This window comes from Botryllus schlosseri, chromosome 14 (assembly GCF_051294905.1).
Source record: "Botryllus schlosseri isolate E-star chromosome 14, Bs_hap1, whole genome shotgun sequence".
Lineage (NCBI taxonomy): Eukaryota > Metazoa > Chordata > Ascidiacea > Stolidobranchia > Styelidae > Botryllus > Botryllus schlosseri.
Window position 1 is genome coordinate 19,795,417 of NC_137249.1, and position 144,179 is coordinate 19,939,595.

Consider the following 144,179-nt stretch of genomic DNA (forward strand, 5'->3'; position numbering starts at 1 on the left):
AAGGTGTAAAACAGGTTTTGTATGATTGATACGAATGCAACCGAAATTACCCCACAAACAAGTTATACAGCAGCCAACACTTCTATCGCACGGATTCGGTTTTCATCATACAATGAACATATCAGATCTAGATGGATCCCTTACGCCAGCTAGATTTTTTACATTGGACAACGATGTATTTAATATAATTTCACTGATATTTTGAATAAGCACCAATCGCTGACTTTCCACTTGTAGTGTATTTCGTGCTTGATGTTGCGTGATTGTAGGTCGTAGTGTATTTCGTGCTTGATGTTGCGTGATTGTAGGTCAAGCTCACAGCAGAGTGTATCAAACGGAGAGCTGAATACTTCGAGAAACTTATGTAACAAAGCAAGTAAAATTTTTGAGATTGGCCAGGTGCATTCTCGTTTAGTGTTGATTGTTTTGGCTGCCAGCGCCATGTATAGAGTGGTCCGCAATTTAAATGTAAAGAATTTCAACCACAGATGATACAATGACGTGAAAAATTGTAATATATGAAAAAGGTTCACAGTTCGTTTATGAACGTGAACCTCTAGATTTCTGAGGTTCACACACAGAACGCTAACGTGAACCTTGCGTTCACGCCATCTCTACTAGGAAGTTAGTTAACACTATATTGCTAACTCCGAACTGAGCTATACCATCGTTTTTGTATTGGATACTATAGCCGCGTGCTTTCGAAAAGTCCAAATATCTTCATTCCTTGCGAATAATAAATTACATGAAGTTTGGTAGATCTATTTACAAAAGTGTGATTCGCGATCGTGTATATTTCATGCAAATTACACACATTAGTTAATTGCATGTGTTTCATTTCAGTTTTGCCTGGATTTCTCAACTCGTGGCCGCGTCTTCCTTCTTTCGTTTCCACCTTTTCTCGTTCACCGCTCCCACTACGCGTAATTTCAAAAGAGGCGAGTTCCGCTCGCCTAGTTTCTTTTCTTCTTTTCGACGGGGCCCGTCCCTAATCTTGTCAACGAATCTTTGGAGAAGTTCAAGAGCTTCTTCACTCCAGCATGCTTTGCATTTAATCTTGTAGGGCTTTTTCGTTGGGCTTATTTTGGCATTAGTCGTAGCTGTTGTCGCTTTTGTTGCTGTTGTTGTACAGTTGATGGGTGGGCCTGGGCCTGTGGAAGTAGCTGAAATGATACACAACGTTTGTCCAATGCTACTATAAGTCGAGAACAGTTTTGAGAGACCTAGAATCAATCTATATTGATAGTTTAGACTCCAGGCCCGGCTTCCGTCACTAAATTGAAGATGAAGAATGAAGATAGATCTTTGAAAACTATCCGTTTACTTATGAGTTACTGTTAATATATCCCTGACGATTCATGACAAGACAAGCCATCATTAAATTGACATGTTGGTATTACATATGCTTTTTGATGCTTTCATGTATTGAGAATTAAGAATTCTGTCATGATCCGGATCTAATAATCCATATCGGTGTCCAATTCTGATTACGATAAACATGCCAGATTCCTGTCCGGTTAAAATCCATAATCATGAGACGTGTTGCAGTGCGGGCTTAGCTCATCAATTTGCGATAGGCTATTGTCAAATAGCAATGGAAAATTGATGATTCTCTAGAATTACCTAGAAAATCCGCATTTCGAACATTTAGTGTCCTATCCGCAATCTACTCGTACATACTGATGGAGGCCTCGACATAAAACAGGAGTGGTAGATCATAAACAATAAACATACCATTACTTATGTCAAATTTAGTATAAATACAGAGAGCTCATCAGAACCATCATCGCAGTCCCAACTTCCGTCGCAAACGAATTGCATACTAATGCAGCGCGACTCGTCCGCACATTGGAACAAGCCACGAGGACAAACGGTATTCGCATCCGGATCCTGGAAGATAAATTCAGGTTTGTTCACAAGTTGAAGTTCGGATAGATGATTTCGAATTAACGATTTCAAGGCTGGACATTTTACATCGACTCGAGTAAAAAGACTCGCAATAACCATGTACAAACTAACGATCAAATATCAGAATAGCATAATACACTGAAGTTACAAACAGCAGTTACACGATAAAACAAATTCAACTACATACGGTGATATGCCAGAGTCAGTGAGCAGATCGACAATACAAAAATTCACTTTCAGTTGAGCAAATTAATCGATAATAGGGCGATTTTTGTGACATGTCAAAAACAGTCAATATTTGAATTGTAGCGTTAAGGTAAAAAAAAAACTGTCAAAATTGTTTACTATAAGTCAAAAAAAATTTGCAACATGCATTTTGTTTGTATCGTAGATGTTTGCACTGTCGGTGAACTTATTTGATACTATACAGCTTGTAGCCTGCTTTAGGCCTGCCGTTGTAGACGGCCCAATGTCTGCTCATAAACGGTTAAATGATACAAATAGGTTGGTATGGTGTTATGCTCAACGTACCGCAAGTCCGCAACATCCTAACTGAAGCAAGACAACGTGGGGATTGGTTCTTATATCAAGAAGCGCATGATGAAAAATTGTGATGTAGACAACATTGTTAGAATGAAGCAGCACGGTGTGTCATCAGCAGTGTACGCACAACTTCAGTGTTGCCAGCCAACAACTGCTGCTGCTGAACGTTCTTTCTCCATTCTTGGCAAACTACTTAGTAAGGACAGACATTTTCTACCCGAGAATGTAGAAGGTATCTTTTGTTGTACTACAATAAATTTTAAATATTTCTGCCATAATGGGTGATGTAACTACTGGAATTCTTCATACGTCCAGATTTCGTTAAAATGAAGTTTTTTCATGTCAAAATTTGTCAGTTTTGAAGTCAAAAATGTTTTCAGGCCAAACTACTTAGCAAAGACAGACAGTTCCAATCAGAAATGAAGATAAGTAGTATAATTCTGACAATATGTGCGAAAACAGCTAATGAGGGCAAAATTTTGACAAAATTAAGTTTTTGAGGTCAAAAAAATGTCAAAATTATGATTTTTTTAGGTCCAAATCTTCCGTTTTTTAGGTAAAAAAATCGCCTAATCGATAAAAAATTTCCGATGAAAATCATTTTTGGGCAACTGATTATAAAGTGGTCCACGGATTCAGGTTAGCGGCAGTAACTACAACAAGGAGAGTCAGCTATATTCCAATTTCAAACGAATGAGCGTTTAATCGGCAGTGCCCAGATTTCAAACGCAAAGTGATGCTATCCATGAGCTGGGTTCCACAAGCTGGAAAAGAATCACGAAAAGATATATTGAAGGATTTATATCGAAGTCGGTTTTCAGATGTAAGATATTCCTGGTCCCACAATGTCATACAGTGATGACGTATGGTCGTATGCTATGACTATAGCTTCTTGTTCCGACAGCATCGGCAAATCCCGATAATTCGAAAGGGTGTCCGAAACAGTTTTCGCCAATCTGTTCGCTTTTTCATTGCCGTGAATACCCATATTGCCAGGGATCCAGAGGAATGACATGCTAAGTATACGTTCTCTCAGCTGCTCAATAAAAGATAAAATTTCATAAACGAGCCTATGAGAAGGATACAAGTTGGAATTCAATGCGGTTAAGGTGAAATTCCAATTTCAAACAAGTGCGCGTTTAGTCTGCAATGGCCAAATTATTCTACCCCTGTTAACTGTGGACTGTCACAATACGCGTAGCCACTAGCCAGGGAGCGAAAGACGCCTTCACCCCTCCCATTGCCGACGTGTATAGGCTCCATTGCGACGCCATGCGTTTCATTATACGTCTCATTACCAGCCGAGAAGTTTGAGGAAAGCCTACGTATAATTCGAAAATATGTTTGCGGGAAAAATGAGAAAACAAATGTACACTTTGATGAACCCCATGATTTCCCAAAAAGCTCTGTGGTTTACTGGTTGAAAATCACTTGCCTAGAAAGAAAGTGGTTCGTGATTTAAGTATACATGTATCACGTCGAATTTCATCAGTATTCTAACTATCGAAGTATCCGCATCAAATGAGGAACAAATATATAGGCTACTTTGAAAGAAGATTTACTTGCGCCCGCCGAGAAGAAGGCAAATGCATTTCGTTACAATTAGCCTCGTCGGATCCGTCCTCACAATCTCTTCGGTTGTCACATCTAAATTCTTCGATTTCCGAGGAGATGAAAGCAGGCAACACTGTCGATGCTGTGAAGTACATAGGGTACAAACAAGTACGTACATTCTGTTTGTGTCCTAATATTCAATATTCAAATAAGCTCCTCGTGGTACACAAGTTGGATACTGCAACGAACAGGACATTTATATTCTCTGTGTGAGACGTGCGAACAAGCGAATTATAAACAATCTGTCGAGTGATGCATGTGAAGCAAAATACGCGACGTGACTATACTTCTGTCGATGAATTGGTAATTCAACCAGCGACTGCCACTTGCAACCTTATATAACTATAGTACATAATGTACAGATAGGCCTACTCTACGAATAAATGTGATTGTTCTCTTAATCAAGACATCTCACGTATAAATACGCTTATATAGGCTACTACGCTTTGAAATGCCCATAGAATGACGTTTTCAGGTCAAACTTACTTAGGGAAAGCCATGTCAGGGTTATGATCGCGAAATGGCAGCCGTTCATCTCCAAAAAGCGGGCAGACTGCAAATCACAAAGTACTTTATTATATATTTGCCCTTATCCCAGTCAATAGCTATTGCTGCGAGAGCAAACTGTGCAGTAGGGCTGTTCAAAAATAACTTTTTTTTTTCCTGATTCAAGCCGGTCACCTCTTAAATCGTCAGGTTGCAGTAGAAAACCTTGCTCACCAAATTTCGCTCGATTCCAACCAGTAAAGGCCTCCGCAGATCCAATTAAAATTTTTAATTTATTATGAAAAATCAAAAAAAAAATTTCCAAATTTTTCTGCCAACCTCATAAAATTGTTGAGCTGTCTTCAAAGTCGTTGCAAAACAAATTTGAGTCAATTCCGACCAGTAGAAGCGAAGTTACGTGAGTTTTTCGATGATAATTCTCGGATTATCCTTGATCGATGGATAATCCGCGATTTACGACGTCGATTTCGACACGCGTGCTCTGAGAAACACCAGCTCTCTCTAACGGACGAGCGAATTCACATTATATTTCTCTCAATTAAATTGTATTTGCACGAATATCCGTTTACAAAATAACTCTTGAGTTAGTTTCGTGATAGCCTTTTTAATTGGACCGCGAAATAGGACAGTGTGTTTGTGCATGCCTGCGAATTGAAAGTCATTTCTGCGCCAAGTGCGCATTTCAATTGCAAAGAATTGTCGCGATGTCTGACTCGGAACTCCATTGTACCATACGTAAGTTGAGGAATTGCTGATTAGATGCGCGCTTTCTCGTTTGCTATCATCTCTAGGCTACTAATTCTTGTCTGCTTTAGACACTCGTATTCCCTCGAAGACACTTATTTATCAGTGTTTGATCTTAACACTGTGCATGTGCATTGTGCAGTGCGCAGCGTTGAATTATGTTGTCAAATATTGATGCAACAAGATATTCTCGGTGGCGGAAATTATGAATTTAGTCGATTATTTTGAGCGGGAACTTTCTAAGTTTCAATAAACTTCATTGCTGGACGGACTCTATCGGACACAACGATGTCGCAGATCGAATTTCAAACCATCGGGATTTGTATTTCTATTGATAAGGTTGCGGCATGTGCACTGTGCAGTCATAATGCTCTTGCAGCAATAACACCTGGATAATTAAAATCGCACCATTTCACGATCAAATTCGACTGGCTGATCGGGACTTGCGTCTGCCGTAGGTCCCGGGCTGAATAACCAGCGCGTTATCTGTACTAAAACCCTAGGTGCGTAGCCAGTGAGTTTCTCATTCAAGACTAGAAATCTAGTCCTTTTGAAATGCCAATTCACTAATTCGTATTATCGATGCTGCGTACTGAAAATTAGTGAGAATCTTTGTATGCGAAATGGGTCACCGATGTCTCATTGGTACTATCGGCGGTAGTATGATTTAGCGCCCCCGCATGCTGGCCTACTACCGTCTGCAGAATCACTTTCGCCAAACAGTAACAATCTCTGAGTGTAATTGTTAGTGTTTATGTATCTTTTTGATTAAAACTTATGCTCGCGTCGGAACAAATTGTGCTCGTTGTCATTGCCGAATCTGGGTATTTAGGTATGACTAGCGCACCATGTAATTGTAAATATTGAAGGTTTGCGGCATGTCTGCGATTTCGTTATCAGCGCAACCTTGCCGGGCGATTGTACAGTTCGATAAAATTGATCACTATACTATGTATTTCGCAAAGCGTACTGATGCTGATTTCAGCAAACTGACGATCCTTCTCAGATGTACAAATTCGACCTCATCGCTAGAAACGTAGATTTAATCGCGCGCTCTGAGAAACACCATCTCCTATCGCGATTTGTCGACCAAATATACGTTCACCTTCTACAAATTTTAAAGTGCATTATTTGCATCGATGAGGGCCGCAAGCCGCGTTTAAAATATTTTGTGAACCATTTTTGTGATAAATATTCTCGTAGCGCAAAGTTGAACAGTGTTTTATTGTGTGTGCCTGCTAGTTGGAATTTATTCCAGTGCCCATAATATTAATCCAATTATGCTTTGCGAACGAAAATCGGGAAATGCAGCAATGTAGTCAAAATCGATGTTTTGATCAGACATGGGGTAATCGCGATTAGTAATCGTAATCGATTAAGACGATTACAGCATTTCAAGTAATCGTAATCGCAATCGATTACATTCGAAAAAATCCCGAAGTAATCGTAATCGTAATCGACTACTTCCCATATTTAATCGATTTTTTTTGTGAAAGAACGATTACTTTTTTATTTGTACAAGGACTGTGACATAAACTGAACACTCGTGAACAAGGAATACGTATTACACCAGTTATTGAGAGCACAAGCGTCGGATTTTCTAATGCCACTGCTCATTATTACGTCAGAGGTAGCCCATTAGCTTTGCTCGTCTTTGCGTGAGAAGTGTCCAGTCCACACATAGTAAATAGATATTCGGTGTACATTAGTGTGATTGTAAGAAAACCCATCGTGCTGTAAATCGGGTTATCAATACATTTCAGACACCACTACCTCGCAACAGGATACTTAATCACCTCTCTGCCTAAGCAACTTGTGTATTGAAGTTTGGTTCTGCTTATTTAAACTATAGAATGTAATAGTTCTAATTCTATAGTATGCAGTTTCAGTTTTGCTGCTTGGCGAGCAGTAGGCCCATATGGTACGAACCTACACCAGACAAAGGCTTGAAATTTTGTACTCGTCAAATAAAACATTACGGTTTCCACAACGGCGCATTAAAATCAACAGCTGCTGATATATATCATAACTGAGGTGTTGGTTTGCCGTTTTCGTAATGACAGCCTGCATTACATTATCTGCATTAAGTTGAAGGCAGAATTTTATGTTCACTTTCTCTTATTCTCATATTATTCTACTCAAAACGGGCGCCAATCACTATTTCGAAATTTTTTACTGAACATTTGGACCTGCCGCCATAGCCATCGGCTTATATACCATGTTAGCGTGGGTTAGAATCAGGATAAAAACCGCAAAAGTTTCCCCCACCCAAATATTGGTCTTGTGCCCCCATAGAGTAGTCAATTTTGAAGTTGAAGATTTAATTTATTCAATAATATTGGTAATTGCATTTTTATTCCTATCTCAGCGCCCGATGGCCAGATTAACCTGAAGAGCAGGGGGCGCGTAATTCATAATTATAACATCTGGTATCTTGCAATAATTACTTTATTGTATGCTTTTAATTCGTGACCTCCGGTCTGTTATATAGCCAAAAGATATTGATTGTAGTGGCCCAAACATATCAGACTAAAAGAAAAACTTGCGTGAGACGCACTCACGAATTGTCATGTGTATAATGCTCTGTGGGTGCCCGGGTGGCATTTGCGTCGTGGGCTCAGATTGAAAGGAATGGACTGTTAGTCACGCCCACCCAGCGCGACTATTGACAATGGACACATACCCTAAGTTTCCGCCAATGTCGTTCTTTAGTAGAACACTTCGTGGAGTCTCATGTTGGCCGAAACTGCATATGTCTTTTGATGTGTCGAGGAGCGGTATTGAATGGCACCTAAATGCCTATTACTATGAATGATACATGCTTTATTTCTTGAGGGGGAGACGTATGCATTTCGAAATCAATCTATCAAGACTTCTAGAGACATTTAAATCGCAAAGCTCAAAGAGAATTTCCAAGTTGATGAAATCTCTCGAAAATACTCTATAATTTCTGTTGGTTTACGAAATACTTTTCAGTAGCCTACCCTCCAACCACGCTCCCCACCACCGGGGTGCGGCAGTTATGGACCTGGCAAGAATGCAAAACGTTGTGTGCGATAAACCGTCCTCTATAAAATGGGCAATGGGTACATTATGACGTAACAAGGAAATGTCCCATCTTTTGGAAAGACAGTTGTTATATCATTAGGCCTATTCAGCGCAATCCATGTATTATCGTCCAATATAACTACTACGATGCAAAGTAAATGTAATCGTGAGTAATCGTGATTACTTTCCCAATGTAATCGTAATCGTAATCGACTACTTCCTGATTTTGCTGTAATCGTAATCGTAATCGTAATCGCGTGATTCAGAAGTAATCGTAATCGCAATCGATTACATTCATGAAGTAATCACCCCATGTCTGGTTTTAATCACCAACCAATTGTCGCGATGTGAGCTACTTTAATACTAAGTGAAAACCCATTGCGTTGGCGGTAAGGAATAATTACTGATTGGCCGCGCGCGTTTGTAATCATCATTCTTGCCTGTCTTTCGTGTTCCAGAATTGTCGCGCCGTGTTGGTGTTACGGCTCAGTCCAGCAACGAATGCCGAGTGCGCGACAATCAATGACCTATTTTCGCAATCATATCAGCAAGAGATCGCGTCGCCTTACACTGTGTGATGCGATGCGCGTGCACAGAATAATCTCGCTAATTGGGACCGCGTAACACTGATAACACGGCTTGTTGAATTGCAACTGAATATTAGCGTCAGAATGGTCATTTCAAAAGGAAGGGGTTTTGCGTTTCAAAAGGTGGGGGTTTCGACACCCCCTGACTACGCGCCTGCCGCCACCCCATGCAAAAATAAAAGTCGGCGCCTATGGTCATGGTCATTTACACTAGGCCAATTTTCTTCATTTGTATTCCGAGGTTGCCAACATGTAGCACGACCACTTTTAGGCTTTTATAAGTTACGGCTTACACGGATAAGATGGCGAGGAAGAGCCTGGATAAACCTTCGACAGTTAGGAATTCAGGAGTCGACCTCGGTCGGAATCGAACCCGCAAGCCGCAACGCATTGGTGTTGCAACTGTGGATTTTACCACTATTACGTTATCTCGCCATACAGCGCTTAATAGGCTACTACAAGTTACGAGTTCTGCGATTCGACCAATAGAAGTTCTAGGACTTCCACGTTGGAAAATAGCATCGAAACTATGTTGATAAATCAACTCTTTGTGTCAAGGAGGGTATGGTTTCAGTACTGGAGCAAATAATCTCTCCCTACTCGACTCATATCATAAACATTAATAATCGAATCAGAATCGAGTAGCTTACTCGAATCATATTGGCTCATAAATCCTATATCGGTCGGGCTGTAGCTATATTGCTGCCTGTGCTATGCCAATTTTGAAGCAGAGCTACCCCGTTGCATCTGGTATTGCATGCCTGTGCTGCGCGCGTTGAAGAATTCTAAGTATCTTCTGCCATTGAATAATAACGACAAGAAGTTTGATAGATCCATACGAAAGTGTGATTCTATATTGTATACTTCATTTGAATTGCACCGAATTACACACACTAATTCAAATCACGTGATTTTTTGCACTTCTTCCCGGATTTCTTGTCGCATTTCCTCGATTTCTTTCTTCTTTTTTCCCTTTTCTCGCTCACCGCCTCCACTCCACGTAGTCTCAAAAGAGGCAGGTTTCGCTTGCATTGTTTCTTTTCTTTTTTCCGAAGTTGCCCGTCCCTGCATTTGTCGACGAAGCTTTGCTGAAGTTTGAGAGCTTCCTCACTCCAGAATGCTTTGCATTTCGTCTTGTAGGGCTTTTTGATACATTTCTTTGGCTTTTTCATTGGACTTCTTTTTGCTGTTGTCGTGGTCGTAGGGTTGATGGGTGTACTTGTGGTTGCACCTGAAATGATACAGATCGTTGTCATTCTTGCTACAACAAGTGACTGAACCAAAGGTTTTTTCGCGATTGGGAATAAATGTGGCTCAACAAGCTAATCACCTCATCCCTCCATCAATAAATTTCAGATACAGGTTTAAAAATATCCCGTCCACGTATGAGTTTTATAACCCCGAAGATTCCATAATCCCGCTATGAAAGCGACGTGCTGTTATTAATCTTATACGACGTGTCAAAACTCCGCGATGTATACTCGAATAAACTGACGGAGCAGAATGTATTTCATGCCAAACAAATACAGTGGTATACTTGACACATAGCCTATACGAGCCTACCTATATCGAGCCTACCATAGCCTACCTATATCGAATTCGTCATAAACGCATGACGAGTGCTCATCGGAACCATCATTGCAATCTCTAGTTCGGTCGCAGACGAACTTCTTTTGAATGCAGCGCGACTCGTCTTTACATTGGAACAAGGCAACAGGACAAATTCCTATGCCTGTATCCATATCCGGTTCCTGGAAGAGAGACAGAATTAAGATCATAAGTTTAAATTTGGAGAGATCTCCAAGTTTTAGACATCCGATTGTGTTAAGTAGGCTAACTGGTTTAATTGTTTCCATACAGTAGTGCGGAGCGGATCGACAAATTCTCTGGTCCGGCTCCGATCCGGTTTGCCGATTCTCTGGTCCGGCTCCGGCCGTATCAGAAAAAAGTACTGATCCGGCTCCGATCCGGCTCCGGCAAAAATGAAAAAGTCCTGCCGGAAATCCGGCCCAGCACGGTACGGTGGATCCGTGAATTTAAAAATATGGCTCGTTTCTTTTGGCACTGGCTAGGCGGTTACTTGTGTGTAGTTGGTTGGTAGTTATTTAGTTACAAGAAGCTACGAGAGTATATATAATCTGCATGTACTTTGACTGGGAAAGATTTTGTAATCGTAACATTAAACGGAAAACAAATCTAGTGACCTGTAAGCAGGACGGTAACTGCCGCATCCCAAATCCCCCAATTGGGGGGGCGAGCTCGAAGGGGGCCCAAAATTATTTCGTGAATTAGCTTAAATCATAGAGTATTTTTTGAAAATTTATGCATTCTTTCAAATTTTTTTCGCGCCGGGCCCGAATTCAAGTTGTCATTTATATTTATTATTGGGTATTGGGCCATTACCGTGCCACGACCCACCAAGACATACAAACAAGTTTTAGGCCATATAACATGCGACTCCAAGAAGTGTGCCAGAACGATCGGCAGCGAGAAAACCTTGGCCCAAAAGGACTATGCGCTTATGCTGACCAAAGACTTCGTTATATATACAAAATACATATAGATTTAATCGTCCATAGGCGCCTAAATGACTGGCGCCGAATGTTCCTGTCTTGGCAATCTGAACCTCACAAGACAAATACCATCCCGCTGGGAAATATTTTATGCCAGTGAAGAAATACCAATTTGAAATCGTGTGCGTCTTTCAGTTTAGTACGTTCATGCGATTCTATATTTTTTGATATAGCAGACTGGAAGTCACGAAATAACATCATGTAACGAAGTAATATCAACGGGTCCGCTCGCTCGAAGATGTTTAATTATTATTTACGGGCCTTCCCATCTTCAAGACACTTCACTCAGCTCTACCGGTAAATCTAATTACGTGAGTAGAGAGGACAAGAAATTGATAGCAATATATATGCAATTGCCGATCTGATTGACCGATTTTATTATGAATTATCGAAAATTTTCGCGCTTCGCGCTGGCTCACTATCCAGTACAGCTGATTTCGTGACAAACGCGAACAACGTGATGGGGGGGGGCGTTTTATCACCCTATGGGAGCCCAAGACCCAAGTTTTTTTTGTGGGAGCTGACGAGGTACTGTTTCGTTCCTGCCAACGGGTATACGCCCGAAGATGTATTATTATTATTGAGTGGTCCCACCTTTTCAAACACACGTCACTCAGCTCTACCGGCAAATCTGATTACGTGAGCAAAGAGAAGATAAAAATTGATTACAATATATATGCAATTCCCGATCATACCGACCGATTCAATCATGGATTCTAGAAATTTTTCGCGCTTAGCGCGCTTAGGCGACAAAAGCTGACTCACTAAACAAACACCCAATGTAGATGATAAGTAGCGATAAACAGTGTATAGCCTGAGGGGGCTGGGGGGCAAAGCCCCCCAGAAGTTCGGTTTATCACCCTATGGGGGGCCCAAGACCAACATTTTTTGGGGGGGCTGACGAAGTGCTGTTACGGCCCTGCCTGTAAGTATAGGCTACTGTGGAAAAACATTTATTTGAGCGCGGCTAAAACTTCAAGAAATTTCGTTACCAACCAGAACCACTACTGGTTCCTCCTCGCAATTAGCCTCGTCGGATCCGTCCTCGCAATCCCTCTGGTTGTCGCATCTAAATTCCTCAACTTCCGAGCAGTCGAAATCGGCCAACACCGACGACGCTGTGAAGTATATAGAATACAATTACGTACAATCGTACACATTGCGGCCTATACTGGTAAACTGCCGCTGATATCTACACGGTGTGATGTAGGAATCGTAAAAAGGAATATCGCACTATTGTAATGATCATGATCGTCGAAACACCATTAATGCCAAAAACACACAATGAAACTTTCCTATTCTGAATCCCGTGGTTTGCTTCCCGTTAAGGTTACCCGTACCTTGATAAGTTTTCAATTAATTCCCCAAATATAGGTATGGACAATTGGACGTTCGGAGTTACTTTTAGGCTTTGTATATTCATTGAAAAGTCAAAGGTTTTGGAAACTTGATAACTACGCCGTCGATATTACTCGACACGTCGGCGTCACTCACATATTCTCATCGGCTCTTTCTCCAGTAGGCTACAAACCAAAAATATAAAGGTAGTTTTCGCGATATCTAGCAATGTTGTATGACTTTGTTCTTATATGTAGTAGGCCTAGTCACAGTGGGACGAATGTTCCGACGTCAACACCTTTCAGTAGGCCTACATGGTTGTTATTAAAGACGAAGCTATTACGCTACCAGCGCAATATAGATTCGAAAATGTTGCTTTCAGTAAAATTTCGTTCTTACAACACCGCTATGTCTAGTCTAGTTATTCTATCATCAGCATCTTTCATGAAGGGAATTTGATACAGCATTTTGAAGTTGAATGAAAATGGAACGATTTGCACTTGAATTTTTAGTCCTAGAAATAGCATAGCCCATATACGCCACGGATTTCCAAAGTTTGGAATCTAAATCTGCCACAATGGATGGGAGAACGTCCTTCGATTAATTAGTAATTTTCTTATTCAACCAACGAATTCCAGTGGTAAACCTTACAGAACTATCCATAACGCTATGAATAAAATCAAATTTACTGTTAATTAATAGTTCAAATCTAAAGATATGCCTATACAGATATATACTACGATTCGAATACTAAGGTAGTGAAGTTCTCTGATCTGACTTACTAATGCAAAGCCCAATCAAGGTTATGATCGCGAAAAAACAGCCTTTCATTGCCAATAAGTGTGCCTTTGCAAATCACGAAGTAGGTTATTATATAAATTTGCTTTATTTCGGCCAAACTTTGCTGCGAGAGCGAGCTGCAAATTCACTGTGAGTGACTGAACCCACGCGCTTAAGTTGGTCATATTATATATAAGAAATATAGATTATAATATACGCATGTTGCCTTCAGCCTGCAAGAAATGACTTATCGCGACTAGCCGTCGCACAACTCCCAACATTTCAGAAGCCTTTCCCAGATAATTTGGGAGGATTATCGTGCTTTGTGGTGATATATCCTAATCTCTGTAGCCGCACAGGCAATAGCCTACGTATGACAATTAAAGCTATGCTTGGGTAACATGCTATTATTCAAAAACGTGCGCGACGATTCTGGAGACCCTCATGTGGCGATTGGACCCCATCCTGACAGACTTCAGGAACGTTTGTGGAATAAATATGCCACAAGCAATGTTCATTAATATATGGCAAACCCTTCCGCTCTCATTGCATTCCAGGTGATGTTGTCTATCTGCAGTTGTAGTGCAAATTATATTAACTTACATATCGCGAGTTCGATTTCATTTTTAGACAACCGTTATACGTGTTCATTTCATAAAATAATAGCGCATTGACGACCACATGGGTTGAAATTTGAAATGATGCCAGCATCGAATGGAGATTACCCTACGAATATTGACAGTGCAGGAGTTACTTTGGGTTGGGTATACGCGATATTCACATGATAACCAATTTTGTCACCGCACTCTTCAGTAGTGATTATAAATCAATGTCCTTCAAAATTTCTGCTCGGTTCAGCTCATTAATAATTTCAACATTTCCAATCACCACTCGACTGCGATACAGTCAAAAGAAAGTCAGATCTTGAGAATTATTGAACCACTATATATTATAACGACCTCGCCTTCCGTCACATGCCACCTCATTTAGTCGTTTGTCCTTTTATGTTATAGCTTACTTTTAATTCAGTGTGATGTGTATGCCTCCCTTTTACTTCCCCTATAGGCCAGTGGTTCTCAACCGGGGGGGGGCGCGAGAAATTGACAAAGTGTGTATGAATTCTGACTAAACATGTGTTTCACAACCATTCACGATTGTTGAAGTTGAAACTTATCTCATATTAAAGAAAGCTCGCCAAATTCAAACTCCAGCAGTTATGCTCAATGGAGGATAGGCTGATTTCAACTTCATTTGAGCAAATTTTTGATATTCTTTGAAGATTTAGAGCAATTCACAAGTGTAAGTCATACAACAATTCATAACTTTGGCAGTAGCCTAAAGCTCGGTGCGCTGGAAAGCAGTTGTTAATAGCTGGCGAACTGCACTGCCTAAGACAAACTTAGATGCAATATAGGTTGCCCGGTTTCGCCCTCAATTAGGCTACCGTAAACCAACACAATCTAATTCAATTCCAAAACTGATCAAATTTAGCATGGCAGCAGCACAGAACGACGTCGTGCTCTCTGTAGCACTACAAGCACTAGGATTAGTCTCAGTACAACCTACCTTGGAATAAAATGATGTCCTGTTCAACGTTTTTTGCTATTTTCAAATAAGTTTGGGGAAATTTGTCAGAAATGTTAAAGACTCATCAACGGGAATGAGGATTAAACTTTGCGTAAGACCATATATATACTATTAGACCGTTGATGGGCAACCTGCGGCCGTAGAAGGGAATTATAGTATGTGTTGGCGGCCGTCGACATGCAAATGAAAATTACGAATTATCTCCTAAATGTTTTAAGAGATTTTAATTAATCTGGAAATCTGCTTCACGCTCTGCGCTATTCAACATAACTTAATTTTTCGATTTTGATATAGTAGTAGGCCTACCCTTCTCAATATGAGCAGGAATCGGGATCGTGAGCTCCTCGCAAATAAAATTTGTTGATCGTACATTTGGACGATCTCAATATATTTCCACTACCGATACAATCGAGAATCCTGATGGGGGTCAAGAAATAACAGCATGCTACAACAATTGGCCAACCCTAAGATGTATTATCATTTATAACTTAGCGTAAATTTTCGAAAGCACTCCCTCCATGAACCCTGACGGTAAATCTGATCACATGGGCGGAGAAAGGATAAATATTTGAAAGTAATATGTGATACCATACTGCTACTATTAATTACAGAATTCATTCGTGAATCTGAAAAATTTACGCGCTCGGCGCGACAATATGCAATTCCACCAACTATTCATAACATTTCCACTCGCGATGTCGGTGCGTACAATAGGCCGTTGTGAATAGTAGAACAGTCCGAAGTTCACCGGGAATGGATATGGACAGATTAACATAGGTATTTTGCGGCAGTTAGTTCATTACGGCTATGCCCTGGAATGCGACCTCATGCTACATAAGTAATCGAAATGCGGCCGAGATTAGCAAAAAGGTTGCCTACCTCTGTATTAGATGATGAGCTCTTTTTGACATGACGATAAGTGTAGGGAGGGGGGGGTCAGGGGGCCGCAACTTTTTTGACCATCGCCAAGAGGGGCGCATGTCCGAAAAGGTTGAGAACCGCTGCCCTAGGCCCTCGGGCGAGTGTCTGGAATCCATCATACTACTCCAAGTCGTTTTGACACCTTCCTATCTAGCTTAATTGTATCGCAATCCTTGTAGCCTATTAATTTGATGAAATTCCTAATAAACTGACATGAATTAAAAAGGAGTAGAAATTATGGATTCCATTGATGATTATATTAGGGTTTACCATACGTCCTCATTTGAAAGGATTTGTGTCAACAATATTGGTTCTTCCATATATTATTAAATGGTTTTGATCCTCTTTCCGCCCACATGATCAGAGATAGCGGCAGAGCTGGTGGAGGTTGATGACTTCGAAAATGCAAGTAGCGAAATTGTAGGCCTACATGGTTAAGTAATGTTCATGCACACCGATAAGACTATTTATCAGCCTGATGCTGGCGCGCATGCGCACTGCATCACTGAGCTAAACACCACACGTCCGGTGGCTTCCAATCTTTTGTGGTCGCGACTGCATCTCCAATTTGAAAATGTCCCGTGGCCAAGCTCAAAATTCGATGAGTTGATTCCTAATTGAAAGTAGGCACATTTCTCCAGACTTATCTCACGGCCTATTTTGGAAGCTGATTACGACTCTATGAATATACCGACAAGATAGCGTAATAGCGAAGCGTCCGGCTTCTTGATCGATAGGTCGTGGGTTCGGTCCCCGGCCGGGTCAGAGCAATGACCTGATAGTAACACTGGTATCCGTGACTTCCCTGCTTGGCGCTCATGCATTACTGGGATAGCATGGAGGGGTGGTGCATGACTTAGAAAGCCGTAAAGGCTAGCAATTCCTTGTCCAGCGGCATATGCATACCATGAGTGCATGGTGTGCACAGATCGTGTGTATGTGTATCATGAGTCGGTGTATATGCCGCAAAAACATCGATAAGGACTAAAAAAACTACGTCCTTTCCTTAAATAAAATAAACTACGTCCTTTTATACCGTTATCTTGTAGGCCTAATCGCGATTACAAGTAGACTTGTTCTTGTAAATGAATATTATTTTTATTTATTTTTGATCGCAGTTTTTGCGAGGGTGGTAGTCTACATATTAAAACAAATATATGTGATACTAAATCACGTGCGGTGCGAAGAAAAATTTGATGTTGCATAAATCTACCCAAAAGTAATATTGTTTATGCATATTTACAAAAAAAATTATGAGCTTATACTTGAGTTACTTCAAGCCTTCAAAACTCCTGACATTTAGGCATCGTTCAGATATTCCTCCGGGACGCAGTTTTAACAGTGAAATTCCGGACATGTCCGGGAAATTCTGTACGTATGACAGCCCCACTCTAGATTATGGACAACTGTGTCGACCCTCGTGTGTGGAGCATCGGTGTGGATTACCCACCTCAAAATAAATACTTCCGAAGCTTTCCAATTGTCTATGCAATTCTTATGGAAGCCCGCCATCTGCGAGTTGGGTCTGTGACATATTTTCAGTTTTTAAATATATATTATAATGTAATTATATATTAAACGCTTTAAATATGGGTTGTGACGTAAATTTTTGTTTGCAACCTTCAACTTGAATAAGTTGGCAATCCTTACACCACTGTGCAATGTGGACCTGATTTAGGGTTGTAATCAAGTCGCAAGGTTACGAGTCACAAGTCAATCTCACTTTTATAGTTTTGACTCGAGTCAAGTCGATTCATTTTAAGTTCACTACCGCGTCAAGTCCAAGTCCAAGCCAGTTAGTAGAGGGTTGAGTCCGAGTCGAAGCCATCAATATTCAGGGTTCACAGTTTTCAGTTCAATCCGGTCCAAACCCACTTTTTTCAACTCTGCTCGAGTGATGTAGAATGGTTCGCATTCATAATATACTATCATAATTTTCCTCAGTCTTTACAGTTTCTGGCCCTATTTTCCCGGTATCAGGACTGATAGACGAAAAACCAATCATTGACAACTGTTTTACTGTTCTTCGAACTTACAATAGAAGGAAACGTCTGTCTTGGTCGTCCCAGACAGTGGTGGCCTTACGAACGGGGGGGCCCTGGGCGAGACTTACCGGGGGGCCCCTATAAGTCAGACATGGGGTAATCGCGATTAGTAATCGTAATCGATTACGACGATTACAGCATTTTCAAGAAATCGTAATCGCAATCGATTACATTCGAAAAAATCCCGAAGTAATCGTAATCGTAATCGACTACTTCCCATATTTAATCGATTTTTTTTGTGAAAGAACGATTACTTTATTATTTGTACAAGGACTGTGACATAAACTGAACGCTCGTGAACAAAGAATACGTATTACACCAGTTATTGAGAGCACAAGCGTCGGATTTTCTAATGCCACTGCTCATTATTACGTCAGAGGTAGCCCTTTAGCTTTGCTCGTCTTTGCGTGAGAAGTGTCCAGTCCACACATAGTAAATAGATATTCGGTGTACATTAGTGTGATTGTAAGAAAACCCATCGTGCTGTAAATCGGGTTATCAATACATTTCAGACACCACTACCTCGCAACAGGATACTTAATCACCTCTCTGCCTAAGCAACTTGTGTATTGAAGTTTGGTTCTGCTTATATTTAAACTATAGAATGTAATAGTTCTAATTCTATAGTTAAATGCAGTTTCAGTTTTGCTGCTTGGCGAGCAGTAGGCCCATATGGTACGAACCTACACCAGACAAAGGCTTGAAATTTTGTACTCGTCAAATAAAACATTACGGTTTCCACAACGGCGCATTAAAATCAACAGCTGCTGATATATATCATAACTGAGGTGTTGGTTTGCCGTTTTCGTAATGACAGCCTGCATTACATTATCTGCATTAAGTTGAAGGCAGAATTTTATGTTCACTTTCTCTTATTCTCATATTATTCTACTCAAAACGGGCGCCAATCACTATTTCGAAATTTTTTACTGAACATTTGGACCTGCCGCCATAGCCATCGGCTTATATACCATGTTAGCGTGGGTTAGAATCAGGATAAAAACCGCAAAAGTTTCCCCCACCCAAATATTGGTCTTGTGCCCCCCATAGAGTAGTCAATTTTGAAGTTGAAGATTTAATTTATTCAATAATGTGGGTAATTGCATTACATTGCATTTTTATTCCTATCTCAGCGCCCGATGGCCAGATTAACCTGAAGAGCAGGGGGCGCGTAATTCATAATTATAACATCTGGTATCTTGCAATAATTACTTTATTGTATGCTTTTAATTCGTGACCTCCGGTCTGTTATATTGCCAAAAGATATTGATTGTAGTGGCCCAAACATATCAGACTAAAAGAAAAACTTGCGTGAGACGCACTCACGAATTGTCATGTGTAATGCTCTGTGGGTGCCCGGGTGGCATTTGCGTCGTGGGCTCAGATTAAAAGGAATGGACTGTTAGTCACGCCCACCCAGCGCGACTATTGACAATGGACACATACCCTAAGTTTCCGCCAATGTCGTTCTTTAGTAGCACACTTCGTGGAGTCTCATGTTGGCCGAAACTGCATATGTCTTTTGATGTGTCGAGGAGCGGTATTGAATGGCACCTAATTGCCTATTACTATGAATGATACATGCTTTATTTCTTGAGGGGGAGACGTATGCATTTCGAAATCAATCTATCAAGACTTCTAGAGACATTTAAATCGCAAAGCTCAAAGAGAATTTCCAAGTTAATGAAATCTCTCGAAAATACTCTATAATTTCTGTTGGTTTACGAAATACTTTTCAGTAGCCTACCCTCCAACCACGCTCCCCACCACCGGGGTGCGGCAGTTATGGACCTGGCAAGAATGCAAAACGTTGTGTGCGATAAACCGTCCTCTATAAAATGGGCAATGGGTACATTATGACGTAACAAGGAAATGTCCCATCTTTTGGAAAGACAGTTGTTATATCATTAGGCCTATTCAGCGCAATCCATGTATTATCTTCCAATATAACTACTACGATGCAAAGTAAATGTAATCGTGAGTAATCGTGATTACTTTCCCAATGTAATCGTAATCGTAATCGACTACTTCCTGATTTTGCTGTAATCGTAATCGTAATCGTAATCGCGTGATTCAGAAGTAATCGTAATCGCAATCGATTACATTCATGAAGTAATCACCCCATGTCTGCTATAAGTATCTAACCGTAACTTATGGGGGGCTCCGCCCCCCAGACCCCCCTTTTCCCGCGGTAAGGTTTAGCTGCTGGATTCGGCTATGTCTACTATTGTATGTGTCTAAGGATAGACTACATCAAGACTAAGTAATTCTACCGCATGCAGAGACGTGATGATCATCGGGATATGGGACTGTTCCAACAAATGCACAGAGATTTGATGATGATTGACACATCTGTACGGAATCATATTCTTGCTTGGTACACGGATTTCCATGTTTATTCGTTATTATCTTTAAAAAAAGCGCATAACCCGAATAGGGGGGCCCTTCGACCAGGGGGGGGGGCCGGGCGACCGCCCACCTCGCCCACCCCAAAAGCCACCACTGGTCCCAGTCACAAGACTTGGTTCGAGTCATGCACAATAGGGTTACCACACCTCCTCAAAGTAGTTTTTTTCAGTTTTGATCAATTATCTTTTATGATTCAATGAAAGTGTCCTCCTTTTCTGATTCCAGAATATGGTAACCTTATATTTGAGTATGCATCATATCTGTGTGCCATTTTCTACTTCAACTTAAGGTAGTCTTGGAAATCGCTTATTTTACTTGTAATTGAGCAGAATTTGACGGCGGTAACTCTACTTCTAATCATCATCATCATTGGTTTATTAGCAATTTTATCAGTTCAATACACCACAAAAATGCGATACAATGAAAAGACAGGAAGATGTCGAAGCGACAAGGAGTAGTCTATGGAATCTGACACCCACCTTGGCCTAGGCGATGTAAAGAGGAGGCATGCACACTGAATGAAGGTAAAGAAGATAGTATAGAAAAAGAATGCGACAAGAAATAGGGCGGCATGTCATGGGAAGCGAGATCGATAGGTCAGTCGTGGTCCGGTAATCTTGAGGATGGACTGTATTTATTTAGTAGTAATTGCTTGTATTTCGACTTGAATGTGGACATGCTCGTCGACTGTCGGATGGCCGGCGGGATACTGTTCCACACATCAGGTCCGGCATATTTGATGGAGCGATGATCTTTTCGGTCGATCATATGATATTTGGACGACGTGGACGCGCGTGTGTTGTACTTGTGCGCTTTTGATTCAGAGGTAAAGAAGTCATTGAAATATTCGGGGCAACGACCGCAGTGAAACTGATACATGAACTAATTGAGAACCAACGGCAACTACTTCACCATCTCTGCTTATTACGGTCGAGAGAGAGAGAGAGAGAGAGAGAGAGAGAGAGAGAGAGAGAGAGAGAGAGAGAGAGAGAGAGAGAGTTAAGTAGGAAAGTTGTGGTTGTGACCTTCTATGTGTTATAGGTTGCCACCACGCGTTGTCAGTAGTGAGTCGATAATTTCAATCATAAATTGAAATTCCTGCACATTCAGATGCATTCGTCAACATCATAGTAAGGTAATGAATGTTGTTTCTCATGTTGCATTATACTTTCAGCATATGCAGCTTGAAGGAGTTACTGTTTGAAACTTTAGTTGAATAAGTACTTTTCCCGGTGGGCTGGTGGATATCGTGAAGAAAAGAAGGGACAGGCCCGTTCTCTTGCTGTGGTAATTTCTTGGATAACATGCCATCATGGCTGACAGGGGATACCGTGAACGCGACTACGATAACTCCTCCAGTTCGGATATACTTCATAAAAAGCCTAGCCGCTCCTTCAGTATGAAAGGTAAATCATGACAATGTGATCCTATACATTATTAATCCAGCGAATTCAGCTCATAACGATTTCCATTCTGGCATTCTCCACTCCCCAGGCCGTGGTAGATTCAAAAGCTCCAAAGAGTTTGATATTTAGGCTCGCAGATGTCTGAACGGTCCATTGTTTTGTCTACTCCTTGTAAAATATTGGGCGCTTCTTCGTTTTACGATCATGACAAGCCAGTGTTCCCCCATGACACCAACAAATGTTTCCCATGAACACGAACAAAAATTTATAAACGTCTAAATAAATTGTTTTTTTCCTTGGGAGAGACGGATTAGGGTTGGGGGAGGTGGGATATTAGGGTTACGTGAGGGGGATATTAGGGTTGAGGAGAGGGGAGATATTAGGGTTGGGGGAGGTGGGATATTAGGGTTGGGGGAGGTATGGATATTAGGGTTAGGGGAGGTGGGATATTAGGGTTAGGGGAGGTCGAATGTTAGGGTTAGGGGAGGTGGGATATTAGGGTTAGGTTAGGGCTATGATTAGGGTTAGGTTAGGATTAGGGGAGGTGGGATATTAGGGTTAGGATTAGGGGAGGTGGGATATTAGGGTTAGGTTAGGGTTATGATTAGGGGAGTTGGGATATTAGGGTTGAGGAAAAGGGTGATGTTAGGGGAGGCGGGATATTAGCGTGTGGGAGAGGGGGTGATATTAGGGTTGGGGAAGAGGGGGATGTTAGGGTTGGATATCATGTCCCTAACCCTCTTCTCCAACCCTAATATCCCCCTCTCTCCAACCCTATATCCCGCCTCCCCTAACCCATCCCGCCTCCCGTAACATCACCCTCTCCCTCAACCCTAATATCCCACCTCCCCTAACCCTAAGCTAACCCTAATCCTAAGCTAACCCTAACCCCTAATATCCCACCTCCCCTAACCCTAATATCCCGCCGACCCTAACCCTGATATATCCCCAACCATAACATCCCCCTCTCCTCTAACCTTAATATCACCCCTCTCCCCAACCCTAACATGCCCTCTCTCCAACCCTAATCTTCGGATACTCCAACCACAGCATCGACCCTAACCCACCTCCAGCTCTGATACCCTCCCATCCCAACCCAACCCTAATATCAATATATCCACAGGCAGAAATCAAACAATTTATTTAGACGTTTATAAATTTTTGTTCGTGTTTATGGGAAACATTTGTTGGTGTCATGGGGGAACACTGGCTTGTCATGATCGTAAAACGAAGAAGCGCCAAATATTGCCCTCATGGTAATATACGATCAACAATGAGACTAATGTTTAAATTGACAAGATGATGTTACGATTGGTAATATGGTATCTAACTACACTATCGGCCGTTCGATTATAATCCACTATCCCTGTATATTTTGTCAGTGTTTTCGCTGAACTGTTTTTTGTGCCGGTTTCCATCCAATTCATCCTCAAATATCCATGTTCTTACTTTCAACATGAATATTTCTACCAAATTTACTCGCTGAAGTGATGACGTACATCTACATGTACAAGCTAAGCTTACCAGTTTCCAATTTTTCAATCGATCGGTAATTGTTTCAATTTTCTTTACAACCAATTATCCTAAAATCAGGATTGTATCGTGTGCAAGAACTTTTATTTCTCCCAGTAATAATGCAATGAGTACGTTCCTGTCCTTTCAAATATTCACGAGGATGTTAAGTTGTGAAACCAGTATGGAATCGGTGTCCAAGGCACGCAGGATCACGCCGACTTGGTCGCCAGTTGCACGCGGTCACGCCGTCACGGGTCGTTGATTTCATTAAAAAAAAAAATGAAAAAAGTCAATGTTCTCAGCCACCCCGAATGCTATATTCCAGTTAGTATGTGGTATAGGCCTATAATGTTTTGACCTAATTCTCAAGCCAGGATCTGTTGATTACTGTCTGTTGGTAAAGTACTTGCACCTTACCAGTTGCTAACCATTAGCATCTGATCTCCTGTCACTGGCTTAACACAGTCATTTGAAGTCAGTAACCTTGCTTGTCACGCCGCAAAGTTGACTCTGTCACGCGAAAAAAGCTTCTATCACGCAGGATTTACTTCAAAAAAAGGACGGAGATTCCAATCAGTCAAGATAACGGCTTTTGAAGGTGCAACAAAATAAAATCATATTCGTATGATAAATTACCAATTGTCCACCCTTCTTTGCACATTGACATAGGCGCCGCAAAAGAAGGCCCGCGCGGTGAGAATAATGAAAAACTTTCAAATTCCTTCAAAATAGTTTCTATAAGTTCACATATACATAATGCGGTGTCCAGTGCAAATATGGTACATGTGGAAGTGTAGCCATGTGTAACAGTTTAAAAGCGATATTACTCAATGATGCTGAGCGTGGCCGCAATCACTGAAATCTTTCAACACTTTGAATTTGATATCATTGGTACGCTATAAGTCGACTATAAAAAAATAGCACTGAAAATCATACTCCACCTGTCTCAGACCTCATCTAAAGGCCAAGTGTTTGATCAGATATGTATTGTGACAAGACTAGGCCCATATATCACCATAGGACAGGCACCTCATAACTAAAAGAATCTATTGTTTTATTTATAAGATGTCTATACTATACTTTCACGTTATATTGCCGCTATAGGCTACTTCGATTGGTCCATATGCACAGTTCACATATGGTAGGCAGTCCTGCTTGGTTATATATTGACGGTGATCAGCAGATAAACCTCTTGAGGAAATTTGCTGCATGGACAATATTCGCATATTGTTGCATCATCTGGCTCCAGTGTTCTACATTCTCCATGTCAATTCCCTTCCCGGAAAATAAAGTGCTCACGATAAAAAACACTACTGTGGCAATATGTTTGAAAATTGCGCCCAGCTTATTGTTAAATATGGGTTTGAAAGTCCTATTTCAATGTCTTTCCTTTCACCAGGTCAAAAGCCACCTGAAGTCAGATTGCGATCGATTCTTTCGAGAGCTCTCACCCATTTTTCAAGGGCAAAAGAAGACGAAGCGTGCATGAAACATGTTCGGGAAATGTGGGAAGTAAGTTAGATTTAAAGCATATGTACTTTTGGAAACTAAAAAAAATTCTTTGGCTACCCCTACCACTATGTGTAAAGTCCAGTAGTTAATATTACTGATAAGTCTCCCTAAGTCCTCATCACTGATACCACTTCCTAATAAAATAGTGTGACTTGCAACTCCTAGAAGGCCTATGTGCGGCCATGACTTTGCAGCATTCATGTGTGGCCCAAATGTCAAAAAGGTCGCACACCTCTGGGGCCTGGGCTATAGCATTAAAGTCTGATTTGTAGATATGGTGAAATTAGGAACTGATGCTACTCGATTCACAGCATGATGTCTGTGTATATTATTGGCATACAATATGTGTAGGTTATTAAGAGAAATTTTGTATGGAGTTGAAAGATCTTATTAAAATTCAATTAAAAAATAGTTTCATGCCTTTAATCAGGGTTAATGGCAACAAGCAAAATGGTAGCTCGGTTTCCAGTGTTAAGAGAATTGAGTGAGGAACTGGATGGTTCCAAACAATCTTTTTTGCCATAAGTCAGTGTAGTGTAGGCTATTTTATTGGTACTTCATGAATTCCAATCAACAATGATATGCAGTTTGATATGTAGTTTGATATGTCTTCTACTTGCGAAATCTGACAACATTTGCGAATGAATTCCTACTTTGTTTCTTAGAATACAGGAGATGCTGATACTATTGCTTCACCCTATGTGATATTATTCAATTGTGAACTCAATTTTGCATGATTTGATTCAATTTTAGTGCAAAGCTACATTATGTTACACTCTCGACCAAGTTTGGCCTTTTTATGCTGGCATGCATAAATGGATACTTTCTTAAATGCGCATAATTTATTATGTACGAATACTCCACTAGATCACAGAGGATTGAAGTCATTTGTCAACATGTCTATTGCCTAAGGCTAGTTATTGCTGATACACAGATTACCCACAGCCTGGTAGGCATGTTGTTTAGGTTGAAACAGGTGTTCGACTGAAAATTATCAATCAGACTTATTTTGGAGGTATTCAAAGCCGCCTCTTTTGCGGCCACAAGAGATTATCAAAGTGTACTGTTGGAAAATATTCCTCCAGAATTGCAACTTTGATAGGAGTGCAATAATTACACCAGAGAGGTCAAACGATATCCTTGATCACAACCGCAAAGATTGAGTTGGCCTGCAATTAAAATTTAATAATTGTTATAATTGTGACATATTTGCAACAAGGCATATAATGGAACATTTCCACAGTCGCTGCAAACATAACTGCTTGGACAATATCAATGATGCAATAGCCTACAACTTATCCTGAATGAAGATGTCAGAAATTAATCCTGATAACAATACTTCTTTAATACATAATCGATGCACGTTTGGTACATTAGTTCCAGACTAATAACTATATACCTTTTTGCAACCGCTTAATGTTTCACTGCCTCAAATATTAGAACCCAGATCAACTGTTTTCGACCTACAGTTTTCGAAGCGGTTGTGAATTCCTATCCTGTAGTATCCCTCAACTCGAGCGTCTTCACCCTCTTCTACTTTAAAGTCTTCTGTTCTTTCAGGTTGTGGAGGCAGCTTGGCAAATCCCAGCCATCGGTCGAGACCTGGCCTATGAAATCAGCGACACCCTACGTCGTGAGAAGGTTGTCGAATTTTTGATCGCAAACATGGAGTTCGGTGGGCATTCGGGATTGCGACGCGAATGCGCGAGGCTGCTCAGTCAGATTTTAACTACAGATAACAGGTAGGCTGTGACATACGACAGTTGCATAAGGGTAAGATTAGCTTTGGTTATTTTATATGACCAACTAACATAGCACTTCTGTTTTGAACAACATGCTATTATGGCAATTACTGCCTTGTGTTGCTGTAAGCTGTGCGATGTCGCAATTAACTAGGCCCTATTAAAATTGTCTAAGCAAATTGCCATTGTCAGGATGAATTCCCCACATTTATTACAGATTGTCAAGGACTTGAGATTGGTGATGATGACCTGATTCACCTATCAACGTAGGGTTAGGCTGTAGCCTATGGGTAACAAAAGACACTATGCCTTAATGCTGCGGTATGGCAATTAGCTACAATTAAAGTGCGAATTTGCTGACTGTTTCTAATGACACAAAAACAATGACCATAGGCTATTACTTGAGAATAGGGCATTCATGCCACCCTTGACATCTATCCATGCATTTCAAAACCACGGCTTATTATAATAAAATGATGAACTATAGTAATATACATATACATGCATTACCGTACATTTAATTCAAGATCATCCACCATATAGTACATTTATAAAAGTCCTTCAATTCCCAATGCTATGGTTAGATCACTTGGAATAGTGCAAAATGTAAATAATCACTTTGATGACTCAGAGACCATTAGCATCCTAGCATTTATCATGTAAAGATTTTGACTCCCAGTGATAAATTAGCCCATATCGTCGCTGGTGTACTTTTGTTTACAAAAGCCTTGGAAATCAACAGTGCTCAAATATATGTGTCGTAAAGTCATACCGGAAGAATGTAGGCACGCCTTTGAAATTCTGAATTAACTCATTTTGAACCAGATAATGAAAAAGATTGAAAAAATATAGATATAGACATGACAATGTTTGGATAGTTGTGCAACTGTCAGAGATGATATGTAGGCACGTTTGGGTTGGCCATTAATCATGGTTACACATCCACTTGTGCATTGTGACTTGCTTAATTGGGCATTAATACATACATACATTTGGCGTCGAGATTGCAAAATATTTGCCCACGTTATATATGATGTGATTTTAGTGACAGAATCACTACCTGTTCCGACAATAATTTGGTCTGAAGTTGATTTTTGTCACGAAATAAATCAGTGAAACTTTGCCACAATATCTCCGATTTATGAACTGCGTTAAAAGTCTTTTCTTGTAGAGAACAGTAAATTCTGCTTGCCCTTCTTCATACCCTCTTGACCAGCAGATTCTGGAATTCGCCTTGATATCATGACAGTTTGCACAACAGTTTTTATATCATACTGGTTTGTGATCGCTGGGTCACTGGTCAACCTCTCTCTTAAATGAAGCTAGATGTAGATTTGCCGAAATAAAATCTTCAAACACCAACAATCTATCCCGATAAAGGATAATTAACAGTATCTGCTAAAATATTTTTGCAGGCATTACGTTTCCAAAAGTGCATTACATATCTTGACCAAATACACAAAACTACGTGAAGATATCGATTTGGTCAGAATTAACATGAGCATTCTTGAATCATTATTCAAGGTGAGTTGGGTTGTACCTATGCGCATGATGTTGGTTGTTTCTATTTGTGTGTCATTTTATAATAATATTCAATGTCTTCATATTTAGTTCTTGATCAACACTTGCACACTTTTCTTAAAGCTGATCAATGTTGCTGTTTTTTGCTAATATGATTAAATTATTTAATGCTGTGTGGTTGGGCGACAGAACAACTTGCATGCAATTCGTTCCACTTATTTATTGTGTGAACTAGTGCGGAGCGGATCGACAAATTCTCTGGTCCGGCTCCGATCCGGTTGTGAAATTCTCTGGTCCGGCTCCGATCCGGCTCCGGCCGTATCAGGAAAATTACTGATCCGGCTCCAATCCGGCTCCGGCCAAAAATGAAAAAGTCCGGCCAGAAATCCGGCCCTAGACGGCATAGATGAGCATGGATTAGGATTAGGTTTTGAAAAAACAGTATTTGTGAAATTTTGTCGGATTTGGATTAGACATTTTTTTCAGAACGGATTTCGATTGGATTTACCTATTTTCTGGGAGATTGAAATGTCGTGTGGCGAATGGCGACAAACTTTATTCAGATCAGTTATTAATGTACTTATGGTTACTAAGTTATCTTGAATCAAGTGAATCGTTGGTTGGGAAAGAAAATTTTCGAATCCCTCTGTTGCATAAATTAGTATATTTTCTGAATTTCCAGTTGGAATCGGATTAGGATTGAACATGGACTTGAATATGAAAAAGATATGGATTTGGATTTGAAGGTTCGGATTTGGATTGGATTAGGACATAGAAATTTCAAATCCGCTCATCTCTGCTAGACGGTGCGGGGTTCCGTGAATTGATAAATATGGCTCGTTTGTTTTCGCACTGCCTTGGCGGTTACTTGCGTGTGGTTGATTGGTAGTTATTTAGTTATAAAAGTCATGCTTATCCATAAAGATTCCGGCCGTATCAAAAAAGTAGTGATCCGGCTCCAATCCGGCTCCGGCCGTAACAGAAGAAGTACTGATCCGGATCCGGTCCGGCCAAAATCTGGCCGGATATCCAATCCGGCTCCGGTCCATACTCCGCACTAGTGTGAACGCACCCGTCATGTAGGTTGCCTAGTTCGGTTTAATATTTAATTATTAAAAATTCAGGCAGTTCTGGCAAAAAGGCAGTCTCCCACAAAACTGACAACTGAGAACTGATTAATCTCGGTCCGTGCTAGAATTGCGGTTTCTTATCTTCTCAAGCTCACCATCCAGTATCTTATTTAAGTGAATGAATATCATTTTGGTACTGATCATATATTAGAGGACTTACTGAGTGGCATTTTTACGGTGATACTGGTAGTGATAGATGTTTTGTAAATCACCTAAATGGCTCACTAAATTGAATTTAGGTTCAATAATTATATGATTTCAATGTATACTGGAATACTGCCATAAAAGTCTTCTTTTATTGCCTTAGTTTGCTGGATAATATAAAGCACATGCAGGCAGTAGCCTTCATATCGAATGGAAAGGACAGGTCTAAGAAAATTGCATATGTGTAATACATGAGATAGCATTTGAAATGCATTAAGGTTTCTTTGAAATAAGGTATTACAGCATGCATATGGCTTGGCGATCTGTTAGACCCATATTTATAAGCCAGACCCATATTTATAAGCCATATGCATGCTGGAATATCTTTATGTCAACGCAACCTTAATACATTTCAAATGTTACCTTGATGCATTTCAAATACAATCTTATGCATTTGCCAACTTGTATTACTAGGCTTCCGGTAATAGACGAATGCATGTTATTGATACAGAGGAATTTCAGCCCATATAGAAACCGTATGCCCACAATATAAGAATCACTGTTCTAAAGTATAGTTTGCATCATCCTCAATGATTACGATGATATTTGCCGGTGTTTATCGATTTTCTTGATAATTCGTTTGATTTATCATTTCATCGGTCCTGTTATATAGTGATTTTGGGTGTAAGAGTCTGTCTTCCATGCCTACATTACCAATACAGGTTTCATAATTGAAATTAATTTTCTTGTTCTGTGCACATTTTTGTCTCTACTGTGTGGGCTGCCTGAACACAATTTACGCAATATTCAGCAATTTCGGCATGTAGGCCTCTCAATATTAATATCTTCATATGGCAGCCTATTAATAAAATTAGTAAATTAGTAAGATGATTGACTTCCAATGAAATTAGCGGCAGTCCTTTGATGCTAGCAATAGCAAAGAATACTTTTCGTTTGCAACGCAGCCAGTGTAATAGTAACGGTAAAAGCAGAAAGTTAATCCCAATCCAACTCGGCAATGCTCAAAAACCTATCGATTTACACTTCAACATCCTTTTGTTTTCACCCATGAGATTTAAGGTTACAGGTGACAGACATCTACGTTCACAACCCGCCTTTTGTGCTCATTGGCCTACTCCGCGAAATGAGGCATCTCATATTACCACTGGCATCATTCATTGTCCGGTGTGCCTTACTGAGTAGATGTAAATTGATGCTGGTGGTGCTAGCACCAAGAACAATATACTGGTTGATTTTACCTTAGTATGGACAATGGTAAATGACCATTCTATAAACTTTTGAACTTGGCTTGCCTTATAGAAGTCCAAGTACTTGGTACTGTAGCCTACTTCTTTTCAGATGTTTGTGTCACCCACCACCCTGCTAACTCTCTGGTGTCATTTGCAGTCAATGTAGTCAATTTAATTGAGGCTTAGTTAGTACCTAGTAGGTCTAAATTAATCAAAATTTCATAAGGACCATGATATTCTTCGCAACAAGACCCACTAGTAGAAACACTACAACACTATGATGTCTTTCGCAGCAGCCTATAATTAATGATTATATATATATAATAATGAGTTATAAAGTAATGGCACTATGAGAATACATGCTTCCAAACTAATTTTATTAAACGCTAGGCCTACTTCTATCCACCAGATATGCTTTGTTGCCCATTATAATGTAATAACTGCTATAATTGTAACATAACTGCTGTACTTTATTATGTTGGTAGCTTAACAAATGTTGGCAGAATTCCTGTAAACATGAAATTAGCTTCTACCTCATAGTCTGTACTGAGCAGTGAGTGATAGGCTATACTTTTATCTGAGTTTGCACATAAGTGACCAACTAACATGTTGCTAATGGCATTTCGAGTAGGCTTACACTTTTTCAATAGCATGTCTAATTTATCTGGAAGTTTTGAGAAATGTTGGTATCAAAATAACAAAATGTCTGTAACACAGTGAAAAGTTCACTTGTCAAAATAGAGGTCAAACTAAGTTGGATTAATGAAGGTGAAGGTATTGTAACTTATTGATAAGGCCTGCCTTTCCGTGGTCCTGTAAAAGGCATCAGTTTTGCAAGGATGTGCATTGTCCATGTAGGTCGGCTTGTGTCGGGATTTATGCTATTTGGTCTCGTGATTACTGACACATTGACGTCCACGTCAGGGGTATAGGGCTCGGTGCTGGATTCTGGAAGGCAGTAGATATGGAATCTGGTGATCAACCAGTCCCACATTATTCAAGGCCACATAGCATTTGTAGCATGCACTCAGTCTGATTTGTCCTTGCATTATTTATGGCCACATCCCGCAGGCACGCGCCTGAACGAAGGTACCTAATCTCTAGTCTGCTATTTATGTGAACATATTTTTTGTAGGATTCTGAAGCGACATGTACCAGGTTGTTCGATCTCGGCGCGTTAGACTCCGTTCTTCACGCTTGCCGCCACGATGACCTGTGGACCGCCAGATTTTGTTCCTCCGCGCTGGCCAATGCGGCAGTGTTTGGTGGAGGAATCAACCACAAAAGGTGAAGTGACACAGTATTGCTACAATGTTACATTATAGTGTGGAGTGAAAAATTATAAATAAAAATCGAATTTTATAGAATGTTCCCGGTATAGGGCCCCAAATATCAGAGAAGAGATACTTCTATCAAGATTTGGGGTTTTGCACCCTCTTGTTGCCATGAAATTTGTGCAAAGGAGCCTAACATATCTCATTTTGCGATATCCTGATAACTGCTTAGGCTATACTAGATAGCTAGCTTTGGGATGGAAAGCAATAGAAGTCACACGTTTCTCTTTGTAATTTTGTTCTGTTCATTTTTAAGACAGAGTGGCCTGGAAATGAGATGAAAATATGTTACTTCTGCTGCTTTCAAGCCCAAAACTTTCCTTTTCTTATACGTAGCCCATTATCAAGATAAGGGAAAATTAACTATTTCAGGCTAATTTCGTAAAATTGTATGGGTACAGAGGATGCAAGAACCAAAAATCATGATTAAGTGTTTCTTTTGATATTCGGAGACGTAGGCTATACATTATACAACTACTTTTTAAAGCCTAATTATTTTCACTCCACCCTATTGTTGCAATTGGCATCAAGTTGAATTCAAATTTTTTAAATTTTTTCGCAAAGGATGATTGAAAGAGGGGCACAGCACTGGATCTTCCCACTTGCGTTTAGGACTGATGATGTCTGCCGTTTTTACGCTTGTCTCGCGATTGCCGCGCTAGCTGCGAATCCCGCAGGTAACTTGATAAGTTTTGATTCATAGGCCTACTAATTTTGCTTCGTGATATATGCGATAAAGGGGCGGTGCTATCTTAATATAATGCGGTCTCAAATTGAAGATACTATGTGTGAAGATTTTTTTGGCAGCTACACTCTTCTATCTTCTATCTGCCGTTTAAATCCAGTGGCTTTCTGAGTTAATTTTAGGGCTTGTGCCTTCATAGCTTGGTCTTTGACTAATTGACGAGTTGACAATTGTCGCCCAAGTAAGCAAAATTGATGAAGATTTATTGCGGAAAGGGTGTTAACTATGCTCCTGCTTGGGTGGCCAAGTATTCACATGTTTTATTTTGATTCCAGTTGAAGGAGCAGTCATAAAATCCGGTACGCTGTCTCTGGTTGAACCATTTGTGCAGACTCGCGATCCGTACGAATTCGCACAAGCTTGTCCGTCTCATACCCAAGGCTCTTCAGGTAAAAACAAACTACATCTACTGTGAATGTTTTTGGTATGAGAGTATGTGAATAGGCCTGCCACCAAACCTACCCTAGTCCTATGTATGTAATGTTTCATGTTTTGTTTTCGGAACCTTCGGGTTTACTGGTGTGTGAGTCAAATTTCAGTGTGTGTGTCTGAGATTTCTGATTCGTTATGACTGCTGCCTACTAGTAAATGCAGACGGATTCAAATTCTCATTGAATGCCTTATTTGTCCATCCTCAAATTGGGACTCGATTATGTCCATGATGGAAAATAACAGTTAACATTTGAGTTGAATTTGGTGTATGTCTTACGTCAGTGCTGGTTGCTAAAACGATATCACACTGATGGTATAATTGTGTTATTTCAATGGATGGTAAGAAATCTGCGGTTTCCCTGTCTGGTTTATGTTAGCTTTCTGCACAGTATGAAACTCTGAGACCCACTCTTAACTCTGTGCAAACAGATATCGATATGGACAATATAGAATTTTCGGATTCTGAAATTCATTTAGTAACCTATGCTAATATACAATTGAATAGTATATTCAGTATCCATATTGAAATGAGCAAGAATATTTTCAGCTGACATATCCGGGCTCATTTCAATATGAATATTAGGGTTGTTCAATTGCAGTCTACCATAAAATAAGTTAACTCGGTATTTTACAGATGATTTGAAGTTGAGAAAAGTACTACTGACATTACATACCTTTGAATAATATCTTATGGATGAAAACTAGCTGGGAATATCAGTATTTGTTCACGAATTGCAACCCAACGGCGCTTCTTCAATGTACGATCCAAAACAAGCCGATGTCAATGGTGCAACCAATACATGATTCCCATGAGCATGATAGACAGGTTGTGCAGAGTGAAATCGTTACGCATATGGCCTTTATGGGACTGCAGTCAAGTACAATTTTGAAATCATGGCTATTTTATTGCAATATGGCATCTCTACACGGCCGTTTTCAACTGATAACGTCACAAAAGCTATAAACCGGTGACGTGGTCAGCATTGCATATCCAGTAGTAAGGAGAATTGCCCCGTGGATCTTTAGGGGGTTTTCGGGGATAGAAGATCACGACGAAGATGACCAAAATTGCTCATAAAAGTGTTTTTATGTACTAAACCTTCATTTGGGTCACAAGCATCGAAGTTTCCTGACAATTTTTCAAATCTGAACAACCCTAATGAATATGCTATTCTGTACCTTCAAGAAGCTTTTCAAATATGCTAATATGTCTTCATACCTTCTCATGTTTACTACAGTCTGACCGAAAGACGATTATGAGCTCTGAGTTTGGTTGAAAGCAATGTCTTGAGATGCTGTATTTTGATGTTCCATGCCTCTATGGATGGTCACTTTCATCAGCCAATGGTTCGTTAGGCGACTCGTTCACACACACAGATGATAGATGCTGTTTATGTTTCATTGAATTCCGGCTATAACTTTATGAGGTCTCGTTAGAAACTAGAAACTTGTTAAATTCTACTAATTTTCATTCTCTATCCTATCCAATTTTATAATACTCTATCCAAGTCTCTGATACCATTCAATTTCAATTCAAAAACGATTGTGTTCATACATTTCTATGCTTGAGTTGATCATGTGTTTTTCGTTATATTTCAGCGAGTTTCCTATTGAGGGTGGTTCCTCTGCTTATCAGTAGCCGGCCTGAATCCCAAGCGCTCGCTTCGTTTTACTTTGCAATGGAGGCTAGCATCAAGGCTCATCAACAAAAGACTCAGGTACGCAGCTTTAACGGGATTGCGATGAATTCTGTTCCTCTCTTGCATTGGAGGGCTGTCCCTCGTCAAGATGGGTGGAAATGCATACCAAACTTAGAATTCAGTTGTTCCCTTTTTTAAAACTTTGTCAACCAACCATCTCGGGGGCAGCTATGGGTTGCTTTTACGCAACAGTTTTACTTAGGCTTAATCCAATGTCATCCATAAACAGTTACAGGCTGTGTAAAAGCCAGGGATTGTGCGGGATAGCATATTGTTCAATGTCCCAATATTTTTTGCAGCCTACCTTTTTATCTGTGCACAACCTGGATAGTTATGGGCTGTGCAACAGTCTCTAGGGCGGTGCGGCCGTCATATTGTCAAAATTTTGATTAGTCTGATTATGCAGAATTCACATGAGATATGATCTCTGTATCTTTCCAATATTTAGCGTCTGATTTTTATACTTTGTATCTCTATTTCACAAGTAGTCCTAGTGGAAATACACAATTTGACTGATTCAAATGTTCTTCGGTGAAATTTTCAAACCCAATGGAATATTCATGATAAGAATACAATCCGACATGCTTTGCGTTGTCATCGTAGTTCGTGGCCGGCATTCTGAAAAGATCCATTAAAAGATGAAGCCGGCATTGATTCTCCATATCGATGATCCTTGAGATAAGGTCTTCCTGCCTTACAAACCTCCATGCTGTCAGCGGTCTGTTCCTTCTACTTGTAATGTAGATCTAATGGCAATCCACAAAGGTGATGTTCCATAAACTATGGCCACTAAATGATTTCGTTTGATGGGAGTCCTCACTCAACAAAGCTATTCAAATCTAAAGGTTGGATTTCAAATGTATAGTGGTTACTTCGATTTGACTCATTAGTCAAAAGGTTTTGAAAAATGTTGCACTGTATCTCGGCAACTCCTTCTCCGCATAGGTTGTTGAATAATTTCAGCACCTTGAAGTGAAAATGGTAGGAATAGGAATAGAAATAGAATATGAGTCCGAAATGTTGCTGGTGTGAAGGAATTCAATAGTATTTCTCCGGGAACTTCAATAAGCAGTCATGCTATCTTGTATATCCTTTTCAAAGAACCTGTATAGTTGGCTTTTTAATTTGCCCCCAAAGTTTATTGCATTATATCATGTGTGTTTCTCAGCCTATAAAACAAATATGATAGTAATCAAATATTCAGCACCTCCCAATTTGTCATACGGATGTTTTACAAACGCTCATCGGACCTGTTAAATAATTTAACAGCACCCTTGGAATGCCAATGTAGTGTAATAAGCACATATGCGATTCAAGTAGATTGGTCTATTGGCTAACTACAAGCATGATATCTTGCATTTCATTGGCAGGCCCAATTCTTTTTTTGAAGTGATTTTCTTTAGAATGGAATTTCCTAAAATTTTCTATAGGCCTACGGTATTTTTTACAACATAGATATGTTGTGTCTAATTGTCTCTATGCAAGAGAAGAAATTACCTGTGGACATAAATGGTATTCCAGCATGGAAGCACAGGAATGTGATGTTTGCCTAGCTACGCCTTTGATTCTAGGCAAATAATGATTCACGTTTCACTAGTGCGTCTCTCTATTAGCTGTACCTGAGTTTCATGGTCAATTTCAATATGTGCTGCTATTGAGACTTGTAATCTGATTTTATTTACATAGCAGCTCGTGGAATGGGTACCAATGATGATTGCTCTATATAGTTGGCCAAAATGCAGATTTACGACCTCAATTACCATCATATTTCTTCATAGATCCAGTTGACTTCCTAGTCCTATCTTTGCTTATCTGTTTAACTCTAACAACTTTATTTTACTTTGCTTTCGGTATTTTCAGGACATCACAAGATTCATGGTTTGTCTCTAGGCATATTTGAGTGATTGCTTGGTTTGGTTTGGGAATGCGTCTTTCTCATGCGTCTTGCACTCCTACAGAAATACTTTTAATATGGCAATGCAATCCATTTCTTGGATTTCATTTCCAGAGTTATAAAAGTCACTAAACTCTGATTCAGTCAATTACCTGGGATAACGCCGCATTATTAATGACTTCACACGCCCAATTAATGAAGTGCTCGTTCAATCAAGTCTTTATGCATGCATTTAGGTGGTCCGAATATGCTGGAAGGTCTGCTAACATATACAAACTATATTGTTGATTTATAACATTTGTTGTGGGTCAACTTGAATCTATATAAATGATACGAAAAGTTCCGATGTTCTGTACTGGTACTTGTTTAGGTGGGGGCTGTACACTATTCTGTGGCACACTTGCAACAAGGCATCAACTTGGTTCCACATTTTCTTTATCATATTACAAGTAAATAATTTTGATTTCAAATGAACCAATAATATGGGAGTATCCTTCGTCTTAAAAAGTTTTCCAAATTTATCTTGACATTTACTTCGAATACCTGGACCATAGCTTCATTTCATATCTCGATAATCTATTTTTCTTCTCAAAAGCAGTAATTTGTAGTAGGCTACTATACCTAACCAAACACAACCAATGATGAACGCAACATGACAGTAAAAATATTTTTATTGTGATGTTGCAACTCCTAACTCCACTGCATCCTACCAGTCAGGATAATATGTAATTTGATCCTAATTGCCAGTTCTCTTAATTTACAGTTGGATACCTCCTTCCCCATTTGTTTGTTTGGCCAAGTAACTTTTGCTAAGGTACATTTAAACAGTTTGGGGTCAATGGAAAAATCAGTCATTTTACCGGTTGAGTCATTTCTAGGTAAGTTCTATTACTGTTGATCCGTGATGCCAAGGGTTCACCTTACTGTCTAGTCTGGTTGTGCAAGTTCTTGATACAGAGAAAGCAGTGGCGTATCCAGGGGGGGGTTAGGGGGTCGGAACCCCCCCTTTTCAAAATCCTAAAAATTGATGTAAAATATAGCCTCTAATATTTGCAATTTATTAGTTTAACATATTCGTTTTACGTATGAGAAGGCGAATATGGCGTCTTAATGTTATTTAAGGGGACTAAAACCCCTACCAAATATTGGAATCGTGCGCCGAATTAGTCGAAAGGATAAAATAGGTCATTATATTTCGCTAATTCCATACGAATTCTGCGCTTGTTCAGCTTCATTTCAGCTGTGGCAGTTGCTGACGTTCTCAACTTTCTTCCCTCGATTTCTCTCTCGCCTTGGTAAAACGAGAGACGCGTTTTAGGAAAATCTAATCTAATTGGCCGACGTGATACGTAATTGCAAAGACAAAGTTGTCGGCAATCAACATCGCCCGCGAATTCACTGCACCTGATCGCCGTGAAATCCTAAATAAGAATTGCATGGCGTCTTGATCGATCAGCGAGACGCAGACACGGCGGCACCAGTACGACAATGCTATTCTCAAATCCACATTGTCTTCGCGATTATTGGCGAGAAATGGCCTACGATTGACATTCACATTTCAAAATACAAGCCTAGCAATCCACGTTCCCGATTGTTAGGTGGCTTGCTGTCGACCAAATACAGGCCTGTGTTGTAGCTGAACGGGAGAATTGAGTAGGCCTAGTAGTAAAGTTAACCTAATTATATCAGCTGACAAGTTTCTCTGTCGATCAAGTTGTTATCCCAGCGTGTACTCTGTATTAATTGACTTGCGTGCTTGCAATTAAGGTCTAATTACCTCCGCGCGTACTACACGCTCAGCCGTACGGCTAGTAAAGCCATCGAAAAGCACACATTCGTGTACGACGTACACTGTTCACACCACGCCTCTCTGTGGCGATTGCGATCGCCCTCGTTTATGCTACCGCGTTATTCCGCGCTTGTTCGTCCGCTGCGATACTACCGACCGTGCGCATAATATCGTCAAAACCCAACAAAATCGCGCATCTCTGGCCGGAACTAGGCGCTTGAAGACGGGCGGCGTTTGCCGGCTCATGACTAAATGTGAGCAATTACGAATTTCTTTCAATCATACCGTAAAAAAAACGCGATTTTCGGGCAATATCTATCGTATTCGTACATCTCCCACTCACCGCAAATCTCTTTTTATTATTAAACTATAATATATCGTAAATATTCGCCATGGCGTGGAGACGAGTGATTGTAATCATGACGTCATAATAGCTAATTTTGTGACGCAAAACCCCCCCTTTTTCAAGCTCTGGATACGCGCCTGAGAGAAAGTGCAAGTGTCATTGGACGATTGGTTCAAACTGCTGTTGTAGGTATACTGATTCGTCAGTACGTTACATCAAGACATCATTATTCCAGTAAATTATTGACCAACGAGAAATGCTCAACAGCATTATCATTGCAATAATGTTATTATTTGGCACAAGATAAAAACACATGGGTGATGGGTTGTGTAGTCATGTCGTAATGTCAATGTAACACCTTAAAATAGATTTTAGACTTACTCCTTTCGGCCTTAAGCTACCTAATCTAATAATACATATATTGTCAACATTCAATGTCTGCGCCATTGGTAGACAACTCATCGTATTGGTTAATTTGTACTACAACCTAGTAGGTTTGACCATGGATGAATCTTAACCAATTAATTGCAAAAGCTTCCTGCATGTTAAAGTCGCTGCAACCAATAGCATAGGCTGCTCTTGGCCGAGGTATCGGAAATTTAATCAGCGAATGAGATTAGCCGATTCGATTCAACACTAAAACTTAACCAACGACATTTGACATGGAACAAATTTTTTTTGAAAATGTGTATCTTGCGTGTTTTTTACCACTTTTATACCACATTTTCATTCATCAAAGCGGTGATATGGTGGTGAGGTGTTTTCACTGTGTACTGATACTTGCTCAGTGTGATATGTCACTGGTGTTGGTGTTGGGAGCGGTGCTTTGGGTACGGTATGGTACTCTATCTCTTGTGATTTTATAAAGATTATTGTCCAGTTTAGATTTATATGATTAACTTCCTTCTACACCTAGGCTTCTTCCAGGCCTACCCATCTACAATAGTTAAATGCCATGTATTCACTTGTCTATAGCGTACAAGGGCATACCTAAACTATTACGTATCACTTTCTGCTATCAGTATTCCAAGGATATCTCACTAACACTAACCAGTCTTGGTTGTTGCCAAGCTTAATTGAAACATAACATCACCTGTGGGCCTATTCAAGTAATGTACACAAGAAGTGCCTGATACTATTGTGAGTAACTCAATTTTGATTGTATCTTGATTGTCTTTATCATTAGTGTGATGTAAAATTACACTGTTGTCATTAAAAATTGGATTATGACATGTCTGAATTGATGTCAAGTTTCATAATATCATTTCCCACTGCTAGAATACGTGAATTCCAGCACTTCAATACTAAGTCTCGCGAATTTTTAGATATTTTCCGAGGTATGCTCGATCGTACCGTTGAAAAGAGTGATCGCAACGTCCAGAAGCACTGTAGCCCGCATCTTAGCCACGAGATGCTTGAAAATCATCGGCGAAGACGTACCGAGAAGACTCAGTCCTCAGGTGGGCTTGATCTGGCTAATCTTATTCACGCATAACTGTGTGCGTTGAAAGAAAACCGCAGATGTGTGTTGTGTCATGTCAGCATCGCAAATTGCCTGAGGTTAATCACGCAATCAGGTAGCGGTTGAATTGATGTCGTTTGGGATGGTTGTGGATTTTTCAAGGCTCGAAATTTGCGATTGTAAAACTTCCTGGTTATGTTGTGGACATAATCTTCTAGCTCAACTGTAAGTGGCCTCCTGCTAAACATCTCATTTGGTGCTGTGTCAGGAATGTTCAGGCTAAATTTTAAATGCGAAATATTCCACACTGAACAGGAAGAATTCGTAGTTCTTATCCTAAGGATTATCCCAATTTCCGTGAAATATCACAATGGTAATTCTGAAAGAATTCCGATTCAATCTAAAACTTTCAACTCAATTTACGTCGAGAATTCGTGGTAATAATGGCTATTTTTCTTCTAGATTAACATCCGCTAGCCTAACCTTCAATATCATGGTACGTCGGGTGGTACTACGTATTTTCGTAGTATTCGAATAGCTTAAGTTTGCTTACCATAGTGGTACCTTAGTACCATTCCGTAGTACCTTAGTGGTAGATTTTTTGGTCATAATAATACAATTTCAACGTTTGAAAACCTCAAGCACTCATATCCATTTCATGACATACCACATATCACCTGATCCATTCAAGTTTTGTCAGGTATATGGTAATTTTTGGATCTATTTCTGGCATGTGGATTTGTGAAGGTGCCGCACTTGCCGAGACGTTTACCAATCTGTCACAGTCGTGGAAAACAAAATGCACACTACATAGTCCGAAGATCTAGTTGATGCATTAGGCATGAGCTGGGCGGGCGTTGTTAAGTTCAAAGCTGTAGCAGCGTGTTACCAAAAATTTATGGAATGGATTGGAAGATGCAAAGTGGTGCAAATAGACATCTGCTCGAGTTGGCCTGCATCTGAATTGAGAAGTATTTTGATTCTGACCGCTACGGTACTGCTTCGTAGGCCCTCTATAGTATGCAGCTGCTCCATCACTGAACTCTGTCACTTTACAAAATCATCATCGTCAAATGTTTTGCCTAAAAATTGGTATGTAGAAGTGGCAGTAGTCCAAACACATAACCACTTCAGTGAGCAATACAAGTAATTCGTTACTGACCACCTCTGAGTATGATACTTAGGCTACTACTACGAATGGTGATAGTATTCTTTTGGTTACAATAACCAAACGTTGTTTCCAGATTCATACTTGGGATATCGAAGACGTGCAGTCCTGGCTGGCTATTGCCGGTTTCCGGGGTTTCAACGCTCCCTTCCGGGCCTCGACGGTGGACGGTGAAATGCTGTTGCTACTTACTGAGAACGACCTCAAGCACGACTTGGAGATGACGAATAATTTACACCGAAAAAGGTGTGTCACTGAGAAGTAGCATAGATAGAACGTTGGCTGCGCTTTTATCAGTCGGTAGGTTTATTTTTCTGCAGTGAAATGTGCAATGGAACATTGATTTTAGTGCAGAAATCCGATAAAGATAAACCAATTGGTAACTTTTCAAGTACAAAGGTAAAAAGTTGAAACTTCACTGTTGCAGGCTGGACATTTGAATCCACGTTTGATTCGGTCCTTTTTCTGAAGATTCTCTGAAGATTTCCAAAAGTTTTGTGCATTTCAAATCCCGAGATCAGAGTTTAATAATAACCACTTTGAATAGTATATTCATATTGAAATGAACCCGAATATTTTCGGCTGACACTCGTCAGGGGTAAGCGTCAGCAACTAGTAGAAAAATATTCGGGTTCATTTCAATATGAATATACTATTCAATTGTATATTATAGTTCTGTACCTCCAAGAAGCTCTTCAAATAACCACTTTGCAGTCGGCTTTCCATGATGACGCAAGGCTGCCATCTAGATGGCCATCACTTTCAACGATTAACTCTGTTAGATGGTGTCAGAGAGCAGCATAAGCTTCACACTGTAGTTTGAAATGTGTTCCATTGAGTTTGCATGAGTCTAAGTACTTTCCAGAAATAAGTGTACTACTTTGGCACACCGAGTCCCTTGTGAAGTACTTCTTAGGTGTGGAATTTTCATAGTAAACATTACCGAGATGTCGTGATGTGATTTTTAAATTTAGCACAAGTTATTATGCCTTCATTCGTAATTTATTATCATGCGCTGTATCATTGACAAATAATCAAACTACATTGTAATTTATGACTTTGTTTGTAAACGTTGTAAGTTAGAGGTTCATTGGGTGATGCTCTTTCAAGAGTTGACCTTCTGCAGTAGATCTGTGAGGACAGTTTTGTACGGAGTTAAACTTTCATATTGAAATACATCTGAATACGTTTGGCTGATTCTCGGCATGAGTAATTGTCAGCAACTGGTAAAGTATCTTGTGAAAAAAAACTTTGTAGCCTATATCAGCAATCGTGATATACCAAACATGACATCACAGGCTTGAAATTTTGAATAATAAAGGATAAAGGCAAATATGGCTATTGTGCATTACGGCAATTTACTCTAGCACTGATTTATTGTCACACAATGCATGGCCTACAATGCTGATTCCACTACACATCAATTTTCGATAAGAACTCAAAATTTTCGATACCATTGTCAAGATGGAAACTCAAACATATTGATTTGATAATTTAATGCGTGATCAGTACAAAAATATCGAGCCGTGTAGACTACATACTGTGATCTAATCTCAATAACCTAGATGATAATCGTGAGATCCACTCGGAGCAAATTTAATTTTGTCACAATGGTCAGTAACCCGCCTTAGTTTGGTGGGCAAAGGATATTTTTTCTATTGTTCATTGCGACAATTCACCGCGTGATTTCTCGAAGATTTCGTAGGGATATCTATGCGGAATTACAGCGATTAGATAGTCTTATCTTACCGCCGCAATGTGCATTTGACTGCTGATAAGCTTAGTTGCAACAGCTGTTGTGGCGCGGTTTCTTTCCTCCTCTTTGATAAAGACCAAAGGGCGGTGTAAGCGTGAGCATGTGTGTCTGGGAAAATTGAATTACGTACCCTGTTGCCAGTTCACGATTGCCTTCTCACAAGTTAAAACCTAATGGTTATTTCGTAATATGTCGTAACTCAAGCTCATTCAATGGAATAGGCAGCCAAATGAAGCGATTCAAAACATTGAATTAACATCATTCATAACACTGGTCAACACATATTTTAGGCAGACAAAGTAAGAGTGGGTAACCCATGGGTAGGCCTACAAGAGATATTATTCCTTTGTGAAAAAGTACAATTTTTTGCTTGACGGACTGCTCTTTTACTAAACAATGATCACCAGACGGACTGGATTGATTGAATAACAGAGGACCATATGAGGGTTCTTCATGTAGTCAATTATCTATTTATGTGCTGTATAGAAGTCAAAAAGCTATACGCTAATGTAATAGTCGTAATCTTAAAAACCCCAGAAAATAGGCTACTCCTAGATATTTAGTTGACTAGTGTTATTTAGCATTCCATTCGAGAGCCTGGTGTCTTCCTTTTGTAATTGGTATTGCATTAAAATACGGATGTGAGCACTAAGCAACAAAGTCTACATATATTTTATAACATAATCTAGGAATTGGACACCTTGTTCAATTGCGATATGAATTTCTTTTCTAGATTTCTTCGCGACCTCAACCATCTTCGCGCCGGTGCAGATTATCGGTCGCTCGATTCGTCTGGAATCGCTGATTGGCTGCGGAATGTTGAGCCGAAATTTGCACAATACACGTTTCGTCTGCTTCAAGTCGGCGTGGATATGTCGTTTTTGCCTAAACTTACCGACGACCATCTTCGTCTCGACTGCGGAATAGACAACGGCGTTCACAGAACCAAAATACTTACGGCCGCGCAAAGTAAGTTAGCTGAATCACTAGGATTTATCGACTTTAGCTATCGGTTGTGGGTATGGCTCGGCAAAATAAAATGTCTTAATAATTCGATTCCGAATTTTGAGTATTAAGTATTCGAGAAGCCATTCGTAAGCAACTAGTAGAGAATTTAAAACAGCTTGGTATGCGGTATTACCCCATGCCGCTAACGAATGTGTCTCTACAAGCAAGCAGTGCCTCTCTTCCCATTGAAATGGGACAACTGGCCACTTTTACTGATGGCGATTACAGATCTACCTTGTCCTGTCGTGTATTGTACATTTAATTTTGAAATTGTGACAACGTGTATCAATCCAGGTCTGCAGTCAAAGGACGTCAAGGACATGAACAGCGTCCACGATGTATTTATTAGCTACCGGCGAAACAACGGATCCCATCTGGCAAGGTATGCACATTTGACCTAAAATTCTACTAAATATTTAGTATGTGATAAGTCCGGCGATTATTTTTTACCTAAAAACCGGAAGATTTTGACCTGAAAAATCAAAAATTTTACATTTTTTCACCTTGAAAAATGTCATTTTGACCTAACGTATGCAAATTAGGTGTCTTTCCACATAATGTTAGAATTGTACTACTTATCTTCATTTCTGGTTGGAACTGTATGTCCGCCAAAAACTGACAAATTTTTACATGAAAAAACTTTATTTTAATGAAATCTGGCCCTGTGAAAAATGCGAATAGTTACATGACTTATTATGGTAGCAATAATTAAAATTTGTAGTGGTACAACGAAAGATACTTTCCTACATTATCGGATAGAAAGTGTCAGTCCTTACTAAGTAGCTTGCCAAAGAATGGAGATAGAACGTTCAACAGCAGCAGTTGTTGGCTGGCCACACTGAAGTTGTGCGTACACTGTTGGTGACACACCGTGTTGATTCATTCTGATAATGGTGTCTACATCACTATTTTTCATCATGCGCTTCTTGCTTTTATTTACAATTGAATAAAAATTTAATTCTGCTTGAGTAGAAATGCTGGATAATTTTTCCACCTCTGTTCGCTACACCGGGTCTCATTTTTACCAGAGATCATTATTTCCGCTTCTTTTTTCAGTCTGTTGAAAGTTCACTTGCAAATGCGGGGCTACCGCGTGTTCCTGGACGTCGACAGCCTGCAAGAGGGCGACTTTGGCGACAGAACGCTGAAGAGCGTCGAGTCGGTTTCGGCGGGATTTATACTGATCCTGACTGCCGGCGCTCTGGACAAATGCGCCATCGATCACGAGGGAACGGACTGGGTGCATAAGGTGAGAGGATGGCCGGAGGCTAATTTTATACTGGTGGCTCACAATGTGGACAGTAGGTGTCCTACAATGCTGAGGAGTAATACAGAAAATTAACAAAGATTGAAGGACTGTAATTCCAGAGATGGTCACCAAAGTAGTCAGTGTTGCTACTCAAACATAATAGGAGTAAGGGCTGAATTTCCGCTCAATTAGGTAGAAGTAGTGATTTTGCGTACATTAGGGTGGACAAAAGACAAAAAGTGGTATTGATATATGGTGCCGAATATCCAGGGTTGTAATGACTCAAGTCATGACTCGAGTTATTATCTCAAAATACGAAAAATGAGTCAATTTGTGTATTGACTAGACTTGCACCAAGTTACACGACTCGAGACTAGGACGGCCAAGACAGACATTTCATTGTAACCATTGTGAACCTTGTGACTTGGTTACAACCCCGCAAATATCAAATGATTTGTTTAAGTAACTTTCTATAAGTATTCCTAGTTGATGAGGTGTGATTCACAGTCATAAGGTAGGTCATTGAACGCTTTTTACATCGCACACACTGCATCAGTGCCTAATATTGCTTTAAAAAATTGCATGAATCAAAGGTTCTATGAAAAGCGAAATAGAGACATGGTGCTTCTTTCTAGTGTTAGCGGTTATCAACATATGGTGAAATCAGTTATTTGCGGCGAATTTGGTAGGCCAATAGAGATTAGAGGGTGCACGAACCCAAAATCATCACTCATCATGAAGGTACTTAATTTGATATTTGGCTCCACGTGTCATTTTGTAATTCAATTTTTTATTCTCACTCTACCCTAGCAACAGAAGTAGAAAATGAAAGCTCTTAAAATTAACCTAGTAGTTTTCAATTGTAAATTTGGTTTTAGCATTTAATTGAGTAGTTGCCGAGAATTCTCCATTTTGTCCTGCTCTATTGATGACAACATCACACATGTGGATGATGCAGGAATACGCCTAATCTAATTTCTACTTCACAAAATTAGTAGTGTCGGGAGGTAACCTAGGGTAGTGTAAGTGACCTAAATACATAACCACTTAACTACGTGATTCAAGCAGGCAAAACCTACTCGTGTATGCTACCCCGGAACAGTAGAAGTGTTTTGTTACTGACAATATCTGCCAATCCCCATTGCCAAGCTCATGTGTGAAATGGTTTGGTTCGCGTCTTTGTGTGTTACGCACCACTCTTTTGGGTTATTCCTTTCAAGTCGAAGGAGGGCTGTCTACGAAGGCACGCCCTCAAAGACACGCCAGTTGATTTCGCGGAAACTTATCTCCAGTGAAACGGAGATGGCAGTCTGCAAGAATTTAAGAAAGGACTCCTTAATTTCGCTACACAATCGTATGCTTTTTTCTTGTGATCTTGGCTCTCCTTCAATGCAGCTTTTGGATTTTTGAATGTATCAGGGCTCATTACTACCAGGAGGCTACCTGTCCCAATGCCGAGGTGGCAAATGTTGACTCGCATCTTAAAACCAATAACTAGCACCCTGATATATTCAGCGCATATTCAGAAGGTATGGCCTCTATGGCAATTTTCCTAAACTTCAAAGCATTCATTTGAACAGCAATACAGTCATTGCTATGCTTGGGCATGAAACAAAACTAGAAAGGTTGCATCCAAACAGCTGTAAGCAAAAAGAAATATATATACATTCCCAGTCTACCTGTCCCAGATTACAGTTCTCCATCTTCCTAATAATACGTTGTGATGTCACTAAACTTGCCAATATTTTTTTACCTCTATTGACCGCTAACGATATTTGTTTCAGAGTTACATCCATATCCTACATAATGATTTATTTTCACTTATTGAATGTTTGTTTATACGTGCGACACTTCTTCATCATTCAAGTGTTGAATAACACATTGATGTTTGTTACGCAGGAAATTGTCACAGCCATCGGTAACAGGCGTAATATTGTGCCTGTGACGACAGAATCGTTCCAGTGGCCTCTGCCCGAAGACTTACCCGAGGATATATCTCCGATATGTTACTACAACGGTGTCAAGTATGCCGCGCAATTTTGCGATTAACGCTCGTGTGTAACTGGTGCCGTCTTTTGCAGATGGGTTCACGAATATCAAGATGCGTGCGTGGATAAGATTATCAGGTTCCTGCGCGGTCAAGATCAAGCCACAAGTAGGTTACATTTCCTGTTATAACCGATTGCAAATGCAAATATTAGAACAGACTTGATAGCCAATATATTATGATTTAAATCAGATGTGGCCAAGATTTGAATTAGAATTATAGCTACACAGGTTTTATCCGTATTAAACTATAATTAGAATAATAGTTTCAATGGGATTGAAGCAATCGTTTTCAAAGAATATGACGTCACCAGTATGATATTTCAAATAAGAGAGCGTTCAATGTACTATTTTTCGATGAATATCAACAAAAGGAGTTGGTGTACCATCTTAAAAAAGTAGGCCTACATTGAATGCTCTCTTATTCGAAATTTCATGCTGGTGACGTCATATTTTGTGATACAATTGTTGATATGCAATGTTCTTTCCTATTCTCTACCAGTTGCTGACGATTACCCCTGACGAGTGTCGGCCGATATTATTCGGGTTCATTTCAATATGAATATACTATACAATTGTATTTTTAAGCTCTGTACCTCAAAGAAGCTCTTCAATTATAGCTACTCATTTCTTTTGAATTTGATCATAACTAGAATTACAGCCTCACACTTTTTTGCAAATTTGAGTATGGAAAATGTCTGTACACAGCAAGCTTGGCTCATTTCACACTATGCAGTTTTCCTGTAGCATTTTCAGTAAAACCGGAAATTAGATTAGGAATAGAATTAGAGCATAGAAGGGTTTCACGAATTTTATTAGAACTGAATTACAGGCGTTTCGCGCTAATTAGTTTAGCTAGACAACAATAATCGTATAGTGCAAAACAAGCCAAGCTTGCTGTACAGACATTTGCTATTCTCATGCTCATAACCATAAGTGTTACCTGCGATTTGATATTAACCGAACTTGGTTCAATGTCCGAGTTTTTGCTAATTCAGTAATTCTAATTCGACTCCAATTTGGAAAACGCTACATAAATTTAATCCTAATTCTAATCTAATTTGGGATTGCTGAAAATTTTGTAGTTGACCAAGTGTGGGTTCCAGTAACCCAGCCTTCTCTTTTCAGGTCGCAAACTGCCGAGAATTATGTCAATGCACAGCGTCAGAAGCGGTCCGAGCACCTCCCGAAAGCCGGCCCTGCATCCCAACATGCCTGTGCGACCAAGTCGAAGTTCCGATAACTTAGTCGAGACCAAAAGGTAAACGACACCAAATGTGACGGGATATTGCGTGTGTCACGATAGTGAAGGAGTATTCTCTGCTGTTAACACACTGCCATATGCTACGTAACCAGGGATTCATGTATTTCACCATTGCCATTATCTTGCATCACTTTTATGAAAACCGCATGTATAGCTCGACAAGGTAGCATAATGGGGGACCGTCTGACTTGATCGGTAGGTCGTGGGTTCAATCCCACGGGTAAAACCCAAAACCTGATCAGTAAAACTGACATCCGTGGCTTTCCCACTTGGCACTCGGCATTTTCGGGATAGCATGGAAGGATGGTACAAGACCTCATAAGATTTACAAGACTATTTCTGCACCTTTGCATCATGCACTCATGGTATGCATATGCACAGATCGTGTGTATGTGTATCATCAGTCGGTGTATGTGCCGCCAAAAACATCAGGGACAGAAGTAAATATTGTTCTGTCCTATCCTTTTCGGTAACAGATTTCAAAGATCCCACCCATTCGTGGTGTTATTAGATGTATTAGTCGTGAATATACACCTAATTCCAAAAGTACACCCTCCGAGTCACTGCTACAAATGTTCAACCCTCGATCAAACAAACTTATTAAAACTGATTACTGGAATATTTTTCAGCCCCTTCATTTCCTATGTTTGCCTGAATTCGTTTTGAAATGTCCTGGAAATCGTTACTGCTGCTCGTATGTGAATAAAATAATGTACGGTGCAATACTATGTCTAGTTTTGTAGCATTGCTAAGTACTTTGACCTCTTCGGGATCTTTCTCCGTGTAAACGAGTGCGAGTATTAACCGATGTGAATGGGGATAGAGTCTTGGGGCAATGAAATCTTTTTCACTGTCAAAATGTTTTGGAAAATTCCACCGCCTGGTGCAGTGTTTCTCAAAGTTTTTTAGACATCTTGATGATATTGAAAAATATCGCGACTTGTAGTTTGACGGCGTCCTTTCCGTATTCAGATTGCCACGGCCCAGGCAGCGCGACTCTCCGCCTGGCCAGGACTCGCAGGGATCGAGTGCCGGGACGCCCGCCACCAGGGGCGTTCCCGGGGCTCAATCGGAAGATACTCGTAGCCTGGACCAAGGCGACGGTGCTTCTGCGCCGCAAGAGCGACAGGCCCCAAAACAATACAAGCCCGTCAAAGTGTCTCGTAAGAATATTCTCTTTCTCTTATGGGGCAGCATGTTGCCAACTTTCTACTGAAGAGCAATCTTTCTATCCCGAAACTTTTATTTTTGACCAGCCGCAAAAACCCCGGACTTGCCCGGCAGCAAAAAGAGCCCCACGAGACTCAGCTCGGGGTCCTCCGGGTCACTTTCGTCGGCCATCAACGCCAACCCCGTGCTACACAAAGAAGTCGTTAAGCTGGAAGATGTAGTGGACCGCGAACAAAGCAGCGCGACTGACAATAGCGAAAGCGAGTCTTCGTCGGAATACTCGAGCTCGGAGCACGAGGAGGAAAGAGGGGGCGCGGATGGGAAGAATAAGTCTGATGTCAAAGTTCCAGCAGGTCAGTGGAATTGTATATTATATTACATACATATATATGAGGGCTGTTCAAAAATAACTTTTTTTCAAATTTTATTGGCTACTTGATAAAATCACGTGTAATGGTGTCACATGATTTAAATATCAAACATTTAAAATCGAAATATAATTATGATTATTGCCATACTGGTAGTCGAAGTTACAGCCGAAATTAAACTCATTTCGAGTTCAAGAAACATCATTTCTCTCGAGCGGTTTCACGCCCCCCCAATCTGAGAACCACTACTTTAGTACAAGCTCCTGTTAGCACCATACAATCCGGCAATGTATTTCGCAATAGTCTTTGAACGAGTAATGACCGAGTTGTTTCTGTATTTCTGTTTAGCAAACGCCCGCACTGTCGTCGCACACATTGAAAACATTCCATTGCAAGAAAGCGGAATGGCAGAGAAGAAACCGCCTGCCTCACCAGGTATAAAGCCTTTTATTTGTTTTTGGGGAAAAAACATTTGCTTTGGCGCTAACCACAAAATATATACATCACAAGGTTTCCAAAATAGGCGATTTTAAGAAACAATGAAGTTGAAAATACCAAAGGAGGCCAGTGACATATATTTAATTACCGGGTACCACGGCCAAAAAAATGCTCGTGCAGACGGCTTATACTGCATAAGATGCGAAAGTTGACTCGAGCAAAGGTCAACTCAGCGGAAACTTCTCGAGAAAATGACCCTTTTTCATCAGTCAAGTCGCCGGCGATCAGAATTTAGGGAATAAAATTTCCCGTCTATATGTCCTCTTCCCCGGATCCCTATAAATGTATAGGGCAAAAATTTGGGTCGAGCTTGGTAAAGGGGGAATAAGTAGAAATAGGTCGGTAACCACTGGTATAGATGGCGTAACCAGATGTGGTCAAAGTAGTGATTGCTGCCACTTAAGTAGAAGTAGCTATTTACAATACATGTCCAAACTACTTTCAGAAAAGTAGAATTGGTCAAGGACCGCATATACCGTTTCACACACTATTTAGTAATTGAGGTAGTTACTTTCGAAATTGGAAGACGTATATTCACAACTACGACTAACGCAAAGTGACTGATGACGCTACGAATGGGTGGAATCTTCAAAAGAGATCTTGATACAAGAACTATAAGTGATGAAAACATATCCCAAATGTATTGTGTACTTGAAAAAAGTAGATTCACTTCATTGCTGACCACGTCAGTGACTAAAATTGGAACACTGTACTATGTGACGTGATTCCAAGGTCCGGTCAACTAAGCAAGTATTGAGTGACGATTTCAGCCGACTTGATCCACAGAGGCCTAATGTTTTTTCAGAGAAAAAGCCCTCCACCAAGTACAAAGCCCCGCCACCGCCGCACTACGAAGAAGCCAAAGACATGCCCACCCCTGACCTGTCGGATCGCCGGCCCCTACCGTCATCCCGGTCAGCTGGCAGCATTTCATCTCCGGACAATGATGGGCCAGCAAAAATGTCGGGGTCGCGAGCCAGTCTGCCCGGCGGGCCAAAGACGAAGCGTCCCGGGATGTTGCCAACGTCAAAAGCCGCGGCCCGAAGCAAGTCCGCCCAAGATTTGGGCGGGCTTCTCGATAAAAGGGCGAAGGGTACAGAAAAATCTGCCGCGGGTAAAAAGCATGATGATGAAAATAGCGAGATATCGCCTAAGAGTGAAAATCGGGTAGTGTCCAGGTCCGGCAAAGAAATATCATCAGATTCGGACGCGTCCGGCATGGCTAGTAGCGGTAATAGCCACACTGAGCGTACAAATGCAGACGGTGACGATAGAGATCTGACCAGCAGTTCGTTTGCATCGTCCTCAAACGGCGGGGCAGATACGTCTGCCACTTCGGAAGAATCGAACGCGAAGGAAAAACCAAAAACAGTTACTAAGAACAGTAATAATAATTCTAATGGGAACGCAAGAGCGAGAAATAATGGATCCAGGTTGCCTACGCCTCAAAAATCAAACGCTCGGTCCACGAGCAGCCCGCCCTCAAACAGCTCCGCCGGTTCTAGCTTGTCGCCACGTGCCGGACCAGTCCGGCCCGCCAAGTCCCAGGCTGCACCGCCGCAAAAATCGTATAAGCCTCCGCGAAAATCTGCATCCGAACAGCTACAGCTGACTCGACCCCCGCCGCCTGGCTACCCGACCCGGACCGCGTACCCGGCCTCGCCCAATTTGGGTTACAGCATGGAGAGATACCAGGCCGCAATGGCCGGCGCAAACAGGCTCCCGTACCCGGGACACCCGCCACGCCCCGAGCCGGGGCAAGGCAGGGGTGCCCCGGCACACGGATTTGACACAGCCGTGTGAAAATATGGCGGAAATTCGAAAATCGTGCCCCTACAATCATGGTTCGGAATTATGTATTTGAAGGGACTCTTCGGGAGGCAGAACTTTAATAGACAATGGAATGATATATTCATATTGAAATAAACCCGAGTATTTTCTGCTGACACTCGTCAGGGGTAATCGTCAGCGGCTGTTCGAGAATTGGAAAGAACATTGTATTATGTATTCTCTGCTAGTTGCTGACGACTACCCTGGCGAGTGTCGGCCGAAAATATCCGGACCGTTCATTTCAATATGCATGTGTAATTCAATTGTGTATTTGTGTATAATATAATAATTGATGCACGTAGTGTAATTTTTTTATACTTACTTTATTATCTTCGGTGCACGTCGCTTGAGAAGTGGTGAATTTTCGGTGCTGTTTGTACTTTCACGTTGCCTTGACATTTTGTAGGTTCCGTTGTGAGATCTCAGCGCGGTGTAGATTAGCTCGGTAGGCTTTCTGCACCGTTGTTGGTACGATTGAGTGTGTGTTCTCGTATATGCCCTGTAATCTCACAGATATCTTTACCTGAAATCGAGGTAGAATTGTGAGAGTTGTAACGTTGACATGAAATCAAATGCAAGTTAAAGTTGTGACTATGGAAAACATTTTGAAATGGTGCCTTTCTGCGTTCCCAACGGTAGGTATATGGTGCAGTATTTATAGATGTCAGTAGTAGCGAAACACATTTCTGTGGTGCCAGTTTTCAAAATACCTCTCAGACACGTCAATCTGCAATTGCTTTGCTACCTGACAGCTCAGCTCGATTGCCTTCACATAATTACATCGCAGCGATAATTCAAGTGGTATAAAACTACCATTGTGATTATTTCCTATCCACTTTGACCAACCTCATGAACTGGTTATTCCTTTTTGCCTTTTGACTGATACACAACATGATATCAGTCTGCACTGCCTGACTTATCTCGTCACAATATCTGTTATCTTGCAGATGAGAATGCTTGTTGGACATTGGTATGTATTTTATGAAATCCACTATTTTTCGTTGATTGAACGGCAGTGCACAATGAAATACCATCATCGTGTAGTTATTATCTTCTTAGTATTATCCGCTGGTTACTGTGTCATATATTTACACAAGCAGTTTTGTCATAGGTCGTTACGCAGTCACGATACTTGATGTAATTAAAGCGTTTTACAAGCTTTAGTTGTAATTTTATAGTCTATAACTCAAAGGTCACTATTCGATCCTGACATAATGTGGTACTTGCTTAGGTGGAATAACGCTGTTTTCGATGTTGCATTTCATTGGTTCCATATGTTCGCTCTAATCAAGAACAAACCCACACCTAGTTATCTTAATTGTCATGCCATCTTATCATGTAGCAGCTTCCATGGTACGTTCTCTTCGTGCAATTACCAATAAAAAATCCTGTTGCACAAAAGCGTGTCTGTCGCATTGATTTGAATTGTGTTTGTCAATAAGGAAGCTCAGTACTGAGGTACTAATGTGAGTCATGTGTATCTCATACCAGTAACAGTCACGATACTTATGCTTATCTGAAAGTTTTAGATCTATTGACACTGCATTGAGAAATATTCCTTGCAGAAGTTTCATAAAGAAGATGGTGTCAAAGAGTTGCTGGTTTTCGTTCGAAATACACAGAGTAAGATGAGATGTATATTGTATACTCCTGCTATCTATCTACTATCATTTACACGAATGTCTTTTAAATCTGCCTTGGAGATGCTGGTAAATTCTATTGAATTCTAGGGAAAAGCAGGCAAAGATCAGTGTGGCACTTTCGAAAGTAATAGTTAAGGGCGATCATTCGTGGGTGGAGCCCAGCAGATATATCATGATAGTTTTGGCCGGCTCTGATTGCCCTATCAGATGGAGAAATTTGAAATACTGAGAACATATTGGTGTCATGAAGTTTTAAATGCATTCAAAGAACAACAGCAAAGTGCAAAATCCGTTTAATTGTATTTTATTCCAAATGAACAGTAGGCTATGATAGATGACTTGGTCATTAGAGTATCCTCTTCCATATGTTACATTGCATTGTGTTTGCCATGACTGGAGTACGGCTAGGCACTAAGGTTGGAGAACTCGAATCCGAATTCAGTGTAAAATGTATTGACACGTGTTGACTAGTTGAAAATTACATTTTCAAGTACAGAAATCATAATTTGTAACCAAGAATTATCTTTTTGAAATGTTCTTTCCCCTGTGAAACTTAATCGGTGGTAGGCTACCACAAAAAATAAAACTTACAGCACATAGATATGTAAAGACACCATTTGAGTTAATAGTGATCACCCTTGTCACAACACACTTAGTGAACACACAGACAATTTTTTGTTGTGGTGTAACTAGCATTATGTTCTTTGTAGCATCTTAAAAAAACATCTTTGAGACTTTCAAGAGAAAGAGAACATCATGGTTGTAACCAAGTCATAAGGTTCCGAGTCACAAGTCAATCTCACTTTTAGAGTTTTGATTTGAGTCATTTTCAATTCACCATCGGGTCAAGTCCACGTCAGTGAGTAGAGGCTCCAGGCGGAGTCACATTGTTGTGACTCGAGTCTGAGTCCAATCATAAGTCAGATTATGATGTGATATACAAGACACACAAAGGGATGTAATGAACAGATAGGAGGATGCCGAACGACCAACCAGTTGGGGTCTCTTGAACTGGTATCCACTAGTGCCTGATGTCACGATCTTCTTCTATGTTATTCTTTCTTCGTCGGTCGTATTTAGATGCTATTTCATGATCTTTTTCTTTCTTACTCGGGTCTTTTATGTCACCATAAGAGCAGCGACATGGGGCATGAGGAGCCCGGTATAACCTTTGATGGTGGGAATCAAACCCGGGCCGCCTGCTTGGATAGCGCCAACGCTCACCACTACGCTATTTCCCCCGCTATCAACAAGTCATTTTGTTCATTGTTGAGTTTTGAGTTCAGTCCGGATCAACCCACTTATTTTCTACTCCGCTCAAGTGATACAGAATTGCTCGCATTCATAATATCGGAATTTTCCTCAGTCCCAACATTTTTTTGCCCTATCTTCCAAATATCAGGACTGATACACGAAATACCGTACCAATAATTAGGTGACTTTACTGTTCTTCGAAGTTACAATGTCTGTCTTGCCAGTCCTAGTCCTGAGTGATTTCACGCGTTTCAAAAAATGACACAAATCAAGTCAAGTCCAAAAAATCGTGACTCGAGCCGTTACAACAACCCTGATCCTGATATGAATTCACAGCGCAGTAACCTACTGGAATACTCGACTCGACGCCTTATGCCCGAATGAATCACTCAGGTACTTGATTTTGCCCAGCGGATGAAAATAAGAAAGAAAAACACATTATTAAGGTGTTGATTTCGCATAGATATTCCGCATATCACAGTGCATTTCAATACTGTACTAGGAAGTGTCACATAACAGACGGCAGGTCGTTGCGCTCTGGGTTCGCGAGTCTACAGAAAACACATTTACTGAACTCGGCGTCATCTTCAAGTTGGCCTATAGAAAAAGAATGCCCGCATTCGACACACTCCGTTATTTTCAAGCCCATTGCACGTTGACTTTCGATGACCATTGGTATTTGCTTGTAATTTTCAATATTCCACATTCGAACTGTCTTATCTTTCGACGCCGATAAAACCCAATGTTTATCCGGGCTTATACTGATATCTGTTATCCACCCGCCATGCCCCTTCATAGATAACTTTTTCGTGAAATTATTGGCGTCCCAGATAACTACATTTTTATCGTACCCGCTTGAAACCAGCAATTGGCTGTCGCTAGAAAATTCACAAGCGCTAACGCACCCAGCGTGACCCCGCTCCAATTTAATCGAGCCTTCGGATCTGTACATTCCAGTAGATATGTCAAACACCCGTAAAGTCTTATCCCACGCCCCGGTGCATAAGTATCGTTCGTTATTGCTGAAACAACAGGTTGAGATTATGTTTTCATGGTCGCCTAGGGCAGCCGTGACTTTTTTCGAGACTAAATCCCACACTTTGGTGGCCCTGTCCATTCCCGTCGTAGCAATCCTTTGAGAATTGGGTGAGAACGTACAGCAAGTTGGAGTCTGCGCGTGATGGTCGATTAGTTCGTGAATTAAATTTCCGTTTGAAGCATCCCATATCTTTATGGTGTTGTCAAAGTCTGAACATGAAACCACCATCTTTCCGTCGAACGATATATCCTGAGACATGACGATGCCGTTATGGTTTCCGGACCATAACACTTTACCCATTTCCAAATCCCAGAACTTGACTGTTTTATCCCACGAACATGTCACGAAGTTTTGAGAATTTTTTGTAACTGTAATCTTCGTCACCGGCGAGCTGTGGGCAGCGAAATTTGTGACTAGCTTGACGCCGTGTGATTTGAATAATTTGGCTGTTCCGTCGTCGGATGCGGTGAGGATGTGAGTACCGTTTGCGCAAAATGTGCACGAGTTAACGCCGTCGCGGTGGCCGCGCAGCACTTTGAAAGGAATTTGCGAAAGCTTTTCGCTCTCCCAGTTATCAACGTTAGTTTCTTCATCATGACTCATGTTGTTCGAACCATTATTCGCCACGACTGCACTCGGATATTCTTCACAGTTACTCATTATCAGGAGCTTGGCAAAAGCGGATTAAGCTACCGTAGTTTAAGCTTGAGCAAAATGTTGTCATTGTCATGGTTACGAGCGAATTTCGGAAATACCACGGAGATATATTCACATTTTCTGGTCACGCATGACTAATGAATAAATCAGGAAATCAGTTCTTTGCAAATTGCAGGTAGATGCTAAGTACGTCAAAAAATTATCAATGTATCAAAATTCTCATGACTTCAAAAGACCACAAGAATTGCGATGCAAGGAAAAGAGGGGTCGAAATGACTTTGTGAATATTAGTCCATCCTCAAGATTACCGGACCACGACTGACCTATCGATCTCGCCTTCCATGATATGCCACCTCATTTCTTGCTGCTTGTCTTTTTCTATATTATCTACTTTACTTTTCATTCAGTGTGCATGCCTCCTCTTTACATCGCCTAGGCCAAGGTTGGTGTCTGATTTAGCGCGGTCGTTGTGACCCATGCCTGCTCTAAGACCATTACTAATTCTCACATCATCGTCATCATCATCATCATTGGTTTATTAGCAATTTTTACCAGTTCAATACACCACAAAATGCGATACAATGAAAAGATAGGAGGGTATCGAAGCGACTTTGGAGTAGTCTATGGAATCGGACACCCACCTTGGCCTAGGCGATGTAAAGAGGAGGCATGCACACTGAATGAAAAGTAAAGAAGATAGTTTTGAAAAAGCAAGCGACAAAAGTGGGGTGGCAATTCATCGAAGGCGTCACATTTAAAAATAAAAGTGTTCTCTAAGGAAGCCTTTTCATCGCAATCGTTTTCCAATATGTGTTCGAACTATAGAAGCAAAATGAGTAATCGTGAGTAATCGCGATCACTTTTCCATGTAATCGTGATCGTAATCGACTACTTCTAAATTTCGCTGTAATCGTGATCGTGATCGTAACCGCGTGATTCAGAAGTAATCGAAATCGCAATTTCATTTACACAACGACCCGTGGGCCGCAAACCTCAACCTTTTTGACCTCGCGGCATCCTTTGGAAATGAAAAATATAGTTCGTGGCACACAAGCACAGTGGTTCATCTGAACTTTTTTGGCTTACGGCACCTGCTAGCTACCAGAATAGGCAACTTCGCAGCATGCGCTTTAGATACGCTGACTAATGTGACCACATCTGCAGTCAATCCAAAAATGAATGATATTTTGGTATTTTTTCAACCATACCGATTTCATTGCACTTGGTGAAAATGTTGTGGGACGACCATGACTTCGGAAATGTGCTATTTCTAGTAACGTTCGTAGCTTTGTACTATATGTTTCGTATGGTACGGCCAATCTAGATTTCAAGGCTTCAACAGTGAAAATTAGTATCGAAACTAAATATCTGGTTGGTTGGTTAATTAACTTTCAGGAACGTACAATTTCAGTAGTCGGAAAAATTGTATTTTACTACTTGACTCGAATCATTAAAATTAATACTCGATTCAGATTCGAGTACTCGAATCCTTGTGCTTAGCTCTACCAGCACTTCGAAAAAAGATGTATTGAAATATATACAAGTCAACTCAAGCCGAGCAATGTCGACTATCGAGCAATATCGAGACACCGTTTGCAGTAGACCACGTGCTTCAGATCACGATACCCAATTTCGGTCGAACTAGGCACTGCCCCTGGCACCAGCTGTGTAAAAGTGTAAAACAATGCGTCGTTATCCTCGCTTAAACGTCAGCCATTCATTTTTATCGGAATACGTTGGGAGAACGGTAAAAGTGCGCTCTCCTTCCGCGTACGATTAGGTCAATGGGCAATATCCAGGCTGACAAGGGCCGAATAATCTTGCGTAAGAGCACCGAATTTTGCGTGAAATATATTGAGGAATAGGCTGATCAAGTGATCAAGTCATTCTCACTTTTATAGTTTTGACTCGATTCAAGTCGAGTCCTTTTTAATTCACCACCGAGTCCAAGTCATCGAGCAGAGGTTCGAGTCCGAGTCATGGTATTATGACTCGAGTCCGAGTCCAAGTCACTGTGTTAACTGCTCAGTTTTCAGTTAAAGCCTTGTTAAACTTGGGTTACCATATTTCTGTGACCCAAATTCCGAATACTCTTTAGCGTCAACTAGTGGATTTCAAAACGGGTTATCAGCACATTGTCTGTCAATATGACGTCATATTGGCAAAGATTTCCTTGTAGACCGGAGGGGGTCACGATCCGGCTCAGGAGTTGTATGTGGGTGTGTGTTGTGCAACCAGGACCGAAACCATATTTTTCAGCCCCTCCCGCCCAAATAAACAATGATTTTGAGCCCACCATAGGGTGATCGATGCAACTTCTGGGGGGGGGGGCTTGCTACATAGCCATTGGTTCTTCAATATATTATTACATAGTTTGATCGCCTCTCCGCTCACATGATCAGAGTTGACGGTAGAGCTGGTGGAGGATGATGACTTCGAAAATACAGGAAGCGTAATTGTACATTGTAAAGTCATGTTCATGTCACTCCGATAAGATTGTTTATCAGCCTTTTTCCGGTGTGCATCACGGACCTTTATAAACACTCCACTTCTAGTGGTTTCCAACCTTTATGGTCGCGACTCCATTTCCAATATGAAAATGTTCCGTGGCCCAGATCAAAATTTGACGAGTTGATTACTGAAAGAAGCAGTGTTGGGATGACTCGAGTCGGACTCGAGTCAAATTTTTCGTATGACTTGACTTGACTCGAGTCACTCTGGAAAAATGAATTGACATGACTTGACTCTGAGCTTTAGAAATGTGCATTGACTCGTGACTCGGAGCAGAAATTACGAGTCAATTTCAAGTCATCCATCGATTAAATCACTGTATCTTGTAAATATGTTCGGATTGTTTGAGATAGTCGGTGTAAATTGTGAGAGCAACACCAGTCATTCACTGATTTCCCTGATTTCACTGATCCTCCATTGTTACATCACAAATAAATTGACCGGTAAACGAAACGACCACAGCTTGCGTTATCTTAGTAGTAGTAGATTAATCCAATGGCGATGTGTCTCGGTTTCTTAGACGTTTCAATGCTTACGTGGCGCAGTGCTCACCTTTACCTATGATTTAAATCGAACAAATATAGTTGTGCGTTTATATATTCTCACGGAGGGGTAGTGCGAGGCTGTTGTACCATTATCAGTTTGTTTCAACTTCACGTTCACGAGGCTTCGTATTCGGTCCTATATTTTGGCTGATAATATGTGACTGTGGCATCAGTTACTCACGTATTTTATTAGCAGTTCTACTCTTCTAGCCTACATGTGCATGAGTGATACAACGTCATTTTGCATGTAGGCCTATATTTAACTTTATATTCGTTATTTGATTCAAGATAAATGGTTAATTAATCCGTCTTTCGCACAGCTAGCAAAATGTAATGACTTTAAATCATTTCTCATACTTCGAAAATTCAATTTGACTTGAATTGTAACTTGACTCGTGACTTGACTTGACTTGACTCGAATCACATTCATAAAAAAAGTGACTTTTGACTTGACTCGAGTCAACTTCGAAAATCGATTGACTTGACTTGACTCGAGTCAAAATATGCAATGACTCGAAACGACTCGTGACTCAAAGGTAGTGACTTGATCCCAACACTGGAATGAAGCCAACACCTTTGCCCAGACTTACTCACGGGCTTTTTTGGAAGCTGATTACGTTCAACATCTTCCCGAAACCCAGAACAATGGTAAACGACCCCCGCGTTTGGAACCAGGGCTTTGGAGCCGGAGCCTGGAGCTGGAGCCCCGGAGCCGTGTATTTTTACAGGCGCTGGAGCCGGAGCCGAAGCTCCACATAAAATTCAGCTGGAGCTGGAGCTACCTTTACCGACTAACCATATTCCTGGGAATTTAACAGCAGAGCAGTCAGATGTACAATGTTCAATTTTCATACATGAGTGCCGAACCTCGGTATGCTAAATATGCCTGTGAATATTGTGGGTATTCAGCATACCCGCGATTTCATATCATCACCACAACTTTGTTGGCCAATTGTACGGTTCGAAATTAATGATCACTATGTATTACGCGACATGGGAGAGAGGATAAAAATGTGATTTCGTTGCACATGTCGATATGAAGAGCACGAGCCTAGAAATTCCATCTCATCGTTGCTATCAATCGGATGAGCATTGAGCAAATACTCGTTCTTTCGTGATTGTTCTTTTAATCGGGCCGCCAAATTGGTCAGTGTTATTGTGCATGCAATTATGCATGCGAATTGGAATTCATTACTGCGCATGATCGTCATTCACTCCTATGAGGATTTTCGAGCGTAAATAGGGGGTAGAAGAAGAGTAGACCAAAACGCCGTTACACTCAGCAAACAATTGTCGCGGTGCGAGCTACTCAATGCGATATCAGGACCCCATGGTATTTTATGTTGGAGACAAATTACTGATTTGATACGCGATTTCCAATTTGTAATCATCTGTTTCGTAAATTCATTCTCGATGTCTGCTTGATACTCTAGTATTCCCGGATTATCGCGCACTGTGACTTGTAAATGTGCAATGTGCCAACTGCACAGTGTAATTCGCTACGGGTATGGCGCGATGTGCATGGCGCAGTGTTTAATTCGATTATTCGAATCGTTTAAAAGGGAAAATATTATATTCCGATATACTTGATCGACACTGGATGGACTGGTAGCGAGTGCACCAATACCGAACGTTATACCATTTGCCATTTGGTACAAATCGAATTTGTATTGATGAGGTCGTGATATCTGACAATATCGCTCTTACTACAGTTACAGTTGAATAATATTCGCACATTTAAAGATTGAACTGAGCTGTATAGCTTAATGTTAACGAATACAGCGCTAGTGTTAAAACACCGCATTAGAATTTTAATGCTGTACGCAGCAATGGCATGGATTAAAGTGCGTTCCAGTGCAACTATGATGCTATCGACAATTGACAAGTAGCCTATTCATTATGACGTCATAACGTGGCACGGCGGCACCCATGTTTTCGTTCCTGCATCCGATGCTACTGACGGCTGACAGACTCTCTAGACCACCATAGATAACTAACCTACAAGGTCAAATCGTAATCTATATAGACCAGGGGGGCCAACCTTTTCGGCTAAATGGCAATATGAAATTGACGAACGAGTGCGCTGCCCACTAGCCGCGCCAGGCGCGTAAAATTTTCAAAGTTAACTTCCGTATATTGCGGTCAATGTTCCCTCTAAGCTGCGCACGTGCACAAATGCGCAGTGCTGACACAGTCTCTGCGCACAGAAAATATAAGTTGCGCACAAGAAATCCGAAGTGATGACCTTTTTTAGTCGTTACGCACTGTTTTCCAAGGGTCTGCGCAGTGAATTGGTGAGTGTGCGCGGACTCGGCAAAAATTAGAGGGAACATTAGAGATCGACTGTATACCGCTTGCTGGGCTCAGTTTGCAACGACAGGACTATTCGGCATCTGGACATACCGATATCGAAGATTTCCGCTAACATAGGACAATCATTTTGTGCCTACATGGCATCGTCGGCGATCTTTCCGCGAGCGCAAACGCTAAAAGACTTTCTCTCGTCAGGGCATGGTATGGTATGGTATGGAACGAGAATTTTCCATACTCCATACTTGCCTTACTCTCTCCATACCATACTTGCAATTTTCCATACCATACCAACATTGTTCCATACCATACTCCATACGTATTCCACTTTCAAATACTTCAATATCATAAGTATAGTACCTTTTCTAGCACCTATATTATTGATATTTCGGATGTCGTTATTGTTTAAACTAGCCATGATGCGAATCCAACTCCTGGTAATAGTTTCGCAGAGTCTGTTTTGGTGAGGTTTAGTTCACAGTGGTGAGGTGCCGTGTGCCTCTGCTCTACAGCTTCCGCGAGCAAAATGAGATAGTCAGCAGATTGTTTTCTAGGACCGTCCATAAAAGGGACTGCCAACATACAGCCCGCAACGAGATTTTGTCCGACCCGCGGACAGTTACCCGTCTTACATGATAATGTGACCCGCGGCCCCAGTCTGCCGAGATTCCCCACTACTTGCCTAAACGTCAAATTTTAGTGACTGCATGTTATTATATAGATCTGCGCACTGCGCAGCGTGCCAGAGTGGAGCTTACGGGTAAGTTCTTCGAAGCGAGAAGACTTGCATTATCGGCATTTACGATGTACTCAACCCTAAATAATTGATATCTTTGTAAATTTTGGGTAGGGGGCTTTTCAAACGCTTTGAAATCGTAATTAAGGATAGCACTGTGAGTTAGTTGATCAGAGAGAAGCAGACATAGCGGCACCTGTAAGGCAATGCTGTTCTCAAATCCACATTGTATTTTCATTATCGATGAGAAATGACTTTGAAGTGACATTGCTGTCGATAAAATACATTCAATAAATACGATTTATTTCTTGTATATATGGGCGAATAATTCATCCATTCAGCAATCCAGCCCGCCAAGTACTTAATTTTCCTATATCCGGCCCGCCGACTAGAGAAGTCGCACGCCCATGCTCCATAAGAATATCATCGCATATCCGCGGTACATTGGCCTGAGCCACATGCAAGTTTGAAGTAAATGCTCGCAAAATAATTTATAATATAGGCGCACCCAGCTGCAGGCGATCAATACTGCAGTGATCTGCGTGATTATTAGTACAGTATTTGGTTGGGGTTAGTGTGGCGAGAATTTCAAACTATAGATCTACCCCACTCCCTGATATATAATCCTAATGCCATAGCGTTTGAAATATGACCAATAAGATATCTCGGTATGTAATAGTATATATGTGCGGATAATGTTTCAGAAGAGATGTAATTATCAATCACATTGAGCATTAAGTGCGTTGCATCATGATTGCTTGCAAGCTCTCGTCACTCAAGGAATAAGGTAGTTGGAGTAGCCAACATTACCAATTATTGCGTCACATGATAGACTACGCTCGGAGACGTCGTGTCTAGACTCAAATAGAATATCGGATCAACATTACTGTTGTCATTATTACATCACAAAATCATGTCATTCCAAGTGCTTCAAAAACCGCTGCACAAGCGTGTATTTGATCCTACACAGCGTTCAATACTTCACGTTCACACACAACAAAAGCGATCGTATTCTGCGAACAGCGAACAACGTATACGCTTCATGAAGCTTGCACAGATAACGACAAAAATGTATAAACACCAAAGTATGAAAGTATGGAAATGTCGTTCCATACCATAGATTAAAATCTTCCATTCCATACCATACTTGCATAATTCCATATTGCATACCAAAATATCGATCCATACCATACCATGTCCTGTCTCTCGTAACTGCGAATATAATTAGACTCAATCGGCTAAATCGGGCGTTTTTTCATTTACAGGAGGGGGTAGGCTACAAACAAAGAAATCGTGTGACAATTAAACACGCGAAGCGCGAACAACAATTTTACTAATCTTTTAGTTTATTGAAATGCACGACGATTTACTAAAAATGTGACTGGACCCTGGATCTGCCAATGCGTCAGAACTGATATTTTAGTCATCAACATCCCAAGTGTCGCTGCCAGACAAATCATATTTTTGGTCGGCCTTGGAAGTTCACAATCTGAGCAATTCAATTTCGATAATATAATGGGAAATTAGCTCGCGGGCTACTCAAAACGTCGTCGCGGACCATATATGGACCGAAGGCCGCGGGTTGCCCACCCCTGATATAGACATACACCTTCGATAGTTTTCAGAGCCGGAGCTGGAGCCGGAGCAGTGGTAATAATGCGGCTCCGGAGATGGAGCCCTAGCTATTTTATGATAGAAGAAAGCTCCGGAGCCGGACCTGGAGCAATGTAAATTTACGGCTGCTCCAAAGCCCTGTTTGAAACCACTATATATCTTTGAATAAAGCATTTAAACGGCCTTAACAATCTCTAGGAATATACTGTTCTCCTATAATTGCAATTACAATTAGAATTATTTCAGTAAATGGAAGATCATTTTTATATGTTATTGCAGTTTTTGCGAGGGTGGTAGTCGCCATGTTGAAATCAATAAAGATGATAGTAAATCGCGCGCAGCGCGAAGAGAAATCATGTTGCATAAATATTCCTAAAAATAATGTTATTTTATTATGTTGGTTCACTAAGAAATTATGAGCCCACGTCAAGCCTACAAAATTCCGGACAATTAGCCATATTTCAGAAATTCCTCCCGGACGCAAGTTTGAATAGTGAAATCATAGTGTCCTATATGGTGTCGACACAGCCAAATCTCACGCCTCAGTGAAATTGTATCACGTCACAATTTCCATTTGGCTACAGTCAATTTGACGGTCATTTTTGACCGGCTAGTCGAGCATTAAATTTGGTAAAACGGGTATCAATCGAAAGCTGACTCTGCACTGATTACGAAAATATAAATTTTATTCCGCTCGTTTCCCTGGAACTCCCACAATCAGCCTCGAATTTTTCATTGTTACGGAGATTGCCATTGGGACGCAACAATGGTGTCTGGCTCTTTTTCTCTTGAGCTGCTCTCTCGTTTCGCCAGACAGCATTGTTACGTCCTGAGCTACTCTCTCGTTTCGCCAGACAGCATTGTTGCGTCCCAATGCCAATCTCCATAACAATGAAAAATTCGAGGATGATTGTGGGAGTTCCAGGACCACGAGCGGAATAAAATTTATATTTTCGTAATCAGTGCAGAGTCAGCTTTCGATTGATACCCGTTTTACCAAATTTAATGCTCGGCAAGCCGGTCAAAAATGACCGTCAAATTGCCTCTAGCTAAATGGAAATTGTGACGTGAGATTTGCCTGTGTCGACACCATATAGGACACTATGGTGAAATTCCGGACATGTCCGGGAAATTCCGGACGTATGGCAACCCCATGTTAAACCCACTCTTATAACTCTGTTTGGTGATATCGAATGGTTCGCATTTATAATATACTAGTTTTCCTCACTTTTAACAGTTTCTGGTCGCGTTTTATACAGTCCATCCTCAAGATTACCGGACCACGACTGACCTATCGATCTCGCTTCCCATGTCATGCCGCCCTATTTCTTGTCGCTTTCTTTTTCTATACTATCTTCTTTACTTTCATTCAGTGTGCATGCCTCCTCTTTACATCGCCTAGGCCAAGGTGGGTGTCAGATTCCATAGACAACCTAGTCGCTTCGACATCTTCCTTTCTTTCATTGTATCGCATTTTTTGTGGTGTATTGAACTGATAAAATTGCTAATAAACCAATGATGATGATGATGATTTCCAATAGACGTAATCCCAATATGGTGGTTACTTTACTGTTCTTTGACATTACAATGAAAAGTCGGTCTTGGCCGTCTGAGTTTCGAGTCATATGACTTGGTTCGAGTCATGCGCAATGACTTGAGTCCAAGTCGAGTCAATACACAGATTGGCTCGAGTCGAGCAGACATGGGGTGATTACTTCATGAATGTAATCGATTGCGATTACGATTACTTCTGAATCACGCGATTACGATTACGATTACGATTACAGCAAAATCAGGAAGTAGTCGATTACGATTACGATTACATTAGAAAAGTAATCACGATTACTCGCGATTACATTTATTTTGCATCGTAGTAGTTATATTGGAAGACAATACATGGATTGCGCTGAAAAGGCCTAATAATATAACAACTATCGTTACAAAAGATGGGTCATTTACTTGTTACGTCATAATGTACCCATTGCCCATTTTATAGAGGACGGTTTATCGCACACAACGTTTTGCATTCTTGCAAGGTCCATAACTGCCGCACCCCAAATTCCCCAATAGGGTGGGGAGCGTGGTTGGAGGGTACTCAAAAGTATTTCGTAAACCAACATAAATTATAAGAGTATTTTCGATAGATTTCATTACCTTGGGAATTCTCTTTGAGCTTTGCGATTTAAATGTCTCTAGATAGCTTGATTTCAAAATGCATACGTCTCCCCCTCAAGAAATAAGGCTTGTATAATTCATAGTAATAGGCATTTAGGTGCCAGTCAATACCGCTCCTCGACACATCAAAAGACATGTGCAGTTTCGGCCAACATGAGACTCCACGAAGTGTGCTACTAAAGAAAGACGTTGGCCGAAATTTGGATAATATATCCATTGTCCATTGTCAATAGCCGCGCTGGGTGGGCGTGACTAACAGTCTAATCCTTTCAATCTGAGCCAACGATGCAAATGCCACCCGGGCACCCACAGAGCATTAGACATGACAATTTGTGTGTGCGTCTCACGCAAGTTTTTCTTTTATTCTGCTATGTTTGGGCCACTACAGTCACTATCTTTTGGCTATATAACAGACCGGAGGTCACGAATTAACAACATACAATAAAGTAATTATTCCAAGATACCAGATGTTATAATTCTGAATTACGCGCCCCCTGCTCTTCAGGTAAATCTGGCCATCGGGTGCTTAGATAAGATTAAAAACGCAATATAATGCAATTACCAATATTATTGATTAAATTCAATCTTCAACTTCAAAATTGACTACTCTATGGGGGCCCAAGACCAATATTTGGGTGGGGGAAACTTTTGCTGTTTTGATCCTGATATTAGCCACAACCCACGCTAACATGGTACATAAGCCGATGGCTATGGCGGCAGGTCCAAATGTTCAATAAAGAATTGTGAAATAGCGATTGGCGCCCGTTTGAGTAGAATAATATGAGAATACGAGAAAGTGAACATAAAATTCTGCCTTCAACATGATGCAGATAATGTAATGCAAGCTTCCATCACGAAAACGGCAAGACAACGGCTCGGTTATGATATATATCAGCAGCTGTTGATTTTAATGCTTCGTTGTGGAAACCGTAATGTTTTATTTGACGAGTACAAAATTTCAAACCTCTGTCTGGTGTACGTTCGTACCATATAGGCTTACTGCTCGCCAAGCAGCACGGTGAAACTGCATTTAACTATAGAATTAGAACTATTACATTCTATAGTTTAACTAAGCAAAACCAAACATCAATACAAAAGTTTCTATTTTAACTTAGGCTGAGAGGTGATTAAATATCCTGTTGCAAGGTAGTGGTGTCTGAAATGTATTGATAACCCGATATACAGCACGGTGTTTTTTTACAATCACACTAATGTACGTCGAATATCTATTTACTATGTGTGGACACTTCTTACGCAAAGACGAACAAAGCTAATAGGCTACCTCTGACGTAATGATGACCAATGGCATTTGAAAATCAGACGTTTACACCCTCAATAACTGGTATAGTATCTCTTCCTTTTTCACGTGTGTTCAGTTTATGTCACAGTCCTTGAACAAATAAAAAGTAATCGTTCATTCACGAAGAAATCGATTAAATATGGGAAGTAGTCGATTACGATTACGATTACGATTACTTCGCGATTTTTTCGAATGTAATCGATTGCGATTACGATTACTTGAAAATGCTGTAATCGTCGTAATCGATTACGATTACTAATCGCAATTACCCCATGTCTGGAGTCGAGTCATTTCCGTATTTCGAAAAAGTGAGTCGCGTCATCAAAAATCGTTACTTGAGTCTGACTTGGCCGTCGGTCTTGGCCGTCTGAGTTTCGAGTCATATGACTTGGGTCGAGTCATGCGCAATGACTTGAGTCCAAGTCGAGTCGATACACAGATTGGCTCGAGTCGAGTCATTTCCGTATTTCGAGAAAGTGAGTCGAGTCATCAAAAATCGTGACTTGAGTCTGACTTGAGTCGAGTCGAGTCACGATTCGAGTCATTTCAACTCAGTTTACTGACCATATCAAAAAAGTACGATCCGGCTCCGGTCGCATCAGAAAAAGTATGAATCCGGCTCTGGCAAAAAACGAAAAAAATCCGGACGGTGGATGTGAAGTCCGGCTCCGATCCATGACTCCATGTCCCGCTTTTGAAGCTTTGTGCAGATGCATGCATATAGCCTTTTTCCTATTCTGCCCGAGCGTTGTACGATTTAACTGCTACCTAGTAAGTGTGGGTTTGTGGAGTTAAGATGTGTAATCGACATGTTATTTTAGATCAGTTAGCATGAGGTAGGTCGGTAGGTGTGCTGCGGTCTGATTACGCGTTTGTGTTGATAATAGTGATTGATAGCAGCTACGGTATTATATGGAGCTGGAGTTGCGCTATAACTATAGAATTTGCTATCTCGTACCGCCGTACTGTTATACTAATATCTGCCTGTTGTTCTAACCAGGGTTGTAATGACTCGACTCGAGTCGCCATTTTTGTGACCACAGTTATTTTCTTGAAATAAGGAAAATACTCAACTGTAACTGACTGAGGTTGAGGATGAGTCAATCTGTGTATTGACTCGACTTTCACTCGAGTCATTGCTAGTGAATCGAGCCAAGACGCCAAGTCATATGACTCGAGACCTGGGCGGCCAAGACCGACATTTCGTTGTAATTTCGAAGAATCGTAAATTTTCCACACTATTGCGGTTTTGTTATTTAATATTAGCAACTGTTATTTGAAAATGCAACCCAACCAGAAACTATGTTGAAAGTGAGGAAAATTAGTATGAATGGAAAAACCAGCAATATCACCAACCATAGTTGTAAAAAGTTGGTTTAACCGATTGGCACATCGGGTTTTTCCGAAAAATTTTGCTTCACTTTTCAAAACTGGAAAACACGACTGCAATGGGATGAGAAACCAACATTTGATAGATTCAGCACGTCAACCCCTAACTAACTACGCCACGGAGCGAGATGGGAGCAGGCCAACCCCGCATGTATATAATCGAGAAGACAAGAAAATCTTGCAAAATTGTACGTTTTTGTTGCTTCCTTACAGTATCCACTACTTACGTTGTGCTATACGTGCTGTTCAGTGTTCACTGCGACTGAGATATCATCTTTCGAACAAGACATGAGTGACCGCTTTTGCTCAACTTATGTGATCGATACTATCAAAACACTGTAGAGCGTTTGACGGAAAGCGGAAACCGCAGTCCGACTCGTGCATCAGCCGAACTTGACTTGGCCACTCGGTGGTGAATTTAAAATGACTCGACTTGACTCGAGTCAAAACTATGAAAGTGAGATAGACTTGTGACTGCCCCGAGCCTTGTGACTTTTTTACAACCCTGGTTGTAGCGTTCGATATCCTCATTCCTCAGCCCTCGACTGCGTCGCAAATTCTTTGGCGCTCTTGATATTAGTCAGGCATCGAACAATGTCACCATCATCGCCAATAAATCTTTCTCTTGATGACGTTGAAATTAATGAACGCCAAAATTAATTATTTTTGCGTTGGGATTAGGGTTGGAGGTGGGTTAGGGAATCCCAAGATTCAATCCTAATCCTAGGGTACCCTAACCCATTTCCAACCGCAATAACCCTCATGCCAACCCTAATATCCCACACCATCAACCATTATTGGGCTGGGCCTATCCCCCAACCTCCAACCCCAAACCGTAACGGTAATCCTAGAGCGAAAAATAATTTGTTTTACCAACGTTTATAAATTTTGATATGTTCATGGGAATCATTTATTGGTGATCATGGTGAACATTGTTCGATGTCTGACCACTATCGAAGAACGGCTGATTCTTTATCATAATGGGGTAGTGGTATCTGTGTGCCAGCGTAGAGTAGGCCTATGATACTTTCTGATCGAATAAATAACATGATCAAGTTGTTCATGAGGAACACTGATTCATGATTGTCATGTTGTTGGGGATAAGAAAGTACTCTGGATGCTAGGCCTTCGACTGAGGTCTGATATTGTCACATTTTATTACAGCGCTAAATGTTACAGTACAAAAATGGGCTACAAATGTTGTGTTCCGGGATGCAGAACTGGATATGCTAAGACGAGAGATGAACCGGAAAAGAGCCCTGTTTATCCGTGCTACAGCTTCCCGTGTGATCCCATCATGAGGGAAAGGTGGATTATTGCAATCCCGAGAGAAGGTTTGGTCGGTTCGTGGGGTCAAAAAGTTTGCCGGCTACACTTTTCAGACGATGATTTCGAACAATATCCATCTAGCAAGCAGTCTAGGCGCAGTAAATGTCAGGGTTGTGTAAATTTATCTAAACGACGACGCCTCAAATCTACTGCTGTTCCGCATATTTTCCCAACAGTGATAAATCATCCACCAACCGCTAATTCGACTGCTCAAAGTAAACGTAAACGTCGGGGTGGTGTAATGTCCTCTAGGCCACGACGTCGTCTGAAAACTGCTCTTCCTCATAATTTCCCATCCGCGCCAAATCATCCACCAACCTCAAATTCGACTGCTCAATGTAACAACTGCTCCGCATCTGCTCACGTTTCCAGTGAGAATGCCATCGACGAAAAACAAAATGACGAGGTGACCCTCCAAGAATGTGTTGTTGATTTTCTCTCCCTGAAAGAATACTTTAAGAATGAACCTCCCACTGACGGATATGTGTTTGCTGCAGATGATGAGAAAATGCAGTTTCATCTTATGACAACAAAAGATGTCCATCAGCCACCTATACTCGCAGCTTCTGTTGTTATATCAAAGAACATGGAGATTCATTCATACATTAAAGGCGCCCCTGTTCCGCCTTCTGTTTATCAGGACTTGTTGACTGCAGGTCATGTTCAGAAGACGTCGGAATTGAAGGACATTCTTGCACGATGCAAGTCATTGTCCAGTTTTGATGATAATTTCAATCACATAGAATTGGCTGCAACTCTATTGGAGAAGTACCTGTCTGCACAGAAGTCGTCTGCGAAATCTGAAGACAGCAACGCAATGTTGATAAGATTTGTGATGGAGCAATTGTCACTCTGTAAAGTGACCCTTGAAAAACTGACCTCGAAGGCTTCTGCAGAATGCTGAGACTTTTCTGGTTTCGAAGATCCAGATACTGAGGTGGTGATAGGAGATTAGCCTACTCATGCCTACTGTGATTACAGTGCCAGAATTTGCCATTGTGACGTCTTGCTCATCATAATTTTTATGCTGTTTAATAAATCTGTATAAAAGACATTTCCTGGATGCTTTCTGAGGTCTTTTGCAGCTAAGTGATTTTTGCGACATAGGCCTTCTATCGGTCCCCCTCAAAAAAGGGTGTCCCGTCCTAGATATCTATCTATCAATCTATCGATCTAGTAATCCCTGTGCCAACCATAACTATTAACCGTAGGCCTAGCAATTTAGAGCATCAACTGATGGACACGAGAAACGTGGTTAATTGATGCAATTTCGAGAAGTATCGTGTTGGTATCGGATAAGTTCAGAAATTCATTTATAGATTAACGGATAACTCGGAACCAACACAACAGCGATGAGAAATTCCAAAGGTCATATGTTACATCGTTTAATCCACCCACTGAGACATAAAAATACATAATTGGAGTAGGAGTGTTATATAGGTCAAACAAAGGTGGCCACTGGCCATTGACGAAGTGCTGAAGTAGTTTATTTTTGCAGTAGGCCTATACTTACTCAAGTAGCCTATATCTAATTCATATGCAACTTTGTAATATTTTGTGATTTACAAGTAGAAGTATTATTAGCGTTACCATATTTTGGAAATCCGAAAAGAGGGCTCTTTTTAAAATTTTCAGACTTACAGCACTGTAGTAAAATCCTGAAAAAATGGTAAATTTATCCCGGGTTGATTTTGCGGGTTACCCACAAGAATTTCAAGTCAATTTTAAATTTCCGTCGAGCTTCGCTCGAATTAGTAATGAGCTAGGGATTCCATACGTCCACTTTTGAGAGGATTTGTCCACTTTTTTCGCAAAATTGAAAGTGTCCTCGGACCTTGCCTAAATGTCATCTTTTTTGGTCATTTGTCCTCTTTTTTTTTCAGAAAAAGTATCAAAATGTGACGTAAAAATCGACTTCTAGCCAGTGGTAAGAACTGTATAAAAAAGGGTAATGCGGGTGTCGAACGGAGGGATAATATTTTTTTTTGGTCAACACATAAGCTTCGGTAGAAGATTTTTCAAATTCACCGGTTTTGTTAGCCGGTACGAGAGCTTTAGGAATTTTTGAAAAGTTTCCTTTTCGTCGGATCTCAAAATATGGTAACCCTATATGACTATATGAGTGAACGATGTTTTCACGAAAGTTTTCGAAGCAAGATTCAATGTAAATGGTGTTTTTCGCGATCTACCAAATTTTAATTAACGTGCTGATAATACAAAGCGTGCAGTAGTCGATGCATCGTATCCGTATTGTCCCTGATGGCCTTATAAGAGGGGTCGGGCACCATCGCATGGTATTTGCTGAAACGGGACGCATGGGCAAACAAAAGTTAAGAAACGCTGTTCCACATAGAAATTATCATTATTTGCAACGCATGATGCGGCCCAATTATTATGCTGTGGAAAATTGATACCTCCTGGGATGGATATGAGCAGAAACCCAGCTCTCTGTGCCCCAAGCGTAGCTCAGTTTCCAGCTTCTAGGAGTCACATGTTACATGGCCTAAAACTGTATAATATACAGTGTATATGTCTTGTAGCGTCGTGGCGCGGTAGTGGCCGACGCCGAAATGCCGATTTGTAGAAATCATGCGTAATCCAGATATTTGACAACATTAAATCGCGCGTAGCATTAATTTCCAAAAACACTCCATAATATATGCTAATTCGCGAAATAATTCTGGACCCCTTTTGAGCTCCCCGTAATTGGGGGCTTTGGGGTGCGGTGTTACGGTCCTGGTTCTAGTTCAGCTCTCGTTGCATATTTGAAGAAAATAGTAGTTGCCGAACAACTAAAAAGTACGTGTCGTCGTCTTGCGTGAATCTATATACCAGTCTTCCGCTGAATGATGTTTTTGCACTGTGTAGCCATTGCTAGCTCAGAGCCAACACTACTAACGGTGCCGTAGTCTGCGGATGAGTTTTTGGAGTCTAAATATCTCTCATGTCAAACTCGAAACCTCGTCCTTTTGAAATGCCGATTCGACGTCTGATATCTCCGATAACATGAAAATTTATTTGTTGCCTAGGAGAAATTCATTTCAGTTCGGTTCTTGATATTTAATGACTTGGGACCCCCTACGCCAGGTGCGTAAAATTATTTTTCTGAGACCGAGAAGCAGAAAATAAATTGGCGGTTGAAGTCAAAAGCTTGCACTATATCATGCGGCGTATAACAGTACGTGTTGGTATGACTCCGGTCATGACTTGACTCGAGTCAGACTCGAGTCACCTTTTTCGTATGACTTGACTTGACTCGAGTCACTTTGCTAAAATGACTTGACTTGACTCGACTCGGCGTATCAAAAATTTGGATTGACTCGTGACTCGGAGCAAAATTCACGAGTCAATTTCAAGTCATCAAGTAATCGGAGTCGATAAAAATCACTGTATCTTGCATATGTTTGCGAAACGCTGATGCAACCCGTGAAAGCGACCAATAATTCAGTGATCGTGCGTTTTACTGAGCCTCCATTGTTCTCTCACAAATAAATTGCCCGCAAAAGATGTGATCGTAATATAGTTAAGTAATTTAATAGCAAAATGTCTATTTTTGTTCTATGTTCTTACCTTAACCACACCTCTTGTTTTATTGAAATTGAATTCGAATAGTTTATATAGCCCTCAACCATTGGCGCAGGCTCGAATTGTATCATATCAATTTGTAAACTGGTAATGTATTGCTTCTTATCAATTCGCTTTTCTGTTCCCTATTTTGACTGGTAACTATAAACTGGGGATCTGCAATTACTTACGTAGTTTAGCAGTTCTACGCAGGGTTGTAACCAAGTCACATGGTTCCGAGTCACGAGTCAATCTGACTTTTGTGGTTTTGACTCGAGTCGAGTCGAGTCATTTTCATTTCATCACCGACTCGAGTCCGAGTCCAAGTCACCGTTTTAAGGGTCAAGTCCGAGTCATAGTGTTATGACTCGAGTCGAGTCCAAGTCACAGTATTGAAGTCATGTTCAACTTATGTTTTCAATCCTGCTTGGGTGATATCGAATTCCTTGCTTGCCAAACATGCTTATTTTGTCCCTATCATAGTCTTGGCACAAGTTTATTTAGTTAGGCAGATAACAGGCAGTTCCTGGCCTCATATACCGATGCTACAGATAGACGAGACAGGCCGCCAATACGATAACGTTACTAATCTTAGAACTTTAAATCAAATATCTGTCTTGTCAGTCTGATATTTCACAAATAAAAGCATTCAGTTTTTATTACGAGCACATCAACGACCGCTCACAAATAGCTTATAGAGAATAAACGAATTCACGTCTACATACTATCTGATAGAGAACCTACGAATTCACGTCTAGCTAGATACAAGCTGGTAAAGAATCAACAGATAAACGCTTATGTAGAGGAGGTACAGTTTTGCTTTCACATCATATCAGGTGGTTGACCAGAAAAAAGGTCAACTTTCCTGCTCAGCTGCCGAAATAGTCGCCGGAGCGTTACTTTAGTGCTGATTTACTGTTGTCTTGTCGAATTTGGCCTACATTTACCAAAAAAAATCCCAAAAATGAGGACAGAATCTCAAAAAAGAGGCTACTTCTTAAAATTGTTAGATTATATAAAAGAACTTAAATTTGGCTTAATTCCAACCAGTAGAAAGCAATGCTAAGAGAAAATATTTTGGATTAATTACAAATAGAGACTTTCGAAATATACCGGCTACCTCATGATATTGTTAGATTGTGTAAAAATATGATTCATAGAAAATTTGTTTCAATTCCAACTAGAACCAGCGGAGTTATTAGAGTGGAATATTTTGGATATGAAAAAATAGTCGACTTACTGCTAGTATGTAATTATATTATATGAAATCATTTTTCACTAAAAATACTCCATGTATTTTCAAATCCAAAATTTTCTCCTCTCATTTCATTGATTCCACTTTTTCAAATTAGGCCAGATTCAGTGTTCTTTTTAAGCAACGTAGCAATTTTATCAAGTAGCCACCCAGTAGAATAAAAAAGAAGGTATTTTTGATCGGCCCTATTGTACAAATATCACACAACATTAGCCATTCATTATTATCACGTGCACAATGCACATACCTAACAAAACGTCAAACGGACGGAGGGTATTGTGTGTTTTCACAGACAGCAGATCAAATCAATGAGTTACACTTGAAAAATACTAAAGTGGAAAGGAGATTCCCATATATGTTGAGGCGGCATGGCCTTAGAATAATCCACATCCACTGGATACACGTTCCTCTGGCGCATTAGATGCAGGAATTGAAAAGCAATTTTGAACCACACTAAAGAGCATTAGATACTCATCCATTCTAGTCGGCCAAAAATGAAAAGAATCATCGCCTTCATATCTACACATGAGCTTATCAGTCTCTTCCAAGTAGGCTACTTGACCATCTGAGTCATTTCTTTGGCGCTAATTGTACTTTGCCTCGATTGTTTGCTTGTATAATTGAAATGTCTTGAGTACTTTGATGGCGGAGGATCTATTACCTCTTCATCACTGGAAGATTTTGTACAATGCATTGCTCTTTGCTACTATGTACCATTGTCTTTTGCTTTTACGGCGGCGCATATCTGATATCAGACGAGTGCAACGAAAGCAGTGGTGACAAATAGCGATGTCGCCACATGCGTTGATCCAACCATTGTGATTCGCAACTTTCTCACCTTCAAGTCATATAAAATAAGCCGAGTCAATGACTTGAGTCGAGTCATGCGTAATGACTCGAGTACAAGTCGAGTCAATCAAAATATTGACTCGAGTCGAATCGAGTCATTTTCCCATTTCAAGAAAATGACTCGAGTCAAGTCGAGTCACAAATAAATCGTGACTTGAGTCTGACTCGAGTCGAGTCATGACTCGAGTCATTACAACCCTGGTTCTACGTATATGTGAGCGATACAGTGCCTTCTTGTGTGCATATTTAACTCTATATTCGTTCATCGCTTGAAAATTATTGACCATTTAATCTGTGTTTCCGACAGCTAGCAAAATGCAATGACGTAATCATGTCTCATACTTGTTTGTTTGTATTGCGGTATTCATGGTGTTTGTCGACTGCTATGGTCATTTACTTACAGCACGGCCGACTTACAGCACGGCCCACCTCTAGGCTTTTGTAAGACACCGCTGACTCAGATGAGGTGGCGAGGAGGAGCCTAGGTAAACCTCCAACACTTAGGTATGGGAATTCGGAAGTCGACCTCGGTCGGACTCGAACCCGCACCCATTGGTGTTGCAGCCGCGGATTATACCACTGCGCTATCTCGCCACATGTCTCATACTTCGAAAAGGCAATTCGACTTGAATTGTGACTTGACTCGTGACTTGACTTGTCTTGACTCGACTTGACTCGATTCACCTTCGAAAATCTACTGACTTGACTTGACTCGAGTCAAAAAGTGCAATGACTCGAAATGACTCGTTACCTGAAGGTAGTGACTTGATCCCAACACTGGCGTATATTCATTTCTAAATTGAAGGCACTGAATTATATGCTCTTAACACGAGCTTCTGTGTGGATATTAGGCAATTAGGAAGTTCTATTTAATGTACAAAAATAATACTTATCCCGCGTAATTATTCCAAACAATCGTCTATACAACAGGGGTCGCCGACTCAAAACGGATCACAGGCCAGTTTTCAAATTTCGTAGAGGCTGCGGGCTGCAAGAATACGATTTCGAGACAAAATAGGCCGTATCGTCTTGCAACCACAACTTTACGTCAGATCAACGCTGTGCGCTCTAAGACGGGTGATGGGCATAGTGAACACAAAATATTGTTCTATTACACAACAAAAAGTATCATGTTCATCACTTTTATTTTGAAATATAGGCTATGCTGCACACGACCCCTATCATCGCCTTTCAGCGACCGAGGAATCGGTGGGGCCAGCGCAGTGGTCCTCAACCTTTTCGACCTCACGACAACCTCTCACTGGAAAAATAGTTCGCAACACCCTATATTACTTCGAGTCAGTGGTGGCCTTTAGGGTGGGCGAGGTGGGCCCATATCTATGGTTGCATTTTAAAACAACGGTGTTTTAAAGATACAAACTGACTGAAAAATGAGCATAACAAATCTCTCGTACAAGTAAATGTTGAAACGTATACCCCGATGGGGTTCTGGAAGGCGATTTATGTGTGGTTCATTGCCATTGCCATGTTAAGTGACGACAAGATCGATCGAGTTGTTACGAGTATGGCTGGCGCGAGGCGACGAATAGAGTTGTAATCGTGTAATCGAATGGAGACCAAAACAGTATTCAATGAATTTTTTAATGTAATGCCGCAATGACTTCAAGGGAAGCGAGTGGCGCATAGTTGGTTAGGCACCAGCGTCACGATTCCAATGGCAGTGGTTCGAGTCCCGGTTCGGTTCAACGTCTATGTGTCGGAGGTTTAACTGGGCTCCTCATCGCTAATGTCGCTGCGATTGCGGTGTATGAAACGCCAAGAATGAAGATGAGCCAAGTCGAAATCAGCAGCAAAACTAAAACAATATACGGACGCACGGAAACCGAGAACGCGTTCATGAAGTTCGTCCGTAGTCGGACGAAAAGACCTCGAAAGACACTGAACTTTTTGAGATTTACGTGCGGGCGCAAATGATGAAATCACTTACTTCCAAATACTTTTTAACATGGAATTTTTTCTTCGCGCAGTCTAATGTCGTTAAATCATTTTATACTACCCCAAAACAAATTGCACATCATTTCTGGATAGGCATTGCGGAGCCCGTCATTACCAACCCACAGCGCACCAACACCGTGTGTTGTACCCAATACCAAAACCAGAGTTTGGGGAGGGCCCGACCAAGTGCTATTTCGGTCCTGCTCTAAAGATAAGCAAGAGCATGCATATCGAAGCGGTGCTGTTTTGCTCTCGTTTATACGCGACGTCGCGACTGCAGTGGACAACGTTTTGACATCGGTCTGGAATTAGTCGTACCTATACTCTCCAATTAGTTTGGGCGTGCACTGACTTTTTCTTAACTATTCAAATTGAAATACCTCACGGAAGATAATATACAGATCAAGGTGATAGCAAAGGTGAGGCACGTGCCTTTATCCTTCAGCGTCTATTGTTGATTTGTATGAAAGTTTGGATGAAACGATTGGTAAGACCTTTTGCCTACTGATAACTAATTTTGACAATTTCAACAATTTTTTGACCAAACGCTACAATTATGACAGAATATAGACACACCTTGTTGCTTCATGCCGACAATGTTGTCTACATCGCAGTTTTTCACACTGCGTTTTCGATGGAGAGAGAGAGAGAGTCTTTATTTTCATCGAACCAAAATACATAACAAACGGCAGTGATGGTGGTACAGAAAATATGCGTGCACAGTATTCGGTATTAGATAGGGCAGACATGGGGTAATCGCGATTAGTAATCGTAATCGATTACGACGATTACAGCATTTTCAAGTAATCGTAATCGCAATCGATTACATTCGAAAAAATCCCGAAGTAATCGTAATCGTAATCGACTACTTCCCATATTTAATCGATTTCTTTGTGAATGAACGATTACTTTTTATTTGTTCAAGGACTGTGACATAAACTGAACACACGTGAAAAAGGAAGAGATATTATACCAGTTATTGAGAGCGTAAACGTCTGATTTTCAAATGCCATTGGTCATCATTACGTCAGAGGTAGCCTATTAGCTTTGTTCGTCTTTGCGTAAGAAGTGTCCACACATAGTAAATAGATATTCGATGTACATAAGTGTGATTGTAAAAAAAACACCGTGCTGTATATCGGGTTATCAATACATTTCAGACACCACTACCTCGCAACAGGATATTTAATCACCTCTCAGCCTAAGTTAAAATATAAACTTTTGTATTGATGTTCGGTTTTGCTTAGTTAAACTATAGAATGTAATAGTTCTAATTCTATAGTTAAATGCAGTTTCACCGTGCTGCTTGGCGAGCAGTAGGCCTATATGGTACGAACGTACACCAGACAGAGGTTTGAAATTTTGTACTCGTCAAATAATACATTACGGTTTCCACAACGAAGCATTAAAATCAACAGCTGCTGATATATATCATAACCGAGCCGTTGTTTTGCCGTTTTCGTAATGGAAGCTTGCATTACATTATCTGCATCAAGTTGAAGGCAGAATTTTATGTTCACTTTCTCGTATTCTCATATTATCCTACTCAAAACGGGCGCCAATCGCTATTTCACAATTCTTTATTGAACATTTGGACCTGCCGCCATAGCCATCGGCTTATATACCATGTTAGCGTGGGTTGTGGCTAATATCAGGATCAAAACTGCAAAATTTCCCCCACCCAAATATTGGTCTTGGGCCCCCATAGAGTAGTCAATTTTGAAGTTGAAGATTGAATTTAATCAATAATATTGCTGGTAATTGCATTATATTGCGTTTTTAATCCTATCTAAGCACCCGATGGCCAGATTTACCTGAAAAGCAGGGGGCGCGTAATTCATAATTATAACATCTGGTATCTTGGAATAATTACTTTATTGTATGTTGTTAATTCGTGACCTCCGGTCTGTTATATAGCCAAAAGATAGTGATTGTAGTGGCCCAAACATAGCCGAATAAAAGAAAAACTTGCGTGAGACGCACACACAAATTGTCATGTCTAATTTGCATCGTTGGCTCAGATTGAAAGGAGTAGACTGTTAGTTACGCCCACCCAGCGCGGCTATTGACAATGGACATATTATCCAAATTTCGGCCAACGTCTTTCTTTAGTAGCACACTTCGTGGAGTCTCATGTTGGCCGAAACTGCACATGTCTTTTGATGTGTCGAGGAGCGGTATTGAGTGGCACCTAAATGCCTATTACTATGAATTATACAAGCCTTATTTCATGAGGGGGAGACGTATGCATTTTGAAATCAAGGTATCTAGAGACATTTAAATCGCAAAGCTCAAAGAGAATTCCCAAGGTAATGAAATCTATCGAAAATACTCTTATAATTTATGTTGGTTTACGAAATACCTTTGAGTACCCTCCAACCACGCTCCCCACCCTATTGGGGAATTTGGGGTGCGGCAGTTATGGACCTTGCAAGAATGCAAAACGTTGTGTGCGATAAACCGTCCTCTATAAAATGGGCGATGGGTACATTATGACGTAACAAGTAAATGTCCCATCTTTTGTAAAGATAGTTGTTACATCATTAGGCCTTTTCAGCGCAATCCAATATAACTACTATACGATGCAAAATAAATGTAATCGTGAGTAATCGTGATTACTTTTCCAATGCAATCGTAATCGTAATCGACTACTTCCTGATTTTGCTGTAATCGTAATCGTAATCGTAATCGCGTGATTCAGAAGTAATCGTAATCGCAATCGATTACATTCATGAAGTAATCACCCCATGTCTGGATAGGAGTGATCGATAAGACCGTGAAGGTCATCTAGTCTGATCACACCAGCATCAAACAGGTACACTTGACTCTGAACAGTCTGGCTGTAAAAAATGTTTAGTTAAGAAAGGAAAATAGAAAAAAAATTAAACAATGGTAGCAAATGATCAATGAAGCAATGTCTGGGCGAGGTAGGGCAACAGTGTTAGTGTAATGATAAGAGGTGATCAATTGAACCTATTTTAAGGCAATTCACGGATATGTGGTGGTAATGCATTCCAGATGATAGGTCCCGAGTAGTCGATAGATCTCATTGTTAGGTTGCTATTGGGTGGGGGTAAGTAGATGTTTCCTTTAGACGAGGATCTCGTGTAATGGGAATGGACATGTTTAGCAGGTATGAAAAAGTCATCAAACACAGGAAGCAGACTATTGGAAAAATATTTGTGAACAACTTCTGATACTTCGAAGCGATATAGACCATAGGTTCTCAACCGCCGGTCCGCGGACCGGTACCGGTCCGCGCCGACTATCCAGCTGGTCCGCGACGCATATTGGAATTGTATAACTAAATTTCAAGAGTCAATATGTTGAAGGCTTGTCCATTAATAAATAAAACATCAAATTTTAAACTAATTCAGAACTTCTTGAAGTAACCTATTCGGTCTGGAAACATGTTCGATTTGACTTGAAATTCAACTCGTGTCATTTGACGAAATATGAGTAGCAAGGGCAAGTACGAATTGACTCGCTAAACAGCGCAGTTTGCGAGATCATTCGTTTTCGATTTATTCATTTTGTGAAGGGCCGTAACTGCCGTACCCCAACTCCCCAATTGGAGCGGGGCCGAGCTTGAAGGGGGCCCAAAATTATTTCGTGAATGAAGATCAATTATAGAGCAATTTTTTGAATCTTTATCTAACTTTTGTCAATTTTTTTTTCGCGCTTGACGCGGTTTAGTGTCACTAAATGTATTGATTATTAGGCGCCCTTCCCCCAACAAATACTCATGAATAATAGAAATAGGCATTTCGGGGTCAGGCATTACCCCATCACGACGCGCCAACACATAATGAAGTTTAGACTACCATAGGAATCCGAAAAGTGTGCGAAAAACTCACATGTGGGATAACCTTGGCCGAAAACTTATATACCTTGGCCGAAAACTTATATACATATGTCCAATTGTCCATAGGCTCCAAAATGGCTGGCGCCTAATCTCACTGTCCTGGCAATCTGTACCCCACAGCGCAAATGCCAAACCACAGAGAAAAATTATTTCCAGTGAGGAAATACCAATTTGGAATCGTGTGCCTCCTTTAGTTTAGCACGCTTGGGCGATTTCAATATCTATAGTCACTATATAACAGACAATAGGTGACGAAATATTTACATGCAATGAAGTAATTATTCCAACATGCCCACCCGAATAGTTTTTTTTTAATTAATATTAATTTCGTGCCCCTAATTTTTCAACATGACACCTCAATCATCTGTACCGAAAAATTTACAGCAATAGATATGCAATTAACAATTTTATTGACCGATTCAGTCATGAATTATAGAAAACTATCTGGCTGCACTATCTATCAGTAGATTGAATGTGTCCATAAATACTGGTGAAAACAACCGACCAACTGTGGGGTCTGGGGACGATACCCCCTAGAAGTTTGATTTATCACCTTGCGGGGCCGAGGACCACCGTTTTTGGGCAGTTAGGCTGACGATCGACCCTGATTTTGTGTAGGGCCGGGTATAGCTGTTGTCAGGTGTTTTCATGCGGCGCATTGTATTCATAGTATAGCCAGAGTAACTTACGACTGGTGGTAGTGGGCAATGAGCAAGGTAGTACGACAAGGTGCTTGGCTCGACTCCGAAACGTTTGTTTTCTCGATATTGTCGAAGAGAATATCAATATTCGAGTTAGAGCGGTTGGTTAAATCCATGGCCTTTGGCGCGAAAAACTGTAAACGACTCTCGGCGCTAGCACGTTTATTTTCCTTGACAAGGCAATTTTACCTCGACTCAACAGACTCACTACGGTAAAATCTGATGGATGCCATCATGAAAATAATTGATTACGATTAAAGCCCTCAAAATGTCACACTCCAGCACCATATACTTGCATAAAACAGTTGCATACTTCACGTTTTGAGTTGATTTCCATATTTGAAAGTCCACCGGTCCGCCAAATACTTTTTGAAATTTTACCGGTCCGCGAGGTGAAAAAGGTTGAGAACCACTGAATAGACGATACAAGACTCAATGTCCATTGTCCACGTTAACTTGTTCCATATACAGATTTCAGTTATCTGCGTGATATCACCATCATCATCTTCATCATCAGATATCATCTTTTTCAGACCCTGCACTCTTAGAGAAAAGAGTGTGTTTTCCCACCCTGTACCACATGGGATGTAGGGTGTGAATATACACCCATGACACATGATGAAACCAGAACATACCTCAGACTTATACCGCGGTATAAATCGAGTACAACATTTTAATCCAAATTATGCATGCACGCAGGAACTTGAGCACTTTGGATTTATGACAGCGATATAATTCCGAGTTAGGTTTTGTTTTAATTTACCACCCTTTTCGGACATTTGGGTGTAAATACACACTCTTTTGGCTAAAAGTGTGGTTGATAGTCGCACTTTCGCTCCGTTTACCAACACATTTTCGCCGCAAAATGGATTAGGACATACGTTCCAAGGTGTATTGATCACCACGCCGTATTATCACACCAAATTACTCGGGCGAAATTTTTTACCTAAAATACGGAAGATTGTGACCTAAATATCAAAATTTTGACATTTTTTCACCTTAAAAAACTTAATTTTGACCAAATTATAACCTAACGTATGCAAACTATGTGTTCTCCCACATAATGGTACAATTGTACTACTTATCTTCATTTCTGGTGCGAACTATCTGCCCTTAGTTTGGCCTGAAAAAACTTTTTTGACTCAAAAACTGACAAATTTTGTACATGAAAAACTTTATTCTAATGAAATCTGGCCCTATGAAGAATTCCAGTAGTTATTCACGTATTATGGAAGAAATAATTAAAATTTGTTGTAGTACAACGAATACTTTCCTACATTCTCGGGTAGAAAGTGTCCTTACTATAAGTAAGCCTGTCAAGAATGGAGAAAGGACGTTCAACAGCAGCAACAACACCGAACAACACTGAACAACACTGAATTTGTGCGTGTATACGCTGCTGGTGACACACCGGGCTGCCTCATTCTGACAATGTTGTCTACAAACCTACAATACATCACGATTTTCATAATGCGCTTATTGATATAAGAACCATGCAATGCCCACGCAGTCTTGCTTCATTCAGGATATTGCGGTACGTTGAGCACAACACCAGGTCAACCTATTTGTTTCATTTCAATGTTTATGATTCACAATGAACAGACAATGGGCCGTCTACAACGGTAGGCCTATAAAGTAGGCTATAAGCTGTAAAATGTCAAACGATAAGTTCACCGAAAGTGCAAAATCGACAATACAAACGAAATGCAGGTTGCAAAAAGCTTCTGACTTTGTTAAAAATTTTGACTTTTTTTGACCTATAACACTACAATTTTGACGTATTTAGACATGTCAAAAAAAAAAATCGCCTTACTAATTGTTGATAACCAGGGCAAGTTTTTGTTGCACTAAAATCTCGAGAAAGTTGCACTTAATTTTCACAAAAGTTGCAGTAAAAAGTTGCATTTATAAGTTTTGTTAAATTACTATAGGGTATGAGATACTGGGAAGGTTCCGTTGTATAACCTAATTCCTGCAGTGCTGTCAAATTTGTTAGTCTGCCATTTCACAGACGGTCTGAGGCATCAATCCTTGGAATGGTCGTGAAAGATTATTAATTAATCGCAAGTGATGTTTGGTGCCAGAATTCGTGGGAATGTACTCACACCGCGGGGTGTTAGGTAAACGTTACGAACTTCAAACATAGCAACAGTCAACCCCCCCCCCCCCCGCATGTTATTTGATTTGATAGTTTAACAGTCAGCACGCGAAGATCTTAAGCACTGATTAAAAAACGAGTAAACAAGCTCTAGTGTGTATCCCAGTATAGCCTACCTATAAAATGCAATGGTTGCTATATAGCCACATATCTATAGCCAGACGCTATATAGCATGAGTTTCGTGTGGTGGAATGAAACTGCTCAGCTTCGCGCGAGGATTATAAATTAAACCAAACAACGAAACGACTTCCTGTCCCAAGTAGGTTGCATTTGAAACAATAATGAATTTGAAACAAACAAGTTTAAAATTTGTTTTTTTTTCTAGTCATGACGTCACGAATCTTAAATTTTGACGCCGCATTGTATTGACGTTGACAATTAAAAATATAGGGTAAATAGCACCGTGAGTTATTTGATACGGTATGATTGGATTTGGGCGGAAAATAGGCATATAGGTACGAAACTACTGTACGAGATTTTCAGCAAAGTGTTATTTTTGTCGTAGGGCCTACCGTTATTTAGCCTGCATTTTGCTTCGGAGTTGAAAATGTCAATCGGTATTACAATCCCGCTGGGTTGTGATCAATGTTCCCTCTAAGCTGCGCACGTGCGCAATTGCGCAGTGCTGACACGGTCTCTGCGCACAAAAAATCTAAGTTGCGCACAAAAAATCCGAAGTGATGGCCTTTTTTTAGTCGTTACGCACTGTTGTTCAAGGGTGTGCGCAGTGAGCTGGTGAGTGTGCGCAGACTCGTCAAAAATTAGAGGGAACATTGGTTGTGATGTGATTGTCATATTATTGTAGTATAGTATCTTAGCATTGAGTGCCCGGTCCATATATATATCATATTTGGTTGAGTGAATAAGCACTATATTTGTAGAAGTGTTGGGAGATACGAAGAGATATGCCTACACATCTTCTATAAACGTTGCAATGATTGAAACTGATACAATCAACTAGATAATTTTAATTTATAATCATTCAAATTTATATGCCTTTAAAGCGCTCTGTACATCATGTACACGCACACGCTTCTCGTCTTTTTGCTATATGCAGCGCTAAGTCCATGTGTGACTTCCGCTCGTCAATATGCAAATCAGACCAGGATGATACAAGAACTCCAGGAGAAAGTATCGGAGATGAGCTACAGAATGTTAAAATACCATCGTAAGTTGATCAATTATTCTGCGTTATCTTTTGGAGATGAACTGAAAGCTCCAGATTTATGCATAATAAATGCACAAAATTTTATGTTTCACGGAAGAGCACAAAATTGTCACAAAATCTACTGACAGATTGAGTATGCAGGATAGATTTATAATGATAACGGTGGTAACTGAGTGCGGAGGCACTATACACACAATCTTTAAACCACGAGTGATGTATAAAGATGATAACTGCTACAAACTAATGGTTGCGTCCACCTATATTTTTAAAAGTCGGAAAAAGCGGCTCGGAATGAAAGAAGATTGAGAACCACTGTATGCATTCTATCACGTATTAAAATATGCGTACTGTTTTCGTGTTGCATCTATCTTTGTCGTTTACGTTACGAAGGTGGCACCACAGGGCCGGGGATTTGCAATTGAACTCTCGAATCGAGATCACATGCTCATCATGTCTTCAACAATGAACTTGATTAATTTATCGCGGTAGCGCAGGTCACAATCATTTCAGGACTCTCGAATGCGACTCTTCCGTTTGTATTGTAAAGGCTAGCGCTAACTGCAGAGTTGACCAAGAAAATGTCATTGAGAGATAATTGCAAGAAAAGAAAGTATGCGCAGGAAAATAGAACTTTTAAAACAGAATGGGAGGAAGAGTTTGCTCTCAGTGATAATTGAGGTAGGCCACTTTGATTTACCTGTCAAGATTCGCTCAATAATTACAAAGCTAGTAACTTGAAACTTCATTACGAAATCAAACACCGAAACTTTGCCACGAGTTAACCAACGAAGAAAGATTTACGGAGTAATAAGATTACCGAACTGAAATCTTACTTAAATGTTCACCAGCACTTGAAGGAACTGCTCCACGCTGCATTGGGGTCATATCAGCCTGATTTCAAACACTTTCCGGCCCTGTTGGGGATGTACAGTATCAAAACACAATATTAAACTCCATTCGAGAGCCTTATTTCATTGCGACGAAATAAATTCGTATTTTTAAATTTTTGTGTTGTGGCTATTTTAAAACTAAGATTTTTGATATGCAGCTCGACCATGAAGCAGGTCTGGCCACACCCGATATAGATGATCTCAATAACAATATTTGACCTGTTGCTGTTATACTCTCACAGTAATGTCACCGACGAAAGTCGAAATTTGATCAAGTTATGACGTGACCTCAGAATCTGATTCAGCACTCAAACATCAGCCTAAATGAATCATCAAAGTTTCTGGCGCATTTTTTTTGTTGAATTTTGCAGACCATTGCTATATTCATGTATACGTGCATTTTTTTTCGGTTGGCATGCTTTTGAGAATCCAAGCAGTTATGTAAACAAATGTTTTCTTCAGCGTTCCATATGACTTTCTATGAACAAGGTCTTCCATCCCAGACCTGCAATTTGAGTCCAGTCGCTAATCGCCTGTTGAAAGGATTACTAAGACTTCGTCTTATACCAAGTTGAGATATAACGTAGAGAATGGGTCGGCAACTTTTCGCATGCAGCGTGCCAAAAATGTCAAAAAATGTCGAAATGTAACCAATTGGCATGCCAAACATTTATAATTTTGTAATATTTATCGTTTCAACCAAGGAATCCCACCAACCGCTCAACTGCAGCTGGCATCGGTTACGCCAGTGATTCTTAAAGTAGGCCTATTGGTAGCAAAGGGTAAAAATTTTGGTCGCTACCGAACTAGACTATAGTCGCTTAATGTATACGTCATATTTTCATCATTTATTCTTAGTCCCGCTATGATTTATATTGTGTTGTTGCTTTGGGCGCTTCTGTGCTGCACCAATGTGTATACCATAGCCAATAAGGATCTCTTCATACTGAGTTTCGATAACATTGTATCCGGTAAACATATATCCAAGTCATTCAATACGCACGTCGCCCCTCTGATGTGAACGTAATCTATTCTAAATATGTGCAATATGAACGTAGGTGTCGCCGTACTCATTTCACCAAACTGTCAATCATTTCGTGCGTTTCGAAAACGCACTGTTCATATTGGAGTCACGGTTGATCAGAATCGAGAAAAGCTGTTTTTTAACTATTTTTCTTCATAAAGTTCTTTGTTTCATTTTCATGATGTTAAGCGTGGGCTTTTGCGTCGCCGAATATCAACTGGACGAATGGAGCCTGTTTACCTACCCCGTATTGCGCGTTTTTCCACAGTTGAAATGACTATACATGATTTGATTCAATTCTAGACCATTTGATTCGACTCGGTTGATTTCCAGTGATGATTTTGGAATGATTTCGTGTCATTGCGTTCGGTTTTTATTCTTAAATGCCCCGGAAGATCCTAAACATAGAAGATATGCGGAAACTAGAAATCGCCAAGTTTATGTATCAGTTTCACTGCGGTCGTTGCCCCGAATATTTCAATGACTTCTTTACCTCTGAATCAAAAGCGCACAAGTACAACACACGCGCGTCCACGTCGTCCAAATATCATATGATCGACCGGAAAGATTATCGCTCCATCAAATATGCCGGACCTGATGTGTGGAACAGTATCCCGCCGGCCATCCGACAGTCGACGAGCATGTCCACATTCAAGTCGAAATACAAGCAATTACTACTAAATAAATACACTCCATCCTCAAGATTACCGGACCACGACTGACCTATCGATCTCGCTTCCAATGACATGCCGCCCTATTTCTTGTCGCATTCTTTTTCTATACTATCTTCTTTACTTTCATTCAGTGTGCATGCCTCCTCTTTACATCGCCTAGGCCAGGGGTTCTCAACCTGGGGGGCGCGGGAGGCTCTCAGGGGGGGGCGCGAAAAATTGACGAAGTCAGTATAGGGGGGGCGCGAGAAATTGACAAAGTCAGTATAAATTGTACGTGTCTGAACATGTGTTTCACATCCATTATGAGAAGACGATTAATGAAGATGAAATTTATTCCATATTCAAGAAAGTTTGCAAAATACAAACTCTAGCAACCGCGCTCAACGGAGTATAGTCTGATTTCAACTTCATTTGAGCAAGTTTTTGAAATTCTTTGGAGATATAGAGAGCAATTCCCACGTGTAAGTCATTTATTGCTTCATAGCTTTGACAGTAGCCTAAAGCTTGTCGCGCCGGGCAGCTCTTGTTAGTAGCTTGCGAACTGCACTGCCTAAGACAGACTTAGATGCAACATAGGTTGCCCGGTTTCGCCCTCAATTAGGCTACTCTAAATCAATACAATTTAATTAATTTCCAAAACTGATAAAATTTAGCCTGGCAGGACGGAACGACGCCTTGCTCTCTGTACTCACTACCAGCATCAGGATTAGTCTCGGGGTGACCTACCATGAAATTAATTAATGGATGTCTTGTTCAATGTTTTTTTTGTTATTTTCAAACAAGTTTGGAGAAATTTGTCAGCAATGTAAAAGACTCAACAACTGGAATGCAGATTCAAAATTGGCGTAAGATAGACCTTATGTATACTATTAGATCAGGGGTGGGCAGCCTGCGGCCGTAGAAGGGAATTGGAGCGGCCGTCGACGCCTATTTCAATTAGTATGTGTTGGCGGCCGTAGACATGCAAATTGCAATTACGAATTCACTCCCGCATTTCCGAGAGATTTTAATTAATCTTGAAATTTTCTTCGCCCTCTGCGCAATTCAACAAGACTTCATTTTTCGATTTTAATGCAGTAGCGCCCTTCTTAATCTGAGCCGGAATGGGAACTGGCAGGAAATAACAATTCGTTCGCGGCCCTGAAAAATTTTCGCGCTCCGCGCGACAATATGCACCTCCCGGCAACTATTCATAACATTGCCCCTCACGATTTCGGTGCGTACAATAGGCCATTGTGAAAAGTAGATGTCCGGAGTTCACCGGGAATGGATATGGACAGTTTACCATAGGTATTTTGCGTCCAGATCGTTCATTGCGGCTATGCCCTGGAATGCGGCCTTACGCTACATAAGCAATCGAAATGCGGCCAACGTTGCCCACCTCTGTATTAGATGATGTGCTCTTTTTGACATAATGATAAATGCAAGGGGGTCAGGGGGGCGCGAATTTTTTGACCATCTCCAAGGGGGGCGCGTGTCAAAAAAGGTTGAGAACCACTGGCCTAGGCCAAGGTGGGTGTCAGATTCCATAGACTACTCCTTGTCGCTTCGACATCTTCCTGTCTTTTCATTGTATCGGATTTTTGTGGTGTATTGAACTGATAAAATTGCTAATAAACCAATGATGATGATGATGCTAACAACCTTTATAGTTGAAGGTGCTTTCATATTTGCAGTTATTGTTTTACTATCAATCAGCAGCGGTCAAAGCGGTCAGCGCTGCTACTCAAGCAGAATTAGAAGCGACACCGTAAATTAATACTCAATTATAAGTAGAAGTTGCAATTTCGAAGACATATCGAAAGTATACTTCAAGAGGAAGTCGAAAATGAAAGGCACAAAAGTATTAACTACTTGAGCAAGCAGTGTCAAAAAGCAGACTTGATCAGGGGTCGCACAGTAAAAGTGGAAGTATTCTGGAAACATTACCACGTGAATAAGTAGTGCAAGTAGGCAACATTGAAATTAAGTAGGCCTTATACCTCGAAATAGTAGTGGTAATCAGCATATAAATAGTGACCAATAATACAATATTTATTCATCTATTGCAGTGGATCTTAACCTTTTTTCCTGCAGCGCCCCCTTTCGAACATTGCCTGGGTCTGGCATCCCCCAACCCCCGAAAAACAATTGAGGACGAAAGTAAAAACAATGGGTAAGAGTTAGAAGTCCAGTCGGTGTCTTCGGGTTGGGACTTCACGATTGGAAATAGCTTGAATCACACCCGACGACCACTCGACTAATTAACACTATGATAATAGTATGTGCTATATTCAGGGCCGTAACAGCACTTCGTCAGCCCCCCCCAAACGTCGGTCTTGGGCCCCCCATGTGATGATAAAGTCAACTTCTGGGGGCTTTGCCCCCCAGACCCCCCTCCAGCTGTATACTGTTCACCGCTACTTATCTGAGTCGGCTTTTCCCGCCTGAGCGCGCGAAGCGCGAAAATTGCTATAATTCATGACTGAATCGGTCAGTATGTTCGGGAATTGCATATATATTGCCATCAATTTTTATCCTCTCTCTGCTCACGTAATTAGATTTACAGGTAGAGCTGAGTGAGGTGTGTTTGAAAAGGTAGGACCTCTCAATAATTAATAGACATCTTCGGGCGTATACCCGTTGGCAGGAACAAAACAGCACTTCGTCAGGCCCCCAAAATAAACTTGGGTCTTGCGCTTCCATAGGGTGATAAACCTCCACCCAATCACATTATTGTTCGCTTTTGCCACGAAATTGGTCGTACTATGTACCGAGCCAGCGCGAAGCGCGTTAATTGTCGATCATTCATGATAAAATCGGTCAATAAGATCAAGAATTGCATGTATATTGCTATCAATCTCCTGTCCTCTCTGCTCACATAATCAGATTTAACTCCTGTCTGCTGTATCAAAATAGAATCGCCCAGACGTAGGCTACTAAACTAAAAGACGCACACGATTTCAAATTGGTATTTCTTCACTGGCATATAATTTTTCCCTGCGGGATGGTATTTGTCTTGTGAGGTTCAGATTGCCAGCACAGGAACATTCGGCGCCAGTCATTTAGGCGCCTAAACCTAGATGTATTTTGGAGATATAACGAAGTTTTCGGTCAGCATATGGGCAGTCCTTTTCGGCCCAGGTTTTCTAGCTGCCGATCGTACTGGCACACTTCTTCGAGTCGCATGTTACATGGTCTAAAACTTTATACGTCTTGGTGCATCGTGGCGCGGTAATAGCCAACGCCGATATGCCCATTTCTATAAATCTTGCGTATTTTTTCTTGGGGGAAGAGTACCCCAAAATGAAGATAATTGGCAACTTGAAATCGCGCCCGGCGCGAAAAATTTTTGAAAAAGTTGCATAAATTTTGAAAAAATACTCTATAATTTATGCTAATTCGCGAAATAATTTTGTGCCCCCTTCGAGCTCAGGCCCCCCAATTGGGGGGTTTGGGGTGCGGCAGTTACGGTCCTGGCTATATTCGGTATCAAATCACGGTTCCTATAACAATCATCCGGTACGGGCTCATACCCTCCGATCGATTAACTTTTTAACATGAATGTATTTCAAAGAAAGCAACCCATTCTATATAACGTTCAGGGTTGCGGGTCACAACGCTAAACAGTATCATCCTTTATGATACGATGAAGAAATGTACTGAAGATTTAATTTTGTATCTCTCAAATAAAAATTATATTTAGGTTATCATTTTGACCAAAAAGCTCCAAGGCATCTTTAATGTACAAAGGGCTTGCACTCCTAGAAGTGGTACAGTGCCTCTTTCTTCGATTTCGACACGCTAGCTGTTCACTGCGGGATAAAATACCTACTTCGAAACATTCTGTGGAAAATAATACGAGGTAGCGTGATGATAGTGTTTAACGGGGAACTGGCGATCTAGAAGTACGCTCAATGAATTTTATATGAATCATAATAAACCAATGCACACATGAAGATATGTTACAAACACCGGCGGCACATAGGGCCTACTTCGCGACTAGCGCGACGAAAAATTTCGAGATTTGTCAGATTTTGTCAAATGTTAATTGGCAATGAGAACCCACGTATATATAGAACTGTAAAATCATATGTCCCTACTACCCCCTCTACTGCGACGTCATTTTTCTTCAGCGCCCCCATACCGCCCCTGATCGTTTCCGCCTCTTCAAAATCCAAATCGCCTCTTGGGGGGCGCTGGCGACAAGGTTAAGAAACACTGATCTGTTGCATTGTTCTCGGCAATATTACCTACTATGAATGTTATATTCAGATAAATGCGATGTAAAATACGAAAGTCACTGCTTCTTCAGTATTTTTGTCGGAGGCAAAGGAAGCAGAATGAATCAAAATGCTGCGCGACTTGCTTGCGAAAAATATGGTGCGAAGCCTGGAAACATCTACTCCAAGCATCACATGGAAGGAGTATTTCGATATTTGAGACCGCTCATTTCGACTCGCCAAGATGGAGTCACCTTAGCAACGATCAAGACTGGCATGCTATTTGAGCCTACCGTATGTACTTAAGAAAGTTTACACTTCCAAACTCACGCATGACCAATACATATCACCCACATTTATGCGTGCAATGCGGACAATGTGCAATGTGGTTAGTTCGACAATGGAAGTCGTCCGTATTTCACTGCGATTAGGGTTGCTTTTAAAACATGAATCAATTTAAAACAAACATGTTCTAAACGTAGCTCTTCCATAAATCATGTTTTCTATTGTGTTTTTAGCGACGTTTATTCCTATGCAGGAGAAAAATAGCATCCGAAATTACAATACAATGGTTCGCACGAGTGCATTGAATGGAAGGCTCGAATCGGGTACTTGTACTCAAGAAATATGTTCATGTCATATACTGCGTTGAATAGATTAACAACTGCTTGACTTTTGCCAAATTACCGTGAATGTTATCCATAAATGAGTTGTGCAGGTATTTGCAAAATCATCACTCTAGTCAGGTGAATGAAGACACTGTCCAGACGACTCAAGGGACACATGGTATTTATAGGGTTTTTGACCCCGTCTTAAACGGGTCAAAGAATATCTCTGATCAAGACAACATCGTCATGCACAATTTTAAAGGTCGGTGGTCATCATCACCACATCAGAACATCTATTCGGTTCAAGGGATATATATTAGGGTGGAGTGAAAAATGAAAATTTTTGAATTTCAAAAAAGGGTCTTGATATGTGGTGCCAAATAGTAAACAAATAAATTATATCATAATTTTGGGTTCGTACACCCTCTAGTGGTCGTGCAATTTCACCGAACGAGCCAAAAACAGCTAATTTCGCCATATCTGGATCATCACTTACACTAGAAAGTCAGTTTTGGGCTTGAAAGATGCAGAAGCAACATGTTTCTATCTCACTTCCATAGAACTTACTCTTAAAAATGAACAGAAAAAAAGTTACAAGCAAATTTCTCATTTTATAGGTAAAATTAAGCACTGAAGCAGTGGGTAGGATGTCAAAAGCGTGTAGAGATTGATCTTATGACTGAGCAACATACCCTATCAATTAGAACTACTTTTCAAAACTTGCTCAAACAAATGAAACCCCCTACAAGCATAAATAGGGCTCGGGCATCGAATAGAGACTGCTAAAACTGTATTTAAAACAGCGTCCATTGGTAGTGCAGCGTCACGATATCGGTAAGTTTATAACAACGGCCCTCATGAGATTTCTTACCAAAATGCTGTGGTAGGGTTTGTATCATATTTGTGACAAAGCTCCTGAATGAAAGCACAAAAATTGAAAATACACATTCAAAACACAAACATCAATTCTATACTGGAAACAGAAAATTTTTGTAGCAGTATCACATGAGTATCAGTGTTTACGAACATTAAAATCATGTTTAGTATTGAAAGATTTCATCTGCTTTCAAGACTTCAGTTTTTGTCGGATGAAGCTATCTCTACGTTCAAATCCTGAAACATGGGTAGATGCTTCAGTAACCACGTTTTAATGTCTTTCCACTGCCTGGTTGTGGCAAGGATGACTGAGCCTTAATGGTGATGATCTTAGGTTTTCCACCTCGACATCTGACAAGGTGTTGATTGCATGCGTCTGTTCAATATCTTTGTGGTTTAAGTTGACAATTTGGTGGAAAGATTAAGCCTTGATGTTGATAACTGGAATTTGGAAGAAACTGATGCTCAATGTTGCTGTTTTTAGGTTTGGTGTCATTTATATATCTTCCTTCAAATTCGTAATTGGAATTTGGTACCGTGTGGTTGTTCTGCGCATAGCTGTAATCTTGTTAACTGTAAATCTTCGGACGTTTCCCTCTTCGTCACCAAAGCATTCCCAGCAAAACATTTTCTGGATGTTCAAAATGAGCATTTCTTCGTAGCAAAGATAGTGCAAGATAGTGAATTCGGGTATCAGTCAGCTTTGTGACACGGGAAACTATATTGTGGAAACTTTTTTGCACCTTCAACAATGGAATTGTGCATTTCTATTTCAAACCATGACGGAAAATGGACCTCCATGCAGAATTGAGCAAGACAGTTCAGATTTCTCGATGGACGACTCTGTCCCACATAGTACTTTGAAATTTGAGACGCGAGAGTCAACCATATTGAATGAACGATGGGCCCAGCCTCTAAATATTGCAGATCTGGTTCCAATTGACGACTTTGAAGGAGGATATATAAATGAAACCAAACCCTAAAGCAGAAACATTGACACCAGCATCAGATTCTTCCAAATTCCAGTTATCAACATCAAGACTTAATCTTTCAACCAAATTGTCAACTTAAACCTCAAAAATATTGAACAGCCGCCTGCATCGCAATCAAGACCTTGTCTGATCATGAGCTGGGAAACCTATGATCATCACCATTGAGGCTCAGTTATCCTTACCACAACCAGGCAGTGGATAGACATGTGACAGTGGTGACATAAGCATTTGCTCAATGTTTCAGGATTTAAACGTAGAGATGGCCTCATCAGACCAAAACTGCAGTCTTGAAAGCAGATGAAATCTTTCAATACTAAACATCACTTTATTGTTTGTGCACACTGATACTCATGTAATACTGCTACAAAAAAATTCTGTTTCCAGTATAGAATTGATGTTTGTGTTTTGAATGTGTATTTTCAATTTTCGTGCTTTCATTCAGGAGCTTTTTGACAAATATGATACAAACCCTACCACAGCATTTTGGTGAGAAATCTCATTAGGGCCGTTGTTATAAACTTACCGATATCGTGACGCTGCACTACCAATGGACGCTGTTTTAAATACAGTTTTAGCAGTCTCTATTCGATGCCCGAGCCCTGGCTATTTATGCTTGTAGGGGGTTTCATTTGTTTGAGCAAGTTTTGAAAAGTAGTTCTAATTGATAGGGTATGTTGCTCAGTCATAAGATCAATCTCTACACGCTTTTGACATCCTACCCACTGCTTCAGTGCTTAATTTTACCTATAAATGAGAAATTTGCTTGTAACTTTTTTTCTGTTCATTTTTAAGAGTAAGTTCTATGGAAGTGAGATAGAAACATGTTGCTTCTGCATCTTTCAAGCCCAAAACTGACTTTCTAGTGTAAGTGATGATCCAGATATGGCGAAATTAGCTGTTTTTGGCTCGTTCGGTGAAATTGCACGACCACTAGAGGGTGTACGAACCCAAAATTACGATAGAATTTATTTGTTTACTATTTGGCACCACATATCAAGACCCTTTTTTGAAATTCAAAAATTTTCATTTTTCACTCCACCCTAATATATAGGCTATATCTAATATATTCGTTATACTGCTAAACCAGTAGTTCTTAACCTTTTTTGCTGCAAATCCCCTTTTCGAAATTGTCTAGGTCTGGCGCTTTCTCCCATATTTTAAGGACGGTAGTAAAACAAGGGGTAAGAGTTCGAGGTCCGGTCGACCTTTTCGAGTTGGGACTTGACTATTGGAAATAGTTTGAATCGCGCCTGACAAATTACCGCTATAATAATTCTTTATGCTATATTCAGGAACAAATCAAGGTTGTTACAACAACCATCGGGTACGGGCTCATATCATCTGGTTCGAGCCCGGTGTACACTTCCCGAATTCACCTCTGCGACTGGTAATACAGGGACGTTATTTATATTTTGTTTTGTTTTGCTGGTTCATATGACTAGTAAATCAACTGGGATGGTGGTAGGGAGCTTTTCTCCCATTGAAAGTAGTACTGCATCCAGTTGTTAACTTCAACACGAATGTATTCCAAACAATGCAACTCATATTATATAACGTTCATGTGAGGTTGCGAGTTTCAACACTAAACAGTATCATCTTTTATTATACGATGAAAAAATATTTTGGATATTTAATTTTGTAGCTCTCAAAAACAAATATATTTAGTTAATCATTAGTGTACAAACGGCTCTCACTCTTAAAAGTGGTTCAGTGCCTCTTTCTTCGATTCCGAGCTCGAAACATTTTGTGGAAAATATCCAAACTAGAGTGACGGGAGTATTTTAACGGGAAATTGGCGATCGAAAAGTACGCCCAATTAAGTTTACATGAATCTTGATAAATCTTTGATAAATTTTTCAGATTCACGAATGAATTCCGTCATTAATATAGTAGCAGTATCACATATTACTATCACATATTGATCCTTTCCCAGTCCATGTGATTAGATTGACCGGTAGAGTGAATGGTTGTGAAACATATGTTTAGTCACGATTTATAAGACTCTGTCAATTTCTCGCGCCCCTATGAGTGCCTCCCGCGCCCCCAAGTCGAGAACAACTGACCTAGATGTTCGCGCAGCATCGTCCGTGATCTTTCCATGCCCCAGTCATCTATTCGCACATTGATTACGACAGGATACGTCCACCTCAAGCCTACTAATACGTTGCCAACTACCATGCTACTTAAACTTCTTAATACTACAACCACTCCATGCTACTGCTAGCGACTACTCATACTTCACGCTACCAAACATAGAGGCATGCTCAGTGCTCACTTACTCACATCCATCTTCAACCACGCTCTCAGCCAACTCCCTCATCAACCAACTAAATACGCAGTCTCCAGCCATACCACGCGCAACATAATGTCTAAACGGCAAATACATAACATTCTGTAAATCCCGGGTTGCCACGCATTGTCGACATATATTTTGCGCGGAAGCGCAACGTAAAATTTTGAGATTTGACAGATTTTGTTGGATTTCAATTTGCAATGAGAACTCAGGGATAAATAGAACTGTTGTTTTTACCACATAACCATATGTCTTTAATGCACCCTCTACTATGCGACGCGATTTTTCTACAGCGCCCCCATACCGCCCCTGAGCCCAGCGCTCTCCATATCGCCCCATGAGCGTTTTCGCCCCTTCAAAATCCAAATCGCTCCTTTAGGAGCGCTGATGACCAGGAAGAAACATGCTGCATGACTTTTCAAAATTATTTAAAGTTTCAACAATTATGGCATAATTATACAACTTTTGAAAAAAAAAATTAAATGGCATTTGTTCAAAACATTATTTAAAACATGTTGATTGTTGACGGTTCAAATGCAACCCTGATTGCGATAAATGTTTATGCCTCTTTTCTGTTGACATTGTCGAAATTACACATACGCAGCAGACTTGGATCAATTGTAATTTGTAATTGAGCTGAATGTTATCAATTACATTTTTTCATGTAATTGTGATTATAATTGTAATTGAAGCATTTCAATTTTGTGTAATTGTAATTGTATTTGTAATTTGATAAAAATTTTGCTCAAGAACAATTTTAATTACATTGTTATGGGAACCTGACAATCACAACATAAAATAATCAATCAATCAATAACACGTCACACCAGTGAAAATCTGGTACGGACAAGGATGACGACGAGGGGCCGCAAGGCCTCAAGGCCTTAGTATACAATCGCCACCTGTAATATTTAGCCTATTTACATCGATGTTCTATGCGTGCGGTGTTATAACTAGATAATTCAGTCATGCTTAACTGTTTCCCATACCTCAGTAGCAACAGAAAACTTTGCGAATTACAATATAGGCTAAACGAGTGGTTTTCAAACCGTTGGGCGTGCTCCCCTTGGGCAGCGTGAAAGCATCTGAAGAGGGGTGCGAAGCTCCGGTAAACTGAAATTTTTTCCACGCTTGGCGCGATTCACCCCCATTTCATAGGTATTGCTCTGTGTGTAGTCCCAATTTCATATTGGAGAATTCTCTCATTAACAGTCATAACCTACCATGCCATCAAACTATCTGTAAGGATTGCTAACATTCTGGTTTCATTGTCTGATATGGCGATAAGGGGGCACGAAATATTTCACTGTCATAAAGGGGAGGGGCGTGTCTAGAAAAGTTAGAGAACCAGTCGGCTAAACTAAATTTTAATGTTTCAAAAATGGATGAACAGCAAATAAACTCTTCTGAAACCTGTGCTGAACCATTTTCTACACCACTGCAAAAATAAATTCAAGTTTCCAACCAAGGCTTCAGCAAACTTGATCACGCATTTGTTGAGATGTTATCCCAATCTTACCCCCAATCTAGGCCAAATTTAATGGGGCCAGAAAATTTCGCACCCAAATGTTAATCAAATGTAATCTAACAGTTTCCGAGCAAGTGGAAATGTAAATGCGAACCGAAATGTTGTAATTCGTAGTTATCAGGAGGTTCTTTCATTTTGCATTTATTTATATTTTGCACATCTTATCGGTATCATGGGCTATCATCCTTATCGCTGACGCCTTACCAATTACATTTCATTGTCCTCACTCAGCTCTGAGTAGCCTAATCGTTTGATTACGTTTCATTGACTGTCATGTACCCTATTCGCTGTTAGTCGCTCAAACTTTTGGTTGTTAACAGTCGCTTGAAACATTTTTTTGTGTTTGTAGTTTTCAGTAGCCTACTCATGATTAGGAATAGTTCGAATACGTTTGAGTTTCTTTTCAATTAAAGGGTATTCTACGTAACATGAATGAAACATGAATAGCTTGAGATTGTTGCTAATTACGTATTTATGGTTGTCAAAGAACACATCTCCACCGAATCAATTACAAGTTTAACAGTAATTGTAATTGTAATTTGATATTTTTCGCATTGAGTAATTGTAATTGTAATTGTAATTGAACTGAATTATTGTAATTGATCCAACTCTGATAAGTATTAGCAATGAATGTCGAGGAAGTAATTATTAATATCTATCACATACAAGGGAAATATTGGGAATGATCGTTAATTATGGGAATATTATGTACAACAAGTCTATTTTCGTGCATACAGTACAGCCACAGTGGTCCGATTCAGCCGGTTTCACGCAACTTACGAAATTTCGCGAGATCAGCGAAACGGTTACCATATCTGGTTACTGTTCATGACCTTTTGTAACAGAACCGGTTAATAATTTATTTGAATCCCACCGCTTGGTTAAACGATATATTCCTAGTCTTAAAACACACCCACAGGCATCGGAACTGTATGTTACTTATTTGTTGTAGAAATGTAGGTAAAATGACTAGGATTGTATAAAATGTATTTTGACGAAAGTATCACTTGATAATTGCCAGCTTTACTAATATAATTTACTTTGACGCCACGAAAGTCGCCGTTCATATAAATAAACTCCAAGTATCCAAATACAGAACAAGCTAGTATATGTTACATGCGCTTTGCTGTATCGATTCGACTTGGTTTGTTATTTTGCAGTCACAAATGGTTTTCTTGTCTGATCATACTCCTGCGCCATACGTGAAATGGATGCAAGGTCAACCGAATACAGCGCCAAGCCATACTGTCATCGTCATCGAGGTATTCCCAGCGGGGAACGGAAATGATGGGATGCGTACCAATACATACAGTGCATCAAATGTCGGTGTTATATGTGAAATCGATATCTGAGATTAATTTTAATAAAGAGAGTAAAATGCATTTGACTTATGAGTATATATCAAGGAGATTTCAGGTAAAGCATTAATTGGTACCAGAAAGAGCCGATGGCGTTATTTCAAAACTGCGTTATGGTGGGAAGTTGGCAAATACCCATATTTTCACCGAAGCATTTACTGTGCAGTGAGTCTTATATTTCGACCCTTCTGCCACATGCAATATTCATCCTCACCATAATAGGCAAAACGCGCAGGAATATCAAGCTTCCGAATGAGTTGATATATTCGATCGTGTTGTTACGAACTTATGCAGTGTGCTGACAAGATCTGGCGTATAAGTCCAATCAAAGTCAAATTATTATTTTTGGCGGAAGTATGGGGGATATATCACACTTAACATTGGTATGTGCTCTACCATTCATAGCTCGAAAAGTATGTTTTAGTACGTTTTAAACAAATCGTCTTTTTTCCTGAAAAACGAATATTTTTCTTCTACTCAAAAGTATTGACCTTCCCACGAAAAATTTTGCAATTCACGCTTGATCGACACCGAAATCTATAATGATACGGAACCAGCAGGGAAGCTTGGGTAGAAAGAATCTCAAGTCTCTACTTCAAATACGTCGCAGTTAAGTATGACACATCTGCGAAATGCATTGAATTAATATTAGGGATGGTGTGAACGCGAGATCCACGTTCGGGTTCTGTATGTGAACCTCATAAATTTGGAGGTTCGCGTTCGCAGAGGAACCTTGCCAGGTTATGCGCTGTGAACCTTTTTCATATATTGCAAATTTTCACGCCATTACAGCATCTTTGATTGAAATTAGGTGCATTTCAACTTCAGACCGTTCCCTATACGGCTCTGGCAGCATGAATAGAAATTCAGCATTAAACGAGCAGGCACCTTGCCAATTTAAATAGAAAATTGTTCATTTGTTGGAAATGTTTGCTTGAAATATTCAGCTTTGGCATCGGATATAACTTGTTTGTAAGGTAAGATCAGGGCCGTAGCAGCACTTCGTCAGCCCCCCCCCCCAAAAAAAAAAAACTTTGGTCTTGGGCCCTCCATAGGGTTATAGACCGAACGTCTGGGGGGCTTTGGCCCCCAGACCCCCTCTGGCGATACACTGTTTACCACTATTCGTCATATTCATTGGGAGTTTCTTTAGTGAATCAGCTTTTGTCGCCAAAGCGCGCCAAGCGCGCAAAATTTCTAGAATTCATGATTTCATCGGTCAGTATGATCAGGATTTGCATACATTGTTATCAATATTTATCTTCTCTCTGCTCACGTAATCAGATTTGCTGGTAGAGCTGAGTGAGGTGTGTTTGAAAAGCTAGGACCACTCAATAATAATTAAACATCTTCGGGCGTATACCCGTTGGCAGGAACGAAACAGCACCTCGTCAGGCCCCCCAAAACGTGGGTCTTGGCCTCTCATAGGGTGATAAAACGCCCCCATCAAGTTGTTCGCGTTTGTCACGAAATCACCTGTACTGTATTCTGAGCCAGCGCAAAGCGCGAAAATTTTCGATAATTTATGATAAAATCGGTCAATCAGATCGGCGATTGCATATATAATATGTTATCAATTTTTTGTCCTCTCTACTCACGTAATTAGATTTACCGGTAGAGCTGAGTGAATTGTCTTGAAAACGGGAGGGCCCGTAAATAATGATTAAACATCTTCGGGCGGGCGGAAACGTTGATATGACTTCGTTACATGACGTTATTTCGTGACTTACAGTCTGCTATATCAAAAATATAGAATCGCCCAGACGTAGGCTTCTAAACTAAGAGACGCACACGATTTCGAATTGGAATTTCTTCACTGGCATAAAATTTTTCCCAGCGGGATGGTATTTGTCTTGTGAGGTTCAGATTGCAAAGACAGGAATATTCGGCGCCAGTCATTTAAGCGCCTGTGGACAATTAAACCTATATGTATTTTGTATATATAGCGAAGTCTTTGGTCTGCATAAGAGCATAGACCTTTCCGGCCAAGCTTTTCTCGCTGCCAATCGTTCTGGCACACTTCTTGGAGTCGCATGTTATATGGCCTAAGCCTTGATTGTATGTCTTGGTGGGTCGTGGCGCGGTAATGGCCCAATACCCAACAATAAAGATAAATGGCTACTTGAATTTGCGCCCTGCGCAAAAATTTTTTGAAGATATTGCCTAAATTTTCAAAAAATACTCTATGATTTATGCTAATTCACGAAATAATTTTGGGCCCCCCATCGAGCTCGACCCCCAATTGGGGGGTTTGGGGTGCGCGGCAGTTACGGTGCTGGGTAAGATTAATAGCATAAATATAGAAACCGGTTTTTCACCCTAATTAATATCAATGTAGGGATAGTCTGACGACTCTAGATTATCTTGTCTAGTTGAAATTAGCAATATGACGTCACATGACGTCATAAGTTCTTGTTCACGTCCGCGTTCACATAGACGTAGACTGTATACTAGGTCGTTTTCGGCTTACCTGTTCATTGCATCACATTGTATCTTGTGTGTCGCATTGTAAATTGTGGGTCTAGAGCGGCTAAAATTAATAGAACTGCTAGTTATACCGATATACCTTCAATAAATCCAGCTAACCCATATTACATAGCAGACCTAAAAATCATCCGTCCTCTACACCAGTGGTTCTCAACCGCCGGTCCGCGACGACATTCCTGCCGGTCCGCGAGGTATATTAAAATTTTATACTTTAATTTTAAGATGCAATGTTGAAGGGTTGTCCTTTGATAAAATAAATAAAACATCTAATTTTAAACTGATTCAAAATTTCGTGAGGTAACATTAGGGCTTGAAACATGTTCGATTTGACTTAAAGTTCAAGACGTTTCATTTGACGACATGCGAGCGACAAATACAGAACAGATACGAGCTCCCTCATCGCAAAACAGCGCAGTTTGATCATTGATTTTCGATTCGTTTATTTTGTGCAGGACCATAACTGGGGCATCCCAAACCGCCCTATTGGAGAGGGGCCGAGCTTGAAAAGGGCCCAAAATTATTTCGCAAATGAACATAAATCATAGTGTTTTATTTGAAATTTTTTCCAACATTTTTCAATTTCTTGTGGGGCTTTGCACGATTTGGTGTCCCTAAATGTCTTGCTTATTAGGTGCCCTTCTCCGAGAAATACGCATGATTTATATGCCTTTCGGCGTCAGCCATTACCACACCACCACGTATCCACACATACTGAAGTTTAGGTTAACATATGGGACTCCGAAATTTGGGCCAAAATTTTGGCCGCGAGAAAACCGCTACAGTCGTGAATGATCGAAAATTTTCGCTATTGTCGCGATAAGCTGCGTAAGCTCTCTGCTTATGCTGAGTAGAATGGATGTGATCACAAGTACAGGTGAAAACATCCATCTAAGTGTAGGGTCTTGGGGCGAAGCCCCCGGAAGTTTGGCTTATCGCCATGTGGGGGCCCCAAGACCAACGTTTTTGGGGGTCGGCTGACGAAGTGCTTTTTCGGCCCGGATTTGCGGATAGCCGCTATAGCTGCTGTAATGCGTTTTCTTGCGGCACGCATGGTATTCGTAGTTGCCAGAGTGGCCTGCGTATGGTGGCAGTGGGCAATCAACAAGGTAGCACGACAAAGTGCTTGGTTCGACTCCGATACGCTTCTTCTCTTGATATAGTCAAAGAGAAGAATATTTTTGGAGTTGGCGTGGCCGTTTAAACCCACGGCCTTCGGCGCGAATGACTGTAAACGACTCTCGGCGGTAGCACGTTTATCTGGACAAGGCAATTTTACCTCGACTCAGCATACTCATGCACTATACCATAAAATCACATGGATGCCATCATGAATATAATTAAATACGATGAAAAGCCTCTAAATGTCACTCGCTAGCAAAAAACGGTTGCATGCTTTACATTTTGGCATCATTTCAATATTGACAGTTCACCGGTCCGCCAGACATTTTTTGAAATTTTACCGGTCCGCGAGGCGAAAAAGGTTGAGAACCACTGCTCTACACTATACGGAAGGATACTGATACGTGCATAAGTCACCTATTACCGAAATTCAACAATTTTTACAGATTACAGTTGTGGCTGGCGGTACGGGATACATTCTAGAATTGTTTAAGTTGAACATTTTCACAATAGAATGTGGGTTCTATTGAGCATCTCCTAATTAAGTGACCACCGGCTGGTTAGCTCAGTGGATTAGAGCGTCGTGCTTATAATTCAGATGTCGCGGGTTCAATCTCCGTACTGGTCACCGCTCTTACCGCGATATCCCGGTCAGCAGCGCGTCAGAATATCTGTAGCTTCGTTGCGACGGGCCTTCCTATTAAATTTTGTAGCTTGAAATATCAAGAAGGTGCTTCCGAACGACAAGATTATATTATTTATTTACGGCTGGCTTGACTTTTGGAACTGACAAAAGAGATTGTCAGTGGCGATCCCGTAAGTTTGTTATCATTTCGCGTACGCCTTTGAAACTATATTTCACACGTAATTGTAATAAATAAAAACTGAAAGCGCAGCGCATCTGTTACCGGCTCTTGTCTTGACAGTTCCGAGACGTCTGGTGTCTGAAATTGACAAAACGCTATGAATTATGAGGTTAGTGTTGGGTGTCGTCTTGATGAACCAGCCTTCGCCATAAACCTCTGGAACGGTTGCGATTAATTGATCGCAAGGGATGCTTGGTGCAAGAATTCGTGGAAATGTACCTGCACCGTGGGGTGGTAGGTAAACTTTAAGATAAGTGTATCAAACATCGCAAGAGTCATCGACGCATTTCCCATATCTTTATACTATATTGTTTATCGGTCAGCACGTAAGCTTTTAAGCACTTGATCAGAAATCTAGCAAACAAGCTCGATCGTGTGTATCCCAGTAGCTACAAAATATGATGGTTGCTATAGACCAGAGTTTGGTGAAATGTAAATTTGTTGACTCGTGCACCGACTGCAAATTTAACCAAACAACAAAATGAATTTCTATTACAGGTTATCTCAAATCTAAAATGAGGGATACAGGAGTGCGGCGTCTTCTTAGATGTAGATAAACTTTATGTTAGATACTTGTACAGGGTGATGCAAAAATAACCTTATTCCAAATTTACCGGATTGCACATGAAATTGCTTGGTTGCGAGAACAAAGCGGCATATTAACTTTGGCTTAATTCCATGTTGTAGAAACAAAGTAATAAGAGTAGGATATTTGGGAATCCATAAAAAATTAAGACATGCTTGTTTGATTTTACTTGCTACTAGGGATGGTGTGAACGTGAGGTTCGCATTCGCGTTCTGTGAGTGAACCTCCGAACTTTAGAGGTTCACGTTCACAAACGGGCCTTGGTAGGTTTTGCACCGTGAACCTTTTCATAAATGACACTTTTCACTTCTTCATGACATCTTAGGTTGAAATTGATTGCATTTCAACATGCGGGCCACTGTATGCATGGCGCTGGCAGCATATAAAAATCAACACTAAAGGAGCATGCACCTTGAAAATCACAAAAATTATACTTGCTTTGTTACAAAAGTTTGTTCGAATATTTATTGACTCTCTACTGTGAGTTTGACCCGCAATCACACAACATCAAGAGCGGAGTGTATAGGTACAGTCAGCGAATGATGCTTATTCAACCAATCAATTAAGTTGATATCGTTGTCTGATGTAAAAAATGTAGCACGCGTACGGGATCAATCTTGATCTCATATGTTTATTGCATCATAAAAACCCAATCCGTGCGATTGGTGCGTTGGCTACTCCCAGAGGTGGTCAGTAACGAAGTACTTCTGCTTTTTGGAAGTACTCAAGTAGTTTTTCTCTACGTCTGGTACTTACTCAAGTAGATCCGATTTTCTCTACTTCTACTTCTACTTCGTAATATTTTGTGATCTACTTACTTAGTTTTCGCCATTTTCAGTTTGTCAAGTAGAAGTAGTTTAATCACCCAATACGAAAGATAGTCTGAGGAATTTCGGGGCTGTTTTCACGAAGTACCAACATTTAATATTCATAAAAGTCAAGTGAAGCCCAGAAATTTTGTTGAGCTTCGCACTCAGTAGTTAAGGGGTGTCAAATATGTGTTCATGAAAGTATCAGTGATAGTGAATATAATTTAGGTACGGGAATGCTCGTTCCGCTCACACCGCATTGTCGCCTATATCAAAATTTCATCACAGTAAATACGGCCCACCATAACGTTTGAGACTACCGTTTCGCAATCTAGCAATTACCTATCATATCGTAATCTAGCAGCCCATTACGTGTCTTGCTAATCTGGTAAATCCAGCTTTTATGACCGTTAAACCGGTTTCAGCAGATCACCTTTGAAGCTTTATGGACAAAAGACATGAAATATATTTTCCGCTTTTTAGAAGTGGTATTTGTATTTTACTTTCAATTGTGAGTATCATACTTTGAGTTCTAATTACTTTCAGTTCTTTTGTCTGCAGAACATACATGTTGAAGCATGAAAGCAAGTGTAGCAATTCCTCTATTTTCCGAAAATAAAACTACACTAAATATAACTTTTATGATCCATAATATTTGTTATTGACGCATACTAATCACGCAAAGTGATGAAACCGTATCCGATAGAGCTTCTAGGTATTGCTCTTCGCCTAAGCTTGGGGCATTATAATATGGGATAGGGCGCCATGCCATGATATTCTCTAAAACGGGGTCTTCTAGTAAACAAAGGGTTGGTATCGCATTTTCATATCAATACTATAATTTGCATCCCATGATGCGAAAGAATGCTTATTCTGTCGAAAATTCACACCTTCTGGGATGCATCAATACGAATCAAGCTCTCTGCACCTTCCGCATAGCTCAATTCGCAGCTTTTGACAGTCCATGCGAACAAATTAAGACTGTTTTCAAAACTACTTACTTACTTGAGTAGATTTAAAGTCAGTCAATTCTACTTCTACTTCAAGTCGTTTTAGGTGGCTTATGGAAGAAGTACTTCTACTCGTACTTGAGTAGATTTTCTCGCCGCTACTTCTACTTCTACTTGAGTAGCTTTCTTGACTACTTTGACCACCTCTGGCTACTCCTGTATAACTTGTTGATGTGATAATATCCGTAGCAAGTATAGAATCCCGTCTTACACTCTGCTCTATATCAACGTAGCAATACTGAGACATCGAATGCATTGTCCGGTCTGGCCTAGACCGTTTAGGTGTAAGCTTATATTCCCTCGCAAGTCCTTGTCGAAATTATTGGCAAAGCGACGGAAGATATTGATTTTATGGGATTATTATATCATTTGAATTTCCTGCAGTTGATACATTTGGTGACGTTTAAACCGTCAATATGTACTGCAGCATTGCGGCATTATGTGGCCCGAGTCGTCGCTAGGTATCGTGTAGGGCTGTAGGCCTACAATGTACATGAGCATTAATATCGGCTATCACTTCACTGAGATGTAGGGTTGGAATTAGCAATATGACGTCACATAACCTCATGAGGTTCACGTTCGCGTTCACGCAGAACCTTTCAAAAAGGTTCGCGTTCACTCGAACCTGAACCTTTCAGAGGCTCACACCACCCCTACTTGCTACTCAATAAAGTTGCTAGCTTTCCTAACTTAACTATGCAAAACAAATTTAGCTCAATTCTAATCCTCTGACGCGGAGTTCGTGTGGTAGAAAATTCGACAAAACTAATATTTATGGTGAGATGTGAAATTACATAATCTGGTTGCCCAAGATTGTTGCGCATTATGTATGGACAGGAAATGTTGCATATTTACAAGTCTTGATCGATATAATTGCCTTGAATCAAGATGTGTTGCCATATATAGTTGAAATGAATTCGACACCAATTCTGTGGAAAGAATTAGATTGTATTAAAATAAATCACGGCAACGTTTCGACTAGCCATTTCACCAAAGAAACAATACAAGTAAAACAGTAACGACGCTTCTACGGGTCAGAATTGTGCCCAATTTGTGCCAAACGAATAATGCATCGTTTCCCATTTCATAGGGGAACCGAGTAAAACTTGAAATAAATATATATTTTCTATTACATCCAAAATTTACAGGTATGCTACAAATTTGCAAGGGAGCATTTTTATATTAGAACAGCTTCTTGGAACACGCGCATCACGCTCGGTGAAAAGCTCACCCTTGACTCATCCGCTCAAGATTGATGCAGAACAATCTGCAATTGGCAAACATTTGTTGGATAATCCCGCTTGTGCGAAAAAAATATCGAGACGAATGATTTCGTGTCGTTGGGAGGGACCGTTCACACTTTCATTTGTGTGCCCGGAGTCGACTTTTATAGAAATACACCAGCCACGGCTGTGTCAACAAAAAGAGTCGTGTACCATGTACAAATAGTACATTGAACGCTCTCGTATTTGAGATTTCACGCTGGTGAAGTCATATTTTATTGTGATACGATGTTCTTTTGAATTCTCTGCTAGCTGCTGACGATTACCCCTGACGAGTGTCAGCCGAAAATATTCGAGTACATTTCAACATGAATATACTATTCAATTTTTATATTCATACATCAGTATTGCTATTTTCATTACCTGATGTTCGTGCCACGTGGGAAAAAAACTTATCCAACTCGTATTCAGCATAGCACGGAAGCTATCATTGCATTACAACCATATATGTATTCCGTAGAAGGCCCAGATTGATTACATGGGGTTGAAGCGAACTCTTCGGTGGTGCGAAGTAGTGTGAATTTGATAAAAAGAGATGTTGATCTCCTGCCATTAGTGAATCATGACCTTCGCAAAAGTCGCAGTCACGCTGACAGCTACGCTTCCCTTATGTGTCGATGAACCAGTCTTCGGGGACAGTGGAAGGGCAATGTTGAACTACATCATCAAGAAACTATAAAACTGGATGATTATCCCTTGGCAATGACGCCATGTGTGAAACAGTGACTACGTTGTCTAGTCATTAGTTAGCTTGTTCTAGGGATGAAATACCCTAAATGCAGTTGAGCTGCTGGATGTGATGACCATTTGACTTTATTTTAGTCATCAGCTTCAGAAATTGTGGGGGTACGCGCAAACGTCCACAAAACTTGTAGAGGTCTGCGATCAAAAAAGTTTAGGAATCTCTGCTTTAATATAACGTCTACCTAATGCATGCAGTGTTTACAAGGACTATCGAAAGAAAATGGTTAACGTATTTTGCACCATGATAAAATATGACCTCATCTGCTTTGCAAGTATTACGATCTGAAGGATATTATACAGATGCTTATAGGCATTACAATTGTAGCCGCCCGACCTTTGACCCGTGCGCGGCAAGACCACTCGGGCATGCAGCAGGAAAAAGGAAGGCTTCTGGTTGAGGGTAACAGTTCGTTACGTATTGGCTGACCTGTGCGTTTGTTGGTTATATATCAATACATCCGTTCCAACCGGTGATCCGTCTGTATCCAGGAAGATCCTGAAAGGAGTAGTCATCCTCCTCTGTTATAAAGTGTTAGATAAGCGAGGGAACGGCTACACAAGCTCTAGCAGAGCTGCGAAGTCGCATACATTCCGAAACAATTCCAATGTTCGTTACCTTCCTAATCGACAGTCGGACTTACGACTCTCGAATGTGTAACTCCAGTTTCTCCAACGACCGACTCTTTCATGCACGGTATAGCAACATTACGTGTTTTGTGCATAACAATAGTATAGTACCGATGGGTATGGTTTGTTCGTATCGACAACCCTATGTTACGGGAGAGAATACTTTTCTTAACACCGGCTACAGCGGAATATGCTATCATTATCTTGAAATTTCGACGTCGATTTCTTGGTAAATTATAGTGGAGATTTTCGGACCGCAAGGTAACCCAAGTCGTGCCCAGTAGAGTCGGACTACACTTGTGATACCCTTATCCCTGAACGCCGCGGACCGCTAGCATCTGACCATCATTTCTGAGGTCAGTCCTGAGGGTGGTATAGCATTACATTGCCCAACGTATCACGTCCATATAGGCATACACTTTAAGTATCGACTCTCGAGCTATACCATTTGTCTCGGACGTGCGCACATTACTGAATATCATGGGAAAGTATTACCGAAAATGTCGTGACGTTGCATACACATCCACTGCTGTCTGTACAATGAATAGAATTTATACGACCTTCTCGATCTGTGCGGTAATATAGTTACTTCATGTACCATTTATAGAATAAATGCTTGACACGCCAGATACTTGAATTCCAAAATAATCAAGGTATATTGGAGTAGGACTACGCTACAATTTCATTTCATTTCATCATTTCATTAAAGTGGTGGCTGGTAATGTTTCACTTTTGTAAAGCACTTGATGGTGAGCATTGTAGAGTTGCCAAGGCTTGTCAGTAGCAGTTATTTAAGGACTTGAATTCTGCCTCCTAATCCATATCTTTGGATTGATTACAAAAGGAAATTAATTGATCGCACGAGAGGAATGTCATGTTCCATGCGCTGTTGGGTGGTAAGTAAACAGAGACATCATGAGTATCCAATAAACGACGGTATAGTCAATGTACAACGCTCTAAGGACGAGTAATAATAATAGAGGCAACATATATGAAAAACAAATAAAACTTTTCGGTATGATGACAAACCCAACAAGCAAGTTTCAACTTGTGCTGCCAATCCCCGCCATATGGGTAAACATCTCAACATAGCTTAAAAATACTATGCCTGAGACAGCAAGCGTTTTTAAATTAACTCAATTAAGGCATTCCGACACATGTGTCGAATGGAACTTGACCATTAGACGAAACCAAACCCGTTTAGACACATCCTGTCTGCTCATTGTGCACATTATGTGTTGTGAGATGAAAGGATTTATATACTTACGAAACTGGTTTTAGTTCTGGTTTAGAAGCTAAAACGGACCATGACGAGTCCGTCATAAGTCACGATCAGTATTCCACGACAGGTCCTATGACTGGTGAATAAATGAGTGAGGTAGTGAAAACCTCCTTTCCAAGCAAAGTAAATTGCAATATACACAGTATATGTAAATTTTATTCCGATCTGGAATACAAGCTGATACAGTACACGGATCCATGCGTTCGCAAAGGAATTCAGGTTGAAGAATATATTTATCCGGTTCAAATATCAATGGTTGGGCTTCATTAACCTTGTGCACCGCCCGCAAGTATACCTCTTATAATAGTGGTATTTGGAAAAACGAGAAAACTATTAGCGCCCGCCGTTGCTATTCCACATCCTCACTGAAAAACGTGGTCATTATACGCAGTCTATATGTTCGAGTTGCATTACACCACTAAACTGTCTACGGTTTGGGCTACTTCCTCACTACAGTTTATTAATCAACGTTACTTACTTTTACACTTTGGATTTTGAGAAGTATAAAGTAATATTGAGAATATTATTGTAGATTTTGCAGAACATTTACACGTCTAAATATAAGAACAGTAATTGCGTAAAATTTAAAGCGTCACTTTCTACAACAGAGGTCTCAAACACGCGGCCCGCGGGCCGCATGCGGCCCTCGAGAACATTTTGTGCGGCCCGCGAAGGCATTTTTCAATTTCAAGTATTCGACAATATATTCTAGTGTCATATATCTTTTTTTATATTTAAGAACTTAAAGTTCACTCTAAAACTACTACAAAAACCTGAAATCTAAACAAACTTCACTATCACATCGCTTCCTAAAATCTACCATGCAGTGCAAGATCGCTATTTCGTCACATTTCAGGTTCATGATGACAAAACATGAACCGTTGATGATTCGTGACTGAAAATTGTGATTTTGTTTGGTGCGACCTTTCGTCAAATTACTCGATGTTGCATTGACTGAGTGATAAACTAAAAATGACTCGAGTTGAGTAGGGTCGAACGTTAAAATCAGAGAAGGACTTGCCTCTCGGAATAGTGATTTGGCAATCCTACGGACGGAAAAATCTAGGAAGCTGTCGTGGGGAATAGTAATATATCAAAAGCCCGTAGCTTGGGCTGCGTAGGATATATATAATACTTGCATTGCGTAGGGTATATATAATATAGAAATCTAATCAGATATGCATGGAAACCATTATTGGCATTCTGTGGCCCCCGTGACGTATATTTGGTTACATCCTGGATGTTGTTTGTTCTCTCTGTCCATGTTATTATCGGTGGCGAGTAAGGTAGTGGTACGCTCCACAGCTGTAACACCAATGGATTCTTCCGCGATTAGTCATTTCTATTCCAAGGGTTCTTAACCAGGGCTCCGTATCCCCTTCGTGGTACAAAGCACCATAGGGGGTACCAGATGCATTGTGGAAATTGGCCTATAAGCTGTGGAATATTTTCTGGGCTGGAAGATATTCTTCGCGCTATGCGCAGTTTTATGTGAATGGACTTTCTGATTTTTAATAGGTGACATCAGAAATTGTGCAGAAAATCGACAGGGGTCACTGGAAATCTAATTTAAAGTACAACGGTTAAGAAACAATGCTATCACTATGGAACAGTAATGATTATATCAAGTTGTTATTGATCTGTTCCAATCGAAGAAAACTTAACGCTGGCTTAATTTGACTTTGGCAATGAGAGTAACAATAGCCTATACTTATCACCAGTATTATATCAGAAACCCCGATTAGGCTTCACTGCTCACATGCTCTGATATCAGATCAAACTTTAGTGAATTATAAAATATTCTACATAAAGCTGTGGCATTTCAAAGGTCCAATAGCTGCAATATTACAACCCGACAGCTTTTACGATATCATCATCACCATGCGTCCTCTCGCATGATGTATAAATTCATTATTTCTAACAAATTATGCCTGGCACAAAAACTATTTTATTCAAATATTTGAAAATGTGATTTGTTCGTGCCAAGCGTGAATAGTATAATAGTAAATTACATTTACTCGGTGGTTGTGGAATGTCTGTCTGCAAGGTGCCGTTAAATAAGGCCTAGTTGGATATTATAGATTGAATATCCCTATTTATTGATGCTGCGGCCCGCGGGTCATCACAAATTAGGAAATTGGCCCGCGAGCACATTTGAGTTTGAGACCTCTGTTCTACAATATGGGGACGCTGGACTCAGGGGCGGTAGGGTGCGCTGAAGAATAATGGGGTCGCAATAGATGGTGTTGTAGGGACATAGGATTATTTAGTAGAACTACAGTTCTACATATCTCAGAGCTCTCATTGCAAATTTCCATTCGTCAAAATCTGCCAAATCTCGAAATTAGTCGTCGCACCCGAGCGAGACATTTGCCGACGATATTTGCAACATATTTCCATGAATGCAGTGGTCTATGTAAAATGAACTACTCGTAGTTTTAGATTCCCCGTGGAAACACTCCGTCACGCTAGCTCGGTTTGTTGTTTCACTAAATGTTTCGAACTATAGGTATTGTATTCTGCAGCGCACGGCCTGTCGAAATCGAAAAGGCACTGTACCACTCGTGAGAGTGAGAGCCGTTTGGACATTTAAGATGCTTTGAACCTTTTTCGCCACAATGAATAACTAAATATACTTGTATTTGAGAGCTACAAAATTAAATCACCAGAATATTTCGTCATCGCATCACATAGTATGATACTGTTCACTGTTGAGACCCACAACCTCACATGAACGTTGCATAATATAGGTTACCAGATTTGGAATATATTTATGTTAAGACTAATAACTGGTTGCATTACTAAATTCAACGAGAGCAAAGATCGCTATCACATTCTCAGTGGATTTACTAATCACACGAAACAATAACACAAAACCCAATACAATTAACTTCCCCGTAATGCCAATCCCAGAGGTTGATTCGAAATGTGCACGTCGGGATCGAACCAGGAGGTATGAGCCCGTACCCGATGGTTGTTTTACCAACCTTGATTTGATCCCGAATACAGCACATACAATTTACTATATCGTTAATTAGTCGGGGCGCTGGAGGAAAAAAAGGTTAATAACCACTACTCTATATCAATGCACAATGTAAACGCTAAGCCGATTGATCTACAGTGAAACGTGTTATCCGCCTGTTTCTTGTTTAAACTAATCCAAAATTGTCTTTCCTGAATAAAAATACTGTGTGAATTGCGCAGGTTATAAAAGAGCATTGATTCATAAGATACGATCAGTGAATCGTGATTGTTGGATAAGAAGTAGACTAATCTGTATTGGGAATTTACATGAGATGAGAAAATTATGCATATATGAAGGCTACTTACGAGGTTAGCCTAATTTAAGAAATCACCTCCTTCAAATATGACTTATGTGGTGCTACAAATATACCCAAAATGGATGATGATGAACCTAAGGAGCTTGGACAGCGAATCGCATATTAGGGCTCATTGGATAGGATAACTCGGGTTTATCTGTAATTTTCAAATTACAGTTTGTTCAATCGCTTGTTTGCGAAATAATTGTATGGCGGCAACATCGATGATCTGGGGCAGAGGTCTCAAACACGCGGCCCGCCAGAGGATTTAGTGCGGCCCGCGACGACATTTTTGATTTTTATTAATTTGACAATATATAAGTGTCACATATTTATTTCGGGTTATAAAGTGTAAATTCCCTCTAAAATTGCTCTGAAAACCTGTAACTATTCATCAAACTTTACTATCACATCAATTGCAAACGCTACCATGCAGTGGAAGATTCAGTATTTCGCCACATTTTCACTTCATGATGATAAAACCTGACCCTTAGACGATTCGTGACTGAAATTTGTCGCATTCTTCTTCTATACTATCTTCTTTACTTTCATTCAGTGTGCATGCCTCCTCTTTACATCGCCTAGGCCAAGGTGGGTGTCAGATTCCATAGACTACTCCTTGTCGCTTCGACATCTTCCTGTCTTTTCATTGTATCACATTTTTGTGGTGTATTGAACTGATAAAATTGCTAATAAACCAATGATGATGATGATGATGATGGATTTGGACGCGACCTTTCTTAAAATTACTCGAACTCGGGCTGACTCGACGGAAAAATGAAAATGACTCGAGTGGACTCGGAGTGACTCGGAATGCCGTGAGTTTGTTAGAGCCATGAACGCAACAAACTAATCGCGTGTCATGGGAATAAATAAATCAGAATGTCGCAGTTTGGTATTTCGCTTACTAAGCAAATAGTCATGGCAACCAGTGGCAATCTATTAGTTACATCTTAAGTCGCTTAGTCGCTGAACCGTGTTATTAAGGTTACTTCAAGGTACCGAGTAGCCTACAGTAGTGTTACGCTCCAACGATGGCTCGTTCGGCGTTCCGACATTTCTATTGCTAGGACGCATTCATTAATATATTGATTCTATATTTATATATTTTACGCTCCTATTTTCGGAAATATTTGACCATGAGATTAATAGCCTACTTATCTGGAGTATACCCGAATCTTGGATTGGAATTACACTGCCCAACCCAAAAATGTTGTGATATTAGATCAGTCTCTATTATCACTCTGTTAAATTCGAAATATCAAAAGGCGATAACTTTAATGATGACATCATACATTCGTCCGCTCATATTGTGTCTATATTTTATAATTAATATATACCAAGTACAACAAGAATTCTATTCAAATAGTTATAAATGTGATGATATTTTTTCTGCCAGGCCTAAATTCAGGGTTGTAACCAAGTCACAAGGCTCCGAGTCACAAGTCAATCTCACTGTTATATTTTTGACTCGAGTCAAGTCGAGTCATTTTCAATTCCCACCGAGTCAAGTCCGAGTCCAAGTCATCGAACAGACGATCGAGTCCGAGTCATGGTATTATGACTCGAGTCCGAGTCCAAGTCATTGTGTTGACTGCTCAGTTCCAGTTAAAGTCTTCCTAAAGCCACTTTTTTAACTCTGTTTGGTGATATTGAATGGTTCGCATTTATAATATATCAATTTTCCTTACTTTTAGCAGTTTCTGGTCGCATTTTCAAGCACCAGTACCAACAAACGAAATCCCAATAATGTGTTAGCTTCGAAATTACAATGAAATGTCGGTCTTGGCCGTCTGAATCTCGAGTCAATGACTTGCTTCGAGTCATGCGCAATGACTCGAGTCCAAGTCGAGTCAATACACAGATTGACTCGAGTCGAGTCGAGTCATTTCCGTATTTTGAGAAAATGACTCGAGTCGAGTCGAGTCATCCGAAAATCGTGACTCGAGTCTGACTCGAGTCATTACAACTCTGCCTAAATTGATACAAGAGTAAATCACATTTTGACGATGTGTGCTTATTGTCAGCCTGCTGGATCGGCTCACGTTCAATAGGACAATTCCAACCCGTCAAATAAGGCCTACTTGGAAAGACATATAATACCCCTATATATGCTGCGGCCCGCGGCGTCGTCAAAACTGGAAAACTGGCCCGCGAGGACATTTGAGTTTGAGACCTCTGATCTAGGGACTGTGAGATGGCCAATTCTACACCAGGGTCGATAGACATTTCAGCGACATAAGTCAACTAGTTTAATCAACTAGTTTTTGCACTAGTTTAATCAACTAGTTTTTGCAGAGAGAACTTACTGACACTGATTGTCTATTTCATACGAGCCCCATACGACGTATGTTACGCTAACATTAAGAATGTGTGTGGATTGTGTCATGAACGGTTGAAGAAACTTAGATTGAGTTAGATTGAGAAGTAATGAGAATTCTTGGGACAGTCTCTTTTAACACCCAGAATAATACATTCATGAATGCATATTTTCTGTACCACCATCATTGCAGCCTGTTTCTATGTATTTTAATTGGATGAAAATAAACACACTCTCTCCCTCTTATTCATTTGCAAAAAACGTTAGTTCTTTGATGCTCATCTTACAGGCCCATATTTAAATATTTGTGCGTGGTCTCTAAAGTAAGATAATGTCCTCGCGACATTTGTCTGACAATTATTACAAAACACTAAATGTATTGCGTCATAATAAAATATGATCAATTTGAAGGCGAAGGCAGTGAAATTGGACCAGGCAGTTTCTGAGAAAATGTAATGTAGCCCATCTATTTAAATGAAAACTTGGATTTGACAAGAAAGCTAACTGTAATAACCTGCATATCTTTTATTAACGTTGTAATGATTACGAACTGAAACAATTACCCAGCTGATTCCATTTTGGAACTATTCAAATTCATCACTTCTAAAGCGGTTCGTAGATCATGCACGCGCTTCTCTTTGTCTTGCTCTATGCAACGCTATGTCCATATGTGACATACGCTTTTCCATGTGCGAATCAGACTAAGAGAATACAAGAACTCCAAGAGAAATTTACGGATATGAACTACAGAATGCTAAGATACCATCGTGAGTTGATCAATTCTAACTGCATTATCTTTTGATGCGGGATCGTATAAGATCCCGATTTATGCATAATAAAATATCCTAGTTATTTTGAAATAGCCTACCACTTGTCTTCGATCATTCATCGCTAGAATGACGAAGTGTTATAGTAGTAGTGTTATTCTTGAGTTACCTTTCCGTCCTTACGACGTTTTATTTTCTGGCTGGTGCATAAGTATACAATATGTTTCCATTTATACCTGCTAGTTTTTGTTGCAATTCGCAATCAATGTAATCATTGATTTCAATTGAGAATAAATCCAGCATCATGAAAATATGTGGCGTGTAGTAATTCATCATTCAGAACATATACTGTCTACTGTTATATTCAGATAAATGCGACGTTAAATACGAAAATCACTGCTTCTTCAGTATTTTTGTCGGAGGCAAAGGAAGTAGAATGAATCAAAATGCAGCGCGACTTGCTTGCGAAAAGTATGGTGCGAAGCCTGGAAACATCTACTCTAAGCATCACATGGAAGAGGTCTTTCAATATATGAGACCGCTCATTTCGACTCGCCAAGATGGATCTATATACATGACGATAAAGACTGGCATGATATTTGATCCCAAGGTATGCATGCAGACTATAGATTTTATAGAACATATTGCGTATACCTATGACCCGTGTATGCGATGTGCTTATACCGTTCGCCAACCTATTTCTATGCCGCAATTCTATATAACTTCTCAAACAGCTTATATATACTATAACTGTGGGTTTATTTCTTGTGTCGATATAACTTGGATTATTATTTTTCAGTTACGCATGGTTTTCCTTTCTGATCATTCACCTGCGCCATATGTGAAATGGGCCCCTGGTCAACCAAACACAGGGTCGAGTCATTCTGTCATCAGCATTAACGTGTTTCCAGCAGGCGACGGAAGAAACGGAATGCTTAGCAATACATACGGTGCGTCGAACGTCGGTGTTATATGCGAAATTGACATTTGAAATTGATACATCGCTTCAATAAAAAACAAACGCAAAATGCAATTGACCTCCTAGAGTATAGTAATTGAGGAGATTCGAGGACCACCCCTGTTGCCTGGAAGGTTGTACGTCCATTACGAGGAAAAAGACTTGACTTATCGGTCACATGTGGACGATGAGAGCTCCTGAACATGTTCTCGCCAACCTTTAATTTCTGTAAGCGTTAGTTTCAAACCAGAAAGCAAGTCTGCATTTTCACTCCGCTAACTCTGAATTTCATATATACGACACTTTTATGCGTCCCGGGATGTACAGGAAAATATCATAGTCTTCACCGTAATTTGCGCACATGATACGTTTTAGCATACTTTTCCTATTCCCACGCCGCTAAAGAGAATGTCTGCCTTCATGTTTAGTCCGCGTTGCGATTTATTTGTCAGTCAAGTCAACAGAAGATTGCAGACAGATCAGACCCGGTGACATGAAACGCGCTACTGAAAATTCATGATTTACGAAGAACACATGGATTGCATAGGCCAGTCGTTTCCAACCTTTTTGACCTCGCGGGACCATCTGAAAAATAACTCGTGACGTCACAGGATATCGAGTTCCTTGAGAGGCAAGTAGCGCAGCGCTACTTTGCAGCGCTGCAACATCAACTGGTTGCGGGTCCGATTCGATTCCAGAATACCTTCGTAAGTTTTGGAGATCTATACACGTTCCTCCTCTCCATCCGTTCTGCGTAAGCGGTGGAAACGCGTGGAACGAAATTGGATCGTGCTATAAACTCAGGAATAAAAATACACAGTAGGCCGACATTAGTTTAGTCTAGAATGGCCATAGATGTCGGAATTACATAAACCCTAAATAAACTAGTACCTCGAATGTAAGATTTGCGAGGATGATGCCTAAATACAGAACAAGGGTAATCAACCTATGCCTACGTCATGTTCATGCTCAGCCAGTGGTTCTGATGCTGGTGACTAGAAAAAAGACTATCACTTTCGTCCAGATATCCAACATCACGGTCCAATTATTCCAGGTGATGATGTTTAGTATGGTTTATATAGTTATCACCTTCCCACATGCTACTATATATGTCGACGAGTTGATGTTATACTGCCGTTGATATTGGGGTCTACCAGTTTCATTCTTTGATGTAGTATCTTACGATACCGCGCTGTTGATTTGAGATTATCCTCCCCTACGTCGCTGTGATCACATCCAATGTTCCTTCTAATTTTTCACGAGTCTGCGTGCACTCACAAACTCACAGAGTGGTCCCTTGGACAACAGTCCGTACCGACTAAAAAGGTCATCACTCAGGATTTTTTTGTGCGCAAGGACCGTGTCAGCACTGCGCAATTGCACGGCGCAGCTTAGAGGGAACATTGATCATATCATCCTTACATAAAAAAGCTCAGAGAATATTAGACCAAGGGCTAATTTATGGAAGAGAGTGAGAAGAGCGATAGAGCCTAAACAAAGATATCAAGATCGAGCACCGTTACATCGGGAATTAGGCTGCGCTGGATGCAAGATTGAGAGACTATACCTGGTAATTTTAGCATCCTCCTATATGTTCGTTATATCGCATTGCTTCATCGTGTGTCTTGAGCTGATAAAAATATTAGAACCGCCGATTAAATGAAGCCATACTCTAAATTTTGATTCCTTAACGTTTGTTATACAACGACCTCGTTTACAAGATTTTCTCGCGGCACCCCTGGACAGCCCAACTAGTACACCACTATTCCGCGGCACGTCGGTTGAGAACATCTGGCTGGGCGAACTGAGAACTGGCATAGGCGAACATCTTAATGTTTTTTCAAACTTCATTTTAACACAATTAACTAGTACTCAATTATTGTAAATTGCATATTCAGATTCGAAATTAACCCGGATATTCTCGGTTGTCACTCTTCAGGGGCAATCGCCAGAAATGCAGTGATTCTTAACCGTCGTTACGCTAATCTGCAAGGCTTCCGTGAACCCCAAATGCTCGCTAGGGTACGAAAACAAAATGCTACCTCAATACACATGTTGTTGTTGATGGTTGTGGTATTCATGGTGTCTAGACTGTCTACTACTATAGTCATTTACACCAGCTCCATTTTCTTCGTTTTTATTCCGTAGCTGCCGATTTGTCGCACGGCACACTTCTAGGCTTTCATATAAGACACCGCTTACTACACGGACTTCTAGAGTCGACATCGGTCGACTCTAACATAGGGTTACCACATTTTGGAAATGAGAAAAGGGGACACTTTTTCACAATTTTCAGAGTTACAATGCTGGAGTAAAATCCGGCAAATTTGGTAAATATTTCCCTACTTTGTAGTCGGTTGACTAAGTAATAACAAAGGTCGTCTTTCTCGACTCCCGAAATATCCGCCGTACTGATTTTCTATATCTCAGTCGAATTTTCACCTATATTTAACCAAATTTTCAGAAAATAGGACAAATCCTCTCAAAAGAGAACCAATGGCAACCCCACTCTTTTCCGAAACCCATTGTTGCAGCTGTGGATAATACCACTACGCTATCTCGCCACAGTACACGTCTAACTAAACTATACACATCTAATGTAGTACTATAGATAGATGACAACAAAATGCTGCAACAAAGTGCAAGAACAAATGATTTATACACACTAATCGAAAACCGTATGAATAGCCTATTTATTGCAAGTTATTTTAACTTATAAGGAAAAGGAGGATAAAACTTTCCACTGAATATGCGGTTTAGCGTTGACGTGTTGTAATTGTATATCATGTCACGGACCCGTATGGAAAAGACGTTTTCGTTATGGTGTGTCCTGAAGAATGAAAGTATGCAGTATCCCAGTTATTTCACTTTCAAGCAGTGCGTTATGCCTAGATCTAAGATATCTTCTACCGCAATCATATGCTAGCCTATAGAGACAGAGCTGCGGTTTCAGTGATGGTACTCACTGAAGTGAAAGTAGCACCACTACATACTCCGATGCAGCTCCTACTCACAGAGCTCCTTATCTTCCTAACCGACACAATCTCGACTTACGAGTAAGGATATGAAGCATTGACTCCGACTTGTGCTCCCGAACTCCTCATGGACGAAATTGTGACATTATGTGCCATATGTAGCCTATATAAAAATACTGGCGCCGATGCCTTCTGGTTTGTCTGAAATTTTATTAGTCTGTTGCCGGAGAAATATTTTGAAATACCTAAAGCTAATTGGTGGTAAATTATAATGGGGGTGATCGTACCTCACGGGGCCTTACTTCGTACTGGGTATTAATGAGCTACAATAGAAACAACCCCTATACCAAACGTTAATTGATAACAGTCAACCATCATTTGTGAGGTCCGTTATGAGGGTAGGACAAGATCACATTGTTTCAAATGTTAGGTCCTAATCGGTATATACGTTCAGTCTCGACTCTCGGGCTATAAAGCATTTGTAGCGCGCGTGCGCATTTCTGCTGTTCGTGAGGAAACGATCACGAACAACGTGTCGTGATCATCAACGTCTGTCCAATCGTTTTGATATCCAGGAAATATTAGAAGGTGAATAAATTATCGATTTGTGCGGTTGTGATTGGTATTCTGCAATGATACCAAGTATTGATTCGGTTAGTTCAAGTAACAGTTGCGGAGTAAAGGCTTGGCAGACCCGATACTTGAATCCCAATAAACTCAAAGTACATGTTAGTATAGGCCTACGTTATATTCTATTTCAGTTTAAAGTGGCAATGCTTAGAAAGCACTGACGGGTATGAAGAGCATCGTAGAATTTCCGAGGCTTATTAGCGACTGTTATTTACCGACTTGAATTCTGCCTCTAAACCCAAGCTCTTGTATTCGCAACCAAAGAAAATAATATTGACGACAGGGATTCAATATCATGTTTGTTAAGACAATGGGTGCGATAAGGCTTGCGCCGTTGGGTGGAAAGTAAATATAGACATCATGACTTACTAAAAGATAATAGAGCAGTCAATGTAGGCCTACAATGCTTCACTGATGAATATTGATATTTGAGATAATATTCAGGCAAAGCTACTTGCACTTGGGAACACGAATGGAAACCGGATTTAACAAGTTTTAACTTGTGTTCGCGTCCCGGTATCTCAGTATAGCCCCAAAATACTATATCTGCGATAACAGGTGTTTCGTTTGACTAGATGAAGTCAGTCCAATGCCTGCAGAGACTGGAAGTTTACTGTTTCACAAATCCAAACCATTTGCTCACTATCCTATTTGCTTAATGTATCGCATTGTGCATTGTGTCATGAACTGATTAACGGACTTACGAAAGTGGTTTGGATTGGGGTGTGGCAGCTGAACCGGACAATGACAATTTGCGTCACAATTTAATTAGCAGTAATGCATGAGAAATCGTAAGCCCGAAGAATAATACATCAAAGTGAAGACATCATTTCCAAACAAATGAACCTGCAATATATCTATATACATTAATAAATTGATTGTGCTCTTGAATGCAATTTCATATACGACCCAACACGCGCATGAATGAATTCCAATTAGCGAACCTGTCATTCAGTTTAAATATGATTGATTGGGCCTCAGGATTTTTGGGCCCCGAGAACAACCCTTACACAAATCCTTCATGAAAAACGAGTAAACTATTCTAACCTATTTACGGTGTTCTACTACTCAACGTTAAGCGTCGGCCATTGCTAACAGAGGCGTACTCAGGCAGGTGATGCACCCTTTTTATTTAGAAAGTAGTAGCCACCTTTGACGAACTGCTAAATGTAGGCTATGCTACCACGCGGTCTATCATACTAATCTACAAAATCCATGCTTAATTACTTTTATATATTCTTTATTAACTTCCACTTGAAGTAGAGTTGACATCTCATGGAAATCATCACTTGTTACTTGTGATTGAGTAGAAATTTGCGGCGTGACTGCTGTACCTCTGGCTGTAGGCCGGTATCTATAATTGCAGCAGGTGACGTGTTTAATCTCCGACTATTGCACTGTCCAAAGGTGAAATATTTATCGGCATAACTTGTATAATATATAATTTGTTTTCTGGTATATGCACACAACAAACACTGACTTTTTACAGTGCCGAGTTACAATATACAAATAGACCATGTCAACGATATTATGCTAGATTCAGCGTAATGTTTTATGATCCTGCTTCTGATTTGAATGGATCGCAAAATTGCATTTTCGGAAAAAAGAGGTTTGAAATACCTAGTAGGGATGGCACGAACCACTGAAAAGGCTCAGATTCGCGTGAATGCGAACCTTTTTGAAAGGTTCTGTGTGAACGCGAACGTGGGCCTATGACGCCACGTGACGTCATTGTTTCTGTGCGGCAGTCTGAATCCCGCGCCGTCGATTATAACCACAGAAGCCCCTCTAACGGGTTATCTAATGATGCTAATCGTCGCATTCCATGACTTTAATAACCCAATAGTACGCTCTCGGAATTAAGTGTTAATGCCAGCCACGTGCTCCTAATGGTGACTAGAAACTAGGGATGGTGTGAACGTGAGGTTCACGTTCGCGTTCTGTGTGTGAACCTCGGAAATTTAAAGGTTCACGTTCACAAATGAACCTTGGTAGGTTCTGCACTGTGATCCTTTTTCATATATTACTATTGTCGCGTCATTGCAGCATCTTTGATTGGAATTTATTGCATTTCAACTGCAGGCGACGCTATGCATGTCGCTAGAAGCATAAAAAATCAACACTAAACGAGCATGCACCTCTACAATCTCAAAAATTATACCTGCTTTCTCACAAAAGTTTGCTCGAAATATCCAGCTTTTTTTTTGTGAAATACGCTTCATGTAGGTAGTCAGCGAATGATGCTTATTCAACTGTTGAATGAAATTGATATCGTTATCTGATGTTAAAAATATGGCATGTGGGTACGGTGTCCATCTCGATTTCAAATGTTCATTTTATCTTAAAAACCAAATCCGTTCGATTTGGCTGATGTCTACTGCTGTATAACTTGTTTTAATGGGGCAAAATACGTTTCACACTCTGCTCAATATCAACGTATAGCAACGCTGAGACGCCGAATACATTGTCCGGTCTGGCCTAGACCGCTAAGGCGTAAAGCTTATAGTCCCTTGCAAGTCCTCGTCGAAATTGTTGGCAAAGCGACGGAAGATATTGATGTTATCGAATTATTATAATATTGATTGCTTCAGTTGATACATTTGGTGACGTTTAAAAAGTCAGTATGTACTTCAAGATTGTGGCATTGTGTGCATGGCCGGAATCGTCACTAGGTATCGTGTAGCGACTGTGGCCTAGCGTTGAGACCCCGGGAAATCCCGATCCCGGGATCCCGGGATTTGAAGCAATCCCGATCCCGGGATTGGTCCTGATGAAATCCCGGGATTTGTGAACAGCATCCACCAAGGCTTATGTAGCGCCATATCTCTTATTTTGGTAATAAAGCAGTGTCACAAACTCGGCTGATTGTCTAGAACAGTGGCCACAAACATGCGGCCCGCCAAAACTGTTTTTGCGGCCCACGTCGGCGTTTTGACTTTTCAAGCATTCGACAATATTAAACTCGAAAATTTCAGATTTCGGATTTGAGACCTTGAAATTTCATTCTGAATCCATTCCAATAACCTGAATCGCTATCACACATCAAACGTCCACTATCTGCTAAATTATAATGCGACAGCTTTTACGATGACTCGATGCATTTGTCGTCTCGCATGGTTTCTAACTGTCTATATAACTCCTTATGTCGCCAAATTATGCCAAGCACAACAATATTTTTAAAAACATTGAAAAATATGACTTTTTCGTGGCAACCGTGAATATTACAATAGTGTATTACATTTTCGCAATGTGTATGGAATGCCAATCTGCAAGGTCCGACAAAAAGCGTACTGGGAAATACATATTATACCCCTATTTGATGCTGCTGCCCGCCGCGTCATCAAAAACTACGAAATTGGCCCGCGAGCAAATTGGAGTTTGGAACCCCTGATCTAAACGATGATACTCTTGATGCTCATATGATTTGCGTCAATTCAATATCACAAGGACTAAATGTTATTTGTAAAACTTGTTTGTGTATTTTACTACTTTTCTAATCCCGGGGAATCCCGCGATTGAGGAGCAAAAATCCCGGGAAATCCTGATCCCGGGATTTCAAATTTGATCCCGAAGTCCCAACCCTAGTAGCCTACATTAATACATATCACATCACTGATTGAAATGTAGGGTTAGAGCCAGCAATCTGACGTCACGTGACGTCACGAGGTTCACGTTCGCGTTCACACATAGAACCTTTCAAGAAGGTTCGCGTTCACACGAACCTGAACCTTTCGGGGGTTCACACCATCCCTAGAAACCACAACACCGCTGTCTGGTAGTTAAAATGTGGCCTTCGAACACACTCGACATTAGCTGTCTTGAGGGGTTATTAAATGGACAAATTTCTTTATGAAAATCTCAACATTTGCCAGAAGTCTGCCGGATAATACTCATATTTTCCAATCTCGCTTTCTCATGGAATTGTTTCGCGGGCCGATTTGTTTACGAAAATCTCAACATTCGCCAGAAGTCTGCCGGATAATACTCGCCTTTTTCAATCTCGCTTTCTTATGGAATTGCTTCGCGGGCCGGATGAAACCATTTGCGGACCGGATGCGGGCCGTGGGCCGTATGTTCGACACCCACTCTTTATATCAATTTCATTGGTTTATTAGTTGAATGAGAATCATTCGTGGAATACCTACAATGCTACATGTAGTGCATTTCGTTTTTGATGTTGTCTAATGGCGGGTCAAGCTCACAGCAGAGAGTCACGGAATATTCACAAACGGAAAGCTGAATATTATTAGCTAATTTTTCATAAAGCAAGTGAAAGTTTGTGTATTGTCAAGGTGCATGCTCGTTTAGTGATGGTTTGTTTAATGCTGCTAGTGCCATGCATAGTCGAAATGCAAAGAAGTTCAATGCAGAAGTTCTAGTGAAGTGAAAAATTGTTATATATGCCAAGGTTCTCAGTGCGTAACCTATCAAGGTTTGTTTGTGAATGTGAACCTCTAAATTTCCGAGGTTCACACACAGAGCGAGAACGTAAACCTCATACTCACACCATCCCTAACACCTAGTTAGACTATAAAAGTGCACGCATTCGTGATTTTTTTAAGAGAATTAGCCTACGATGTATCAGCACTATATAATGTTCGCATACATAGCTACGATGTTAGCCTAATTAAGCCCCGTATCCCCGAAATATGAAGTGTCATGTGTAGGGCTACTGAAATGCCCACGCAATATGGACTACGAGTAGTGATATAATAGTTAGGGCTGGGCAAAATGATTCGAGTACTCGAATCTGAATTTAGTAGTAATTTTAATGATTCGAGTCGAGTAGTAAAAGACGATTTTTTCGAGTACTGAAATTGTACGGTCCTCGCAACTGAAAGTTAATTTACTGACGAGAATTACAGTTTTTATACTATTTTCCACTGAGGAAGCCGTGAAACCTTGATTGGCCGTGTTTGAGCATACCAGGCACAGTTTAAAGCTGCGAACGTTACTGGAAATAACACATTTCCGAAGTCATTATCATCCAACAAAATTGTTAAGAAGTGCAATGAAATCGGTATGGTCGAAAAAATACCAAAGTATCTTTAATGTGATGGATAACGGGCATTACGTTCTTGTGGAGGCATAAAAGGTTCCTATTTGGACTTCGACATAGTACATCCTGTTGTGACGTCATAATAAGTGATACTCGATTACTCGACTCGACTCGAAGCATATTACGTGATTCAGAATCGAATCACTCAGGTACTCGATTTTGCCCAGCCCTAATAATAGTGCGCATTTAAAATTGATATTATTTCTTATTCATGAAGACTTATTCACGACTGAAGCACCCGGGGTAACATGAGTAGGCCGCCATTCTTCTTTCTCTGCGCAACCTTCTACCCCATATGTGACTTCGGCCGATCCGAATTTCAATCAGACCAATAAAAAGGAAGAACTGGCAATGAAATTGGCGGACATCAACTACAGGGTTTTGAAATTTCATCATTAGTTGATTATTTCTAATTACAGCCATTGGCTTGACCAGAAATGGACCATGGGGGGCCATGCCTCCCCCCACTAAAAAAACGTAAATGATAAGGTTTGGTATTTTTGAGCATATGTAATCAACTTTTAGATTTTTCTTCACGCTTCGCGCGATATATAGTTTCGGTGGTTTTTGGTTGTTACGTGCCTGATAAATGCCTTGATGACTGATAAATGCCTTGATAAATCAAAATAAAAAAATAGGTCTAAATACAAATAAGCACGATGCAGAGAATTTAATCTAATTGTAATCCTGTGTGCTTCCAGCGGTTGTGTGACTATTTGACATCAACTTCTCAGCGCCAAAAAGACACACCAAGGCAGATATGCTTTATCCAGCACGAATTGCGATCCCGGAAAGATCGCCGGAGTTAGAACTTTGGCCCAATATCGCACGGGATGGCACTGTCATTAAAATCTGAGTCCCGCGGTACAAATGCAGTAAGCAAAGGCAATAAATATTGCTCGTCGTGAATAAATCCTAATTGGGAATCGTGCGCATCTCACCGAATACCAAATTTCTCTTTAAATTAGTTATGGTACGTTTGAGCGATATTTCAAGTGGTGGCAGCTTTTTTCCGGAGGTCACGAAAAAACAGAATGCTTCACCCAACTGAGTAATTACAAATGAACCACCCGTAGAAGCCTATATGAATAGTCTTAACGTGTGGTATGAAAGTTATAGCTCAAGATAAATAATTGCGTGCCTTCGAGATCTTTGAAATCCCCCCAGCAGCACCCCCAATTGGGAAGTATTAGCTCGAATGGGGGCCCAGAATTATTTCGTAAATTTTGTTTAAAGCAATAAAATGGAAAGTTTTCTCAGCGCTTCGCGCGATTTAATATCGCGCTACGGATATAACTTGATTTCCATTTTATTGCTTCGAACAAAACGATGATGCTGTTCATTGTTGAGACCCACAATCTCACATGAGCGTTTTATAATATACGCCTAGGTTACTTTGTTTGGAATATAATAATGTTCAAACTGATAACTGGGTGCAGTACTATAAATTCAATGTGAGCAAAGATCTCTACCAAATTTTCAGTTGATTTACCAGTCACACAAAGCAATAAAACAAAACAGAATAAGTTCAACTTCCCCGCATTGCCAATCCCTGATGTGGATTCGGAATGTGTACATGTAGATCGAATCAAATGATATTAGCCCGAACCCGAGCTGGAGGGAAAAAAGATGAAGAACCACTGCTCTACATCAATGCACTATTTTAACACCAAGCTGATGTATCTAGTGAAATGTGTAATACGCCTGTTGCTTATTCGAACTAATCCAACGTTGTCTTTCCCGAGAAAAAAATGTTTCAAGTGCGCAGGTTATAATGGCGCATTGATTCATAAAATACGGTCTACCGATTGTGATTGTTGGATAAGAAGTAGCCTAATCTGTATACGGAATATACATTGAGATGAGAAAATTGTGTATATATGAAGGCTACTTACGAGTTCAGCCTAATTTCAGAACCCACATCCTTCAAATATGTCCGTTACGGTGCTACCAACATACTAAAAATGAATAATTATGAACCCATGGAGCCTGGGCAGCTAAATGGTATTCAATGGTTACCTCATCTGTAATTGTCAATCAACAGTTTGTTTAATGTGCTGGTTTGCGAAATAATTAGAAGCGTCAACACCAATGATCTAAGGATCTCCGAGATGGTCGATTCTCTACAAGGGTCCGCAGAGATTTGAGTGACACGGTCACACTCTAAATAATTATTTATTTATTTTTTCAGAAAACTGGTTCTTGGTACTACCTACTAAAACTGGTTCTTGGTACCTTATTTCTTGCGTGCCTGATGAAACGTATATTATGACATTAAGAATGAGTGAGGATTGTGTCGTGAAAGGTCAAAGAAACTTAGATTTGGTTCGCGGTCCAAAAGTATTGCGAGCCACTGTTTTGGAACAACTCGCTGTCAACCTAATGATGCTAATGAACCCTTTGGCCAGTCTTATTTTAGACCCAGAATAGTAGGCCTATATTCATTTGCAAAAAAATAGTTCTTTGATACTAATCTTATATCTTTAAATATTTGTTCGCGGTCAATAGCAATATACTGTCCTTGCGACATATAAATCACAATCATCGCAAAACACTAAATTTATTGCATCATGATAACGTATCATCAACTTAAACGTGAGAGTGGTATAATTGGACAAGAGCAGTTGCTGAGAAAATATAATATATCTGTTTAAAAGACACCCTGGATTCGACAAGGAATCTGACAGAGATGGCCTATACATATTTTTTATTAACGTTGTAATGATCACAAACTGAAACAATTACCAAGAATATTCCAATTTAGAACTATTAAAACTCATTAGGACTTATTCACTTCTAAAGCAGTTCGCATATCATATACGGGCTTTTCTTCGTCTTGCTGTATGCAACACTATGTCCATATGTCATATACGCTCTTCCACATGCGAATCAGACTCGGATGATACAAGAACTCCAAGAGAAATTTACGGATATGAACTACAGAATGCTACGCTACCATCGTGAGTTTATCAATTTTCACTGCATTATCTTTTAGTGCCAGGTCGTACGCTCCCAATTTATGCATAATAAGTAGTGATATTGAAATATTACTTGTATTCAATCACTAATCGCTAGAATTGCGAAGTTTTCATAGTAGTAGTGTTATTCTACACCAGTGATTCCCAAGTGCGGCCCCGAGGGCCGCATGCGGCCCCCTGATAGCCTTCTTGCGGCCCCCAAAATATATTAGGAAATCGATTTATGACAAAAATTAAAATTTATATTTATAAAATACTCCTGCTTTGCTTGGCCTCTGTAGCTTTCAATTATAGAATTGCAGAAAAGTTGTGAGTATAGACTGCTAACGTTACGTCACTGCTGTTTCAATGCAATGTGCCCTAACTTTCCAGTTGAACGAGCAGTAGCTATATATATAAATAGGTATTGATAATTTTTCCCACTTTGTGTTCGCTGGACTATAAAAAAAGAGGCTGAACTCCCGGAAAATACAGTTTTTCTTTCACATTAACAGGTTGTTGACTGAACAAAAAGGTCAATTTCCTGGTCCAGCTCCCGAAATAGCCGCCGTAGCGTTCCTACAGTGCTGACTTAATGTATATTAGTCGAATTTGGCCCTATATGTAACCAAAATCCTCAAAAAAGAAGACAAAATCTCAAAATAGAAGACGTTTGGGCGTCCTCTGAGGACACTTTTAAAAAAATCGAAAAAGAGGACAAATCATCTTAAGAGAGGACGAATGGTAACCCTATGATAACTAGATGAGCAACACGTGACTCACGGTTGAATACGCCGAGATGCATACTGCTTTAGCCGGCTAAAAGCAGCATAATTGGTAGTCCTATAGTCAGGGCCGTAACTGCCGCACCCCAAACCCCCCAATTGAGGGGGGCCGAACTCGATGGGGGCAGAAAATTATTTCGTGAATTAGCATAAATTATAGAGTATTTTTTGAAAATTTATGCAACTTTTTCAAAAATTTTTCGCGCTAGGAGCGATTTCAATTCGCCAGTTATCTTGATGATTTGGTACTATCTTCCCCAAGAAAAAATACGCAAGATTTATAGAAATGGGCATATCAGCGTTGGCCGCACCACAACGCACCATAACGCACCAAGACATATAAAGTTTTAGGCCATGTAACATGTGACTCCAAGAAGTGTGTCAGAACGATCGGCAGCGAGAAAGCCTTGGCCGTAAAGAACTGCTTTTATGCTGACCAAAAACTTCGAAATACCAAAAACTTCGTTATACATACAAAAGACATATAGGTTTAATTGTCCATATAGCCGCCTAAATGACTGTCTTGTCTTGGCAATTTGAACCTCACAAGACAAATACCATCCCGCAGGAAAGAAAATTATATGCCAGTGAAGAAATACCAATCTGAAATCGTGTGATCTTTCAGTTTAGTAGGTTTGGGAAATTCTACATATTTTGATGTAGCAGACAGGAGGTCACGAAATAACATCATGTAAAGAAGTCATACCTAGGGGTCCGCCCGTCCGAAGATGTTCAATTTTACGGGGTCTGTAGTTTCAAAGACACCTCTCACTCAGCTCTACCGGTAAATCTGATTACGTGGGCAAAGAGGACAGCCATGCAATTCCCGATCTTATTCACTGATTTCACCATGAATTATTGAAATATTCGCGCGTCGCGCTGTCTCACTAAACAGTACAACTTTAATTTCGGGGCAAAAGCGAACAACGTGATGCGGGGTCAGTTTATCACCCTATGGAAGCCCGGGGTCCTGACGAAGAGCTGTTACGTTCCTGCCAACGGGTATACCCCCGGAGATGTTTAATTACTATTGAGGGGGCCTATAGCTTTTCAAACACACCTCACTCAGCTTTACCGGTAAATCAGATTACGTGAACAGAGAAAGGATGAAAATTGATAGCAATACATGCAATTCCCGATCATATTGATCGATTCAGTCATGAAACTAAAGAAATTTCTCGCGCTTCGCGCGTTTAGGCGAGAAAAGCTGATTCACTCAACGGACCCCCAATGCAGCAGATAAGTAACGGTAAACAGTGTACTGTTTTGAAATCTCGCCAGGGCCATGAAAATACTCCGAAATAGCCATGATGACTGTTTGGGTCCGTTTCATAGCCGTAGTATTCGTGCGGCCCCGACCGTACTCTGAAATTCCAAATTTGGCCCTCACACCGAAAAAGTTTGGGAACCACTGTTCTACACAGTATAACATACACAGTATGTTTCTAAATATACCGGATAGTTATTGATGCAATTTGCAATAAATGCAATCATTGAGAGTTCAATTGGGAATAAATCAAGCATCATGAAAATTTGCGGTGTTTAGTGACCAGAGGTGGTCAAAGTAGTCACCGTCGCTACTGAAGTAGAAGTAGAAGTAACGCCGGAATTTCTACTCAAGTAGAAGTAGAAGTGGTGGTTCACAAGTAAGTAATTAAGTAAGTAGGTATTCTACGCTTATTTTTGCCTACAAAACTGTCAAGTAGAAGTAGAAGTAGTCTAAAATCGTAACTACTTAAAAAGTAGTTTGAGTTGGAAAATCTACTTCAAGTACTTCAAAAAGTAGAAGCACTTCGTTACTGACCACCTCTGATAGTGACCCAATAATTCATCATTCAGAACATAAACTGTGTACAACCGCGCATCATTTTATCACGTTATTCAGATAAATGCGACGTGAAATACGAATATCACTGCTTCTTCAGTATTTTTGTCGGAGGCCAAGGAAGTAGAATGAATCAACATGCAGCGCGACTTGCTGGTGAAAAGTACGGCGCTAAGCCCGGAAATCTCTACTCTAAGCATCATATGGAAGAGGTCTTTCAATATATGAAACCGCTCATTTCGACTCGCCAAGATCGAACTGAATTCATGACGATAAAAACTGGCATGATATTTGATCCTAAGGTATGCATGCTATATATTATACCGGACAAACGAATATATCTTATCTAGAATTATGTAGGGTTGCATTTAAAACAAACGATGTTTTAAAACAATTTATTCAAAACATGTTTTAAATTACCTCTGACGAGTGTCAGCCGAAAATATTCGGGTTCATTTCAATATGAATATACTATTCAAATGCCTTTTTGAAAAAAAATAATATTTTTTTTACTCAAACGTTGTATTATTATGCCGTAATTGATTAAATACTTTCGAAACCATGTAGTATGAGCCTACGGACGATTTGCACCCAATATAGTCGACGTATATGATATGGAGTGGCTGGAATCCTTAAAATCGTCGTTGGTTCGACAGTTGTAGCAAGCAGATATACGTATTAGTACGGAATGGGTGTTCTGATGATGATGACCGCCGACCGTAAAAATGCTGCATAACGATTTAGTCCTGGTTAAAGATATTTTTGGTCTGTTTGTGACGTTGGTCGGAAGCCCCTTTCGTCGAAAGAGCCATATTTACCCTATATTTTCAATCGTCAATGTCAATCCAATGGGACGTCACAAATAAATATTCGTGACCTCATGAATAGAAAAAAAAAACAATAAAAATATTTTTTAACCTAGGGCCTTGTTTAAAACATGTTTGGTTTAAATTGGTGTTTGTTTTAAATGCAACCTTACCTAGTATATATGGTCCGTGCGTGCAATGAGCACATACCGTTGGGCAACCTATTCTTATGCCTCAATTCCATACAACTACACAAAATAACTCATATATATTATAACTGTGAATTAATTTCGACGTAACTTGCTTTGTTATTTTTCAGTCACGCATGGTTTTTCTGTCTGATCATTCACCTGCACCATATGTGAAATGGGCCCCTGGACAACCTAAAACAACGTCGAGTCATTCTGTCATCAGCATTAACGTATTCCCGGCCGGCCACGGAAACAACGGAATGATTAGCAATACATACAGTTCGTGGCATGTCGGTATTATTTGCGATATCGACTTTTGAAATTGTTGCTCGGTTTAATATACAGCGTTTTAATAATAAAACGCAAAATACAATCGACCTCCTTGTATACACGGATTTTGGAGATTCCAGGAAAAATCCCGCCTGTTGTCCGTATAAGGTCGCACGTGGCCGATGAAAGCTCTTGAACATGTTCGCGCGAGCCTTTAACTTCTATAAAACGTTAGTTTCAAACCGGAAAGCAAGTCTACATTTCCACTCCTCACTCTGGATTTCATGTATACGAAACTTTTATGCGTCCCGGGATGTTCGATAAATTATCAAGCCTTCACCGTAATTTGCGCGCATGCATACCTTTTCCACGCTCCTTTCCTATACCCACGCCTCTTGGGGGTGTTTGCCTTCATGTTTAATCCGCGTCGCGATTGTTTTGTCAGTCAAGTAAACAGATTGCTGATAGACCAGAGCCGGTGACATGGAACGCGCTGCTGATGATAAATGATTCACAAAAAACACCTTGATTGCATAGGCCAGTGGTTTTCAATCTTTTTGACCTCACAGCTCCCTATGAAAAATTGTTCATGGCACCCTAGCATCTCGGGTACGCTTCCTTGAATGGGATGAAGCGTAGTGGTACTTTGCAGCGCTGTAACACCAACTGGTTGCGGGTCCGAGTCGACTTCGCAATCCCTTACTACGGTTTGGAGGTTTATTTGGGTTTCTCCTCGCAATCGGATCTGCGTAAGCGGTGTTCTACAAAAGTGTGGAACGAATTTTAGCCGTGGTATAAATTGGACTCTTAGAAATCATAATAAGCTATACATCAGTTTGGTCTAAAACGGGGTTGTCAAACTGAAGTTGTGTCGCGGGCCGGATTCAAACCTTCAAATCGCTCGTGGGCCGGACCAGTCAAATTATTCCAAAATGTTACCTCAAAATCCATGCCCGTGTTGTTCACTTGAACACTCAATTATGCAACCAATCCAACGGATCATAAGGTTCTATTCTATCAACCCCTTTATTTGCCAACAATGTAATTGGCAAAATGTCAATGATTGGTCGGTTGAATACAGTTATATACATTGCTAAAACAATGGTTTTAACGATGATAGACGTTGGCATCGTTTGGCAGTAGTTCTGTGTATGCGTTGTGAGGGATACACGAGATTTAGGCTACCTGTATAAACGCAGGCGTTCAAATTTGGTTCATTACAGTGTTGGGATCAAGTCACTACCTTCGAGTCATGAGTCATTTCGAGTCATTGCACATTTTGACTCGAGTCAAGTCAAGTCAATCGAATTTCAAAGGTGACTCGAGTCAAGTCAAGTCACTCGATTTTTGGAGGTGACTTGAGTCAAGTCGAGTCAAGTCAAGTCAAGTCACGAGTCAAGTCACATTTCAAGTCAAGTTGCCTTTTCGAAGTATGATGCATTATTACGTCATTGTAATTTGCTAGCTGTCTGAAGTACAGATTGAGTGGTCATTACTTCCGAACTGATGAACGAATACAGAGTTAAATATACTCGCAAGAAGACGCTGTATCGCTCACATTATAGCCTACGTAGAACTGTTAAACTACGTATTTGCATAGCCTCAGTTTATAGTTACCAGCCAAATTAGAGAATAGACAAACATAATTATAAGATGCAACACATTACCCATTTACAAATTGATGATACAATTCGAGCCTGCGCCAGTGATTGAAAACTATATAAACTATATTCAATTTCAAGAAGACAAAAGGTTTGGTTTGGTTAAGGTAAGAACAGAGAACAGAAATAGACATTTCGCCATTTTATTAATTTAGTACTCAAGTTACGACAACGTAAGCTGTAAGCTTCAATAACTTCGTTTGCGGTCAGTTTATTTGTGAGAGAACAATCGAGACTTAGTGAAACGCACAATATTTGAATGATTATATTCGCTCTCACGGGTTACACCAGCGTTTCGCGAACAATCCGAATATATGCAAGATACAGTGATCTTTATCCACACTGATTACTTGATGACTTGAAATTGACTCGTGAATTTTGGTCCGAGTCACGAGTCAATCCACATTTCTGATACGCCGAGTCAAGTCAAGTCAAGTCATTTAAGCAAAGTGACTCGAGTCAAGTCAAGTCATGCGAAAAAGGTGACTCGAGTCTGACTCGAGTCAAGTCATGACTCGAGTCATCCAAACACTGGTTCATTATTGTTATATCGCCATTCGGATCATCAGGAAGTCGAGGAGATGTTAAGTCATAAGCGAAAATGAAATGCGACCACAGACATTTTAACGGTATTTTTGTGTAACAATTATGTTCTCCATGCAGCCTGCATATATTGATTTTTAACTGATATTTTCACTTCTGTGAACGACGTGGTTTTGGATCATTTCCCTGCGAAACTCTGAGCTCAGTGAGCACTTTTTTCCCCTACGGACTTGGGCGTCAAAGGCAGAAGACTTGTTGGTGATGGTGATTGCAGTGAAACCACTACACCACTATAATAATGTGACCTATCAACACATTGAACACTCTCTGTCTTGAGCGAATCGTTTCGCGGGTCGGATGAAAACGTCTGACGGGCCGGATGCGTCCCGCGGGCCGTATGTTTGACACCCCTGGCCTAAAACAAGGGTGAAAAACATACGCATCCGGCCCGCGAATCAATTCTGCGTAGATTGAAACAGACTTCTATTATCCAGCATATTTGTAACAAATGTTGAGATTTTTTGCAGGAAATCCTTCAATGAAACATTCTCTTAATACCGCAAATGTCGAGCACCTTCATAAGTCACATTATTACCACCCGACTGCGGCTTTATGGTTTCACACTCGCAAACACTTGAAGCAAGTCAGTGACATTGAAATCCAATTTCGAGAAGGAAAAAAGAGCACACTGGGTTGAGAGCTATGTGTAAAAATGGACCAGACACTAGCTATTCACAGAAGCGAAAAACGCCTATTCGGAACCGTTATATGCAGTTTGGAATATATTAGGCACACAAATATATAATTCAAATATCAATGGTCGCACTGATGTGTGACTTCTGAGCCAATATAAGTCCGCGGACTTAGAGAAACCCGACTTGCGATTTAATAATAAATAAACCAAATTCCAACGAGCGCGTTGATAGTTAAATATATTGTATTGGTTACAATGCACACGCAAGGTTTATACCACATTACGACTAAAGCGAGGGGAGTATGGCAATATGCCAACTGATATCGTCGTTAGACCCACTCTTTTACTGGTTTGTAACTTTATTATTTTTTCATTTGCACTGTTCGCGAATAATGGTGTTGCGACTTGTTATAATACAACCGCTATATGATAAGTGTATTATCTTTTTGTGCGTTTTTTAATAAAGTATTCGAGCGAGGAGAAATGACACGATGTAACATTTTGGAATCAGTTGACTGATCCGGCCCGCGAGCGATTTCGACGCTTGAATACGGTCCTCGACACAATTTGTGTTTGATACCCCTGAACTAAACTATAAACATCGAATGTATTACTATAGATGAAAACAAAATGAATTTTGCATCAACTCAGTGCTAAAAGAACAAAATCCATCAACATGTGATTTTCACACGAAACGAAAACCGTATGAATATTTACTGCAAATCATTTTTACGTATAAGAAAAAGGAGGATAAAACGATGTCCGTCCGTCTAGCGTTGACATGGTATATTTGTATTTGTATATCGTGAATCGGCCTGGTAGAAAGACATTTTCGTTATGGTGTGTCCCAAAGAATGAAATTATGCATCATCCAAGCGATTCCGATAAAGATTTACTTCCAAGTAAAGATCTAACTAAGATGTCGCATACTGCAATCATATGTCAGCCTATATAGACAGAGCCGGTCGACGCATTCAGCGTTGGTACTCAAGTTGAAGTGAAAGTAACACCGCTATATACACAATACTCAATTACAAGTAGAACTAGGGATTTCCACTTACTGCCGAAACTCGAAACTATATTTCAAGACGAAGTAGAATGTATGATATGTAGTCAAGTAAGCAGTTTGAAAAGTAGATTGAACCCAAGGGTCTCATACATTCGCCAGTTAATCGAAGATGGCCACTTCATTGTGGAGAGAACGGAAAATGGAAACTAGAAATAGGTGTAGCATCGAGAATATATCCAGTTGCCGTGATACAGAGGCCATTTCACACAGTTGTTGTGAGTTGTGACGATTTCACCTATGAAGGTGATGCAAAAACCTCGCATATTTCACAAAATTCAAAGTAGATGGTTCTGTAAGAAGTAACAGTGAAAAACATATTCACATGATAACTCCGCTTGCAACAACGGCCGAGTTGAGAAGTATGGAATACTATCATGAATGGTGATAATGATAAAATATAACACCATTTGCTATTCAATCATTGCGATCAGACAAGGAAGCAATAGTTTATTGGCATTAGCAGCAGTGGTGAATTGTCGCCTACATTTCGATGCAACTCCTACTCACAGCGCCCGTTAGTTGCCTAACCGACACTTCAACTCTCGACTTACGAGTACGGATTTGAAGCATTGACTCCGGCTTCTGCTCTCGACCCATTCATGAACGAAATGTAACATCATGTGCCTTATAGAATATTACTGGCGCCGATGACTTTTGGTTTATCAGAAATTTTATCCGTTTGCTGCCTCAGAGATAGTCATTAATCGGACTACGGTTGGTAACATTCGTTGCTGCGAAATATCGTATCATTATCTTGTAGCATTTAAAGGAAATCGGTGATAAATTATAAACGAGTTAATAGGACCGCACGGGGCCATAATTATTACCAATGTTACTAGACTACACTTGCGACACACAGGACCGTAACTGCCGCACCCATCATTCTAGTCCGTGACTCACCTGGCCTCACAGGCAAAAAGCGTCACTCAACTTCTCATCAATAATAATAATAATAATAATAACTGCCGCACCCCAAACCCCCCAATCGGAGGAGCCGAGCACGAAGGGGGCCCAAAATTCTTTCCTGAATTAGCATAAATTATAAAGTATTTTTTGGAAATTTATGCGATTTTTTCAAAAATTGTTCGCGCTCGGCGCCATTTCAGGTTGCCAAATATCTTGATTTTGGGTACTCTTCCCTCAAGTAAAAATACGCAAGATTTATAAAAATGGGCATATCGTCGTTCTGCCATTACCGCGCCACGATGCACCAAGACACATACAGTTTTAAGCCATGTTACATGCGACTTCAAGAAGTGTGCCAGAACGATCGGCAGCGCGAAAACCTTGACCGAAAAGGGCTGCCCTTATTCTGACCGAAAACTTCGTTATATATAGAAAATAGAAATAGGTTTACTTGTCCATAGGCGCGTAAATGACTGACGCCGAATGTTTCTGTCATGGCAATCTGAACCTCCCAAGACAAATACCATTCCGCAGGGAAAAATTATATGCCAGTAAAAAAATACCAATTTGAAATCGTGTGCGTCTTTTAGTTTAGTAGTCTGCGTTTGGGCGATTCTATATTTTTTGATATAGCAGACAGGAGTTCACGAAATAACATCATGTTACGGAGTCATACCAACGGCTCCGACAGTTTCCAAGACGCCTCACTCAGCTCTACCAGTAAATCTGATTACGTGAGCAGAGAGGACAAGAAATTGATAGCAAGATATATGCAATTTCCAAGCTTATTGACCGATTTTATCATGAATTATCGAAAATTTTCGCTCTTGCTCCCTGAACAGTACGGCTAATTTCGTGGCAAAAGCGAACAACTGATTGGGGGTAGGTTTATCACCCTATGGGAGCCCAAGACTCAAGTTTTTTGGGGGGGCCTGACCAAGTGCTGTTTCGTTCCTGCCAGCGGGCATAGGCTACGCCCGAAGATGTTTATTTATTATCGAGGGGTCCTACCTTTTCAAACACACCTTACTCAGCTCTACCTGTAAATCTGATTATGTGAGCAGAGATAGAATAAAAATTGATAGCAATATATATATAACTCCCGGTCACATTGACCGATTCAATCATAAATTATGTAAATTCCCCGCGCTTCGCGCGTTTATTCCATCAAAGCTGACCCAGTAAACGTATGGCAATGTAGATGATAAGTGCCGTTAAAGAGCGTATAATGTCAGGGGGCGTAACTGTCTTCGCCCCCCAGAAGTTCGGTTTATCATCATATGGGGGGCCCAAGACCAACGATTATTTTGGGGGGCCTGACGAATTGTTGTTACGGCCCTGGCGACACACTCAATAGCTGACCATCATTTGGGCGATCCGTGTTGGGGGTAGTGTCAGTTGTCTCAAGTTTTATGTACCTATCGCTATATAATTTCTATCGCGCTTATACGCATTTCTGCTGACCATGAGAAAGCGATCACGAAAAATGTGTCGTGACTAGGGTTGCATTTAAAACAAATGGTTTTTTAAACCACCTTGTTTAAAACGTGTTTTAAACAAAGGCCCTTTTAGAAAAAAACAACATATTTTCAAGTCGTATAATTATGCCATAATTGTGTAAATACTAAATACTCTCCAAAAACATGTTGTATGAGCCTACCGACGACTATACCACCCTATATAGCCGACGTATATACGATATGGGAAGGTTGGCAGCCGCAAAATAGTCGCTTTTATTGCTATATTACGTAGATATTTCGCCAAGGAGCTATATTGACCCTATACATTTTCAATTGTGAATGTCAATCCACTATGGCGTCACAATTGAATATTCGTGACGTCATGGCTTGAAAAAACAACAACATAAAAAACATGTTTTACATTGATTTTTGTTTTGTTTGTTTGTGGTGTACATGGTGCTTGTCGACTACTATGGTCATTTACACCATTGTTCCCTATATTTCCGTAACTGCCGACTTACAGCACGGCCCACCTCTGGGCTCTTTGTAAGACACCGCTTACGCGGATGAGGTGGCGAATAGGAGCCAAGGTAAACCTCCAGCATTTGAGAATCGGAATTCTAAAGACGACCTCGGTCGGACTCGAACCCGTACCCATTGGTGTTGCAGCCACGGATTGTACCAGTGCGCTATCTCGCAACCCTATTCGAGACCATCGACGGCTGTGTAATACTTTTAATATCCAGGAATTATTACAGGGTGAATAAAAATAATTTGACATTATCGAGTTGTGCGGCTGTGATTGCCATTATGCGATAATCCTAAGTATGGATCTGTTTACTTGATATCAATACCAATGATAGTCTGATTATATTTTCATCCGATCAAGACACATACGTACAATGCGATACACAAGACACAATGCGTCAATGTGATATAATAAACAGATAGGAGGATGCCGGGACGACCAGCAGTTGCAGTGTATTTAATGTGCAATCCACCTTTTGTCTAGTGCTTGATGTCACAGTAACAGTTGCAAACTGAAGGCTTGACCGGCACGATACTTGAATCGCAAAGTATACATATTGGTATAGTCTTACGCTACCTTCTATTTCAGTTTTAAGTGGCAATGTTTAACTCTTGGAAAGCACTGGCGTTTATGATGTGCATCGTTGAATTCCCAAGGCTTATCAGCCATAGTTATGATCCGACTTGGATTCCGCCTCTCAACCCAAATCCTTGCATTGGTAACGAAAGAAAATTAATTGACCTCACGGATTGACTATCATGTTTGTTAAGGTAATGGGTCCGCTTACGCTTGCGCCGTTCGGTGGTAAGTAAACTGAGTATGATGAGTGACCAAACGACAATACAGCAGTCAGTTTACAATGTACAATCATTTACAGTACTTCACGGATGAATACTAATATTTCAGATCATATTAGGCAGAGCTAATAGCACTTTCGAATATGATGGCAAACCAGATGAACAAGTTTTAACTTGTGTTCCGATCCCGGATACACATTTTAGCATAGCACGAAAATAATTTACCTGCGATAGCAAGTGTTTCGTTTGATTGAAGCCATTCCGATACATGTATAGAGACTGTAAGTCTACCCTTTGACAAAACCAAACCATTTGGTGACCACCGTATATTGCATCGTGCAATTGTGTCATGAACGGATTAACGGACTGGTGGAAATGGTTCGCGTTCTGGTTTAGATGCTGAACCAGAAAATGACAATTGCCGTCATAATTTAATTATCAGTATGAAATCAGAAATCGTACGTCTGAAAATTAATACATAAAAGTGAAGACATCCTTTCCAAACAAATTCATCTGCAATATATTTATATATATGTATTTGTAAATTGTTTGCGCTGTTGAATACAAGTTCATGTACGACCCAACACGCACATGAATGAATTCCGGTTAACAAATCTGTTATTCAGTTTAATTATGATTGATTGGGCCTCCGGATTTCTATGCTCCCGGGAACAACTCTTATACAAATCCTTCATGGAAAAAAGAGTAAACTATCCTAACCAATTGATGGTATTCGACTACTCAACGGTAAGCATTGGCCATGGTAAACAGAGGCGTACTCAAGTAGGTTGTGTCAACTTGCAAGTGGCTACGTTGTAATGCTACCAGCGCTTCCACTAAACACCAGTTCTTTTTGGCTAAACTGCATTTGAAATTTAGTGAAATCGACAGTAGTATTTAGAGATCTTTTGTTCAATTTCATGAGTGAAATTGCCATTACAGCTGCCCGAAAAGGCGTCTGTGCCGTGGCAACTGAATATATTGTGGAAAAGACACATGTTTGTAATTTCCTTCTTCATCATGCGTTAGGCTATTTGTGAAGATGCACTCTTATATTTCTAAAGTAGCCACCATTGATTACCTGCTAAACTTATGCTACCCCGCGGTCTATCATAGTAATCTACAAAATCCACGCTTGATTACTTTCAAATATATCTTATTTACTTCCACTTGTAGTAGATTTTACATGTCATGGAAATCACCACTTCTTACTTGCGGTTGAGTAGAAATTTGCGGCGTGACTGCTGCACCTCTGGCGGTAGGCTTTCATCTTTAATTGCAGCAGGTGACGTATTTGATCTCGGACATTGCCCTGTCCAACGGTAAAATAACATTGTTATGATGCTGTCAGCATTGTGTGTCCAGGAAATGTACCAAAAGTGGAATTAATAAATACATGAACAGATCGCTGCTTAGTGCTCACAGATTCAAATTTCAATCCTGTTCTAAGAATCGGGACAACCGACTTTCATCTCTATAGTTTTAACAAATTGGTTA

At 40.4% G+C, this 144,179-nt stretch overlaps 6 protein-coding genes and 1 long non-coding RNA gene across 9 annotated transcripts; 5 read left to right on the forward strand and 2 right to left on the reverse strand.

Moving 5' to 3' along the window:
• Positions 1–9,774: 9,774 nt before the first annotated feature.
• On the reverse strand, positions 9,775–13,809 carry LOC145454951 (uncharacterized). The gene is made up of 4 exons (XM_080332880.1): positions 13,645–13,809; positions 12,521–12,642; positions 10,540–10,702; positions 9,775–10,182 (listed from the first exon to the last, which is right to left on the reverse strand). The coding sequence occupies exons 1-4, from the start codon at positions 13,691–13,693 to the stop codon at positions 9,845–9,847; spliced, it is 672 nt and encodes a 223-aa protein (XP_080189006.1). The 5' UTR covers positions 13,694–13,809; the 3' UTR covers positions 9,775–9,844.
• Positions 13,810–20,083: 6,274 nt separating this feature from the next.
• LOC145455809 (uncharacterized) lies at positions 20,084–67,485 on the forward strand. Its single transcript, XR_013920424.1, has 2 exons — positions 20,084–20,172; positions 66,890–67,485. It is a non-coding gene; the product is annotated as an uncharacterized LOC145455809 (long non-coding RNA).
• Positions 21,731–54,284, forward strand: LOC145455762 (NAD(+) hydrolase SARM1-like). 2 transcript variants are annotated; one of them, XM_080333754.1, is made up of 21 exons: positions 21,731–22,010; positions 24,925–25,037; positions 26,598–26,779; positions 28,195–28,303; positions 31,960–32,111; positions 32,723–32,835; positions 33,179–33,292; positions 34,935–35,053; positions 36,896–36,913; positions 40,390–40,524; positions 41,771–41,940; positions 44,184–44,419; positions 44,753–44,840; positions 45,515–45,707; positions 47,607–47,731; positions 47,789–47,862; positions 48,882–49,014; positions 49,990–50,180; positions 50,274–50,540; positions 50,904–50,990; positions 51,859–54,284. In XM_080333754.1, the coding sequence occupies exons 1-21, from the start codon at positions 21,917–21,919 to the stop codon at positions 52,854–52,856; spliced, it is 3,711 nt and encodes a 1,236-aa protein (XP_080189880.1). In that variant the 5' UTR covers positions 21,731–21,916; the 3' UTR covers positions 52,857–54,284. The 2 variants fall into 2 exon arrangements, with proteins under 2 accessions (XP_080189880.1, XP_080189881.1); XM_080333755.1 differs by lacking the exon at positions 36,896–36,913.
• Positions 56,219–57,534, reverse strand: LOC145455777 (WD repeat-containing protein 88-like). The gene has a single exon (XM_080333778.1). The coding sequence runs from the start codon at positions 57,477–57,479 to the stop codon at positions 56,289–56,291; it is 1,191 nt and encodes a 396-aa protein (XP_080189904.1). The 5' UTR covers positions 57,480–57,534; the 3' UTR covers positions 56,219–56,288.
• Positions 67,486–69,352: 1,867 nt separating the features above from the next.
• On the forward strand, positions 69,353–72,439 carry LOC145455783 (uncharacterized). 2 transcript variants are annotated; one of them, XM_080333786.1, is made up of 2 exons: positions 69,353–70,244; positions 71,221–72,439. In XM_080333786.1, exon 2 carries the CDS (start codon positions 71,243–71,245, stop codon positions 72,287–72,289), a length of 1,047 nt encoding a protein of 348 aa, XP_080189912.1. In that variant the 5' UTR covers positions 69,353–70,244; positions 71,221–71,242; the 3' UTR covers positions 72,290–72,439. The 2 variants fall into 2 exon arrangements, with proteins under 2 accessions (XP_080189912.1, XP_080189911.1); XM_080333785.1 differs by lacking the exon at positions 69,353–70,244 and adding an exon at positions 70,260–70,513.
• Positions 72,440–85,843: 13,404 nt separating this feature from the next.
• LOC145455732 (uncharacterized) lies at positions 85,844–101,376 on the forward strand. The gene is made up of 4 exons (XM_080333711.1): positions 85,844–85,993; positions 86,739–86,902; positions 93,745–93,986; positions 101,150–101,376. The coding sequence occupies exons 2-4, from the start codon at positions 86,752–86,754 to the stop codon at positions 101,339–101,341; spliced, it is 585 nt and encodes a 194-aa protein (XP_080189837.1). The 5' UTR covers positions 85,844–85,993; positions 86,739–86,751; the 3' UTR covers positions 101,342–101,376.
• A 16,723-nt stretch (positions 101,377–118,099) lies between these two features.
• Positions 118,100–119,600, forward strand: LOC145456332 (uncharacterized). Its single transcript, XM_080334406.1, has 3 exons — positions 118,100–118,567; positions 118,936–119,177; positions 119,367–119,600. The coding sequence occupies exons 1-3, from the start codon at positions 118,423–118,425 to the stop codon at positions 119,556–119,558; spliced, it is 579 nt and encodes a 192-aa protein (XP_080190532.1). The 5' UTR covers positions 118,100–118,422; the 3' UTR covers positions 119,559–119,600.
• Positions 119,601–144,179: the final 24,579 nt, after the last annotated feature.

What these genes read in the sequence shown, in the direction of transcription:
- LOC145454951 (XM_080332880.1), bottom strand. Translation starts at nt 13,693, where the DNA reads ATGAAAGGCTGTTTTTTCGCGATCATAACCTTGATTGGGCTTTGCATT. An exon ending in CTTGATTGGGCTTTGCATTA is followed by an intron (nt 12,643 to 13,644) that starts GTAAGTCAGATC and finishes TATACTTCACAG; the next exon opens with CGTCGTCGGTGTTGGCCGAT. An exon ending in AGGAACCAGTAGTGGTTCTG is followed by an intron (nt 10,703 to 12,520) that starts GTTGGTAACGAA and finishes TCTCTCTTCCAG; the next exon opens with GAACCGGATATGGATACAGG.
- LOC145455762 (XM_080333754.1), top strand. Translation starts at nt 21,917, where the DNA reads ATGGCTGACAGGGGATACCGTGAACGCGACTACGATAACTCCTCCAGT. An exon ending in ATGTTCGGGAAATGTGGGAA is followed by an intron (nt 25,038 to 26,597) that starts GTAAGTTAGATT and finishes CTGTTCTTTCAG; the next exon opens with GTTGTGGAGGCAGCTTGGCA. An exon ending in TTCTTGAATCATTATTCAAG is followed by an intron (nt 28,304 to 31,959) that starts GTGAGTTGGGTT and finishes TATTTTTTGTAG; the next exon opens with GATTCTGAAGCGACATGTAC.
- LOC145455777 (XM_080333778.1), bottom strand. Translation starts at nt 57,479, where the DNA reads ATGAGTAACTGTGAAGAATATCCGAGTGCAGTCGTGGCGAATAATGGT.
- LOC145455783 (XM_080333786.1), top strand. Translation starts at nt 71,243, where the DNA reads ATGGGCTACAAATGTTGTGTTCCGGGATGCAGAACTGGATATGCTAAG.
- LOC145455732 (XM_080333711.1), top strand. Translation starts at nt 86,752, where the DNA reads ATGTACACGCACACGCTTCTCGTCTTTTTGCTATATGCAGCGCTAAGT. An exon ending in CAGAATGTTAAAATACCATC is followed by an intron (nt 86,903 to 93,744) that starts GTAAGTTGATCA and finishes TGTTATATTCAG; the next exon opens with ATAAATGCGATGTAAAATAC. An exon ending in GCATGCTATTTGAGCCTACC is followed by an intron (nt 93,987 to 101,149) that starts GTATGTACTTAA and finishes GTTATTTTGCAG; the next exon opens with TCACAAATGGTTTTCTTGTC.
- LOC145456332 (XM_080334406.1), top strand. Translation starts at nt 118,423, where the DNA reads ATGCACGCGCTTCTCTTTGTCTTGCTCTATGCAACGCTATGTCCATAT. An exon ending in CAGAATGCTAAGATACCATC is followed by an intron (nt 118,568 to 118,935) that starts GTGAGTTGATCA and finishes TGTTATATTCAG; the next exon opens with ATAAATGCGACGTTAAATAC. An exon ending in GCATGATATTTGATCCCAAG is followed by an intron (nt 119,178 to 119,366) that starts GTATGCATGCAG and finishes ATTATTTTTCAG; the next exon opens with TTACGCATGGTTTTCCTTTC.